The sequence below is a fragment of the Elephas maximus genome, chromosome 16, assembly GCF_024166365.1.
Source record: "Elephas maximus indicus isolate mEleMax1 chromosome 16, mEleMax1 primary haplotype, whole genome shotgun sequence".
In the NCBI taxonomy this organism is placed as follows: domain Eukaryota; kingdom Metazoa; phylum Chordata; class Mammalia; order Proboscidea; family Elephantidae; genus Elephas; species Elephas maximus.
The window spans coordinates 40,853,861-40,998,039 of NC_064834.1; the positions used below are offsets into that span (position 1 = coordinate 40,853,861).

Consider the following 144,179-nt stretch of genomic DNA (forward strand, 5'->3'; position numbering starts at 1 on the left):
GGGGCCAGCTGTATTTTGGAAGTTTAAGATTTTTTTGAAATTTATAAAGGTAATATGCACACATGCTATATATTTTGTAACATCCAAATGGATCTGGAGTCACACCCAGTAATGAAACATATTAATATTTCTGCAGAAAACGTATGCACATTCACACTAAGTAGACTAAAGCCTATAAATAATATTACAATTTATTTATCAAAATAAATCAGTAACTTTATTGGAAAATAAATTTATTGGTAAATGAAACAGCAGGATAAATACAAGCTATACACACTCTAAGCTTCTTTTGTTGCTGATGATTTCTAAGGAAAATTTTTAGTAAAATGTTAAATTCGTACTGATGAAAACTTGAGGTAAATCCATACACATATACATGCAATAAACATTCATCACTTCTGCTTGCTTAAGAATCTTAGAGAAGAGGTTACACCAGTGTTGCCACTGTCACTGAGACTAGACTGGAGCCTGACATGTGATGTTGGGCCAGAAACAAGACTCTCAAGTGTTGAGAAGGCATTACCACAAACAGCATTTTTAAAGACTTCCAGGTATCACTGATCTCCTTAACGCTGGTTTTGGTCTAAGCAGTTTCTTTTTAATTGAGTAAATTGTCATGATTTCTTGCTCGCTGAAAAATGTGCATTGTTCAAGACCAGCGACTAACTGGTCACACATTTTCACCATATGGTCTATGGAGATCTTTTCACTTGTGCTCATAATGTCATCATCATTACTACTACTATCATCACACTGATCTGTATTTAACACCGTCTCAGCAGTTTCCCCATCACTCAAAGTACACACAACAGGTGCACCATTGTCAATGTTCTCTAGTTCTTCAATGTCAGCTTCTTCTAACTTACTTACACTTTTGGCTGGTAAACTTTTAGCATAAATAATGATTTTGATATCTCATCAGAATCTCTAAATCCTTCAAAATCTTCATCAGCCAGGTTATTTTCAAACATCATTGTAGCCCAAAGTCTGTGCCAAGCCTTTGTTGATGTTGACTTATCAACATCATTTCAAGCATTAGCAACTGCATAGAGGGCGTCCTTAAGATTGAATTCTTTGAGGAAGTCTTAGATCTCCAGGACTCTGTTAACTGAAGACAGCATGCTGGTCAAAAAAAAGTGTTTATACTTGCTCTTCGTGGATCATGGAATTCCTTGGTCACAAGGCTGTATTATGGTTGTCACATTAGGGAAAGTAAATGCTAAAACATTACTTTACACACGAAATTCAGGTGAGGGACATGCAGAACAGTTGTCCAGGAATAATAAAATTTTGCAATTTTCTTCCAGTCTAGCGTGCTTGCCATGAGCTCAGGCTGCTGGCACGAAGTGTTTATTCAACTAGTCAGAAAAGAGTTCTCTTGTTAGGGATGACTTCTTGTTTGCATAATAATGTGCAGGTAAATTGTGCACACCTTTTAAATATCTTGGGTACAGGTTTTTTCCCATCACTGCCAACTTTATCTTATGCGTGCCTGCAGCACTAGCACACCCAAGAACAGTTAGCCTTTTCTTGGTATCCTTGATATCTGTTGGCTCTCTAGTCAGCCATTGTTAAAGTTTTTCTAGGAACATAGCACCAGAACAGAGCTGTTGCCAGAGTTGCAAATTTGTTCAGGGCTAAGGTTTTCAGCAGATATTATTTTAGCAAATTCATCAATGTAATTTTCAGTAGTTTCAGGATCAGGAGAAGCTTTTTCACCACAGATTTTAAGATACTTGATACCGTGACGCTTTTTCAATTTCTGCAGCTAGCCTTCTGAATATTCACACTCACCTTCAATATTCAGTTCTTCATTGTATATTCTAGCTTGTTTCATGACCAGCAAACCAGTCAGTGGCATATCTTTACTTCTTTGTGGTCGAATCCACTCAATCACACGTGGTCAAGATCTTCATTTTTGGCCCTATGCAATATTTTTCTATTTTTCATGAGTTCTTGGTTATAACTGTCACTGTAAAATTTCAGCAACTTGTCTGTTTAAGTTATATATGGTAGTGGTTCCCATGCCATATTCTTCAGTAAGATGCTTCACAGACACACTGCCATCAAGCTTCTGTAACTCCACTTTCTGAGCTATTGATAAAGACAGATGCTTTCTTTTCTTCTTCTCACTGTTACCCATAGGTATATCTTTAGCTCTTTTGGACATTTTCATAGTACGATTAATCCTCAAGTCACAAAATCTCAGCAAATAGAGCAGGAGTGTATACGACTGGTGGATATACTGCTGAGACATAACAGAGGCCTCAGATCAGTCCTGGTGTCAAATTTACAAAGCTTCCAGGTTTCAGAGTTTTTTGTTTTTCCTATTATAGAATTGTGGAGTAGAGATTGTGGACCTGTATTAAAAACATTATTTTGATCATGAAAAGACTGAGTCATAATTAGTCACTTGCCTAAGATTATGCAGCATTAACTGTTCTTTACTCTTAAATTCAGTCTCTTGAAATTTGGTCACTTTACTGGACAGAATTTTCTTTTTTTTTTAACTACTAAGATGATTTGAGTTGGAATATTTTTAGCAAAGGAGTCTGATACCCTTGGCTGTTTGACTTACAAAGTCAGTAGTTGAGCCCCATGCTAGATAACATTGAGATGCCTTGGCAAGAAAAGGATAGAGATGTTAAATATGTAGTCATTGACTGTAAATTTTCCTTTTTTTACCAAATTATCTGTTTGGTACTTACCTCCCTGGTCACCTTGCCATATAATAAGCAATCATGAAAAATAAGACAGTTCATTTCAGATATGTCCCAAACACTCCCAAGAATTTCCTCTAAATATCCACGCATTTGAAAGATTTTTTTTTTTTTTTTTTTTTGGTTGGTTCTTTCTTTTTTAACTGTTCTGCAAATTCTATGTTCCAACTGTGGCTTAGAATTATTAGTCAAGTTCAGAATTAAAACACATTTTAGGTGTAGTGATTCCTTCAACTTAGAACTTAGAAGGAATTCATTAGAATTTCTAATAATTATTAAGCTTCTGTAGTTTGGGTCCTATTCTAAGTACTATGAGTTCCTATTGGAGAGCCAGCTTTCCTTCTTCATTCGCACCATTCCCACATTTACTTAGACCTTCATCAAATGTCTAATATGAACTACTGCAAAAGCCTGAAGACTGGTGGTTTGGGCTCAAGTTTCTCTCTCCTTTCCCATGGGTGTACGAGCAGCTGTTCTTGCTGAGGGTTTTCAAAAATGAGTAAAGCTTACTGTTATCTGAGAGTTAAAAACACAGTGAATACATATGAAAAGTATATAAAATCCTATGAGGATTCTCTCCCTTAGGAGAAAAACCAATCTTATGTGTTTGGTCAGGCTAGATTACCCCCTTATCACTTTTCTACATTAGTCTCTATTGTTAAATGCAATAATAATTATCATTTATTGGGTGCCATTCATTGGCACATAGGAAAGCAGGTATTTAAGAAATATCAGACTCAGAGAAGCCAGTTAAGCTGCCCTTGCCCAGTGTCACAAACTTCTAAGTGACAGAGCCCAGAATTCACCCATCTGCTTAAAAACAATAAGGCCCTCCTTTTTTTTCTTACCTCAACATACTCTTTCCTTGCCTTGAGCAAATCTGCATTCCTACCTCTCCATTCACTATACAGTCATGTGTTGCTTATCGTCCATGATAAAAAATACGTTCTGTGAAATAGGACATTATGTAATTTGGGCAATGTGTGAACACCGTATTACAGACTTAGCAAAGCTATATGGGATGCCTTTTGTTTCACTTCCTCATGGATATTTCTCCTTTGCCTCTTGCTGCTGCTATCACTAGCACTGGTTTTGCTCCATTTGGGAGCCATGATGCACTTCACAGTAATACTTTGAAAAGAAAATTAAACACAGAGATAATGCTACAATACTCAGGAGACGCATGATACATGAGATTAGCGTTGAAGCATACACTGTTATACCGTAAAATTTTATTTGTTAAGTAGGGAAAGTTCACATTAAAATATCAGTAGAAAGTACAGTACATACATAAGCCAGTAACATAGGTGTTTATTATGACTATCAAGATATATGTGTTATAGGTTATATATGTACTGTACCACTACATGCCTGGCAGCGCTATCACTCTGTATACAAGTGACATGGGATATATGTAGGTATTGCGTGTGGGAAGCTGGTGCCTTTGCTATATCTGGTTACACCTGCTAGGTCCCATTCTCCAATTGGAATGTCTGAACTCTACTATAACCTTATGGGACCATGGATGTATATCCACAGGATATTGCCTGAATGGCCGCACGACTGTATTCCTTTCTCCCACTTTATAAATGAAAGGCATCCCCCCACTTACCTGGAATCTTCTCAAGACACATTGTCCCAAGGAGTAAAAATTCCCTGGTTGTCCAACAAAGGGACAATTCAAAATATTGATTTTGAGGGAGCCTCTTGGAATAATTAATCACAACACAAAAAAACCTGCTTAATGCATGTCTTTCCTCTACTTACATATAATCTCCATTAAGGGTTGCTTTAGAACCAGGGTATTTTGGCCAGTGTTGGGATATTCTGAACTAGAATGAGTAGTTGTAGTGCTATGCCTGTTCACTTTTTGGACTACCATCAAAAAATGCAACCTCCTTGAGAGCTCCATGAGAACAAAGCAAAAAAATCTAAAAACAACAACAAAAAAATCCAACCAAAAATCTGCTTTAAAAAACCACCTCTTTCAGCTATTTAAAAAATACTCATCCTACGACTTGTCATTAGCTGGAAAGAAAAGTACCTCCAAATAGCCTAAATAGTAGTGGTAGCAATGCTGATTATTTTTTAATGTAACTGGAATGTTTTCTGTGAATACCAAAGTTTTTTTAGGAGACACTGGTTAACACCTACAGATAAAAGTTTTACAAGATTTCTTACAGATTAGTTATATATCATCCACAAGGTAGTTAAAAAGTGTTTTATCAAATCAGATTATGGAATACACATCTGATTACAGTCGATTTTCATTTTATCTCAGGAAATATTTAATTTTTACTGTTTCCTATTAACAACACATAAATTTGCTAGCTGCTGGACCAATGAGTTTTGGCAAAATGGCAGAGACTGGCTATATGCTCACCAGCCAGGTTTTCACCTCTTGGATGTGCAGGAAAGCCATATTTTCCATTCTCACTTGCAGTTAGACTGGGACCACACGCCTAGGTTCCAACCAAAGGAATATGAGCAGAAGTAATGTATGCCACTTCCAGGCCTTGTTCTAAACTCCCCCACATCATTATTCAAGTGCTCTCTTTCCTTCACTATGACTACCGAGGTTAATGTTCAAATATGCAAATCACCAGATGAAAGGAACCAAGTCACTGTTTGGAAAACAGCTGCCCATGAGAGGCGTCCTACTCACACTGGAGCTACGAAATGAGTGAGAAATAAACCATTGTACAGCTGTTTGCTACAGCACCTAGCTTTAATTAACCTGATTAATAAAAACAGTATATGCCTTTATAGTTTATAAAATACGTACAAAAGTTTAGTTATGTCTAGTAAAATTAATGACCTTATTTCTGATTTTAAAGCACATTTTTTATTATACTTGAAAACCTAATATCAGCGTTCAAAACATTATACGCTTGCACATTTACGTAAAGATATCATACCTACTCTCAAACGTTTTGCTTCATAAATAACTTGTAGTTTTAGATGGATACTACACTGCATTATTGTAAATGATATAACAAAAAAAACTATTACCTTGTTTTAATTAGCTAATGTAAAATAACTTACATTAGAGCTATATCAACTTTAATCTTGACTGCTTTTTGAAGGATTTTCTACAACATGGATTCCATAACTTTCTTCTCAATACTTTTAATACTATTTCTCAAAACAAACATTAACATATTTACTTGACCTGAAAAATACAATTACACTTTTTCTGACAGAAAATAAGTCTTACTTGGCTGGTTAGTTTGATAATGAGGATTACTTTTGTCGAGTAGGTTATGTAATAACATTTTTCCATATATTCAATAAGCAAAACCTTTAAAATTTTGAAAGAAATATGTTTAGAACATATAAAATAATTATGAAAATATTGTTAGCATAGATATTGAAATTAATATTGATAACTTTTAATGGGAGTCGGAATCGACTCAATGGCAGTGGGTTGGTTTAATGAGCATATTGGTTTAAGTATGCTCCGTGTGAAAGAGTAAAAGGTATAATAAACAGTCCCTTAATAATCCTTGACAAAAAGCTTTTCTGGCATTGTTTTAAGACAGGGAGCAAAGGCCCCAAGATCAGAGGGTGCCTATTTGAGAATTAGGAGAGATTGGTGTGATCAGAAGAGAAGCAAGTAAAAGAGAGATAGGCTATACTATCAGGGAAGTTGGGTGTGGAACCTAGGACAAGAAACAGAGGGGCCCTCAAATCTGCAAACAAAGTAACAAGAAATGGGCCAGGGCACAGAAACAAAGCCATTTCCCAGAACAGTGGGGCGGGGTATCTAAAAATAGCCCGCAAACTTCTTTAAAGTTGCCCTTTTTTTTTTTTTCAGAAGCAGCTAGAGAAAACGAGCCCCAGGGACCTGCGCAGAACATCCACCTGTGACTGGTGTGTGACCTTCCACCAGGGGCAGTGAGGGGCTGCAGCCCCAGCCAGTGAATCGAACCCGGGGAGCAGGAGACTGCGCAAGCGTGACACCCCATAATAAGTCCTACTACGAATCCCAGAGGCCTCTGGGACAGAAGCCATCTTGGAAAGCTGCTGCAACATGCCCCTTAGTTAACAAATCCCTGCCTGTGTCTATAAATAAACATCGATCTATTCCTGCCCAAGAACTTTCAAAAACCCACTCCCACCTTTTGTTCTGTGAGATGAGAGTAAGTGTTGCTCTAGGCCCTCCTTGTCTCTGCTTGCAAGCCTCTTGAATAAAACTTTGCTAGTGTGGAAAACTCTATGTGCCTTACCTGCTCATTCTTGACCAGTGAGAGGCAAGAATCTTTTTCCAGTAACAGTTTCACAGACTGAGACTCTAATGTCTGTGTAATAAAACTGTTTATAAGTAGGTGCTTTCTAATTCTTAGGTTTCAACAACATTAAAGAGAGGCTCTAAATGAATTTGTCAGCTGATACATCTTTAAAAATATTTTTAAAAATTTTTATTGTGCTTTAAGTGAAAGTTTACAAATCAAGTCAGTCATACTTGACTTGTAAGTCACACAAAAACTTATACACACCTTGCTAGATACTCCCAATTGCTATCCCCCTAGTGAGACACCCTGCTCCCTCCCTCCACTCTCTTTTCTTGTCCATTTTGCCAGCTTCTAACCCCCTCTACCCTCTCACCTCCCCTCCAGGCAGGAGATGCCAACATAGTTTCAAGTGTCCACCTGATCCAAGAAGCTGCCTTCTCTCCAGCATTCCTCTCCAACCCATTGTCCAGTCCAATGCATGTCTGAAGAGTTGGCTTTGGGAATGGTTCCTGTCCTGGGCCAACAGAAGGTCTGGGGACCATGATCACCAGGGTCCTTCTAGTCTCAGTCAGACCATTAAGTTTAGTCTTTTTATGAGGATTTGGGGTCCGCATCCCACTGCTCTCCTGCTCCCTCAGGGGTTCTCTGTTGTGTTCCCTGTCAGGGCAGTCATCAGTTGTAGCCAGGCACCATCTAGTTCTTCTGGTCTCAGGATGATGTAGTCTCTGGTTTATGTGGCCCTTTCTGTCTCTTGGGCTCGTAATTACCTTGTGTCCTTGGTGTTCTTCATTCTCCTTTGATCCAGGTGGGTTGAGACCAATTGATGCATCTTAGATGGCCACTTGCTAGCGTTTAAGACCCCAGATGCCACTATCCAAAGTGGGATGCAGAATGATTTCTTAATAGATTTTATTATGCCAATTGACTTGGATGTCCCCAGAAGCCATGGTCCCCAAACCCCAGCCCCTGCTACGCTGGCCTTCAAAGTATTCAGTTTATTCAGGAAACTTCTTTGCTTTTGGTTTACTCCAGTTGTGCTGACCTCGCCTGTATTGTGTGTTGTCTTTCCCGTCACCTAAAGTAGTTCTTATCTACTATCTAATTAGTGAATACCCCTTTCCCACCTCCCTCCCCACCTCATAACCATCAAAGAATATTTTCTTCTCTGTTTAAACTATTTCTTGAGTTCTTATAATAGTGGTCTTATACAATATTTGTCCTTTTGCAACTGACCAATTTCACTCAGCATAATGCCTTCCAGATTCCTCCATGTTATGAAATGTTTCACAGATTCACCACTGTTCTTTATCAATGTATAGTATTTCATTGTGTGAATATACCATAATTTATTTATCCATTCATCTGTTGATGGGCACCTTGGTTGCTTCCATCTTTTTGCTATTGTAAACAGTGCTACAATGAACATGGATATGCATATATCTGTTCGTGTAAAGGCTCTTATTTCTCTAGGATATATTTCAAGGAGTGGGATTGCTGGATTGTATGGTAAAAAATAATTTTTTTTTAAATAGTATTTTATTGTGTTTTCAGTGAAAGTTTACAAAGCCAATGAAGTTCCCATTTGACAATTTCTACACAAAGTGTTCAGAGCCCTGGTGATGCAATGGTTAAGAGCTACGGCTGCTAGCCGAAAGGTCAGCAGCAATTTTTCAGTGACCTTAGCTACATTTTGCACAGTGTGTCAACATTCCCTTTAATTGCATTCTGGTTGTTCCATTTGCAGTACTTTAGTTTCCCTGCCCCCTCATCTTCTCATCTTCGTTTTACAATAATTGTTGAGCTTTTGGTCTCATACAGATGGTTTTTAATAGACCACCATATTCATGGATAATATCCTATATTTTGTGTTTAAAAATAGTTTTTGATAATAAATTCCTCTGAGTTTTGGCATCCAATTTGAAAGGAGTTGGAAAAATTGGGTTATATTCTAATAATTAAATTCTTTCTATCCCCATCTAGTTATTTTTTTCAATAATACTTTACTGTGCTTTTGGTGAAAGTTTACAAAGCTAATTAGGTTTCCATTTAATATTATCTACACAGTGACACTGTTCAGTGACATTGGTTACATTTTTTACAAAGTGTCAGCATTCTCATTATTTCCATTCTAGGTGTTCCTTTTCCAGTAATCTAGTTTCCTTGCCCCATTACCTTCTCATTGTTGCTTTAGAGTAATTGTTGACTGTTTGGTCTCATACAGATGATTTTTTTAAAGGAGTGCAGTACTCATGGGTGGTATTCTTTATTTTCTGAGACAATCTGTCATCTAGCTAAAAGGTGATGTCCGGGCATAGTTTTAGCTCAAAGTTTAAAGGGTATCTCTGCGCAATAGTCTCGCGGAGTCCTCTAGTCTCAGCCGGTCTAGTAAGTCTGGACTTATTAAAAATTTGAGTTCTGTTCCACATTTTTTTCCCACTCTATCCCCATCTAGTTATTTTTGTGTATAAGGTAACTTTACATCTACATCTATAAAAATAAACAATAGCAACAGAATCGACATGGAACTCTTTCTCATTCTAGCCGTAATTAATATTCATCCGTGAATACACAAACCAATTGAAAAATTCCCATCCATTCCAATAAGAGGCATATTTCTGAAATTTTCTACTTCAATGCTTAATAATTATTTATAAAAAATCTTCAATATATTTATACTGTTGTGACTACTTGTATAATAATAATAATGCTAACTAAAATTTTTTAAAACTTGGCATAGAGAAAATTTAAAAAACAAAATCTATATAAATATTTTTGTTTCGGAGACAAATGAGCGTAAGTACTTTTACATTCATTAGGGTAAAAAATTTACGTTAGGGTAAAATTATCAAGAAAATGGAAGGAAAAGGCCTTAAGGAAGTAAACGGAACAATGCTAATTTGCTATGGGTTTGGTGTTTTTTTGGTTTAAAGAAGAGCTTGTGAATGCTTTTTTTAAGTGTGATGGTATAAAAATTCCAATAGCATTAGATTCCTTTGTTTATATTTAAAAGGGCAATATAGCTGTCTTATTTAAAAATGTTCAAACTTTTGATACCTAGAAATTATACACGCCGCAAATGTTAGATGTCAATTTTAAAATGTGCAAGGGGGTGCACAGTATTTCAAAATTTTCCTAGGCAATGCCGATTAAAATATTTCAAGACTATGGTCCTTGAAGTCAGACATTGTGTTAAAAATACTGCTATTATTATTAGTAGTAATAGTAGCAGTATTTCTCATAGATCAACATGCAGTGCTGGGGATTCAATAATTCTGATATTGAATACTTTCCAAGGAAGTGTTAAATTGCAATTCTGAAGGTATTTATGTAAGTAGTGGGGGAAACTATATATATGATAGGATAAAGTGTTCAAAGAATGTGCATTTTGTTATTTACCGCCCTAATAGTTTACAATCTGTGGTTCCTGACTGGTTTCATTCACTCCAAGACAAATAGCTCATGTTAGCGGTGAATAACGCTTTGAAACACATAAGGAAAAGCTGAGATTTTATAATTAATTGCTGAACTACTCAAAGGATAAGAGACATATCTGATGACTCAGTGCAAAGAAGCAGTGGGATGTGACAGAAGCAGTGAAATTCAGGTACTCAACAATGAGAAAATCCCCAATATGATAAAATTGATGTCAGTATTTTTAAATGTTTGCAACTTGTTATTTGCATATGTGTATGTCCATATAATAAAAGAAAAATTAAATTGACTTCAGTATTCCTTTAATAAAAATGAGGTATTATACTGTTTATAACTTGATATTTTCATTTGTGTATCTATTTTTTTTTTTAATGCATATGTTGTGTGTGTCATATTTGGGCTCTGCCATTCATTCATGAGTGCTTGGGCATGCCACTGAATTTTTCAGACCCTTGGTTTTTCCCCCTATAAAATGAGAAAGTTGAATCAGACCATTTGTAGGCTCCTTTATATTCTATAACTCTGTGGCTTAATACATGAATAATTCCTCAAATGACTGAAAACAATAAGTATCTAAAATGTTTTCATTTTTTTCCATTCTCATTTTCCTTCTTTCCTTACTTGCCACCCATCTTTCCTTCCTCACATATCACTAAGGCCCTGTTTTTTTTTTCCATAGTTGCCTTTATTTTTTCTGCTGTCATACTTTTAAAAGATGATGACATTGATATGATTTTCATCAGTTCTTATATATTAAGTTTTAACCATTTAAAATTTACATCAGATTATTACCTGTACTGGGTGATGATACATTAATCTATCATACTTTATTCACAAGTCAAGATTTGCATGTTTTTCTTTAATCAGTTTTTAAATTCTTATGTATTATTTAGCCACAGTTATAACTGGGCAGTTACTTCTTGCCCAGTTATAAAGAATAAGAACATGAAAGCCTGTCTCTTACCAAAACCCCAAATCCTTTTTCTTCTAATGACTCATAGTGACCCTGTAGGACGGAGTAGAACTGCCCCACAGGATTAACTAAGGCCCTGTTTGCACACAGTAAAGATTGTATTTTGTAAAGGATTTATTGAAATTGGTCTTATTATTTTACAATTGATTATAGTAATTCAAGGGCTTCCCTTAAATAACCAAACTGTTCCTGATGGCATTATTTCCCCCAATAACTGCAATCTAAAAAGCATATAATAAATATAATATTTTCTAAAATAAGAAGGCCATTTGGAATTCTCGCTTCTGAGAAAGGTAGAATCCTCATCAGAAATGGAACAAAGAGATTCACCAAAGGTCTGTGATTGTTGTTGAAGAATATGTACATGAGGTCCAGACAGTGACTGGGAAGAGGGTGTGGGGGGGGGCGGGGGTGAAGGGAACAACTGCAGGTAGGATGGGCAAAGAAGGCCTCTTTGAGGAGGGTGTATTTAAGATGAGCACTGAACACTGAGGAATTAGTCATGCAAAGGCATTTGGAAAGAACATTTCAGAGAGGAAGAACAGAAAGTGCAGAAGCTCTGAGGCAAGTACCAGTCTGGTGTGTTCTAGAAAGATGGCCAATGATACAGTTTCCTGCAGGATCAGGAGTGGGGCGCCTCCTTCACTAAGGAGGTGATGGATCTTACAGCCTGACACACAGTAAGTGTTTAATGAAGGAATGCTTCTTTTTTCTGACACATAAAATTTAAATAAATGTTTACTACAAATTTAAAGAGTTTATAATAAAAAGCCCCACCCTTCCACACCTCCAGACCTGCTTCCCAGAGGCAACCACTCTCAATAATTTGATTTTAGTTCTTTTGGCAGTTGCCATAAAAACCAAAATCCACTGCCGTCAAGTCGATTCCGACTCATAGCGACCCTGTAGCCATAAAAAAAAAAAAGCCATACTTACCTGTAAATAATATGCTACGGCTGCTAATGAAAGGGTCGGCAGTTCGAATCTGCCAGGTGCTCCTTGGAAACTCTGTGGGGCAGTTCTCCTCTGTTCTATAAGGTCGCTATAAGTTGGAATCGACTCGACGGCACTGGGTTTGGTTTTGGTTTAATGTTATTTCTAAATGTTTCAGCTATAGATATTATCTATTTACTTCCTAGTGTGACAGATGAGGAAAGCCTGGTGGCATAGTGGTTAAGTGTTACAGCTGCTAACCAAAAGGTAAGCAGTTTGAGTTCACCAGGTGCTCCTCGGAAACTCTATGGGGCAATTCTGCTCTGTCCTATAGGGTCACTATGAGTTGGAATCAACACGATGACAACGGGTTTGGTATTTTTCTTTTTTTATGACAAATAAGGGAGCCTTATCTGGTGCCAGAGGTTAAGTGTTTGGCTGCTAAACAAGAGGTTGGCAGTTCAAATCCACCAGCCGCTTCTTGGAAAACCTATGGGGCAGTTCTACTCTGCCCTACAGGGTCACTATGAGTCGGAATTGACTCGATGGCAATGGGCTTTTCTTTTTTTTTTAAATGACAGATAAGGATTTGGCTGAAGAAAGTTATGGTTATTTTTGTTCCTCTACCGTTTACATTTGTATCTCTAAATAACATATTTTAACTTCTACTTCCTCTTCTTTCATCTCGACTCTCACTTTGTAAGACTGAGATATTCCCTTTTTGTTGCTTCTCTTTCTCAACTCCTCTCTTCATGCTTCTGCTGGGTACAAGATCTTATGCATTGCAGAATATAATTCCAGCTTTTTTTTGGCATGGCATACAGGGCCCTTTACGACCTAGCCCCTGCCTACTTTTTCACCCAGAGATCATCCACTTTAGCTGTACTCTACAGTTGTACTAAATTATGTACTTAGAGTTTTTGGAAACTTGTGTGCGTGTGTTTCAATTGCCTCTTACAGGTTTCCATTGCTTTGAATGGCCTTCTTCTGTGAGTTACCGGCGAAGTTCCACTTATTTTAGCTCTTACACTACTTTAAGAAGTCTTCCCTGGGAGATGACAACCGAAAAATATTTACTGAGTGCTGTTATGTGCAAGGCACTGTTCTAGGTGCCAGGGCTATAGTGGTCCAAGAAAGACACTGATGAACTTGCATCCCAGTGACTTAAACAACAGGCAATGGAAATAACTACCACTGTGAAACAGTTATGTGCCAGTACTATTCTAAATAACTCACGTATGATATTTTAATCCTCGCAACAACTTTATGAGACACAGAGAAGTAAAATATCCTTCCTGAGGTCACTTCCTGTAAGAGGCTGAGCTTATATTCAAACCAAAGTCTCTATGACTCCAGAGCTGCTGCCCTTAAGCTACACTTAACTCTGCTCCCATTACTCATTGTATACTTCCCTCACAGCATTTGCCGTGTCATTTTGAAACGGGTTATACAGCAAATGGCCCCTATGAACCACATGACATAAAATGTTATTTGTGACTAATTTCTCAGTTTTCTCAGAATGGTGCAGGACTAGTGCCATTCTAGATATACAGGAGAAGGTTATTACGTTACATACAATGGATGCCTTAAGGCATTAGGGATTAAGTCTCTCTTGAAACTGGAGGCGGAGAAAACTGTAAATTTAAACTGTAAGCCTCCTAAAGGTAAGTTTGTTTCTTAACAGAAACTTAGTAAGAAAGAAAATAAGTTTCTTTGCAGCAGAAGTTAGGCACTCAGTCTTCTCTTCATAGAATTCAGGGGGCTTTGGGCCCAAGCTCTGAGAGGCAGGAATGTGCAGTAGTTAACTGCAGATTCTGGAGCCAGACTACCAGGATTCAAATTCCAATTTTATCGTTAATTAATTATACAAATTCAAGTCAGTTATGATTTAATATGTGCCTCCTTAGTTTCCTCCTCTCTTAGATATTAACAACAAACTATCTCATAGGATTACTGTTAGGATTAAATGAGTATGAAGTGCTTAGAATGGTCTGGCACATAGAAAGTTAGCTATTACTATCATTAGAGATTGTAACCAGAGCAGACAATCAACTTGATGTAACATAATTTTTTTCATTTTACGCTAACATTTACTTCAAGGGCACAGGTGGAATTCTAGATTGTTGGGATGGCTACAGTAGCTCTAAGCTGCTTCAACAGCATCCTCCTTTGTTGCCTCTATTCTCCAGAACCTTTTCAAAACATAAATGCAAACTGGACCACTGGATCATACTGTGTTCCTGCTTAGAACAGCCCAAGAGTTTCTCATGTTCTTAGGATAAGGACGCAGGTCATTAACTTGGCTGACTACGTCTGTCAGGGTCTGGCCTTGGCCCAACCTGCTGGCCTCGGCCCATCCTGCTGGCCTCCTTCCCTGTCATTCCCCACCATCTGTGCTCCAGCCACAGGAGCCTTCATGCATTGTTTTACAAAGATTTATTTGCTGACACGTATTTATGGTACACGTGTATTTATAGAGTCACTCAGGGTACACCATAAGGAGCATAGTTCTTGTACTCACAGAATTTATATCTTATGGGGTGAGGGAAAAACAACAACAAGCAGGCAAACATAATAATTTTAAGTTGTAGTAAGTATGAAAATGAAAGTGAGTCTGCAAATAAGAGAACCCATTTGAGGTAAGGTGGTCAGGAAAGTCTTCTCTAAGAAGGTAATACTTCAGGTGAGATCTAAAGGAGGAAGAGAAGTGAGCCATACGAGGAAAAAAAACCCCAAAAAACCAAACCTGGTGCTGTAGAGTTGATTCTGACTCATAGCTACCCTATAGGACAGAGTAGAACTGCCCCATAGGGTTTCCAAGGAGCACCGGGCGGATTTAAACTGCCAACCGTTTGGTTAGCAGCCATAGATCTTAACCACTACACTCTCAGGGTTTCCATATGAGGAATGAGGAGGAGCAAATTCAGATAGAGGGAAGAACCCATGCAAAGACTGGTATGTGCTGGGAAGAACCTAGTGTGTTTGAAGTACCCAGAGCCTATTGCGCAAAGTTAATAGGGCAGTGAAGCTGGTTGGTATGTGATCATGCAGGGCTCTCTGGTGGTGGTGTTTCCGTTGAGTCAATTCTAACTCACAGTGACCCTATAGGACAGAGCAGAACTGCCCCATAAGGTTTCCTAGGGTATAATCTTTATGTCTTAGCCTGTAATCTTTATGGCAGAAGAGGTCTTTTCTCCCTCAGAGCCACTGCTGGGGTTCGAACCGCCAAACATTCAGTTAGTAGCTGAGCACTTAGCCATTGTACCCGCAGGGCTCCTTATGCTACTGTAAAGAATAAGAATCTTATTCTTTTGTTTTGCCCCTCTTTTTATTTTGGAAAATCTCTGTGATCTTAAAAAGCTGAGAATGGTACAAGGTACAATTTATACCTTTCACCCAGATTCATCAATCATTAATATTTTGCCATGTTTGCTTTCTTTCTATTTTGTTTTTGTTTTACTCTGTTGCCAAACCTTCTTAAGGTCAGTTTAAGATACTGTAATACCTTGCTAAGTATTTTAGTGTGTATCTTCCAAGAACAAAGCTGGTTTTCTATATAATGACAAATCTATAACCATACTCAACAAATTTAATGCTAATTCAATATCATCTAAATTTCCCCAATTGTCCAAGAACTCTTTCATAGTTGCTTTTTTGTTTTTTTAATCTACAGACTAATCAAGATTCACGGATTTTATTTAGTCTTTAAAGTTTCTTTAGTCTCCTTATTAGGGTAATCTTCAGCCTGGCTGTTGACTTTTGTGTGTTTTTCTCTTTCCCCTTATGACATTGACAGTTTTGAAGAAGGGCCTAGGCTTGCTGTCTTCTAGAATGTTCTATATCCTGTTTTTCCTGATTGTTTCCTCATGACTAGAGTCAGGTTAAACATTTCTGGCCAAATCCTATCAGGTGATATAGATTGTACCATTATTGGTGAGCTCAACATGCTCACTTGACTGAGGTATATCTAATTTCTTCATTGTAAAATTACTTTTTCCTTTTATAATTAATACTTAATTTGTAGGGTGGTTCTTTGAGATAGTGTTAATGTCTTGTTCTCCAGCAACCTTTCACCCAATGGTTTCAGCATCTTCCTTTCATCCACCGATTTTGGTATCCATTGATAAGCCTTGCCTAAGTTAATCTTTACGTTGTTGTCGTTAGGTGCCGTAGAGTCGGTTCCGACTCATAACGACCCTATGTACCACAGAAAGAAACACTTTCCAGTCCTGGGCCATCCTTATGATCGTTGTTATGCTTGAACCCATTGTTGCAGCCACCATGTCAATCCATCTTGTTGAGGGTCTTCCTGTTTTCTGCTGACCCTGTCCTTTACCAAGCATGATGTCCTTCTCCAGGGACTGATCCCTCCTGACAACATGTCCAAAGTATGTAAGATGCAGTCTTGCCATCCTTGCTTCTAAGGAGCATTCTAACAGATTTGTTTGTTCTTTTGGCAGTCCATGGTATATTCAATATCCTTTGCCAACACCACAATTCAAAGGCGTCAATTCTTTGGTCTTCCTTATTCATTGCCCAGCTTTCACATGCATATGATGTGACTGAAAATACCATGGCTTGGGTCGGGCACACCTTAGTCTTCAAGGTGACATCTTTACTTTTCAACACTTTAAAGAGGTTCTTTGCAGCAAATTTGCCCAATGCAATGTGTCTTTTGATTGCTTGACTGCTGCTTCCATGGCTGTTGATTGTGGATCCAAGTAAATTGAGATTCTTGACAACTTCAATCTTTTCTCCATTTATCATGATGTGGCTTATCTGTCCAGTTGTGAGGATTTTGTTTTATGTTGAGGTGTAATCCATACTGAAGGCTGTGGTCTTTGATCTTCATTAGTAAGTGCTTCAAGTCTTCTTCACTTTCAGCAAGCAAGGTTGTGCTTGCTTGCTGAATGCACAATGCAGGTTGTTAATGAGTCTTCCTCCAATCCTGACACCCTGTCCTTCTTCATATAGTCCAGCTTCTCGGACTATTTGCTCAGCATACATTGGGAGCGCAAAATCGGAATCTTCTATTTACTATTTCTTTTGGATTCATTAACTGGCATTCTTGTGTAAAGAAGAGCTTTTCATTTATCCCCGTTCTTTCTCTCTCTCATTTTAGTATCGCTAAGAACCCTGGTGGCGTAGTGGTTAAGTGCTACAGCTGCTAACCAAAAGGTCGGCAGTTTGAATCCACCAGGCGCTCCTTGGAAACTCTATGGGGCAGTTCTACTCTTGTCCTGTTGGGTCTCAATGAGTTGGAACCAACTCGTCGGCAACGGGTAGTAACGGGTAAGAGGAGGACTCAAAAAAATTAAAATTTTAATCCACTGCTATCATTATTCCTTTTTATGCTGAAATTGTCCCATTTGACCAGTGGAAGTCCCATTAAGGCAGGTCTAGTATCCCTTTGAAATGACCCCATTAATTTTTAAGTATTTCTTTGCTTTCTGACAAGACAAGGCTTACTTTGTAATTTTCCTGCTCCAGAGCTGCAATCAGCCTTCCCTGCAAGGAGCACTGGTTCCTTTTAGCAGAAAATGATATTTAGAAACCAAGATCTGGGCAGTAGTGTGATAATGGTTACCTGAGTGTCAGGGATTCTAGGCCTCAAAATTCTCTCAATGGACTTAACTAGGATAAAAAAAATCATAACTTCATTCTACTATGGCAATTCAAATCCAACACCACAGCGTTCTTCCTCATCTTCCATCATTCTATCTTTGTTATCACCCTCTTTCACGTTGAGAATCCTGGTTCAAAACATCAATACACTTCCTCATTTGCTTTTTCCTATAATACATGCATAATAATGTCAAAATCAGTACACCAATACTCCTCTTCACAGCATGCAAAGTTAATGATTTGTTGGTACTTCTGCTGTCCTTAACTAAACTATATCCCATAAGGACATATACTCAGAGTACTGTGTTCGTGTTAAGTGAAGGAATACTTTTTTTCTGTATGCTTATGGTAGCAATTTGAGATACAGGTAAGTTCAGCAGTTTGTAGTAAATTTAGGCTTTCCGTTTATTTCCATCCTTTTTGATTTACTTTTTTGAAAAGGCAAACTGTATTTTAAAAAGAGTTTACTTATGGAAGCCACATTTCCATCACTAACTCTTGTAGGATGTTCCCAAACAACCCCTATGGGTAACCATTTAAAATCAATTTTCTGATTTACAGTTTTTATACTTATCTTTTCCAAAAATAAGCCAAATAAATGTGGGTGTGTGTATACAGTTACATGAGTAGATGCTCTCATTTCTCCTTCTTTCTCATGCAAAAGTTTGTACACTTTGTATACTCTTTTGCATCTTATTTTCATGTGATAAAAGTAAGATTTTATTTTAAGAAGTCATTGAAAGCCTTTAAGAAAGGAGTGCCATCATAATTTACATTTTGAGCTTAGTTTGGTTACTCTATAAAGAATGGTCTAGAGCAGAACAGGATCTTAAATAAGGAGACCAGTTGAGAGGCCATGGTGTTCTGTGCAATGAAAAGGGAAAAAAGGAGTATATCACCTAAAACATGGAGTTACAATAGATATATTTGTTAATGAACTACATATTGGTGGTGAGGGAAAAAAGAAGGACTTAGAGGTGATTTCTTTGTTTTGCATGACTGGGTAGATACATGGTAGTGTCATTACTGAGACAGAGAAGACTAAGGAGGAAAGGCTTTGGGCTTTGGAGTAAAAAATGAAGAGTCCCATTTTGAGCATGTTAGAGATATGTTAGACATCCAAGTGATGTTAAGTAGGTAGGTGGATCTCTGTATCTGGTTGACGCTCAGAGGGGAGGTCTGGAGTATATAAGAAATTTGGGAGGTGTCTGTATATAGATGATATTTAAATCCATGGGAGTTGATAAAGGTGCGAAGAGAAAGACTGTAGAAGAGGGGACAAGCGGGTGCTCAAGACCAAGCTCTAAGGAATCCTATTATTTACAGCTTGTGGTGGTTGTGTGCTGAGTCAACTCTGATTTAACCCTATAGGACAGGGTAGAACTGTCCCATTAGGGTTTCCAAGGAATGGCTGGTGGATTCGAACTGCTGACCTGGTTAGCAGCCTGAGCTCTAAACCACTTTGCCACCCAGGCTCTATTTAGAGCTTACGTAGACGAAATAGGAAAGAAGACTAAGATGAGTGGCCAGAGAGGTTAGCAGTAAACAAGAAGATGGCTCAGAAGGCAAGTGATTATTTCAAAGATGAAACATTTAATGGTATGGATGAAACACCCAACTGTGTGGAATGCTGTTGGAAGCAGGGGTAACAGATGACTAAGAATCTATTGGATTTTCAGTTCCTCCCTTCCCCTGTGCCTGGTATGATGTTCTCTTTGCCTGGAATGCTTACTCCACTTTTTTACTTACTTAACTGCCAAAGATTCTTGGACACCCAGATCAAATATTACTTGTTCAGGTTCCTCTGTGATACTGTCTTACAGCTTTGAGAACACTTCCTTCAAACCACTCAGGACAGTTGTAATTTCTCACTTGATTTGCATTCTAACTTGATTGTCTCCTCCATTAGAATGTACACTCCTTGAGGGTTAATGCCTATTTTGCTTACTCTCCTCCAGGGTTTCCCTAGCATATGCCACAAACATATTTGCCAAACAAAAAGTAAAAATGCATCCACTGGTGGGTGCATGGGCTGGGAATCAGTAGCAACTAGCAAAAGCAGTAAGACATTGTTCAGTATGAGAAAAAGTACAGATTTGCAGATAGAGCTTAGATAGAAATGGAGACTTTGACATGGAGGCCAACATAGACTTGATTGAGTTGCAGCCTGGACCCGAAAACAGCTTTTCTTTTATCTGTACCCTTCCCTCCTTTCTTTCCTTCATTCTCTTTCTTCCCTTTTTCATCTAATTTCTTTCTTCCTTTTTATTCTTTGCCCTCTTCTCTATTCCAAACTGGCTCACCTCAAATATAATTATTTTGTGTGGAAAGCAGGCGAATGGGATGAGGAGACAGTGGGAAGTTAGTGAGGGAAGGGGTAGGTGATGGGAAATCTATCTATCTATCTATCTATATATATAAAAAAAACTCATCAAACTGGATGTTTTAAATTTACTAATCAAGTAAAATACTTGAAAATAAGACCACATATAAAACCGTGGGCTGAATCGTTCAGTTGAGTTTAAATCCCAGCTCCAGCATTAGCAGCCGTATACCTTTTGAGCAAATTATTTAACCTTGTGAACTCAGTTTACTTGCGACCTATAAACTGGGGGATAATAATAGTACCTACCTCAAAGGGTTGTTCTTGGGATCAGTAAGATAATCCATTTTATACGTTTAGCAACATGCCTGGCACAAGGTAAGCGCTCAATTAACGTTAGCAGTTATTTTTCTTTAAAAAGAACTTACAATAGTGAGACAATCTAAGGAGTAAATACTTGCCATATGAATGTAACCGTACCAAACTCAGAAGAGGATCACTTCAAATAATCAGAGAAAGATGGACTGGCACTTACATTTTGGGCAGTGCAAAGACCTTGCCTGTATTACAGCACAGAGCCTTGCAGCGGTAACTGCTTTACATTTTCATAAAGTTGGAACTGAAAATGCTCATACAAAATTTATTCTGGGAAAATTTTATTTCGTCCGTGGGGGCCGCTGTTGAAAGCAGGTAGGGTCTGCAGCGAGGAAAGTGACCCTCCGGATAAGGACCCTGTTTAGGCCCCGCAGGGACGGGACCGGGCGGTGGCTAACGGTAAAGGCAGCCCGCCATTCCTCGGCCGGTCCCTCGGGGACTGGTGGGGCTGAGTGTGGGGGCCGCAGCCTCGCCTCGCGGCCTTGGCCAAGTCTTTATATTCCCAAGGATGGATCCAAAATCTGCATCCCCGCTAACACAGCGTAGCTCCTCTCGGAGCCACGAGTAAGCACTGGCACAGCGCCACTCGCGGAGCTTGGAAAATCCCCAACCTTCCGCGCTCCGGGCGCTCACAACCGCGCCTCCGCCCATTGGCCGCCCTGCGTTTCAAGACCCGCCCTCAGGTTTGAAAGCTTCTTCTGGAGTCGGTGGAGCGCTGACTGCAGAGCCGGAGGCGCTCCTGGGCGGTGCTCGGATAGGTCCGCCCACTCCCAGCATTCAATGCGGTGCTCTGGCCGCCATTGTTTGAATTTGAAAACCAAAATATCTAGGTGCTGCTAACTGCTCTGGCTGGCTTGGCTAGTGTGCAGGTGAAGACGGACCCAGGTGAGGGTGTGGGGAAAGAGGTGGGTGACTTCGCACTTACCGGGTCTTTAGGTGGGAAACGGCTCTGGCAATCTCGGCATCTTCCGACAAAACTCCTGGCGCCCCTGAGGTTGCAGGCAGGGACTGGGTTGCAGAGCTATGAGGGCGTCTGGGTTTGCGCCACACCCCATATGTTTAGCCTAATAGTTAGCACAGACTGAACCCTACTACTTGATTCAGGAGTTCAATCTCGTCTCTGCCTCAGGTTAGCTAAGTAGGGCAAGCTATTTAATCTCTGGACCTTAGTTTCCTCGTCTGTTGAAAGGGGGAACTGTAATAGTACTCTGATCGGCTTCCGAAAGGTCATAGCCTTGAAAACCCTATGGCGCAGTTCTGTGCACGCAGAGGGTCGCCCTGAGTCGGAATCGACTCCACGGCAACTAACAACAATTACAGTACTCTACGTACCTCTTAAGGCTCGTGAAGATTGAATGATAATATGTATAAAGTTGTTAGAAACAGTGTTAGATACATAGTAGGCATTGAGTGCAATAAATATTTGTGTTCTTGTTATTGCTGCTTTTGCTGTTGTTGAGACGGAGGCCTCCTGCCGAACCTAGTTTTCCGAATCTCTGAGGTGAGCGGTTTGCTTTGGTAGATGATATAGCGTCTTTTTTGGGGGAAGCCCAGTGGGGACCGCCACTTCTATTTCTGCCGTTATCTCGGTCTTGCACTTCTAGGGCTTTGCAGTGCCAGGCATACATCAGTACACTTACTCATTTCCTTTTCCTGTGTATGAAGAACTCATCATAAAGTTGTGAAAACGTTTTCAGGCTGAATTTAAATGGATCACATTCAGAAACCTACTAATTCAGCTGCAGATATAGGTAGTCCCCGACTTAGGAAGGGTTCCTTTCAGAGGACTCCAGTTTAAGTCTGTTCTGAGGTAAATCGAATACCTCATTGTTATTATTTTAGTTTTCATTATTTTTTGCTTTTTATTATCAGTATCCTTATAAATCCTATTTTTATTTGTCTTTGGGGGTTGGCATGAGAGTGAGACATCAGCAAATTAATTGGATGTTTTGGGTATACATTAAAAAACACAACACAATTACTGACAATAAAATGTAAAAAAAAGAAAATTAAGTGCAGTTAGTGGTAAATGGAGTGCTGGTAAGAATACTGGTAACTTGGGGACTACCTGTACTGCTATTTTCACCAAAGTCTAAAGTTATTCAGTCCCGCTGGAGAGAAGATAAATGAAAAATGCAGTTTCCCAGTGATGGAAACAACCTTTCAAAATGAAAAATGAGATCTTAAACTCTGCTGTTGCTATAGATGAAACACTAAAAGAGTAGGACCAATTTTTCTTTGGGTTGAGAGGATTTTATGTATCATTTAAGTCACTGGACAGGAAGCCTTTATGCCTACTTAGATCTATGTTAGAATTTCTTGTAAGAGACACAGAGTAGTATAATGCCCTTGCCCTCAAGAAATTTCCAGTCTTGTTGGAGAGGCCATGCGTAACTAGAAGTCAACTACAAGTGTAAGAAATGACTGTACATTTCAACAATTTTAGAAATGTTTGGAGGTAGCTTGTTAGTTGAAAAATGAATGTGTGAATAAGTACAGATTTCTTTAACCTTAGTTTTTGGGAGGTACAAATATTCTTTTTAATGCAGCAATTTTTGAAAAGGTTTATCAGAAAACTTTTTTTTTTTTTCCCCAAAACCAAAAATTAACTGAAGGCAAAGAATGAAACTTATCTTTCAGTTTTCTGGGCATTTCCGTGTAATCTGCGTTATGAAATGTCAAGCCAGTATGCCAATATTTTTGAAAACTGTCTTCCAGTGTTCTAGATGAGTGATTATTTTTTACTCTGTAAGATACCTTTTTTCTTATTTTCACCTATAAATTGCATGTTTGAAATATTTTATGAAACTATATTTAGGTAATTTTCCCATTATTACATCACTAAATATATGATAAAAATGGAAGCAATAAAGATATTAAACTTGTTTAATTGTTTGATTGGTTGATCCTGGAGTCTACTGGGCTTTATTGAATGTAAATGTACAATTTCCCTTAGGCCTTTTGCAATTTAGGGGAAAAAAATAACTGGATGCCCATTACTTTCTTCTTTAACAAAGGGCCCTAGTTTGGGAGTCACTGCTCTGGATACTTTCTGGTATTGTCAGAGATAAATTATAGCATGGATGGAGCTTTCTCTTTCCTTATCGTATTGTGTACTGAGTAGATTCTCAGTAAATATTTCAGTGCTAATATTTTTTAATTTAAGATTACCCTTAAGTTTAACTTTAAGTTTAGTGACTTGATATTTAATTCAGTTGTAATAGTTCACTGATGTGTTATTCCATATTCAGTTTGAGATTTACTGTGTGTCAGGTATTGTTTTGAACATGTTCCATATATTATTTCTCTAATTTTTTGCTTATTACTTATTTGGAAGTTTAGTTAAAATTAATTTCCCAGATAACTGAGTTCAATTCCTAAGTGCTAAAACATTACAAAATCTGTAACATTCTTCAAAAGACACTAAATAACTAAAATAACATAAGATTATAATTTTCTCTATGATCTCCTTGCTATTTGATTTCTCAGAGGATTTCAGGTAGAGATTGAAAGTTTTTACTGTGTCATTTTATGGATTATCTTTACTCATGATATCTCTTTGGGTATAGCTATGGGTTAAAAAAAAATCATATAAATAATAGTGGCAGGCTAGGCTTATTATTATTTTGATTCAGAATCTGTAAATAATTTGAGTTTTTGTTCCTTCCGTGGGTCAGTGTGTTATAGATGAAGCAGTTAAATGTTTTTCTTCACTGTAATTCTAGGTATGGTGGGGGGTGAAGGGTGTGGGTTGGTTTACATGCTGACTTACTAAGGTTGTCTGAAGAAGGTGCTATTATTCTTGCAGGATGGCATCTAATTTGAATCAAGATGAGGTGCCTAGACCATCTTATGTTTTTAGTGCTGATCCGATTGAAAGGCCTTCAGAAATAAATTTTGATGGCATTAAGCTTGATCTCTCTCATGAATTTTCTTTAGTTGCTTCAGGCGCTGAGGTAAGTACAAGAAAAGTATTATATTGCTTATCAAGATTGAATGAAAAGGCTTGTTTTTGGTTTTTTAGGGGGTTGCCTAGAGAAGAGAGTCCTAAACTTTTTGGGTTTGAGACCTGGTGGCGTAATAGTTAAGACCTATGGCTGTTAACCAAAAGGTTGGCAGTTCGAATCCACCAGGCACTTCTTGGAAACCCTATGGGGCAGATCTACTCTGTTCTATAGGATCGCTGTGAGTTGGAATCGACTGGATGGCAATGGGTTTGAGATTTTTTTTGTGTGTGTTTGTGTCACTAATTTTTTTGTGGTACCCTTAGACCAAAAGAAATTTGCCAGGTTCCTTTTTCAAGTAGTAGGTCCAGACAACTTTATAAGCATCTGTGCCTTAACTAGTCACAACTGAAAAAAAAAATTAGTTCTTAACTATATTTACTAATGGGAAAGTTGTGCTTTTGGGGACTGCACAGCTTCTCAAACTTTGGGATCAGGTTAAACACTTTGCTACTCTTGTTTCCTGTTCCTCAATGATTTTTTTGTGGTTATCATGTCCTGTCCAGTTGATTGCAACTCACAGCGACCTGTAGGACAGAGTATAACTGCCCCACAGGGTTTCCTAGGCTATAATCTTTATGGGGGAGCAGATCATTAAACTTTTCTCCTGAGGAACAGCTGGTGGGTTTGAACTGCAAATCTTTCGGTTAGCAGCCGAGTGCTTAACCGTTGTGCCACCGGGGCTCCTTTTTTTCCGTGTAGTAGTTGTTTTTTTAATCATAAACCAAAACCAAACCCAGTGCCGTCAAGTCGATTCCAACTCATGGCGACCCTACAGGACAGAGTAGAACTGCCCCATAGAATTTCCAAGGAGTGCCTGGCGGATTTGAACAGCCAGCCTTTTGGTCAGCAGCTGTAGCACTTAACCACTATGCCACCAGGGTTTCCTTTTTTATCATAGCGCAGCTACTAAAAACCCAGCTTCACAAAGATGTCATCATCAACAGAAATAGAGTGATCTAGTGATGAAACTGAACTACCTCAAGCTAAGAGTTTGTGTGGTGTCCAACAGATGTCAAATATTGCTGTGATTCCCTAAAAAAGATACCCTGCTGTGCTGCTAAGAATTATGGGCCTTAATATAAAAAATTACAAATTTTTAAAAATTAAAATTATTCAGCAGTATTTAGACTAAGAAATAAAAGTCCTTCCACTGCCCTTCCTATAACCAGTATTCTGTTTGCTGTGTGTCTTTGTAGATCTCTTCTTATGCGTAAACTCATCAGTTCATTTATATTCTGCTTGTTACGTTTTAAATTTTAAGTTCGATGCCTTAGCGATATGGACTAAACCATTTAAAAAGGAAGTGGGGAGATTGGGGATGTAGATTAAAAAAATAATACCTATTAGTACTCATGATGTGCTAGGTTCTTTTATACACCTCAGCTCATTTAAACATAAGTAAGTAATGAGAGAATGAAAAGAATTCTGTGATAAGTGTTCCTTGATTGTCAATTTTGGGCTCCACCTGTGGTCCTAGGTAGTTATTAACCGGCTTTCTGCCATTATAGCTTTGCCTTTTCTTTAATTTCATGTAATAGAATTATGTAGTCTTTTTGTGTCTGACTTCTCAGCGTTAAGAAACAAAAACTTCGCTGCTGTTGAGTCATTTCTGGCTCGTGGTGATCCCATGTGTTACAGAGTAGAACTGAGCACCATAGGGGTTTCTTGGCTGTGATCTTTATGGAAGTAGATCATCAGGACCCTTCCTGGCACTGCTGGGTGGTTTCAAACTACCAACCTTCTGATTAGTAACTGATCGAAAACTGTTAGCCCCACCTAAGGACCTTTCACTTCACGCAGGGGTCAGCAAACAGGCCAGGTCCAGCCTGACCACTGTTTTTGTACCACTCATGAGCCAAGAATGTTTCTTTTTTTTTTTCTCTTCCCTTTTTTTAAATTGTTATAAAAATATATATTACACTTGCCAATTCAGTAGTTTTCAGTTTAGAATATCAGTTAAAAAACATTAATCATGTTGTGCAACCATCACCCATAATCATTGCCAAATTTCTCATCAACATAAACTCACTGCTTCCTAAATAGTGATTTCCCCCATCCCCCTCCTTCTCGGCTCCTGGTAACTACTAATATCTATATATTTGCCTATTCGTATTATTTCATATAAGTGAGATCATATAACGTTTGTCCTTTTCAGATTGATTTATTTCACAGAACATGTTTTCAAGGTTTATCCATGTTGTAGCATGTATCAGGACTTCATTTCTCTTTAGGGTTGAGTAGTATTCCATTATATGTATGTACTTTGTATATCTGTTCATCTATTGACGGACATGTAAGTTGTTTCCACCTTGTAGTTGTTGTAAATAGTGCTGTAATGAACACTGGTACACATGTGTCTGTTTGCATAGCTGCTTTCAGGTCTCTTGGGTCTGTACTTAGGAGTGGAATTCCTGGGTCATATGGTCGTACTATGATTAACTTTTTGAGTTTAACCACCAAACTGCACACATTTTTCAGGGCAGTTGTGCTATTTTATGTTCCTACCAGCAGTGCATAAGGGTTTTAATTTCTCTACATCCTTGCAACATTTGTTATTTTCTTTTTTTTAATCTTAGCCATCCTACTGGGAGTGAAGTGGTATCTCATTGTAGTTTTGATTTGCATCTCAGAAGTAGCTATGAGTCAAAAATCAACTGGACAGCATCTACCAACCAACAATGGCTAATGACCTTGAGCATCTTTTCATGTGCTTGTTGGTCATTTGAATATGATCTTTGGTGATAATGTCTGTGCAAGTTCTTTGCCCATTTTTTGGATTGGGTTATGTACCTTTTTAATGATAATTTGCAGTTTTATATATATCTGGGATATTAAACCCTAATTGGATATATGGTTCCCCCAAATTTTCTCCCAATCTGTAGGTTGTCTTTTTAAAAACTGGGTTATCTTTTTGCAGTTGAATCTTTGAAGTATGATGTAGATTTTAGAGAACAGGTGCTGACTGGAAATGTCATAGCTAAAAACTTTCCCAGTCTGTAGGTAGTCTTTTTACTCTTTTGGTGGAGTCTTTGGATGAGCATAGGTGTTTGGTTTTTAGGAGCTCCCAGTTATCTAGTTTTTCTTCTGCATTGTTAGTAATGTTTTGTATACTGTGTATGCCATGTATTAGGGCTCCTAGCATTGTCCCTATTTTTTCTTCCATGATCTTTACCATTTTAGATTTTGTATTTAGGTCTTTGATCCGTTTTGAGTTCGTTTTTGTGCATGGTGTGAGGTATGGGTCTTGTTTCATTTTTTTGCAGGTGGATATCCAGTTATGCCAGCACCGTTTGTTAAAGACACTGTCTTTTCCCCATTTAACTGACTTGGGCCTTTGTCAAATATCAACTGCTCATACGTGGATGGATTTATGTCTGGATTCTTTATTCTGTTCCATTGGTCTATGTATCTGTTGTTCTACCAGTACCAGGCTGTTTTGACTACTGTGGCGGTAGAATAGGTTCTAAAATCAGGTAAGAGTGAGGCCTCCCACTTTGTTCTTCTTTTTCAGTAATGCTTTACTTATCCAGGGCCTCTTTCCTTTCCATATGAAGTTGGTGATTTGTTTCTTCATCTCATTAAAGAATGTCATTGGAATTTGGATCAGAATTGCATTAAATCTATAGATCACTTTTTTAAAAAATAATTTTTATTGTGCTTTAAGTGAAAGTTTACAAATCAAGTCAGTCTCTCACACAAAAACCCATATACACCTTGCTACACACTCCCGATTACTCTCCCCCTAATGAGACAGCCTGCCCTCTCCCTCCACTCTCCTTTTCATCAGCTTCTAACCCCCTTCACCCTCTCATCTCCCCTCCAGGCAGGAGATGCCAACATAGTCTCAAGTGTCCACCTGATCCAAGAAGTTCACTCCTCACCAGCATCCCTCTCCAACCCACTGTCCGGTCCAATCCATGTCTGAAGAGTTGGCTTCGGGAATGGCTCCTGTCCTGGGGCAACAGAAGGTCTGGGGGTCATGACCATCGGGGTCCTTCCAGTCTCAGTCAGACCGTTAAGTCTGGTCTTATGAGAACTTGGGGTCTGCATCCCACTGCTCTCCTGCTCCCTCAGGGGTTCTCTGTTGTGTTCCCTGTCAGGGCAGTCATCGGTTGTAGCCGGGCACCATCTAGTTCTTCTGGTCTCAGGCTGATGTAGTCTCTGGTTCATGTGGCCTTTTCTGTCTCTTGGACTCGTAATCACCTTGTGTCCTTGGTGTTCTTCATTCTCCTTTGATACAGATCACTTTTGATAGAATAGACATTTTTATAATGTTAAAGTCTTCCTATCCATCAGCAAGGTATGTTTTCCACTTCTGTAGGTCTCCTTTGGTTTCTTGCAGAAGTGTATTGTAGTTTTCTTTGTATAAGTCTTTTATATCTCTGGTAAGATTTACTCCTAAGTATTTGATCTTCTTGGGGGCTACTGTAAGTGGTATCGATTTGGTGATTTCCTCTTCAGTGTTCTTTTTGTTGGTGTAGAGGAATCCAACTGATTTTTGTATGTTTATCTTGTATCCTAATACTCTGCTGAACTATTAGTTTCAGTAGCTTTCTTGAGGATTCTTTAGAGTTTTCTGTGTATGAGATCATGTCATCTGCAAATAGAGATACTTTTATTTCTTCCTTACCAATCTGGATGCCCTTTATTTTTTTATCTAGCCTAATTCCTCTGGCTAGCATCTCCGGCACAATGTTGAATAAAAACGGTGATAAAGGGCATCCTTTTCTGGTTCCCGATCTCAAGGGGAATGCTTTCAGACTCTCTCCGTTTAGGATGATGTTGGCTGTTGGCTTTGTATAAATGCCCTTTATTATGTTGAGGAATTTTCCTTCTATTCCTATTTTGCTGAGAGTTTTTATCACGAATGGGTGTTGAACTTTGTCAAATGTCTTTTCTGCATCAATTGATAAAATCATGTGATTCATGACTTTTATTTATATGATGGATTACATTAATTGTTTTTCTAATGTTGAGCCATCCCTGCATACCTGGTATGAATCCCACTTGGTCATGGTGAATTATTTTTTTGATATGTTGTTGAATTCTATTGGCTAGAATTTTGTTGAGGATTTTTGCATCTAAGCTCATGGGATATAAGTCTGTAATTTTCTTTTTTAGTGGTATCTTTACCTGATTTTGGTGTCAGGGATATGCTGGCTTCATAGAATGAGTTTGGTAGTATTGCGTCCTTTTCTATGCTCTGAAATACCTTTAGTAGTAGTGGTGTTAACTCTTCTCTGAAAGTTTGGTAGAACTCTGCAGTGAAGCTGTCTGGGCCAGGGCTTGTTTTTGTTGGGAGTTTTTTGATTACCTTTTCAATCTCTTCTTTGTTATGGGTCTATTTAATAGTTCTACCTCTGTTTGTGTTAGTTTAGGTAGGTAATGTGTTTCTAGGAATTCATCCATTTCTTCTATGTTTTCCAATTTGTTAGAGTACAGTTTTTCATAGTAATCTGTTATAATTCTTTTAATTTCAGTTGGGTGTGTTGTAATATAGCCCATCTCATTTCTTATTCGGGTTATTTGCTTCCTCTCCCATTTTTCTTTTGTCAGTTTGGCCAGTGGTTTATCAATTTTGTTGATTTTTTTCCAAAGAACCGGCTTTTGGTCTTGTTAATTGTTCTGTTTTCTATTTCATTTAGTTCTGCTCTAATTTTTTATTATTTGTTTTCTTCTGTTGCCTGAGGGTTTCTTTTGTTGCTGTCTTTCTATTTGTTCAAGTTGTAGAGATGATTCTTTGATTTTGGCCCTTTCTTTGGATATTGAATTTTGTCAAATGCTTTTTTGCATCTATAGAGATAATAAAGTTTCTTTTCATTTTTTCTTTTGAAGTGGTTGATTACCTTGATTTGTTTTTGTAATTTTTTTTATTGTGAAAATATATATAACAAAACATACAGCAATTCAACAGTTTCTACATGTACAACTCAGTGACATTGATTATATTCTTCAAATTGTGCAATGACTTTTTTTTTTTTTAATAAAATTGTGCTTTAGGTGAAGCTTTACAGAGCAAATTAGTTTTTTATTTAACAGTTATATACAAGTTGTTGTGTAACCATTCTTGCTATCTTTTTCCAAAGTATCCCACCACCAGGAACATACATTTAGTTTATTCCAAGCTAAAATTCCCTTGATCCCCCTCCCTGCCACCTGTGGTAACCACTGATAATTTTTGGTTTCTATGTATTGGCTTATGTCATGTAAGTGAGATCATACAGCCTGATTGATGATTTTTTTTTTTTGGTGGTGTCTTTAGCTGGCTTTGTTACCAGTGTGATGCTGTCTTCATAGAATATGTTGCGGAGTAGTCCTTGTTCTTCTATGTTTTGGAAGAGTTTGAATAAAATTGGTGTCAAGAATGTTTGGTACAATTTCCCAGTGAAGCCATCTGGGTTAGGGGCTTTTTTTGATGGGAGTTTTTTGATGATACCTTCAATCCCTTCTTTTGTTATGGGTACATTTAGATTTTCTACCTCTGTGTTAGTTTAGGTAGGTAGTGATTTTCTAGAAATTTGTCCTTTTCTCCTAGGTTTTCAGATTTGTTGGAGTACAGTTTTCCATAGTATTCTATTACGATCCTCTTTATCTCAGTTGGAAACCCTGTTGGTGTAGCGGTTAAGAGCTATGGCTGCTAACCAAAAGTTCAGCAGTTTGAATCCACCAGGCACACCTGGAAACCCTATGGGGCAGTTCTCTTGTGCCCTCTAGGGTCGCTATGGGTCAGAATCTACAGGACAGCAACGGGTTTTTTTTTAAATCTCTGTTGGATCTATTGTAATGCCTGTAATTTCATTTCTTATTTTGGTTATTTGCATCTTCTCATTTTTTTCCTTTGCAAGTTCGGCCAGTGGTTTGTCTATTTTACTGGTCCTTTGAAAGAACCAATTTCTAGTCCTGTTGATTCTTTCTATTGTTTTTCTGTTTTCTATTTTATTTATTTCTGCTCTAATCTTTATTATTGCCTTTCTTCTGGTAGCTTGGTCTTCTTTTGCCCTTCGTTTTCTATTTGTTTGAGTTGTTGGGTTAAATTATTAATTTTGGACCTTCTTTTTTAATGTGTTCATTCATTGTTTATACGTTTCTCTCAGCACTGCTTTTGCTGCATCCCAAATGTTTTGGTATGTTGTGTTTTCATTATCATTTAATTCTAAGTATTTTTTAACTCACTTTTGATTTCTTCTGTGACCCAGTAGTTTTTTAGTAATGCGTTATTTAGTTTCCATGTATTAGTTTCCTTGTACTTTCTGTTACTGATTTCTAGTTGCATGTTGTTATGGTCAGAGAAGGTACTTTGTATAATTTCAGTCTTTTAAAATTTGTTGAGGCTTGCTTTATGGCCTAACATGTAGTCTTTTTCTGGGAAATGTTCCTTGTGCCTTGGAGAAGAATGTGTATTTTTGTTCTGTCAGGTTGTGTGTTCTGTATATAGGTAGTCTCAGACTTAGGACATGTTCGAGTTACAATGAATCATACTTACGACCATGCCCCCCGCCCCCCTTTTTGGACATCTTGTCGTTAGTAATACGTACTACACACAGTACAGTAGCACGTCATTTGCTGGTATCATCCTCATGCCTAACCCCAAAGACAAAGATGGGATTTATAAGCATACTGATAATAAGTTATTAGTAATGAAAACTAAAAAAAAAAAATTTATGTCAGAACCGACTTACAACAGAGTCATCAGAACAGAACCCTGCCAAAAGTCGGGGGCTACCTGTATGTCTGTGAGGTCCAGTTGGTTGATAGTGTTATTTCGGTATTCTGTATCTTTGCTGATTTTATTTCTAGTTGTTCTGATCATCATTGGAAATGGTATATGAAAATCTACTATTATCGTAGCTCTGTCTTTTTCTCTAATTCTGTTAGAGTTTGCTTTCTAAAATTTGGTGTTCTGGCACTGAGTGTATAAATACTTATAATTGTTATATCTTCTTGGTGAGTTGACCTTTATCATTATATAATGTCTTTTGACTTAGAGTCTATCTTATCGGAGACTAATAATGGCACTCTTGCTGCCTTTTGGTTTAACTGTTTGCTTGGTACGTTTTTTTCTATCCTTTGATTTTTAACCTGTTTGTCTTTATGTCTCAGATGTGTGTCTCGTAGACAATATATTGATGGTCACGTTTTTGTATTTTTATTTTTTAATCCATTCTGCCACTCTGCCTCTTGACAGGTTCATTTAATCCATTTTCATTCAGTGGAATTACTGATAGGTGTGGATTTACTGCTGCCATTTTGTTACAGTTTCTTTTGTGGTGTTAACGATTACTTTGTTCATCTCTACTTTCTGTGATGAGTTCTTTTTGTATATGGCTTTTCTTTTCATTAGTTATTGTTGTTTTTGTGTTTACTGAGTCTTTTTGCCTTTCTTCTTTGTTTTGGTGAGTAGCTTTATTACTTTTCTTTGTGGTTATCCTGAAATTTACATTTATCATCCTAAATTTAAAACAGTCTGTTATATCTTGAGATCCCCTTGATGTCCTTTTTGTATAGAAGTTCTGTAACTACACTATCCATTTCCCTTTTTGTTTTGAAGTTGTTGTTTACGTCTTTATATTTCTGGTTTCCTTTAATTCTGTAGCTTTATTTTACTTTTTTTAAGTCTTTACTTGGCTTGGTTTCTGGGTAATGTTGTCATATGTCTTTATCTTAAGTTGTTGTCTGATGTCTTTGGTTTTCTACCTGAAGGACTCCTTTTAATATTTCTTGTAGAGTAGGTCTAGTGGTTACAAATTCCCTTAATTTCTGCTCCTTTGGGAATATCCTAATTTTGCCCTTATTTTTGAAGACAGGTTTGTTTAATATATGATTCCTGGTTGGCAGTTCTTTTCTTTCAGGGCTTTGTATATGTCAACCCATTACCTTCTTGCCTTCATGGTTTCTCAGGAGAAATCTGTCCTTAGTCTTATTGAGGCCCCTATGTAGGTGATATTTTGCTTTTCTTGAACTGCTCTCAAAATTCTTTGTCTTCCGTTCTGGAAAGTTTGATTATGATATGTCTTGATGGATTTCTTTTGGGGCATATCCTGTATGGCATTCATTGAACTTCTTGGGTAGAAATCTTGTCTTTCATGATAGTTGGGAGTTTTCTGCGATTATGTCCTCAAAAATTCTCTCTGTACTTTTTTTTTTCTCTCTTCCCCTTCTGGGATTTCTAATATGCAAATATTATTTTTCTTAATGGTATCACACATAACCCTTAAGACTTGCTTCATTTTTCTTCTATCTTTTTTCTACTTGTTCCTCAAACAATTTTGTATCAGTGGGTTTGTCCTCAATTTTATTGATCATGTCTTCCATGGATTCAATTCTACTTGTATGTTCTTCTATTGAGTTCTTTATTTCTGATGCTTTATTGTTAAGCTTCTGATTTTCTGGTTGTTTTTATATGGTTTCTGTTTCTCTATTGAGTTTGTTATTTTGTTCTTGTATTGTTTTCCTAAATTCTGCTAGGTTTTATTTCTGTGTTTTTCTTGATCTCCTTGAGAAACCTAAATATTAGTCTTTTGAATTCCTTGTCAGGTAAATCTGTTATTAGTTTTTCCTCAGAAGGGTGTCCATCCCTTTATTTTGCTTATTTGCCTGAGCCATCATACCCTGTTCCTTCATATGATTTGTAATCAACTGCTGTTTTTGAGGCATTAAGGTGCTATCATTTTTATGTGTTTTTTTATAGATTCCGTTTGTTTCCTTTTTTGTATTGTTTTGATGTATCTGGGGTTTAGCTTTTCCCCCTTTCTTTTTGATGTTGTTTTGTAGTATTGGCCTATGTATGAGTATGATGGTGCCAGTTGGTTGGTCTGGGTATGGTTTTGGGGCTGTCAGATGGTTGGGTATGCTTTCTTCTCACTGGTGAGTATGGCGGATCACATACTTATTGTGGTCTTATGCCGTTAGGCTTATATGTCTTCTCAGAGGAATGCTTGGTGGTGCGCGAACAGGTTCTTTCCCTGATTTGTGGCTCCAGGTGTCAGTTGGTCAAGGTCCTTTCACATCTCTTGAGAGATAATGTGTTTCCTTTGCATTGCCACAATCAGTTAGTGCAAACTCTGACGTGCAGGATAGGGCACAGGTTGGCAGGGCAGGGCACAGAGTCTCAGCCAGGGAAGAGGGGGCGACTGGGTAGGGCACGGAGTCCTGCTAGACTGGGGGAGAGTGTTGGCTGGGAAGTGTGTGGAGTCCCTCTCTGCTGGGGGTGGTCAGCAGGGCAGGATGCAGAGTCCCACACGGCTGAGGGTGCTTGGGCAGGTAGGGCATACAGTCCTGCTCAGCTGGGAGGGGTCTGTGGGCGGGAAGGTTCTGAAGCCTGCACATTCGGAATTGGTTGAGGGATGAAGTGGAATGTGCTTGGGTTTGCACAGATAGTTTGCACCTCAAGGAGGGCAAAGGGGCAGGACTAGGTTTGCGTGTGTTGGCATGGGCTGTCCGCCTCAAATCTGATTTTTTTTGTGTTTGTGCTGTAGGTGAAAGTTAACAGAGCAAGTTAGTTTCTCATTCAACAATTTATACACAAATTGCTTTGTAATCCCTGCAATGTGTCAGCACCCCCCTTCTCCACCCAGGGTTCTTCATTTCCATTCATCCTGTTTTCCTGTCCCTTCCTGCCTTTTCATCTTTGCTTTTGGGCAGGTGTTGTCTCTTTGGTCTCATTTACAAGACTGAGCTAAGAAGCACGTTCCTCATGTGTGTTGTTGTTTGTTTTATAGACTTGTGTAATCGTTGGCTGAAGGGTAAACTTTAGGAGTGACTTCACTTCTGAGTTAAAAGGGTTCCTGGAGGCCATAGTTTTGGGTTCCTCCAGTTTCTATGAGACCAGTAAGTCTGGTCTTTTTTTGTTAACTTGAATTTTATTCTACATGTTTCTCTTGCTCTATCCAGGACCCTCTATTGTGAACCCTGTCAGAGTGGTAGATGGGGACAGCCAGGTACCATCTAGTTGTTCTAGGCTCAGGCTGGTGGAGACTGTGGTATTTGTGGTTCATTAGTCCTTTAGACTAACATTTCCCACGTGTCCCTGGTTTTCTTTGTTCTCGTTTGCTCTGGATGGGATGGTAACAGTAAATGTGTATAGATGGCTGCTTGCAAGGTTTTAAGATCCCAGGTGCTACTCACCAAAGTCAGATGTAGAGCATTTTTTTTATGAACTATGTTATGGTAATTGAGCTAGATTGTCCCCCAAAACTGTGGTCCCCAGCCCTCAGTCCAGTAACTCAATCCCTCAGGGTATTTGGATGTGTTTATGAAATTTCTGTGACTTTGCCTTGGTCACATTGTGCCGACTTCCCCTACGCGTACTGTCTCTCACTTCACCAAAGTTAAACCACTTATCTACTATCTGGTTAGCTATTTCCCTTGACCACTTCTCCCTGGCCTCATTAACCATCAAAGATTGTTTCTTTCTGTATGTGAACCTTTTCTTGAGTTTTTATAATAGTGGTCTCATACAGTATTTGTCCTTTTGTGATTGACTTATTTTACTCAGTGTAACGCCCTCCAGATTGATTCATGTTGTGAGATGTTTTGTGGATTCATCATTGTTCTCTAGCGTTGTGTAGTATTCCATTGTGTGTATGTATCATAATTTGTTTATCCATTCACCTGCTGATGGACATTTAGGTTGTTTCCATCTTTTTGCTATTGTGAATAAAGCTGTAACGAACATGGACGCGCACATGTCTATTTGTGTGACAGCTTATTTCTCTAGATGTATTCCTAGGAATGGGATTGCTGGATCATGTGGCATTTCTATTTCTAGCTTTTTAAGGAAATGCCACATCATTTTCCATAGTGGTTGTAGGATTTTACCTTCCCACCAGCAGCTCATAAGAGTTCCAATCTCCCCGCAGCCTCTCCAATATTTGTTATTTTCTGATTTTTTTGATTAGTGCCAGTTATGTTGAGGTGAGATGGCATCTCATTGTAGTTTTGATTTACATTTCTCTAATGGCTGATGATCCTGAGTGTTTCCTCATGTGTCTGTTAGCTACCTGAATGTCTTTGGTGAAGTGTTTGTTCATATCCTTTGCCCATCTTTTAATTGGGTTATTTGTCTTTTTGTTGTAGAGGTCTTGAGTTTTCCTATAGATTTTCGAGATTAAACTTGTTGGATATGTCATAGCCAAAATTTTTTCCTAGTCTTTAGGTTCTCTTTTTAGTCTTTTGGTGAAGTCTTTTTTTATTATTATTATAATCTTGCTTTGTTTTTCTGGATTTCCCTGTCTGGGTTGACTTCTGGTTGCTCTGCCCAGTGTTCTAGTCTTGGGTCGATAGCTGATATTATTGATTTTCTAACCAAAGAACTCCCTTTAGTATTTCTTGTGGTTTTGGTTTGGTTTTTATGAATTCCCTCAACTTGTGTTTATCTGGAAATGTCTTAATTTCACCTTCATATTTAAGAGACAGTTTTGCTGGATATATGATTCTTGGCAGGCAATTTTTTTCCTTCAATTTTTTAAATATGTCATCCCATTGCCTTTTTGCCTGCATGGTTTCTGCCAAGTAGTCCAAGCTTATTCTTATTGGCTCTCATTTGTAGGTGACTTTCATTTATCCCTTGCTGCTCTTACAATTCTCTTTTTATCTGTGGTTTTGGCAAGCTTGATTATAATATGTCTTGGTGACTTTCTTTTAAGATCTACCTTATGTGGAGTTTGATGAGCGTCTTGGATAGATATCTTCTCATCTTTCACAATATCAGGGAAGTTTTCTGCCAATAAATCTTCAACAAGTTTCTCTGTATTTTCTGTTATCCCTCCCTGTTCTGGTACTCCAATCACTCGTAGGTTATTTCTCTTGATAGAGTCCCACATGATTCTTAAGGTTTCTTCATTTTTTAAAATTCTTTTATCTGATTTTTCTTCAAATATATTAGTGCCAAGTGATTGATCTTCGAGTTCAGAAATTCTAGCTTCTACTTGCTCAATTCTGCTCCTCTGACTTTCTATTGAGTTATCTAATTGTGTAATTTTATTGTTAATCTTCTCAATTTCTGATTGCTGTCTGTCTATGGATTTTTCCAGTTTATTAAACTTTTCATTATGTTCCTGAATAATCTTTCTAATTTCTTCAGTTGCTTTATCTGTGTGTTCCTTGGCTTGTTCTGTGTATTGCCTCATTTCCTTCCTGATGTCTTGAAGGGTTCTGTATATTAAACTTAATTCCAGGAATGCACATTCATCTAGAAGATCCCTGGATTCTTTGTTTTGAGAGCCTGTTGAGGTGATCATGGTCTGTTTCATTATGTGACTTGATATTGACTTGTCTCCGAGCCATCTATAAGTTTATTGTATTAGTTTATGCTTGCTTACTGTGTCGTAGCTGCTTGCTTTGTTTTGTTTTGGTATACCCCTATGGGTTGCTTGAGTGAGCTAGTTTGATTATTTTCACCTTTGGAGTTCTGGTGTCCTGTCCCCAGCTGGCTAGAGCTGTTATCAGGTATATCAGTCTAGGAGTCCATTCAGTTTTCTTGTATGAATTCAGCTCAGATTTCCAGGTAGCTGATATCAAGTGTGTGGTACAGGCTCTGTCCTACAGTCTTAGAGGGGCAGGGGTGATTGGTGTTTATACCGGTATCTGACTGTAGCAGGGGGTCATGCTCTGAACAAGGCAGGGGGCTGAGAACCGACCCCCAAGTGTCTCTGAGGAAAATGCGTCTCTGTTCCCTAGAGTGTGCTGGTGGGTGGGTTCTGCAGAGGGACCATGGGCACCCAAAGTTTTTGGTTGTAAGGACTGGGAGGTACCAGCTATCTTTGGACTCCTGTCACGGGTGGCTGGGTGACCTGAGTGGAGCTAGCAGTCCTTAGGTCCCTGATGTGGGTAGGTGAGGACCTTGTTTAATAGGCAAAGCAATGTCAAACGTCAAACACCCGCCTCTCCACCGCACAGCTGAAGTGGTTGGAGTTTGCCAACAAGGGCCTATTCTCCCGAAATAGGCCCACACAGGTCCATGCAGAAGGGAAGGGTGCTCAAGGTCCATGGACGGTTTATGCCTGGACAGGAGCCGACAGGAGCCGCTCCTGTCCTGAGCTCCCCTGGTTAATGGAGCTAGCAAATTATCTTTTCCCCCCAGTTGCAAATTTTTTTCATTCCCCAAGGCCGGGAGGATGGCTCTAGGTGCTCACCAGGGTCTATCTTAGGTCCAGGGATTCAGCCGCTGAAGCTGGCTTGGGGGTGGGGGGCACTATATGCAAGTACTTAGCTTTTGCCGAGAGCCCCGTTCTCCTCAGGTTCTGGAGGTGCGAGTAGGCTGTGTGGCTGGCTGCTTCTTCCTGAGGAAACTGTGGCCGAATGCTAGTAGCAGCCCACCGCTGCTGCTGCTCTGGGAATGGTGCCTGAGGGCTCCCCGAGATTCCGGTCGGGTAACTCCTCTCCACTTCTGAACAGGCTCTTCCTCCCCCTGCCCCTCAGTTCGTTGTCTAAGCTTGCCTTTGATGCTCAGGGCTCCCAGCTTGTCACAGATATACTCGTTTCACTTGTTTTTTTCCGTTTTTGTTGTAAAGCGGGCTCGATGGAAGCGTCTGTCTATTCCGCCATCTTGGCTCCCTTGGCGAAGTCTTTTGATGGGCGTAAGTGTTTAATTTTTAGGAGATCCCACTTTCCTAGTTTATCTTCTGGTATTTGTGTATTGTTAGTTATGGTTTGCATCCTATTTTTCCTTTCATGATCTTTATCATTTTAGGTTTTATATTTTTGTCTTTGATCCATTTTGAATTAGTTTTTGTGTATGATGTGGGGTATGGGTCCTGTTTAATTTTTTTTTTCTTTTAATAGATAGACATCCAGTTTTGTCCGCACCATTTGTTAAAGAGACGTCTTTTCCTCATTTAATTGACTTTGTACCTTTGTGAAAGATCAGCTAAGGGACAGATTTACATCTGGGTTCTCAATTTTGTTCCATTGATCTATGTGTCTATTGTACCAGTACCAGCTGTCTTGACTATTGTGGCTATATAGTAGTTTCTGAGATCAGGTAATACAAGGCTTCCTACTTTGTTCTTTTTCTTCTTCGATAATGCTTTATGTATCTGGGGCTTCCTGATTGGTTTTTGAATGCTAAACTGACCTTGAATTCCTGGAATAAATCATTCTTGTCTAGGATGTATTACCTATTTTATATATTGTTGAATTTGGTTTGCTGATACTTTCTAAAGGAATGTTTGCCGTTATCTTAATGAGGGGTATTGTTCAGTAATTTTTTCTGAGATGTTCTTTTTTAACTTGTGATGTCAAGTTTATGCCGAACTCATAAAATAAGTTGGGAAGTGTTACCTTTTCCTTTACTTTCTTAAAGATTTTTTGGAAGATCTTAAAAGAATTTATGGAAGATTTGTGTGATTACTTTCTTAAATGTTTGAGAGAATTTACCAGTTAACTACCAGGGCTGGAGTTTTTTTTTTGTGGGAAGTTTTTTGATTAATAATTGAATTTCTTTAATAGATATAGACTTGTTTAGATTTTCTGATTTTTTTTGTCTGTTTAAGTAAATTCTGTTCTTCAGAGAATTATTTCATTTTATTTGTTTTTTGTATTTAAAAAGTTAGAATTATACTTGAAAATGAACTACTAATTTTATTTCTTAACCCAAGGGAAGCAGTAAGGAGTTATATACTAAAAAAAAAAAATTCTAAAAGCTTGATGGAATCATGAATTTGGGTTTATAGACTATTCTGGTTACCCGTGATTTTCAAGAGGTCTATTTTTTCAAATAATTTAGACAATGTCAATTTTACTAGGTTTAAAGTTGAGGATTTTTATTAAAGGCTTATTATAAACTTCAAGTAAAATATAGAAGGCAGAGGAAACTGACTGACTGTTGTGGTATATTTTGTTTTTTAAAACATATTTATTGAATTTTTCTTTGAACATAAAATGTTTAAAAACAGAATCATCACTGTTTGCTTAAAGATTCTTTTTAATTTCAGATCGTTATGTAACAATCAGCCACATTAAAGAAAGCTGATCGCTGAAAATTTACATTTGGTGTCTTTTTAATATGTATTTTTTTTCCTTAAGATAAATAGTTTGGAATCCAAAGATTATCTCCAGGTTTGTCTTCGAATAAGATCATTAACACAGTCAGAAAAGGAACGTGAATCTGAGGTTCGTTGAATTTAATTGGGTTTTAATGTTTTACTTTCGTTAAATGAGTAGAATACCATTGTTCCCATTTATTTATTGTGGGTGTATGTTCTAGGGCTGTGTGTGTATTTTGGATTCACAGACGGTTCTGCTTAAAGATCCCCAAAGCATCATTGGTCAGTCAAGTGAGAAGAGCTCTGGGCAGATGGCACAGAAATTCAGCTTTTCCAAGGTAAGTACCCAAGTGAAACTGAATTTTTTTTTTTTTTTTAAAAGAAAGTGACTTGTCTTAGGTTAAATTGCTTTGTAAGTGTATATAATGAATTATATATTTTGTTTTTATGAATCTTAGATTTTAGGCAGTGATGTTTTTTCCTCAAGTTTAGGGGCCAAATTTCAAGTCTGTAATGTACTTGGAAGTGAATAAATCAGTGTATAGTACTTATATACCCTCTCCTTTTCTCTAAATGATAGATTCTTTTGAAAACTTGTATCAAAACTTGATTGGCTGTGTCAGATTCCAGTCTTTAAAACTTTCTGATACTTAGTAGTTAAACTGCTAAGTGTGTTTTTGAGAGTGACTGTATGGAACTGGTTACAAGAATGAATCTTATAAAACCAGTCTTTTTAATTTTTAAAACATGAGAGAGAAGATAGAACTCACTGTAAATATTAACTTGAATTTTCTAAAAAATCATTTTTATTCAGGTTTTTGGCCCAGAAACTACACAGAAGGAATTCTTTCAGGGTTGCATTATACAATTAGTAAAAGATCTCTTGAAAGGACAGAGTCGGCTGATATTTACTTATGGGGTAACTAACTCAGGAAAAACATACACAGTTCAAGGTAAATACATTGTTTTACTCTTGGTCAAAGGAAAAAAAAAGCAGTAATATTCACCCCTCTTTTCATACTTGTGTGTAGTTTTGTTTCCATCGCCAAACATGCTTGCTCCATTATTAATAGGAATAGCATACTGAATGTGTTTTGCAAATGGCTTTTAATTCAGGTTGATTTAGTTGACTTATGACATGACGTTACCCATATGATACAGAATAAGATGATGATGAAAATTCAGAAAATTTAAAATCTGTGTGATAAAGAATAAAAAAAAAAAAAACCAGGGAGATATTTTATAGTTCATTTTATTTTTATACTTTGTAACTATAAGTGATTACAAATCTTAATATTTTTGGCCTGATCAGAATGTTAAATTTTAGACTTTACATCAGAATAGTAGTTGATAAGCGCCCTGGTGGTGCAGTGGTTAAGAGCTTGGCTGCTAACCAGAAGGTCATCAGTTTGAATGCACCAGCTGCTCCCTGGAAACCCTGTGGGTTCTACTCTGTCCTATAGGGTCACTATGAGTTGGAGTCGTTGGGTTTAGTAGTTGATAAAATGTTAATAGTACAGTGAAGACTAAAGTGATGGAAAGCTTTGAGTAATCCCTCAATTTCCTAGCTGTTTACTCTTGCCTGTTGGTAGTATACCTGTTGCCGTCAAGTTGACTCTGACAGAGTAGAACTTTCCTATAGGGTTTTGAAGGCTGAAATCTTTACAGAAGCAGACTGCCACATCTTTATTTCTCCTGAGAAGCCGCTGGTGGGTTCTAACTACCCCACCTTTTGGTTAGCAGCAGAGCGCTTAAGCACTGTGCCATCAGCACACCCTATTGGTGACATAAGGGATCCTTAATATTCCAGGGAAGTTTCTTCCTTTCCAGTACTCTGAAAGAATATGAAGCAAAAATTCTTTTCACAGGCACAGAAGAAAATATTGGTATTCTCCCTCGAGCTCTGAATGTATTATTTGATAGTCTTCGGGAAAGACTGTACACAAAGATGAACCTTAAACCACATAGATCCAGAGAATACTTACGGTTATCACCAGATCAAGAGAAAGAAGAAGTTGCTAACAAAAGCGCATTGCTTCGCCAAATTAAAGAGGTATGTAAATATTTTACTACGTAAAATAGATGTAAATCATGAGTTTAATCAACTCTTTATTTTTTTTTATCCAATATTAGACTATGTTTATGGTTGTTTTTGTTGTCTTTAATTTTTGAGAAAAATATTAAAATGTTGTTTGAAGACATTTCGTATCTATTTTATATTTTATGAACAGCAAGAATGCTTAAACAGTATAAATGTAAATGATTTTGAAATCTTTTTTGGTTGTTGTAGAAATAACATTGTACTTTGATGTATAATTTGTAAATGGTTTTTAAAAATCTTTTATTATTGTAAAAGTAATATGTACACACAAAATTTAAACAAGGGAATGTGGGGGAAAAAGCTGAAGTTCCTTATAATTCCATTCCCCAAGGGAAAAAAACCACTGTTAAGAGATTGGAAAATGCTCTTTTTTGAGTATTTTCTGTTGCTATAACATTCACATAAACAGTTTTCTGTATATGTCTCTATATACATAAACATACACAACCGTATGCATGGTTGCAATTATTTTCATTTCTTTGTATGTGAAATGTTTTTTTTTTACAAAAATGAGATCTTACTATGTATATCCTTCTATAACTTGCTCTTTAACACATCTGAAAGCTCTTACTATCTTAATTCTTGTGTCTGTTATCTATTTGTGTGTTTACCTTGTTTTCTTTATAATTTTTTTAATCACATTTTTAAACCAATTCACTGTTGACGGACATTTGGATTGTTTCATCTTTCACTATTTAAACAATGCGCCAGTGAGAAAACATCCTTTTGCATACATATTTGCATCTAAGTATTTATGAAGGATAAATTCTTAGAAATAGAACTGCTATGTCAAAGGATATGTATATTTTATATTTTATTCTCAGATTACTCCCCCACTATCCATATGATGGTGCTAGTTTTCCGAAACCCTGGCCAGCAATGGACATTTAAAAGTTTCTGGTTATGACAAGGGAAAATGGTCTTACTTAGGTTTAATATATATTTCTGGATTTATAAATGAGGTGATTAGTGCATCTTAGAATTTTTCTGTAAATTGCCAAATGTGTTGCTTGCCCATTTTTCTACTATAATGTAACTCTTAAGATTCATAAGAGCTTATTTAAAAATTTTTATTCATTATTATAGGTTGCGAATTTTCCTGCTTATTGTTTGTCTCCAACTTTCTTTGATTATTGTGTTTTTTACCATCTAACCAATTTGTATTAGGGCACTTAGAGGGTCCAGGCAGTGTTTTAAGTGTTGAGAACACAGTACTGCCCTAATGGAGGTTTTATTGTAGTACGGGAAGGAACTAACAATACGTTAATAGAAAAATACCTATATAATGTGCTGTGAGGAGGTGTTATTTTGTATATGGTGGTGCCATATAGACTTGTGAAAACTTTTTTTAGGGCTTTATTTGTCCGTTTGCCCTGTGTCTTCTGGATTTTGTGTTACGTTTTCAGATGCTAACCCTATTCAAGACTGTTAAAAACTATTAACAGTTTTTATAAATATTTATAAATAAAAATTTAAAAGTTACTAATGGGAATTAAAGAAAAAAAGACATTTAGAAACCAGCGTCTCAGGGTAATAAGGAAAAGTTTTGTCATGGAGATCAAAGTTGTGAGTCCATGATTATTATCTCTGAAAATAAAATAGTTGAGTCCTTTAACAAAAATTATGGAGGTTAGTAGATAATTTCATGGTAATTCATAAAGGAAATTAAAAATGTTAGTATTGAGAAAAATTCCCTAATGAAGTTATATGTAATTATTTAAAAGTTTATAAAATGAAATGTGCACTTACATGCATTGATTACAAAATGTGCTTCTGGAAAGCAATTTGACAATAGTATATTAAGAGTAAAAACTTAAAAATTTTTTAGTATCTTTTCACTCACCAATTCCAGTTTTAGAAATACATCCTAAAGAATAATAGAATACAGGAGGAAAAACAATATACAGAGATGCTTTTTATAATATTGTTTCTACTGGCAAAACTGTAAATAATTGAAATGTTCTATAATACGGGAATAATTGTTTTTTATATCTATTCAGTTATGCACCCATGAAATATTTACAAAGAATTTTTAATTATAGGGAGAAAAAGCTTATAGCACCTTAAGTGTGAAGGAAAGGAATAAAAGGAGACTTATTGAAATATTAACAGTAATTGTTTCTGGATGGCAGGGATTATGCATGATGATATTTTAGAAACATTCTTTTGTAGTTTCTGAAATTTACTATTATGAAGATGTGTTATTTAAAAAAATAAACAGAAGTCATTAAGTCAAGTGGATGAAAGGTTGTGGTGTGGTTGGTGATTTATTTGAATAAATAAGTAATATCTTGGTTATTTAACCATAACTCAATATGTTTTTTTTTTTTTTAACTTTCTTTTTTAGGTTGCCGTGCATAATGGCAGTTATGATACTCTTTGTGGTAAAGTTCCTTTTCCCACTTTTCTTTAAAATATTGTTTATATGAAATACATTTGAGAGGCTTTTAATATGAGTCATTCCCAAATCGGCTGTTTCCTTTAATTACATAATGATACCTGAGCAGTGATACATGCCTATATGAAATGTTTGTCAGCATGAAGTTTTATTTGGATTGATTATTGCAGCTACCCCTTTTACTGGTTATGACTTTCATATTTTAAGAGTAGACATTTGTTTTCCTTTGTCCTTTACCTTGAAACTCAGTTTGGTTCCTTAGCATATTTTCAAAAAGAAGAAGCAGCCAAACTTTATTTAATCCAAATATTATTATTTACATTTTACTTTGTTCTAAAATGTGTTTTACGTGGCTGGTCAAAGGATTAAGGATACTTAGTTTTTCAGGCCCAGCAGTCTTGATTTATTTGTCCTTTTGTCTCACTTTTAGGCAATTGCTTAATTTTGTAATTATCTTTTTTCTTTTCCCTAGGAAGTTTAATAGACTCTTTGAATACCCCCGAGTGTGAAGAATCCATGATAAATTGTGAACAAGCTAGCTTGAATACGGATAATAATATAAAATTTTCTGTGTGGGTTTCTTTCTTTGAAATTTATAATGAATGCGTCTATGATCTGTTTGTTCCCGTATCACCCAAGTTCCAAAAGAGAAAGATGCTGCGCCTTTCCCAAGATGTAAAGGGCTATTCTTTTATAAAAGGTATACCAATGAATAGTTTTGTTTTTACTCCAAATCTCCTTTTTAGGCTTTGTCATAACTTGAAGGAAAACAAACTAGAAATTTTTATACTAATTATGAAAGTCAATAGAACAAGAGGAGTTTGCACTGTGTAAGTATGTTTTGGTGTCTTCATTAATTAACAGTTGAATATAAAGGGGTCTAGGCCAAAAAAGGTCAGCAGTTGGAATCCACCAGGTGCTCCTGGGAAGATCTGTGGGATAGCTCTCCTCTGCCCTGTAGGGTCGCTATGAGTTGGAATCAACTCAGTGGCACTGGGTTTGGTTTGGTTTTGGTTTATTTTAGTATTATCTTTGCTTGAGTACCAGTGATTGGATTTCTGGAGATGGAAAAACCTGTGTGTATTGAGAGTCACATTCTACTGCTTAGTGACAGTGTCCAGGCTTTGGAGCTCTGAAATGTTGCTGTGCTTCCACAGTGATGATTTTGAAACAAATGAAACCACTGCCCACTTTAAGAAATGCACATTAATAACATCATGACGAGTATCTGCACATGTGTATGTGTATAGGTATATTTATAACTCAAAAGTTTCAGTAACTATTCTTACTTACCCTTACTACAAGGAAGGCACTGTCATGTTTGCTGTTTTCTGTGTCCTTTTTAAAAAAAATGCTCGTTGTGACTCAGTAAATTTGATTTCATGACTCATTAATGAATTGTAACCTGCAGTGTCTCACATCTAGGTAATTTTGCAAATTTAGTCTTTACTGTATTTTGTCATCTTTCTGAGTTTCTAATGCTAAGGAATTAAAAACTTGTTTTTAATTTTCCCTTTGGCAGACTGTTGAAGAACATTTACTTTGTGTGATTATATAACATAAGTACTGGAACATCATTATAATATTCTCTTCTTCTGTACCTTCTCTTTAGTATCATATGGAAGAGCTGTGTTAACTCCATCTAGGGTGTCTTATTAAAAGAAAGATTTCATTATACGTTGTTAGGAAGAGATCTTCGAAGAGGTTACATTGCAGAACGCATCCTGTGTTTTTATGAATTGATGTGTCCTTTTTTTTTTTTTTTTTTTAAAGATCTTCAGTGGATTCAGGTATCTGATTCCAAAGAAGCATATAAACTTTTAAAAGTAGGAATAAAGAACCAGAGTGTTGCCTTCACAAAACTGAATAATGCTTCTAGTAGAAGGTAAGGTATAAGCCTGAATCACTCAGCATTCTGTGCTAATTTAAAATATAAGTAATTTTAGCTTAAGGTAGGCAATAGGTTCTCTGATATGTTAAACGAATTCATAGATATAAAAACATTCTTTAAACTGAAGAGTACTAAACACATAATAATATCAATACTATTTCTTATCCTAACATTAGTTTTATTGATTTGAGAGAAATCTCTTGGGTATTTTTACTTTCTCTTTATGTGGATGTCTAAGGTCAGTGTTTTCAAAGCTGCTTATAATGGTGTGCTTTTCTCTGGCCTTTCCTACTTACCCCCATGAACACAGACAATACATGCATACTGAGTTAGGCCATAAATCTTAAGGAGTTAAAGAAGGATATTTTAATTGGAAGGGTTTGGGGGTTGGAAAACAAAAAGATATAAATTTAAGCAGTGAGATATTTTAAATAGCTTTTCTCTTTAAGGGGAAAAAGCTTCCATATCCTAAGATCCAGATATGCCTATACATGGGTCAAATCCATGCTTTGCTCTAGGTATACATTCAAAGAAGATTAGCTACACATTATACCATTTTAATTATATGATTTTTAGAAGTAAGTTGGAAATTTATTGTAATGATTCAATCAGTAGAAATTAGAATGTCAAGAGAAGGTGCGGGTTTGAGAGACTCGGGCTAGATGACAAATAACTGGTTTTAGGCAGACAGGCATGTGAGTGACAGTGGAGCACTGGGTTGATCTTTCTGGCAGCTAGTTGGAAAATACAGTGCTGGAGCTATGGCTAAATGTTTGGGACTTAATAATTTAAGATATAAATGGAGGTTGATTTAGATGCTTGTCTCTCCTATTTAGAATGCAAACAAAAATGGAAAGATAACATTTAATCATTGTGTATTTCCTTTTAGTCACAGCATATTTACTATTAGAATATTACAGATTGAAGATTCTGAAATGCCTCGTGTAATGCGAGTCAGCGAGTAAGTTGAGCATTTTAAAAATTGTAATTATTTTGAACAGTTTTGAAGGAGTTTTAAGATAATAATTATTATTTTTGTTAATTCAGATTGTCTTTATGTGATCTTGCTGGTTCAGAACGAAGCATGAAGACCCAGAATGAAGGTGAAAGGTTAAGAGAGACTGGAAATATCAACACTTCTTTATTGACCCTTGGAAAGTGTATTAATGTTTTGAAGAACAGTGAAAAGTCAAAGTAAGTGTTGCTGAAAGTAAGTGCCATTAGCATATTAAGCATGATGATATTTAAACTTTTGATTTTAGTATTTTTAGAAAGTTTTTTTTTTACTTTTTTATGTAGTACTGGTATGGATTATACTTAGTGATCTTAGATTATAAAAAGGTAGAAATAAAAAAAAATGTCAGAACAAGGTGGGAGGCCGCACATTACCTGATTTTAGAACCTATTATACTGCCACGGTAGTCAAAACAGCCTGGTGCTGGTACAACAGACACGTAGATCAGCGGAACAGAATTGAAAACCCAGACACAAATTCATTCACCTATGAGCAGTTGATATTTGACAAAGGCCCAAAGTTTGTTAAATGTGGGAAAAGGTAGTCTTTAATAAATGGTGCTTGAAGTAACTGGATATCCATGTGTTAAAAAAGTCAAATAGGACCCATAAGTCACACCATATATAAGAACTAACTCAAAATGACGCTTCCTTAAAATGGTAGAAATAGAAATACATACGATCCAGCATAAATAGTATACAAGCCATTACTAACAATGCACAAACACCAGAAGAGAAACTAGATAACTGGGAGCTCTTAAGAATCAAACACTTATGCTCATCAAAAGACTTTACCAAAAGCCTAAAAAGAGAACCTACAGATTGGGAAAAAAATGTCTGGCTATGACATATCCAATAAGGGTCTAACCTCTAAAATCTACAAGATACTGCAACGCCTCAACAAAAAAATAATCCAATTAAAAAATGGTTGAAGAATAAATAGACTGTTCACCAAGAAGACACTCAGGCAGCTAAATATTCCAATAGAAGTTGGAATGTCAAGAGAAGGAGCAGGTTGGAGAGATTTGGGCTAGGTGAAAGATAATTGGTTTTAGGCAGGCAGGTATGTGGGTGACAGTGGAACACTGGGTTGAAATATCTGGCAGCTAGTTGGAAAATACAGTGCTGGAGCTATGGCTAAATGTTTGGGACTTAATGATTTAGGATATAAATAGAGGCTGATTTAGATATTTGTCTCCTCTTTAGAATGTAAAAATCAAAAATAGGAAGATAACATTGGATCTTTGTGTAGAAATGTTCATGATCATTAGCCATTAGAGAAATGCAAATCAAAACTACAGTGACACACCGTCTCAACCCAACAAGACTGGCACTAATCCAAAAAACAAATACAAAAAACAAATGTTAGAGAGGTTGTGAAGAGATTGGAATTCTTGTGCAGTGCTGGTGGGAATGTGTAATAGTACAAGCACTTTGGAAAACAATATGGCGCTTCCCTAAAATGCTAGAAATAGAAATACAATCTGGCAATCCCACTCTTAAGAAAATCCCAGAGAGCGGTAAGAACAAATACACAGATAGACATATGCACACCCGTGTTCATTACAGCATTATTCACAATAGCAAAAAGATGGAAACAAGCCAAATTCCTATAACAGACAAATAGATGAACAAATTATGGTATCTACACACAATGGAATGTTACGCAAAGATAAAGAACAGTGAAGAATCCCTGAAACATCTCACTACATGGATGATTCTAGAGGGCATTATGCTGAGTGAAATAAATCACTCACAAAAAGACAAATATTATAGGAGACCACTATTATAAAAACTGAAGAAAAGGTTTAAACACAGAAAAAAGCATTCTTTGATGGTTATGAGGGTGGGAAGGGAAGAAAGAGGGGAAATCATTAACTAGATAGTAGACAAGGATCAACACTGATAAAGGGAAGGACAACACACAATACAGGGGAAGTCAGCACAACTGGACGAGGGCGAAAGCAAAGAACTTTCCTGGATACATCCAAACACTTTGAGGGACAAAGTAATTGGGACCTGGGCACCATAGTTTCAGGGGACATTGAAGTCATTTGGCATAACATAGTTTATAAAGAAAATGTTCTATATCCCACTTTGATGAGGGGCATCTTGGGTCTTAAAAGCTAGCGAGCACCCATCTAAGATTCATTAATTGGTCCCATCCCATTCGGATCAAAGGAGAATGAAGAAAACCAAAGGCACAAGGAAAATACTAGCCCAAAGGACTAAAGTAGAACATGAGTCCATTGATTGTTTGTAGTTTCTGTTAAACTTGAACCAAGAAAAAAAAAAAAGGATAAAAAACGTCAGTCAACACCAGTGACGTAATCAAATAAACACAATATTTTCCATGTTGTTAGGTGCCACTGAGTCAATTTTGACTCATAGCTACCCTATGTGACAGAGTAAGAACTTCCCCATAGGGTTTTCTAAGCTGTAATCTCTATGGAAGCAGATCACCACATTTTTCTCCTGCAGAGCCTGCTGAGCTGCCAGGTAGATTAGAACCAGTAATTTTTCAGTTCACAGCAGAATACTTAACTGTTTGTGCCACTAGGTCTCCTCAATATTTTCCATAACAAATATCAAATACCAGCAGGTACTTTGGATAATAAGCTTCTCATCATGCTAATTTAGTATTTAAAACCTCTTTATTCTTCTTACTAATGCGTTGTGTGTATTCTTCTAGTTATAATAAATTTCTGCATAAATTAGCGTTTTAGGCTGGGTAAATGAGAAGTCAACCTTCACCATTCTTAGTTAAGTTGCTTCCTGGCACCTATTGCATAATTGGAACCCTGGTGGCGCGTGGTTAAACAGCTTAGCTACTAAGCAAAAGGTCGGCAGTTCAAATCCACCAGCGACTCTTTGGAAACCCTGTGGGGCAGTTCTACTTTGCCCTAAAGGGTCGCTTTAAGTTGGAATTGACTTGACAGCAACAGAGGTATCACATAATTGCTCTCTAGGGAATGCAACCCAGTTAAATGTATAGTTTTCTTTACACTTGGCTTACTAATACAAATAGTTATTAGTAGTTGTTTGTTGCTGTTGAGTTGATTCTGACTCATGGCGACCATGCATGCAGAGTAGAAAGAACTACAGTCCAAGGGGTTTTCAAGGCTGTGACCTTTTGGAAGGAGATTGCCAGGCCTTACTTTGGAGGTGCCTTGGGTGGGTCTGAACTGCCAACCTTTTGGTTAGTAGTCTAGTGCTTAACCGTAATGGGACACCTAGGGACCCCTATTAGCAGTGGTAGTACTATTTAAAGAACACAACATAAATAGACAGAAAACAACTATTACAGGTGGAACTAACCACTAACCTAGAATTTAATGCCGTGGTAGCTAGATCAATTACTTCTTTGTAAAATTTATCAATGTCGTGACTTCATGAGATTTGTTATAAATCACTTTTTCTTGAAAAATTTTCCCATAGGTTTCAACAGCACGTGCCTTTTCGGGAAAGTAAACTTACCCACTATTTTCAAAGTTTTTTTAATGGTAAAGGGAAAGTATGTATGATCGTCAACATCAGCCAGGATCATTTTGCCTATGATGAAACACTTCATGTGTTGAAGTTCTCAGCCACTGCACAAAAAGTAAGTATATTTAAACTCATGCAGAAAGTATTAAACCTCTTCGGACTATTAGACTATTAACTGTCTTTTCGTAGAATAAATAATATATTTTACACTTATTACTGTAAACCCAGGAAATAATTAAAAGTTAAAAAAGTGAATATTTGACCAAGTGGAAGGAGACAGGAAAAGATTGAAAGTTACCTCTGTGAGGATTAAAATGACCTTAGTAATAAAGGTTAGTAATGAACATCAGTTACAAAATTTGGGTGTTCTTAGAATGAACTGTCTTCTTTACCATCCATCTAGTTCATTTAGTGCTTCTGGGTATACCCTGCTAATTATAGTACTAAGCTTAAACCCAGGAAGGTAGGTTTACCTGTATTTTACATATGCAGTTAGCATTTTCTTATTGGAATGCTGATTTAAGGATGCTAGTTCCTTTTTTTTTGTATGCTTGTTTGTGTAGTTTTTTAAAATTCAAATTGTTATTCGATTTAATTATCTTTTAGCAGACAGTCCTTGCCTTTTCTGCTTTAAAAGTCACATTGGATATCTTAACAGGTTTTCGTTCCGGACACTTTAAATACATCTCTAGGAAAATCTTTTGCACCTGTCAGATCTTCTCAAGAAACGTCATTAGATGTTAATGATTCAGACAATAAAATATTAAATGTAAAAAGAACAACCATTTCATGGGAAAGTAGTCTAGAAGATCTGGTGGAAGGTGAAGATTTGGCCGAGGATCTAGAAAAAGCTGAGGAAAACCAAAATGTGGGAACTGAATTTACTGAAGAAGATCTAGATCAAACATTAGAGGAAGACAAGGCTGTCATTAGTCAAGAGAAGAGAGTATGTATTAACAACTCATACTTGTAAACTTGGTGTATTATTATTCTGAAGTTAAAGTTAACAGTTCTTTAATATAAAACCACTTAATCTGTGGGATGATACTTTGGGACCGTGTCAATATCCTGTTCCCCAGTATCCTTTCACCCAGTGATTTTAGCATACTCCACCAGTCTATAATGTGCAATTTTAAGGACAAGTGCTCAAAATGTCTACCCAATACCAGTTATCCTGACTCTTCAAAAACAGGTATTGCTTGGTAATCTGAATTTTATAATAAATGATATTTAAGAGTGTTTTTTTGAACCTCTGTCCAAATACAGTTCACACATCTATTTTAGTTGAATTAATCCTGAAATTTAGATCATGTCCATGTTACCAGTTCCCCTCATTAATTGACCATAACTACATATGTATATGTGCAGTCTTCTTACCAGTGTCCTGGGAACACGGGTAAACCTGTGTTTGTGGGTATGCTTTAATGATGTTGACACATCTCACATCATAGTGATCTTTTGGACTGTAGAAGTCCAAATTGAAATGGATAATGTGTTGTTTAAATACTGCCATTTAAATAATTTATTTAAGTGCCCCTGAAAGCCATTATTGCACCTCTGTTGTTTGGAAACAAAAACGAAAGCTTCTGATGCTATGCAAGTCCCAATTTATGTGGTCACTATGTGATTGGACCTTATTTACTTGGGCCTCTGTAATTTAGTACTTTTCTCTGAAAAAAGGAGCCATTATTAGTCCTGTTTTAGTTTGGACTCATACAAAATTGAAGTTTTTATATAATACTGATTAAATTTGAGATGTTAGTAAAATTTATGAGTTTACTAAGGAAAAATTAATACTGTAGGGTTGCTATGAGTCAGAATCGACTCGACGGCAACTGGGTTTGGGTTTTTTTTTTATAGTTTATGATGAATTACATGGTATAAATTCATTCTTACTGTAACATTGACTAGATACTTTAAAAATTTCATCAAAGTTTTATCTAATATTTGACTTTTAAAAGTAGAAATGATTAGGCTTTACATAATTAGCATTTTAATTGAAGGATTGGGGCTATTAAAAATAATTAGGAAATATATTGATAATAGCATATTTATACTTAACTAGATTACCACACTAGCTTACATTAGAATAGCTAACCAGAATTTTTCTTTCAGCCAAAATGATGAAATACTAACAACAATAAAAAAAAACTAATCATTAGGAATTATTAAAATTAACTTTCCAAGGTATTCCTCTTGAGATCTCTAAGTCTCTCATATCTCTCCTTCCATAATTTCTATTTTTGTCTATAAACAGTGGGAAAGTTGGTGGTTGTTTGAAACTAGAAAATTAGCAGTAAGTAGTATATAGCCATGGTAGAAACTGGAAATAAATAAGAAAAAGAAAAATTTAAAGATCTCTCTAATCTACTATTAATGCATTTTGGCTATACATTGTAACCTGATTTTCTTTATTTAAAAATAAATTATGACAAGTAGGGATTTATTGCAAGCCATCATTATTGATTATATATGTAGTAATTTACTGTTGACTACCATAATTGAACCAATCCTTGATGACTGGCCATTGAGGTGGGTTTCACTTTCCTCTGTTTAAATACAGCCACCACTACAAAACAACATTGATAATTATTCTTACAGCTAAAACATTGGGTCATGGTATGTAATTATATCTTCAGTATAGATTCTTAGAAGCAGAATTTCTGAGCCAGGGTAGCTATAGAAATATTTTCAAATATTAAGTTGAGAAATTATAAGATTCATAGCTTTTAAAGAGGATATTGATTAATTTATTGTTAGACATTTTAATCAGAAACCTTAAGAATATCTGGCTGTTTTAAAATTTTGTTATGTTTTAGATGGAAGTTTACATAGCAAATTAGGTTCCCATTTAACAATTTCTACACAGCTTGTTCCATAACATTGGTTACATTTTTTGTTCAGTTTGAATTAATCAGGCTTTCCTGCCCCTCCTTAGTGTCTCATCTTGGTTTTAGGGTAAATGTTGTCCATTTTGTCTCATATAGTTGATTATTTAAGGGAGCACATTATTCACGGGTGGTAGTGTTTATTTTATAATCCACTCTATAATTTGGATGAAAGGTGACCACCGGGAGTGGCTTTGGTTCCGATTTAAAAGGATATCTTAGGGCGATAGCCTTGGGGATTTCTCTAGTTTCTATTGGTCCATAAATCTGACCTTTTTTAGGAATTTGCGTTTTGTTCTATATTTTTCTCCCTTTCTGTCCAGGACCTTCTATTGTATCCCTGGTCAGAACGGCTGGTAGTGGTAGCCAGCAATATGTAATTCTTCTGGTCTCAGGCTATCTGGCTGTTTCTTTAATGATGTAATTAATTTTATTATGAATATATAATTGCTGTGCTAAGTATTAGTTGCTTTATTTTGTCATTGTCCATATTATTTGCTTATGTATGTGTATCAAAGGCTATAGAGTTGTTGCCCACACTTGGATAGTTAAAAGCCCAATAAAATAAATTTTTGTGATGTCTCTCTCTGGCACTTTGGAAAGTGTTTCAGGCTGCACAGTGGTTAAATGCTTGGCTGCTAACCGAGAGGTTGGCAGTTAGAACCCACTATCTGCTCCATGGGGGAGAGAGAAGTGGCAGTCTGCTTCTCTAAAGATTTATAGTCTTGGAAATCCTATGGAGCATTTCTACTTTGTCCTGTAGGGTTGCTATGAGTTGGAACTGACTCGAGGGCAACAGGATTTTTTTTTTTTTTTTTTTAATATACCCTTGAGTCTTAGAGTTTGACAGACCAGTTTTGAACCCCAACTTTAACATTTACCAGAGACCTGGTCTTACTTTCCCCACTTAAGATATGTGAATGTTACCAAGCTCACAGAAAATTTTATGGATTAAATGAAATTAAATATGAAACTTTCCAAAGATTTCTCAGGTAGATAATGCTCACTGCTCAAATTTATTTTCCTTTTTTCTTGGTATAACTAGATACGTGAAAGACATTCGAGTTAATATAGGTCTGTTGTTTATAAAATGTGGAAAGTTTTATTTGACTTTCCAGATTAAGAATCTTTTCAAATGCCTAATTTTTAGTTATAATAATTTTTAAAAGGATGCATAATTAAAAACAACTGAGTGAAAAGAGTAAGAATTTTATTTCTGGATATCTGCATAGTATTTCTTTTGGGATATATTTATTCTTTTATAAAAACTTTAATATATACATGTTTTAGAAACTCTTGGATTTAATCGAAGACTTGAAAAAAAAGCTGATAAATGAAAAAAAAGAAAAGTTAACATTGGAATTTAAAATTCGAGAAGAAGTTACACAGGAGTTTACTCAGTATTTGACTCAGCGGGAAGCTGACTTTAAGTAAGTTGTTTCCTTTGTGTCCTGATAAAAATTGAGAATTTTATTTACTTGTTTTATATTAAATAGTATCTGAATTAAGGAATTGATGTCTGTACAAGGTTGAAAATAGCTCTTAGAAATCTCTGTAGTAGTTCTGAATTGTATTTGGATGATTATTTGCCTTTAGTTTATAATGTGCCAGTATGTAATCTTAGATGTTTAAAACAAAAACATGAAGTTGTGTTTTTGCTGTTACTTAACGGGATTAATTTGTGTTATGAAGGGAAACTCTCCTTCAGGAACGAGAAATATTGGAAGAGAATGCTGAGTGTCGTCTGGCTATCTTCAAGGATTTGGTTGGTAAATGTGACGTTCAAGAAGAACCAACGAGTGGAGGTCGTGCCCTGAAAGTTGAAACTGAAGTATGCTAACTGAATGTTAAAAAAAAACCCAGTGAGGTTTTTGGTTGTAGCATTTAGCATGCTATATAAATAGTGAAAAACAATATACTTTAGAGTTAAAAAAAAAAAAAAAACACAAATCTTACTATGTAGTTTTGTTATTATTAAGCCTGTTCTTTTAGCTATGTAAGCACATATAGATTAATATAGTGATTGGACTTGGAAAAATTTATACTGCTTATGTTTGTGCCTGATATTGGCATTGCTTGAGATATTAATTGTAAGTTTCCATTCCTTTTTATCCATTTAGTGGATACCCCTCCCAGATTTTTTTAAACTTGAAAAATTTTAACATGCAAGGATCTTAAGGGGTCATCTAGTGTAACTGTTCTGATTAAAACAAAGAAGGGTACACAAAAAGGATTGCCCTTCCTGGGGAACTGACCATCCCCTCCTGTTGCAGAAGCATGCTTTTCTGTACACCTTGTCCACGCTGCCACTGAACCTGAAATGGGTCCGACTTTTTTGGTGGTTTTTTTTGTTTTGTTTTGTTTTTTAATGACTCACTTCAGGGGCCTGGGAAGGTGACATCTAGGCTCTTGCTGTCAAAACACCATTATGTGTCCCTGACATGGTTTGGGACTTGAACTGAGTTGTGAAAATGGAGGTTTGTTTCCTGTGCTTTTTCACCAACGTCTTTCTAAACTCAATATGTAATTGAGCCTATTCATGAACTAAGTAATCATAATTATTCTATAATGATTTATCACAGTTAATGACATTGTTTTTATGGGAAAATATGCCTCATGCTTCGTACAGCCAGAAAGGGATAATGGAACACAACATTTTCATAATTGGAGATATTTCTATGTAATTCTTTTTTTTTTAAATCTCAAGTTGTGAATTTTTTGCTGTCTGATTTTAAAACTGTCTAATGTGGTACCACACTGTAAGAGTGAAAGCCACTGTTAACATCAGGCATGTGGTTTTTGCAATTTTTAGGGAACACGTAATTGTGTAGGAATTGAAGACATTATTGATTCTCTTCAAGATGATGTCACTGATATTAAGAAACAGGCTGAAATCGCTCACTTATATATTGCATCTCTTGCTGACCCCCAGGAAGCTATTGCTTGTTTAGAACTAAAGTTTAATCAACTTAAAGCTGAATTAGCTAAGGCCAAAGAAGAATTAACCAAAACCCAAGAAAAGTTAAAAAAGAGAGAAAATGGTAAGTAAATTACATTTCCTTTATTATAAACACATAAACAGTACATTTGGTAAGTTTAAGATATTCATGTGGCTTATTTACTCCAGTGACCAGAAAATTCTTTAATCCAGGTAGCATATTTAATATTTTGCCATTTATATGACTTTTCATTAACTTAATATTAAATGTTTTTCCTTCATTTGCTGTTAATCTTTATCAGGGAATTAAGAAATCACATAGGATATATGGAATGAGTATGTGTGTATGTGTACACACGTGTATATATATATGTATGTATATATGTAAGATTGTCACATCTGGCTTTTAAGAGAGTTACGTGAAATGCTCTATTCTTTGCCCTTTTCTGTGTGAAACAAGATGAGTGAAAAATAGTAGGTAAATGTTGCCTCTGACTATGAAGTAGACCAGAAAGACACTGGCTCCTCTCTTCCTTCACATTACACTGGTTGTTCTTTACTATTTACCCCTCTGAGCGGCTATTTGAGAGTGGGTTTTTCTGAAACATTACTCTCTGCTGGTAGAATTAGCAGCTGAGTGCTGTGTGCATCAAGTACTGGCCAAAATCTTCTTTCCTGAAAGTAACATTAGTGTCTACTATAACAACTTATATTCCATAGTTATTCCACTATATATTTTTTAAGATGCTTATTTTCATTATTAATTTGTTCTCTATTTTTTCAGAATCAGAAATTAATTTAAATTCATTGGCTCAAGAGCTCGAGAACTCTAATAAGGTACTATTTTAAGCTTTATTTACTTTATCTTGATAAGGAACTTAAGTAAATGAAGAGGGCATGAATGACTAGGCACATTTATTTTAAAAATAATTTTGATAGTAATAAATGAATGTGATTAATTGAAAAGCACAAGTCCTTTTCTGCTCATACCTCTTTTTGATGGTGGCCACTGTAAAATTTCTTGAATTCTTCTAGAAAAGTCTTACGTCTTGAAATGAAATTAGGCTGGAGGCAGAGAGACCAGTCAGGAGGCTATGGGAAGAGTTCCGGTGATCATTGATGAAGACTTTGATTTGGGGTAATGGGCGGTGGTAGAAGGGATAAAGAGAAGAAATTGAATTGTGAAATAGGGGAGGTTAAGACCTTTGGGACTTACTTAGGGCCTGACTTTTTCCAGTACCTTAATTGCTGAACCTGCAGGCTCTCGGTACTTTTATTTGTTCATTCACTGCACACTTTTACTCTGATTACTCGATCTGGGTTTTTTTAACCTGGTCTTTGGTTTTGGGAAGGAAAATAAAAACAAGAAAAAGGAAAGCCAGAGACAGATTACTTCTGGCCACTACAACTTCAAAGAAAATGGTTGGAAATTTAACATAGTGTTATATCTCTTTCTCTAATATGTTAGCAAACCACAGTGTGTTAGCAGTTTTTAAGTAAGCAATAGTAATGAGGCCTATGAGTGGCACAGATGGTTTGTGCTGGACCACTAACCTAAGTATTGGTGGTTTGAACCCACCTCGTGGAGCCAGAGATGAAAGGCCTAAAGATCTGCTTCATTAAAAATTACAACCAAGAAAAACTTATGGAATTCGGTTCCACTCTAACACTTGGAGTCGCCATGAGTTAGAATCAACAGCCACGGGAAAAAGTAAAAAGTTAAAAAAAAAAAAAAAGAATTGCTAATTTAATTAATTCTTGCCTGTAAACAAACTTTATAGATAAGTTCTAGACCCTGTTTTATCAACTAAAACATTGTGCTAAATATTCACATAAATACAGAGATAAACAAATCCATACTAATTTGGAACATAACCTGACTGTGGTGAATAACTGTTGAACTAGGGTCATTGTTCCAAAGCTTGTTTTAAAAGTAGACTCTTTCCAATGATGCAAAAGTTTTATGCTCTCTTAGCAGTTTATGTTGAATGGTGGTTCTTTATCTTATTTCCTATCCAAGCATATCCTAAGAGCAAAAAACATTCCTTTCTATTACAGTGACTTCTGGAGGATAGATTTTTGGTGAGGATTGTATAGTTTGAAGGTAGAAAAAAACCGGCCAGGTCATTCTGTTAGGTGCTAAGGGTGGAGGGGGGAGGCAATCTGAACATGTTATGTGGAGTGTTTGTAAATTCTCAAGCTTTGTCAGAGTTGTGATCCATCTGTTCTCAGGATGTTGTTTATCAGTGACATCAAGGGACTAATTATGAGAAAACACGGAGGTTGTTCTTTATGACATCTTCTGTTTAGAAATGTCTTATAAAACTTTGGTTTTTTTATGCATGAAAGGGTAATTTTTTTATTACTGTTGAGAATATACACAAAAGGACATACATCAATTCAACAATTACTACATGTACAGTTCAGTGACATTGATTATATTCTTTGAGTTATACGATCATTCTTGTTCTCCTTTTCTGAGTTGTTCCTCTCCAATTAACATAAATTCACTGCCCTCTAAGGCTCCTATCTAATCTTTTGAGTTGCTGTTGATCCCATATAGGTATATCTTAAAACAGCACGATGTTTAAGGCAGACATTCTTTACTAGTGAAGCTAAACTATTTAGTTTTAAGAGGATTCCAGGGAATAATTTTGGTTTAAGGTTTAAAGATTATCTCAAGAGAGTAGTTTTGGGGTTCATCTAGCCTTCATGACTACAGAAATTCTGGAGTCTGTGAGATTTTGAAATTCTGTTGTGCATTTCCCCCTTTTGATCAAAGATTCTATTGAAGAATCTTTGATCAAAATATTCAGTAACGGTAGCGGGGTACCATCCAGTTCCTCTGGTCTTATGGCAAAGGAGGCAGCTGTTCATGGAGGCAGTTAGCCACACGTTACATTTCCTCCTCCTATGCCTGACTCTTCTTCCCCTGTTCCTTTAGGTGACTAGAGACCAATTGTTGTGCCTTGGATGGCTGCTTGCAAGCTAATTTTAACACCCCAGGCACTGCACAGTGAAGGTCAAACAGAAGCACTGAACACATTAGGCCAATTAACTGGGGTGTCCCATGAAACTATACCCCTAAACCTTTCAATCAAGGAACCAAATTCCGTGAGGTATTTGGTTGTACACAAGCAGGGTCAGCACTTTTTTTTTTTTTTAATAACTCGTTATTTGATGACTTAAAAAGTCACCTGTATTTCCTATAGATAAAACATTTGCTGGTTTTATGATGTAAAATGGCGCTTTTTGTTTTTTATGTATTTTTTTTCCCAAAATGGATTGTTACCAGTATTCAGGGATTTAATGAGTTTTTTCCCTTAAAATATACTTTCTCTTAATTCCATTTTAGACTTGCATAGTTAACCATAGTTTCACTTTTCCTAAATAGGACTGCATTGTACCTTCTTTCTGCCAGCCTTTTAGGGAACATAGTCTTTACCTTAAAAAGAAAAAAATACCCAATTTAGGACTTCAGTGCTAAAGCTGTATGTTGAGTGTATATCTTTGAATATATATATGTATATGTATGTTGACTAGAAGCCAAGGTCAGACTGTTTTTCTGGGAGTTATTAGAGATGCTTCTTATGTTTAAGAGATGTTGGTTACAAAACAGATTAATTGGTGAGTTCCTAGTGTGGGAGCTCAAGGTTTTAAGTAAAAATATCTACAAGAAACAATTTTATCAAATAATGGTCTTAGTGTTTTCATACTTTTCAAAACATATTTTGAATGTGATGGAGTAAGTGGTCTTAGAGTGCTCTAGTTGTTTCCAAGTTAACCTCTAATTCACTATCAATCACTGTAGGAAGTATGAGGATGAATTTATTTTTAGGTATCAGTGTGAAACTAGAGGCTTAACTGGATTTTACAACAGGTTTTTTTTTTTTTTGTCATCTATGGTGAGTGTACAAATTAAGTTTTTTTTTTTTTCATTTGCCAAAGCCATCAGTTATTTTAGGGCAGGGCTTAAGAAATAACTTCGCAGATGTTTCCACAGATATGGAAAATTTTTATGATACACTATTGAAAGATAATTTGTGTACTTTTTACATGGATTGTTGCTCTCTATAAGTGAATTCATTTCTTTTACTTTAGGACAAGACTGATGCATCTTTAATAATAAACAATAAATTGACTTACACTGAAATAGTTGAAATACCTAAGGACAGCAAAACTAAAACCTCTTCAGGAAGAAAAAGATCAAATGAAAATGAACTTCTTCAACAAGATGAACCACCAGCAAAGAAAGGTACTGCTTCAGCTGCCAGCAGGAGGCCTTTAAGAAAGTTAGCTCCTAAACTAGTAAACAGAAAAATTCATATAGAAGAAAATTTACTTGTCTAAGAAAAAAACATGGGGAAATTTAAATGTCACTAATACTAGCTTTTATGCTAGTAAGTTATAAACTGTCAGAGAATAGGTGTACATTAGGCGCCCTTATCTGCAGGGGATAGTCAGTGGGTGCCTGAAACTGGATAGTACCCAACCCTATGTATACTGTGTTTTGACCTATACATGCATACTTGTGATGTAGTTTAATTTATAAATTAGGTATAGTAAGAGTTTAACAACAATAATAAATAATAAAATAGAACGATTGTAACAATATGCTGTAATAAAAGTTATGTGAATGTGGTCCCCGGGCGGGACAGAATGGGAACGCGTGAGATTTCATCATGCTGCTTATTTAACATTTTCCGACCGCAGTTGACGGAGGGTAAGTGAAACTGTGGAAAATGAAACTGTGAATAAGAGGGGGGACTACTGTGTTTAAAGCTGCCTTTAGTTGGAATTAACTCTATGGCAATGGGTTTGGTTTTTTTTTGGCTTTATTTTAGTAAGTGTTTTTAGATACTGTGGATTATCACGTGTTTCTTTTGCTTGCCTATCATTATAGCTTTCACTTCTACGCTTATAATAGTTAAAATGTTACACTTCATTGTAAATAATTGTAATATCCATTTTTGCTAAAATCTCTTCACATTTTTTTTCTTCCTTTGCATTCTTATTCATTTGGAGAAAAGGATATTTGATAGTAAGTCTTTGAGCTAATATTGCTAAAAACAAATATGCCCAATTGTTGTATTTACCACAGAATTGTTAAGAAAATGTAGAGTGTATCCTTACTCTGTACTACTGTATCACTCTGTTTATGTACAGGAACATACCAACTTTTTTTTTCCTGATTTAAAAGGGAAAAGATGGTATGTTACTTTGTCAGTATTCTTTAAGTTATCTCTGAGCTACTGAATATTTCTTAGGCAGGGTTTTCTAAATGAAAGTGCATTAGCTTTAGAAATCAGACTTTGCTACTTCCTACTAGCAGGTTCACCTTGAGAAATTGGATGTGTTCAGTCTTTCTTTCATCATTAGTGAAATAAAGTCATACTACCTGCACCCTGAGACTGTCAGGGTTGAATAAAATGGAGTAAGAAACCAAAATAGTAAGCACCTTGTATGCCTTCAGTAAAACAAATATTTTCAAAATTGCATGTTTAAGGAATAGCATAGGCTTAGGTACGTGATTTACGGTAGTGCTTGTATGAGCTAAATGGATGAGACTAATATGCATAGTTAACCAACCAGTTGTCATCGAGTTGATTCCAACTTATGGTGACCTCGTGTGTCAGAGTAGAACTGTGCTCCATAGGGTTTTTTCATGGCTGTGACTTTTTGGAGGTAGAGCACTAAGCCTTTCTTTTGAGCCACCTCTGAGTAGACTTGAACTGCCAACCTTTTGGTTAGTAGCCAACCACGTTAACTGTTTGACCACCCAGGGACTCCACTGTGAATAGTTAGAATGGTTAGCCTTCTGTTATCTATTGAAGAAGGGTACATTATCTAATGGGAGGATACCTTGCTTTGATTTTCATAGCACTGTTCCTTTCATTGAAGGAGCTCTGGTGGCACAGTGGTTAAAGCACTTGGCTGCCAACCAAAAGATCGGTTGCTCGAACACACCAGCAGCTCTACTGGAGAAAGATGTAGCAGTCTGCTGTAAAGATTACAGCCTTGGGAACCCTATGGGGCAGTTCTACTCTGTCCTGTTGGATCACTGTGAGTTGGAATTGATTCCACAGCAGCAAGTGGTTCCTTTCTTCCAACTTGGTCTGTGCTGTGCCATGGAGTAATTGTGATTGTAGGATCAGTAGATCACCTAGGTAAGTAGAAGTGTGCAGGAGCAAATAATCTATACAGTATGCCTTTTTTTAGGCCTAATCCTAAAAGTACCCCATTTATGAAGAAAAAGATTGTGAAAGTACTATAGTTTTTAGCTATAAATAATTTGGGTGTGGGTGAGTTAAAGGCAGTTTAGGTAACATAACAAAGTACTTTTTTCTACTATAATTCACAGTCACTTTGAATGGCTAATTCTTGATTATCCATGTTGTTCGAGACTATGTTATTGTCACCTGCTGTCAAGTTGGCCCTGACTCATGGTGACCCCATGCTATAGGGATTACATAAGGTATCAAATGAAAACTACTCTTCCTTCTTGCTAAATCACTTCTTAAAAATCTGTGGAACAATTTGACTTCTGTAACTGTTAGGATAGGGTCAAGGGGTTGGTATTTGCATAGAATCCACATTTCCTGTTATTTACAAGGAATGCAAGGCTTTTTTCCTCATGAAAGTGAATTTGTTTGAGGTCACTGTATTTATACTTTGGGGAAGCTGTCACCATGTAAATTGTCCTAGAAATAAGCCTTCAGATAGCATTGGAGATACAAAGCAATCTGCTTACCTCTGATTTCTCAATCAAAACTATAATTCTTTATAACATAACATAATATGTGTATGCAGAAGAAGGAGAGGTTGAAAGTAGTGTAAATATCCAGTTAAAGTGTTAACTGCATTCTCTTCTGTTTATGTTTACCTTTTATAAGTTAACTTTACTCTAGATATGGAGAAAATCCTTTTCCCAATATTATTGCTGGGCTAGTAGTTTTATTTCTCCCTGGCAAGGCTGTCCTGAATATGTTCTACAGATTTTTTATTTAAAACTTAATGAAAGAACGGTATGAATATCTGAAAAAGAAAAGCAGGTACAAAAGCAAATCACCTAATTTGCATTATATGTTATGATAATACTAGTTACTAAAATTAAGAGAACAACCTTGATCACAGAAGTTATACATACTATATAGATACAATAATCCCAGAAGTGAATACAGAAAGAATAAAATTTCAGCCTTTTCTATTCACTTCTGGGATTACTGTATCTATATAGTATGTATAACTCAAATCTCAAGGTACTCAGTCTGTTTGCAGGCTCTGTTGTCACTTTTAACTGACACAGATTTTTTTTCAACTTGTCTTTTTAAAGAGCAAGAGGATTTTTTGAACATTTTTAAGTTATGAAAAATAATTCAACACTATTATCATATTTAGCTTTTTGTCAATTAGTCATTTCTACTGATGAAGTCTTCTGTATGAAATAGGATCATAAATAGAAACTTTAGTTGAAAGAAAAGTAGAAGTCCGAACCAGTGAATACATTGGGCTATACCACTTTGGGGTGACCAGCTACGACTTTGGTAAGATGCTAGGAGACAATTTATGTATCTAATGAAAAATAGTATATAAGTTGAAGATTATTTTTTTAAAAATCCATGAGTAGGTGGTCAAATTTGTTGTCAAAGTAAGAGGGGCAAATCTTTTTAAGTTAAAGATTCCAGAATAGCTGGAATTCTTACATTAAACTGATGGTCTTGAGGAAGTAAGTTAGGAAAATGTAACTGCTATTATTTGAAAAGGTTTAAAAAATAAATTCAGCAGCTTTTGAGAATGTGAGGCTATGCAGCAGAAACCCGTTGCCGTTGAGTCAATTCTGATTCTTAGTGATCCTATATAGGACAGAGTAGAACTGTCCCATAGGGTTTCCAAGGAGCAGCTAGAGGTCTTAATCTTTGCGCCTTCAGGGCCCTATACAGTAGAAGTGACACCGTATTTCCCCTCACCTCTTTGAAACTGGAGAGACAATATAAATTATAGATAAGAAAGCCTTGTCCAATGAGCATTTAAAATTAGACTGTATTAAAATAAAGACAGCCTTAGGACCCCATAATAAGAATTACATAATTACAGCTACCCAAGAGCATTTAGACAGTTGGGTGAAGCAAAAGATGTGGATTGTATTTGGAAAATAAAATTGTACAAAAACTTATTTTTGCATATTTACTACTAGAAGGCAAAATTGAATAAATTAACTGAATGAAGTGGAGAGATGAGATTCTCAGGTTATATAGTGATTTCTTTTTGGGGAGGCATACACCCACTGGGCACAACTCATTATCTTGTGAGAGTGGGAGGGTTTTAAATTTATCAAAAGGGGTCATGGGATTAAAAATCTTAAGAACAAATAATCACTTCGTGTTTTTTTCCCACATTATATAATTGTACCTGAAGGACCTTTCATAAATGTTTATGCTCTTCCTTTATTTTGCTTACAACTTCAACAGAGATTAGTATATAGGAAGGTAGAAACTTACATGTTTGTATATAAGATGATAAAACCAAAACCAAACCCACTGCCGTTGAGTCGATTCCGACTCATAGCGACCCTATAGAACAGAGTAGAACTGCGCCATAGAGTTTCCAAGGAGCATCTGGTGGATTTGAACTGCTGACCTTTTGGTTAGCACCCATAGCTTTTAACCACTGCACCACCAGGGTTACCATATGGGATGATAGATTTCTCCAAAGTTTAAAAAGAGCTTTTTATGATCTCAAAAATGGTGACTTCTTCATGGAACAGATTCATTCCATGTGTATTCCATGGGTTACTGTCATCTCCCAACTAGAGTGCACAGGTTTTTCAAAGATTTGAATCTCATACTTACATGAGGTTTGACGTTTGACTTTTACAGAATGATTATATGTAGCAGGGCCACCTGATAAAGGCTTCATAATGAAGCAGACAAGTAGGTTTAGATCCCAGAAGTGGTTATGAAGGTAACTGTCCACTTCTCCCAGAAAATTTTCAAAAATAATTTGCTTAATGCCGTAATTCTCAAAATGTTTGTACAACCCACCTCAGACTTACCAAGTCAGTAATTTTGTGGATGGGTCCCGGAAGTCTATATTTCAATAAGGCCCTTGAATGATTTTTTCTGTCCGATAGAACTTGGGAATCACTGTTGTAAAAAGATGTTATAGAAGAGAGGACCTTACATTTTTAAACGTGAAGTAACATTAAAGTTACCAAGTTAATACAGCTGGTGTATATCTCATTAAGAATTTGTGTATATCTACAACTAAAATTGGTTTCTGATTGCTGAAATTAAATAAGTGTTTTCTGGTACAATGATGTGTCTTAGAGGTGGAAAAGGATATATGTGTTGTAGCTAAATTAAAAAAAATATTTTATTTAGATATATTTTTTTCAGGGCATATAAAGATAAGACAGAGGGAGTTTGCCGTCAGGAAGTTTGGAATCTAGTAGGTGAAAGAAAGACATTATATTGATATATAATTTCCAAGTGCTAAAATGCAGAGGATGAAGGTAGGGCTAAGTTAAAAAGAAAACTCTAAAACAGACCCTTTTTAAATTCATGAGACAACACCAGCTGAAAGTAATAGGTTTCTTAAAGAAGAAGATTTTGAGCCAGGCCTCCCTTATAATTGTTTTCTACTTTTGTGGCTTAGTACTCCCTTATACTTCTTGAACACTCAGTTGCTAACTGAAAGATTGGTGGTTCGAACCTACCCAGCTGGTCCATAGGAGAAAGACCTATTGATTTCACTTATATTTTTATTTGGTATCTCCATAAAATGGGTAAGAATCAAATTTCTTATGCTTAAAGGTCCCATATATAATAAAAAAGTATGTTGTTGTTGTTCAGTTGATTCCGACCCAGCGATCTGTGTGACAGAGTAGAACTGCCCCATAGGGTTTTCTTGGTTGTTATCTTTACAGAAGCAAATCATCAGGTATTTCTATTATTGTGGAGCTGGCTGTTTCTCCTTTTATACTGGTCAGTATTTGTTTCATGTATTTTGGTGCATTGCTGTTAGGTGCATATATATTTATAATTGTTACGTCTACTTGCTGGATTGACCCTTTTGTTATTATGTAATGTCCTTTTTATCTCTTGTAGTAGGTTTTGATTTAAATTCTGTTTTATGTAATATCGTATGGCCAGCCTTGCTCTTTTTTGTTTATTGTTTGCATGGAACTTTTTTTTCTCCATCCTTTTATTTTCAGCATGTTTGTGTCCTTTTGTCTAAGATGTGTTTCTTTTAAACAGCAAAAGGGTGGATCATTTTTCTTTTATCCATTCTGCATTTTCTGCCTTTTGTTTGGGACCTTTTGACCATTTACGTTTAAGGTTGTTACTGAAAATGAAACGTCTATGTCATATATTTTGCTATTTGTTTTTTGAGAGATTCCTGTCTTCTTTGTTTTTTCATTCTGACTTTTCTGTTTTTGTTTGAATTTGGGTGCTTTCTTGAAGCGAGCCTTTTTGGTATCTTCCTTCTTGTCTTCTGAATGTTTCTTCTTGGTGATTTCTTAGTGGTTACCACATATGTTGCATTACACAACTTACAATTACAGCACCGTTTGCCAAATGAACAGCAGTTAACATACAACCTTAACATAAATAAATCTATTCCTGATATGCTTCTCCCTCCCCCTTTCTGTTGGTGTGTCTCCATTAATATCAATGTACTACTTATATTTGATAAACTTGCTTTGTTCTTATTTCTTAATGCTTTTGCCTTTCCATTTGGAGTACTTCCTTCAGTAATACTTGCAAAGCTGGTCTGGTAGTGGCAAATTCCCAGAGCTTCTGTTTCATTGGGAATGTCTTAATTTTCCCCTTGTTTTTGTTAGGTAAAGAATTCTTAGTTGGCATTTGTTTTGGTTCAGTATATATATTGCTCCATTGTCTTCTGGCCTTGAGAGTTTCTGGGAAGAAACCCACATCCATTCTTTTGGAAGACCCTTGGTATATTATATTGTGTTCTTTTTTGTTGTCATTGCTGCTGCTTTCAGGATTCTCTCCTTTTCTTTGGTTTTCAAGAAATTTTACTAGGATATGTCACAGAGTTGATCTTTTTTGTATCTCTTCTGATTGGGGTTTGTGTAGCTTCCTGTATTTGCAGGACTGGTTCTCTGTTCAAGTCTGGGAAATTCTCTCTGATTCTCTATTGGATTTTTTTCTGGGGCTTTATCGTTATGATGCTCTGGGATTCCAATAATTCTAATGTTAGATTTCTTAACTGAATCCCACATTTCCTTCCAAGTTTGTTTGCTTTTCTTTGTTCTTTTCTCTTAAGACTTGATAAGTTCAGTTATTTTGTCATCTAGTTCACTTATTCTGTCTTTTGTCTGTTTGACTCTATTGTTAAGTGTTTCTCTTGCTTTAATTTGCGTGTTTTATTCTTCAGTGCCAGTAGTTCTCTTTATTATTTATTGTTTTCAGTTTCTTTAAGTTTCTCATTTTGCTCCTCTATTTGTTTCCGGAACTCCCCTGGTTTGTTTTCTGTGTCCTTTTCCTGTCTTGGAACATATTTAGTACCGTAGTTTGAAAATTATCAAATCTTTGCATTATTCTGGCTTCCATAAGGGAGATTTCCTCTTCCTCATATTTTGCTTTTGCTTGCTCCATTTTCTGTTGTAATTTTGTGTGTTTTACTAACTTTTGTTGCACTTGGGCCATTTTATTTTTTTTTAAAAATTTTGCTTCAAATTTTTTATTCTGTTAATTGTCGGTAAATTTTCTGACTGGACACCCCAGTGGCGCAGCTGGCAGCTGCCCAGCTGCCAACTGAAAGGCTGGGGTCTGTACCCACCAGCCACTAACAGCTCTGGGAACCCCAAAGGATGCAGTTTCCCTCAGCCCTGCAGGTTTGCTATGAGTCAAAATGACCCAGCAGCAGTGGGCTTGATGTCTTCTCCTGAGAACCACTAGATGGCACTCTTATTCTTAGTTTATTTCCAGTAACGTTTCAGGAGTTCTGTATGCTTGGTTTCTGGAATTCAATGCACATGTGCGAGAGTGGGAAGTTAGTTGTTCGGAGACTCTGCTGTAAACAGTGCGGCTTGACTTTACTCTGGCAACAGTTTGGGGCTTTCTATGCCTTTCTCTCACCAGTGCCTCTGCACAGACACTCCCACAGTGGCCCACTGTGGGCTGTTTCCTTTGTCCATGTCAGTCTAAAGTATTCCTCTTGCAGTACCTCTCAGCCCTAGAGCCCGACTGAATGGGATCTTGGTGATGCTCAACAGCCAGCATGCTCACACAACACCACCGTCCCTTTGCTCCCTCCCAATTGCATATCTGGCAGACTTCCATGACCAATTGATGCTGCCTTAAAAAACATCAAGCTAGAGATTCCTCAAATTAGCTTCTTTTCTGTGTTCTGTGTTTGTTAGCCAGCCCCATCCCAAAATGGCTGTGATGACTGAGTGTGTCCTGTGTTAGCAGGTAGGATCTCCTGGCTTCTGAGCCAACTGCTTTCCTCCTCTACCCAACTTCTGGACTCACCCTGACTCTCCAGTACCTAATCTGTTGTCCAGAGTTCCGAGATTTCAGTTTGTGCTTGTTTTTTATTCATTGTTCAGTGAGTTAGTTGCTGGGGAGCATCCACTTACTTTGCCATGTTGTCCTGCTTCTAACAGTTTTTCTTAATTTTAGCTATGGAAATTTAGGTAATCAATTTGCAAATCACTAATTTAATAGAATCCATCATATAATTGGACTTTAAAAACTTTTTTAGGATATGGGATGTTTGCCTATGGTGTTTCATTATGTGAGCTCCTCCTCTTTGCCACATTTTATAATGATAATAAAGATTTTTCATAGAAATTTTAAATTATACTAAAAGAAGAAAGAAATAACTGGGTACTATTCAGAGATAGTGTACTTCCTTTGCTAACTCTCTTTGCATGTTAAATATTAATTTATGGAACTATAATTTTTACATAATGAGCATATACCACATATACTCTGCAACCTGTTTTTTTCTTTTTCCTTCAACAACATATTTCTGTTTTTCACTATGTTTGAATATTGACTCATACGGTAATTTTTTAGTATTATTAAGATTTGCTAAATTAATAACAATTTTCTTACTTTTAAAGGACCTATAAATATTAGCCCGTCTATCTCTGAAGATCACAAGAAAAGCGAAGATATGCAACAAAACATTTCCAAAGAAGAGGAAGACATTAGAGTTTTACAAAAAAATAATGAGGAGTTGAAAACGCATTTACTCACTATTGAGAATGAACTTATAAATGAAAAAGAAGAAAAAGCAGAATTAAATAAGCAGATTGTTAGTTTGCAGGAGGAACTTTCTTCTTCTGAAAAAAAGATTTTTGATTTAAGTATAGAGGTCCAACAAATTCAATCAAAATATGAAAATGCAATTTCTGAATTACATGTGCAGAAAGGTATAAATCAAGGACAGGAGGAAAAGATTATGAAACTGTCAAATGAGCTAGTAACTGCGAGAAAAACCATAACAAATAATGTTTCAAAAATAAAATTGATGCAGACAAAAATAGATGAATTACGTATGCTTGATTCAGGTTCTCAGATCTCAAACATAGATTTACTCAGTCTCAGGGATCTGTCAAATGGTTCCCAGGAGGATAGTTTGCTGACTACACAGTTACACCTTCTAGATGACGATTATTTGGTAAGTCAGCAGATTAAAGAATCTTGTATTCAAGGACTCAGTCGGGAAAGTTCTTTCTACTCTAGTATTGAAGCCATTTGGGAAGAATGTAAGGAGATTGTGAAGGCCTCCTCCCAAAAAAGTCATCAGATCCAAGAGCTGGAACAAAAAGTTGAAAAATTACAGGTAGAAGTGAAAAGCTATAAAGATGAAAATGATAGACTAAATGCAGAAGAGAGGGAGAATAAAAATCAAGATGACCTACTAAAAGAAAAAGAAAGTCTTATACAACAGCTGAAAGAAGAACTGCAAGAAAAAACCATTAGTCTTAATGTTGAAGTACAGCATGTAGTTGAAGGAAAAAGAGCATTTTCAGAGCTTACACAAGACGTTACTTGTTGTAAGGCAAAAATACAGGAACTGGAAACAATCTTAGAGACACAGAAAGACAAATACAATTTGTCAGCCAAGTTAGAACAAGAAATATTGGAAAAGGAGTCTGTCATCCTTAAGCTGGAAAGAAACCTGGAAGAATTGCAAGCAAATCTTCAGGATTCTGTCAAGAACACCAAAGATTTAAGTGAAAGAGAAGTCAAGTTGAAAGAAGAAATCACACAATTAACAAATAATTTGCAAGATGTGAAGCACTCGCTTCAGCTAAAGGAAGAAGAAAATGAAACCAATAGGCAAGAAACAGAAAAGTAAGCTAAATATTATTAGAATATGTAAAGCATACATTTTACTGTCTTTTTTTTTTTTTTGGTTTGTTTTGGTGAAAGTATACACATCCAAAGATACACCACTTCTGCACATATAGTTTAGTGATACTGGTTATGTTCTTACTATGTTGCTTTAGAACAGTGAGATGAGCATAACTTAATCTGATAAAGTATAGTGTGCACAGTGAGTGAAGAGCTTGTACTTTGTTTCATGTAAATCTTTGAAGCCAAAAGTCTTCTGCAAAGGTTTGCTCATAAAATCACATGAAATTCTCTCTGAAAGACTCATCCATGGTTTGGACATTCCAAATTGGAGAAAAGATGTAATTTTGTAAAGATTGTTATCAGATTGCATGTATGAGCCTAGTTGGTTAATGGTGCATCATTATAGAAATATGATTTGTATATTTTAGATTGAAAGAGGAGCTCTCTGCAAGCTCAGCTCTTACCCAGAATCTGAAAGCAGATCTTCAGAGGAAAGATGATGATTATTCTGAGCTGAAAGAGAAACTGGCTGATGCCAAAAAGCAGATTGAGCAAGTACAGAAAGAGGTTGGTTATTTGAAAAGTTGTACCATAAATTTAATAGGGTGAAGACTGTTTTCCTCTGTATTAAGATCTAAAAGATCTTTTGTCAACTTCAACATTTTCTTAAAATGATGAAAACATATATTAGCTTTTAAAGTATTTCTTGTATCACTGGGTCATATTATTCAATAAACCTTGGAAATTTGAGCCAGTTTTTTCCCTAGAGTATCACTACTGATTTCCCATGATAAAGATTTTGCTATTGTATGCAGGTGTTATACGGGTTCTTTTTCGAGAGCATTTATAGAATCTGAGATTCTTAAAATAATGTGAGAAGAAAATGATCTTTTCATATGCATTCTCCACTAGAATATTAAGACATTTTCTTATAATATGAAGCTGTGTCATGTGGTGTATTAAAAACAGAAAGAAAAAACAAATCCATTGCCATCCGGTTGATTCCTACTCAGAGCGACACTACAAGACAGAGTAGAACTGTCCCATAGAGTTTCCAAGGACCGCCTGGTGAATTTGAACTGTCAACCTTTTGGTTAGCAGCTGTAGCACCTAACCATTATACCACCAGGGTTTCCTTGGTGTATAGAATGTCTGATTTTTCTAATGGACGTTAAAAGCACATGAATCTTTAAAGAAGTGTCCATGTATTTTAAACAGCAAAAAGCAATTAGTATTGTTTTTTAAAAAAATATCTCCTTTGTTTTATTAACACTTGTAGGTCTGTGTAATGCGTGATGAGGAAAAATTACTGAGGATTAAAATTAATGAACTGGAGAAAAAGAAAAACCAATGTTCTCAGGAAATAGAAATGAAACAGCGAACTATTCAACAACTCAGGGTAATGGTATGGTTTTTAATGGTGGTGTAAGTAAATTCTGTTGATATATTTTAGTGTCTAATTAAATGTATGAGGAGCCCTGGTGGTGCAGTGATTAAGCACTTGGCTGCTAACCGAAAGGTCAGTGGTTTTAACCCATTCAGCTGCTTCAGGGAGAAGATGTGGCAGTCTGCTTCTGTAAAGATTATAACCTTGCAAACCCTGTCGGGCAGTTCTACTCTGTCCTATAGGGTTGCTGTGAGTCAGAATCAACCACAAGGGGTTTGGTTTGGCTTTGAAACTAAAGGTGTTAAGCTAGTTCTTTAAAACAAATTCTGTTTTGAACTTTTCTGGAATCTAAAAATAAATTGTTTAAAATTAAATAAGGCCATAATGACTTGTGTCTAACAAACAGAGCATGGAAAGGAAAAAATAGTAACTTTGCATTGGAGAAACCTGGTAGACACCACCATAACCAAGTGTTCAAAAATAATGTCATGAGTAGTAAGTCATATTGATAGGGCAAACCTTCTCTGTGCTGTTCTTCCCCCAAATCCATACTTTAAGTCTAATCATGAGAAAACATCAGGCAAACTCAAATTGAAGATGTACTATAAAATATTTGATCAGTACTCTTCAAAAATGTCAAGGTCATTAAAGACAAGGCAAGACTGAGGAACTGTCACAGATTGGAGGAGACCAAGGAGACATGAAGGAGCCCTGACGGCACAGTGGTTAAAGTGCTTGGTTGCAAACCGAAATGTTGGCAGTTTGAATTCACCAGCCACTCCATGGGAGAAAGATGGGGTAGTCTGATTCCATAAAGATTTATAGCCTTGGAAACCCTATGTGGCAGTTCTCCTCTGTCCTATAGGGTCTTTATGAGTTGGAATTGACTCGTCCTTTGGTTTTGGAAGGAGACTTGATGACTACACGTAGTGTAGTATCTTGGATAGTATCCTGGAACAGAAAAAAGACATCAGTGGAAAAACTGGTAAAATTCAAATAAAGTCTGTAGTGTAGTTAATAGTATTGTACCAGTGTTAATTTCTTCATTTTTTAAAATAAATGTACCCTGGTTATATAAAATGGTAACATTAGGAGAAGCCTAAGGGAGATTATACAGGAAACCTCTGTGCTATCTTTGCAACTTTTCTGTAAACGTAAAATTATTTCAAAAGAAAAAGTAAAAAAAAAATGAATTCCAGTTCTTATAAAAATGATTTAAAAAGCAAAGTCTCTTTATTATAAATGGTAATATTTTGGTTGCCTTTGATTAAATGAGTAAGATGACCATAAAAAATATGAATTCTTTGTATAGGTAGTGCCCGACTTATGTACATCTTTTTGTTAGTAATATGTACTACACACAAGGTTGTAGCGCGTAAAAGGACCATACAGATGACTGTCACTAATTTTCTGACTAGAAATGCCATCCACATTCCCAGGGATAATCCAGATGATCCAGAACCTTCCACAGGTGGAATTACTACCACAACTGACAAAATGCTAACATTGTCCATTTTTTTATGGACATTTATATTTTATGTATATTAAAATTTATCTGTAAGTTTATATGTAATATTTCTAATCTCCACAAAGATTGAATTTATAAAGATACTGGTTATAAAATGCAGTAATAATGAAAACTAAAGGAAAAAAATGAGGTATTCGACTTAGGTCAGAACTGACTTATGATGGACTTGGAAACGAACCCCATCTTAAACCGGGGACTACCTGTATTCTTCCATTTTTGCTTTTAAATGAAGCAAACTAAAAAATATTCAGGTATAAAAACAATTGTTTTCACCTTATTTTTGACTATAATTGTAATGAAACAATCTACCCTTTCATTATAGGATTCAGAGAGCTCCAGGTTCTACAATGATTCATTCTAAGACTTATGAAGTAAGGAGATAGCGCTGAAGTTAGATGAGATTGGGAATGGAGGGTAGATTATCTGACAGGTTGAAACTAGAATTGGAGGATATCCAGTCCCCATAATTTAATCTTGCCTCTTATGGGTTCTGTTACTTTTTTTTTTTTTCCAGGTCTCTCAACTACTTTCTATTTAGAGGGGATATAGGGACCGTGTTTTTCCACATTTTGAGTTTATTGATAGGCAACTTTTTTTTTTAAATGATTTTCTTTGTTCCTCCTGTGTTAAATACATAGTAAACAAAAAAACCAAACCACTTGCTGTTGAATTGATTCTGACTTGTGGTGACCCCATGTAGAGGCGTATCTTCAGAAATTGCACCTATGGCAAGGACTGAAATTGCACCCCTGTCCAAATATCTGACACCTGACACCTATCTCTTAGATAACTTTACCATGATATCAGCTCAAAAATAAAACGCAAACTCAGTCTTTACTTAACACATTATGGCACTGCACCTTCCTTGCTTTCGCTGATGAAAATTGGTCTACGATGTGCTCAAAGTCATTTTTGCAGTTTCTTCTCCTTCTGTGCTCAGCAGAGCAAGATCACACAGTCAACCTGGACCCATGGAGGGTCTCAAATACAAAAGCATTAGTTTTAACTTGCTGAATGATCTCTCACAGCTGGAGATGGAAACTGAGATGGTTAATAGAAACTGTTCAGTGGTATTCTACCCCCCTCCCTTCAAGTGGTGCCCAGGGCAGCCGCATACCTGCCATGCCTATATATACTTCTGACCCCATGGGTATCAGTGTAAATTGTGCTCCATAGGGTTTTTTATGGCTGACTTTTTGGAAGTACTGTATTTTTGTAAATAAAACGCGCCCATACATGTAATGTGCAAAGCTCGCCTAGGAAAAGAATGCACAGGGGGTTGTGTGGTTGGCAAAAAAAAAACATATAATGCCTGCGTTATTTGAGTAAAATACAGTAAATCCCCAGACTGGTCTTCCAAGATGCCTCTGGGTGAGCCTTTAGGTTAGCAGCCAAGTGCTTAACTGTTTACGCCACCCAGGTACTCCGAATACATGGTAGACCTTTTTTCCTTGTTTCTGTTTTTTATGGTGTGGGAGAGAACATGGTAGGTAAAGTGTTAAGTAAGTAAAATAACTGGGAGGTGACTTAGAGGTAGATTAAAAGTGCAAAGGTTTTATTTCTTATTTTTCTCATCCTGCCCTTCAAGGCAAAAGAAACTTGGAAGCTTGAGACTGATAGTTACCTATGTAGAAGATGGATTTCAAACTTATTAAGCCCTGTTTTCAAGTCCCACTGTTAAATATTGCTGTGTATTTTATGTTATATTTGCATTTAATGCATATTCTTTCCTTTGTAGGAGCAGTTAAGCAATCAGAAAATGGAAGAAGCTTTACAACAGTATGAGAAAGTTTGCAAAGGTCAGGAACAAACTTAAACTTCCAATGCTAAAAAAACTGCAAAACAAACAAACAAAAAAAAAAACAATAGAACTTCCAATATTAAAATAACTGAAAAAAACAAAACAAAAACAAAAACAATTGATTTAACATTTTCTTTTGAAATTTTTAAAATAAAATGGGCGCAACATAAGATCTAACTTTATCAAAAGTGAAAAGCATCATTCTAATGAATAGTTTGTCAGCTTACAGTTTACTCTTGGAAAAACAAAACAATAAAAAATACTCAGTCAAAGCAACATTGATTCCTTAGTAATGACCAGTATTTTGTGAAAAATAAAGTCAGTGAAAGTCACGTTAGTCATGATGAATGCAATAGATGTCATGTAAAGAATATACCTCAGGTAAAAGATCTTTAAATTTAAAATAATATATTTTTTAAAAACTAATATTTTAGATTCAAATCCTAGGAGTTGAAATATGTGTTTCTTACTCAAATTGTATTGATTCCTTATTTTAAGTATTACAAAAATTATCTTTTTGTATGATATATACATATTTCTATTCTTAAAACCATGTAGATTCCCCACCTTCGCATCGTTCACCCCATGATTTCTCAGTTGTGTGAGTAATATAGCTGGGATTTGAACCCAGATCTGCTTCACACTTAAGTCCCAGACTCTCGTCACTAATCTGTGCTGTTTCTATTTGACCAACAAAGAGAAGGGGTTAAGAGAACCAGATTATTACTTACTTTTACGACATGGACGTTTGTAGAGTTGACTTGGATGAATATTTACTCTTTAGTAAATGGATGTGAGAACATATTTCTTAATTCAGTCCTGTTTCCTCCTGCCTTTCCTGGTTAGGCCCTTGTCCCTCATTATCTCCTATTTCCATAACCCTTTTAAATAATCCCTTTTGTTTGACTCCTTATGGAAACCCTGATGGCATAGTGGTTAACAGCGACAGCTGCAAACCAAAATGTCAGCAGTTCGAATCTACCAGGCGCTCCTTGGAAACCCCATGGGGCAGTTCTGCTCTGTCCTATAGGGTAGCTATGAGTCAGTCGGAATTGACTTAACGGGAGCAAGTTTGGCTGTTTGGCTTTGGATCTTTATCAGTGTTGGCAAATGTAGACAAGACTCAGCTATGCTGAAAAAACTTTCCCTTGAATGAGGGTATGCTGTAACTTTTATCATACTTATTTCAATCTTTTTTGACCAAATATTGGAAGTTTGGCATAGGACCACTGCAACTATCGTATTTTTACACAAATAACACATGCCTTCTAAGTTTGCTTGCCAACCATGCCCTACCCCTGCCAGATATTTTCATAAGCACTGCTATGCTGATTTTTTTTTTTTTAACATTTTGCTGTAACAAAATTGGCGTAGCATGCTTAACAGAGTACCTCAGAGTGGGGCGAGGCTGGCAAACAAACAGAAGACATGCGTTACTTGCATAAAAATATAGTACTTTAATCTGACTTCCATCTTCTCTGTGCTCTTGAAACTTGCTCCCAGGTCATCTATAACCTGCATATCTTCAAATTTATTAGCTTTTTGTATTCCCTAATTTTTATATTATTTTGACACTATTGTCCACTATCTTTCTTGTCTTCATTTTCTTTATTTAAGTTCTGTTTATTGTGTGAGTGTATTTTTCCTAAATGTAAAAGTAATGTGTAGCTTCCCCATTTTGAAATTCTCTTGCTTTAGCTTTTGTTATCTATCATGTACTAGTTACCTCCTTTCTCTCAGAATGAGCCTCAGCTACTTTGGCAGCTTTAATGATTAAGACATCAATCGTCTTTTTTCTCTTTGTTTTCTGCCTAGAGAGTTCATTCACTCCCATAATTTCAACATGTGAGACATTTTCCAGCAAACAAACAAACTACATCTTCAGGTCTTAAGGTTTTCCCTGGCTTCTGAATTTCCATTAAATACTGAATACCTTCATTTAGCTATCTTATTAAATTCTTTTTTTAAATTGAAATATAATTTACATACTGTAAAATTCCTCTTTTAAAAGTGTACAGTTTAGTGGTGCTTAGTATATTCACAGGGTTGTACAACAATCACCACTATTTAAATTCAGAACATTTTCATTACCCTTTACAGAAATCCTGTACCCCATTCCCCCTAGCCCCTGGCAACCACTAAAATCTACTCTCTGGCTCTATTGCTGTGCCTGTTGTGGACATTTTATGTAAGTGGGCTTATATAATATGTGAATTTTGTGTCTGACTCCTTTCCCTTAGCACAGTGTTTTCACCTGTAGCATATATCAATACTTCATTCCTTTTTATGGCTGAATAATATTCTATTGTATGGATATCCCATATTTTATCTTTGCCCACTTGATAGACGTTTAGGTTGTTTCTTCTTTTTGGCTTTGGTAAACATTCATGTACAAGTTTTTTTTTTATTAACTTTTATTAAGCTTCAAGTGAACTTTATAAATCAAGTCAGACTGTCACATATAAGTTTATATACAACTTACTCCGTACTCCCACTTGCTCTCCCCCTAATGAGTCAGCCCTTCCAGTCTCTCCTTTCATGACAATTTTGCCAGCTTCCAACTCTTTCTATCCTCCCATCCCTCCTCCAGACAGAAGATGCCAACACACTCTCAAGTGTCCACTTGATATAATTAGCTCACTCTTCATCAGCGTCTCTCTCCCACCCACTGTCCAGTCCCTTTCATGTCTGATGAGTTGTCTTTGGGAATGGTTCCTGTCCTGTGCCAACAGAAGGTCTGGGGAGCATGACCGCCGGGATTCCTCTAGTCTCAGTCAGACCACTAAGTATGGTCTTTTTATGAGAATTTGGGGTCTGCATCCCACTGATCTCCTGCTCCCTCAGGGGTTCTCTGTCATGTACAAGTTTTTATATGAACATATGTTTTCATTTTTGGGGGGGATATATCGCTAGCAGTAGAATTGCTGGGTCATATGGTAACTCCGGGTCCCTGGGTGGCACAAAGGGTTTGCGCTCAGCTACTAACCAAAAAGTTGACAGTTTGAATCTAACCAATGGCATCAAGGAAGAAAGGTCTGGTCTACTTCTGTAAGATTACAGCCATTGAAAACCCTGTGGAGTGCAGTTCTACTTTGACGCACACAGGGTTGCCATGAGTCAGAATTGACTCAGTGACAGTGAGTTTGCTTTTTGGTTTATGGTAACTCTATGTTTAACTTTTTTGGAAGTACCAAATTATTTTCCACAGTGGCTGCCCCATTTTTCATTCCTACCAGTGATGTGTGAGGGTTCCAATTTCTCTACATTGTCATCAGCACTTGTTTTTATTTATATTATAGCTATTTTTATTAGTTTCCAAAAACCGCTGTAGCAAAGTACTACGAACTGGGTGGTTTTAAACAACAGAAATGTATTCTCTCACAGTCCTGGATGCTAGAGGTTTAAAATCAAAGCATAATTGCTTCTAGTTTCTGGTGGTTGCTGGAAATCTTTGGCATTCCTTGGGCTTACCCACTGCCGTTGAGTCGATTCCGACTCATAGCAACCCTATAGGACAGAGTAGAACTGCCCCATAGAGTTTCCAAGGAGCGCCTGGCAGATTTGAACTGATGACCTCTTGGTTAGCAGCCGTAGCACTTAACCTCTATGCTACCAGGGTTTCCTCCTTGGGCTTAAAAAAAAAAAAAATGAAACCCAGTGCTGTCGAGTCGATTCCGACTCATAGCGACCCTATAGGACAGAGTAGAACTGCCCCATGGAGTTTCCAAGGAACGCCTGGCGGATTCGAACTGCCGACCCTTTGGTTAGCAGCCATAGCACCTAACCACTATGCCACCAGGGTTTCCTCCTTGGGCTTAGAGATGCTTAATTCCAGTCTTTGCCTCCATCTTCTCTCTGTGTCTGTGTCTTTTCCATGTGTTTCTTTCCAAATATTCTTCTTTTTATAAGGTCACCCATCATGTTAGATTTAAGGCCCAGCGTAATCTACTGTGACCTCATTTATAACTTGGTTATATTTGTGAAAGTCCTATTTCCAGATGAGGTCACATTCACAGGTTCTGGGTGGCCGTCAATTTTTGTTTGATACTATTCAATCTGGTACACCATCCTCGTGGGTGTGAAGTTGTATCTCATTATGGTTTTGATTTGCATTTCTTTAATGATGTTAAACATCTTTTCATGTACTTGTTGGTCATTAGTATGTCTTCTTTAGAGAAATGTTCATTCAAGTCTGTCTTAGTTATTTAGCACTGCTGTAACAGAAATACCGCAAGTAGGTGGCTTTAACAAACAAAAATTTATTTTCTCACAGTTAGGAGGCTAGAAGTCTGAATTCAAGGTGCCAGCTCTAGGATAGGCTTTCTCTCTCATCTCTGAAGGAAAGGTCCTTGTCTCTTCTGAGCTTCTCCTCCTGGGCGATCTTCACATGGCTTGGGATCTCTCCTCCTGCATCTCTTCTTCTTTTGCTTGCTTGTTTAATCTCTTTTATATCTCAAAATACACCCTACACTAATCCTGCCTCATTAACATAACAAAGAAAACTCATTCCTAAATAGGATTATAACCATAGGCACAGAGGTTAGGATTTACAACACATATTTTTGGGGGGACATAATTCAATCCATAACAAGGTCCTTTGCCCATTTTTTAAATGGGTTATTTTTGTTGTGGAGTTGTAAGAGTTCTTTATATGTTCTGGATACCAGACCCTTATCAGATAAATGATCTGCAAATATTTTCTCTTGTTCTGGGGGTTTTCATTTTACTTCCTTGATAGTATCCTTTGATGAGCCGAAGTTTTTAATTTTAATGAACTCCAATTTATTTCTTAATTGCTTGTCCTTTAGGTGTCATATCTAAGAAGCCGTTGCCTAATGCAAAGTCATCTATGTCTTCTAAGAATTGTATAGTTTTAGTTCTTATATTTAAGTCTTTGATCCATTTTGAGTTAATTTTTGTGTATTATGTGAGATAAGTGTCCAACTTTATTCTTTTCATGTGAGTATTTGATTGTCACAGTACTGTTTGTTGAAAAATTATTCATTCCCTGTTGAATTGTCTCTGCCCCCTTGTTAAAAATCAGTTGACCTTAAATGTGTTTATTTTTCCACTCTCAATTCTATTCCATTGATCTTTATGTCTGTCCTTATTCTAGTACCACACTGTCTTGATTACTGTAGCTTTTAAGAAAGTTTTAAAATTGGGAAGTGTGATTTTCATCCTTTTTAAGATTGTTTTAGTTATTCTGGGTACTTTGCACTTCTACATACATGTTAGGATCAGTTTGTCAGTTTCTGCCAAAAAGCTAGCTGGGATTTTATTTAATAGGAATTGTGTTAAATCTGTAGATCTATTTGGGAGTGTTGCTATCTTAACAATATTATCCATGAACATGAGATGCCTTTCCATTTATTGAGGTATTGTCTCATTTCTTTCAAAGATTTTTTTTAGTTTTCAGTGCACAAGTTATGTAGAACTTTTGTTCAGTTTATTTCTAAATATTTTTTGTGATGCTATTGAAAATGGAATTGTTTTCTTAATACCATTTTTGGATTTTTCATTGCTAATTTGTTCAGTTTATTTCTAAATATTTTTTGTGATGCTATTGAAAATGGAATTGTTTTCTTAATACCATTTTTGGATTTTTCATTGCTAGTGTATAGAAATACAATTGTTATTGCTATTTTGTCCTGTAAACTTGAGAAATGTGTTTATGAGCTTTAATGCTTTCTGTGTGTATGTGTATTTTTTAGAATTTTCTATATACGAGATCATATCGTCTGTAAATATAGTTTTATTTCTTCCTTTCCAATCTTGATGCCTTTTATTTCCTTTTCTTACGTAATTGCTGTGGCTAGAACCATCAAACAATGGTGAATAGAAGTGAAAATTTTCATTCTTTTACTGTAGTATAATGTTAGGCATGGATTTTTTGTAGATGCCTTTTATCAGGTTGAGAGAGTTCCCTTCTATTTCTAGTTTGTTTAGTGTTTTTATCATGAAAAAGTATTGAATTTTGTCAAATGCTTTATCTTCATCTGTTGAGATGATCATGTGGCTTTTGTCCTTTATTAATATGATATATGATATTGATTAGTTTTCCTATGTTTAGCCAACCTTGCATTGCTGGCATGAATCCCAGTTGGTCATGGTGTATAATGCTTTTTATATGTTGCTGAATTCAGTTTGCTAGTATTCTGTTGAGAATTTTTATGTCTAAATTTATAGAGAACATTGGTTTGTAGTTTTATTTTCTTGTGATATGTTTGGTTTTAGAGGCTTATTAACTTCTTAACCTGAATGCCTTTTTCTGCCAACACTGTCTTAATCTTCTGAGCCCTCTGTTTCTGTTACTTGATCTCCACTGTTTCCATTGTTTAGGCCAGAATTTAGCAAATGACAACCCATGAACCAAACCCAGATTACTGCCTATTTATGTGAATAAAGTTTTATTGGAATACAGCCACACACATTGATTTTTTTTTTTTTTTTTGTATTGTCTGTGGCTGCTTTCGTGCTGCAATAGCAGAGTTGAATGGTTTCGGCAGACCTTAAAATGTTTGGTGTTAGCCCTTTACAGAAAACATTTGCCCACCCCTGGTTTAGACTTCATATAATCTTTCATCTTTTATTCTCACCCTTAGATCCGGTACTTAAATTCTGTTACTTTCTTCTCCCAGGGCTCCTCATATTTGTTTTGTTCCATTACAGTTCTTATGTCAAACCTGGAATACTGCTCCTTGACTGATTTCTAGACTCACTCTGGCATATAGTCACACAACTAGATTAAATTTTTCTCATTTCATTGGGTCATTTTTGTATTAAATGTTTTCAGTCACTTCACCTTGCCCACATAATAAATTTTACCCTCCAGTGTGGCATTCCAGCCTGCCTTTTTCTAGTCTAAGTTTGTACAATTTTTCTGTTTTATCCAACTAATTTGTTTCCTAACCCCTAATCCTTCCCTGCATATTGTCTCTGTTCCTGTCATTAAAAAAGGCAAATAAAAGACCATATTGCCTTTGAAATGTTTGTTCTCAAGAAAAAGACCCCAGGAGAAATCAGTAACTAAAACGGTATAGGCAGCCTGGGTTATGAACATCTGACTTACGTACTACCCGTAGCTAAGAACAAAAGATGTACGTGCTATATATATTCTGGTTCAGACATAAACATTTTTGGGGTATATACAACAGTTTTGTAATAACAATGCTACTTTGTGACCTGCATCAAACATTGTTATTACTGTATTACTATGTTAAAGCTGTCTTAGTGCATTTGGAAGTGTTTCTTTAATGTGTTTTATGCATGGAAAGGTACACTGTATACTGTATACTAAGACAAACATTTGACTAACTGATGTTAGATAAGAACCGTACCTAACTGCTCCGAGTTATGAGTTACATACAAATTCAACTTAAAGACAGTCTTAGGAATGGAGCTCATTTGTAATCTGGGAACTGCCTGTTTACCCATTTGAAGAATTATTAACGTTAATCATAAGCATAGCAATAAAATCTCTCTTAGATCATCTTATTAGTTCTTTTATTTAAATTTATTTTTAAAAAGTATATACACATGCTAATTTTAAATAGTATAGAAAGCATGAAATGATGTTTCATTCTCCTATCGCTGTGATCACCTTACTTTTTATTTCTAGAAATAATCCACTGTTAAGTAACATTTCAGAAAATGTTCATGCCTGACCAGAATACATATAGCATGTATGTCTTTTTGAAACAGATCAAATCATTGTGTAGGTGTATTGTTATTTTTTTTCCCCCATCTGTTTTGAGTTTTTATATAGTTCGAAAATTTAGAAAAATTTTTCATATAATCATGTACCGATCTAATTGATTCTTTTTTTTTGGTAAAGACTGCATAGTATTTCATGAATTTTTTTTTCTTTATTTCAGATATTTGTTGCTACAGACACTGCCATGAATATTTTTGTACAGAAACTTTATGCACACATGCAAATATATTTGTAGAGGAAGTTCCTAGATATTGCTAAATTACTTCCTAAAGTAGTGATATCAGTTTATATTTCCAGCAGTAGAGTATAAAAAAAAAAAAGTATAGAGCGCCTCTTTTCCCCCATCTTGCCAACAGCAGGTGTTATCAGACTTTAAACATTGTTAATATGATAAGTGAAGCATGATTTCAAGCCTTTGTACTAGTTTTATACGTAACAGTGGTATTCTGAAATACGTTGGAACCATCACTAAGCAAGTATTTCTAATCAAGTGTTTCGTGACTTTTATATTTCATTTTTGTCTCCAGCTTGTGTGATATCCTTTCTTTCCACTTCCTTCCTGTTTTCAAATGTCATGCTTAAACCTTTGCTTCTTGAAGCTTTCCAAAGCCATTGGAACTCTCAGTGGTCCTCTCACCTGAGTGTTAAGCACATGAATGCTTTTCACGTGACAGTTGTTTATTGTGCTGTGATAGATCATATGTAGAACTCTTTATGTTGTTTTATTTTAGGAGAAATTCTGTCTTTTGCTGCAGTGGACAGAAATTCTGAAAATTACTCATAATTTTTTCTTATTTTGTTTGTTTTGACCTTGCTTTATGTGTATTTTGGGGAAGCCATCTTTTGGGATTTTTGTTATTAAAAATGGCCTGAGATTGAGATTTGCATTTATAGGTTCATTACCTGTGACACCAGTATAGTTTTGATAAGAGGTGTCTGAAATGAGCCCTACTGCTTACTATACGGCATCACTGGAGGCATCCAAGTAGTATTTCTTCTCATCTGTTCCTTGTACACAGGGTTAAAATAGACTTGCTTGCAAGTCATTACTTTTTTAAAGGCCAGAAACAATTTTGATAAGGCTAGTAACACTGTCATTCCTAAGGAGCTGGTTTTGAAAACACTAGAAATAAAATACTTGCTTTGAGAAATTTTCTAGAAAAATTAATTACTTCAGATTAAAAAAAATAATAAATCAGATTGGGATTGACCTTTTTTTTTTTTAAGAGGTAGTTTTGGTTTTGCTTTAAGAATATTAATACTAAAAATAAGTGTTTATTAGAATAGTTGAAAAATGTTACTGAATCAAATATTGTAGACATTTTGCCAAATAACATTTTTCTAAGTCCCAACATTTTTATTTATTTGTATTAACATTTTAGTTATTTTTGAAAATTTAAAAATCTATATGAAAAATTATTTCTCCCCCATCTCCTCTTCTTCCTCCCTTCATCCATCCACCTGTCCCTTGTAGTCATCCAAACATCCACCTGTACGTCAGAAGTTTGTTTAATGCTTCATATATGCCAGTACTCTTCTAGGCATTGAGGATACAGCAGTGAACAAGACAAAGTTCTATCTATGTGAAACTCATTCTATTGTAGTTAACAAAAATATATTTTAATTTCAGAAGAAATCAAGAAAAATTAGATATCATGCTATTAATTTCCAAAATGTTCTCCCCAAATTTTTAGATCTGAATGTTAAAGAGAAAATAATCGAAGATATGCTAATGACACTGGAAGAGCAAGAACAAACCCAGGTAGAACAGGATCAAGTACTTGAGGCTAAATTAGAGGAAACTGAAAGGTTGGCTACAGGTAAAACAAGAGTGCTTAAATATCTCAAAACATACTGTTTCTTTCTTTTATTTTTCCTAGTTTTTTTTTTCTTTTTTTAAAAGGAATATAGTATTCATAATAATTCATAATGAAAAAATATTTGGTATGTTTTTGGAATCCTCCTTCACTTGTCATTTTCCACTGTGATGAAAATTGTTTTATGTAAGTGAAGTATGTAGTAAAGAAGGATTCAGGATACCTTTAATAATAACTGGATAAAAATTTGCAGCGTTGCCCAGGAGTAAAGTTGCAGCTGAGTTTCATTTCTGTCCAGTTCTTAGCATCATCCTAGATGTGTACCTCAGTACACATCCGTTGCCTTCAGAATAGCATCAGAGGATGCTAGAGATAGCATTCTAGATAGCATTCTAGAGGATGTGGCAAGATTTAACACCTACTTAACTAATAACAGGAAACCCTGGTGGCTTAGTGGTCAAGCAGTACAGCTGCTAACCCAAAAGTCCGTGGTTCAGATCCACCAGGTGTTCCTTGGAAACTCTATGGGGCAGTTCTACTCTGTCCTACAGAGTCGCTAGGAATCGGAATTGACTTGACGGCAATGGGTTTGGGGTTTTTGTTTGTTTGTTTGTTTTACTAATGATAAAGCTATGTGTGATTTTTGTAGAAAGGGCAAGAAATTTAAAATTAGGTTATTGCCTTTTGCCATTTAATATGTGGCTTTTGAAGGACACTTGTGCTGTCTCAGCTTAATTTTCCTGATCTATAAAATGTGGTCGATGATGAAAAAAATCATATGACTCCTGCACATTATTGTTCTGAAGGTCACTTGAGATGATAAATTTAAGAGCACTTTGCAAACCCTAACTCAATATTTTGTGGATAAAATGATAATGATGCTAAGTACACGCTACCTCTTACTTTTCTGGCCACTTTTGTGGATACGATATATGTTTTTTTTTTTTTGAGAACTACGTAAATTTTCTTATGTAATTAATGTCGACTTGAATTTATACTGCGTACTCTGAACATTATTCAGCAGAGTCCTGAGAGGTTCTTACAGTTCTTCGTCACTAAGAATTTGGTAAGAACTTTTACAGGGGTAGCTTTTGGAATAGTCTGATTCGTCTTGGTTTATGTCCCTCTTTTCCCAGGCTCTGCTGACTCTTGTTAGTAGGCCATGTCACATATATTTTTACATGATCTGGCTTTTGTATAAGCTTTTAAAAATAATTTTATGTTTTCTAATCAGAATTGGAAAAATGGAAGGAAAAATTCAAAGACCTGGAGACCAAAACTAATCAAAGTTCAAATAAAGAATTTGAGGATAACACAAATGCACTTAGTAAAAAGCTCAGTAAGCTTCAAGATGAGTTACAGGTATGATTATATAGCTGTTCATCATATTTATAGTAAGAGGAGAATTCCGTAAGTGTTTTATAATTAATTAGAAGTGGGTAAAGTAATACCTGGGAAATGTTAAATGTTAAAATACAGATACAATTTTTCAGCACAAATTGAAATGACACAGGGAAAGAAATTCTTTATACAAACTACTGTGTGCTGAAGAAGATACAGCAGATGGGTCCTCGATTTTATATATTCAATTCTAAAATCACCATTTCTTATGTCTTTGTACCTGTTCTCCTATCTTAAAATTCTTACTCGTCACATACAGCTATTGAGAAGATAGACTATCGGGAGAATTATTTTGATTAGCATAAAAAATCTTATTGAAGTTAAATTATTAAATTGGAAAATAATGGAGCTGTAGATCTGAATGCTGAAATGCATATGAAGCCCTACTGTAGAAAAGATATTTTGTGTTTATATTTTTTCCAGTGTTCACCTCCAACGCACTATGTATAGAATGCAATGCATGGGGAAATAATTTTTCATGGGATTCCTTCAATACTATTTAAAATTATATACATTTTGTTAAAGGTTACATACATAACTGTAGTTTTGGGATCAAAGAAAACATCAAAATAATGGTTTTGAAAATTTGGCTGCGTCTAAAGTGTTTTCTTAAATTCGGATTGTATATAAACAGGTACTGAAAACAAATAACAAAAAAAAAATTTATTACTTTCCTTTGTAACTGTTCATTATATATTGTAGAATTTACCCTTTCCATTGTGAAAATCCAGAAGGGGCTAGAAGAAAGTAAATGCTCCATTAATTATGGAAAAAAAAAATTTATTGAGAATGTTCATATGAAGAAATATTGGTGTTCTCTTTGCTGTTATTCTAAGATAATGTAATCACACATCTTTGATTATAATCATAAGCTGTGTAATCCTAGAATGAACTGCCATAGTTCATCTAGTGCAGTGGTTTTAAAAGTGTTTATATAATGTTTATATTATAAAATTATATTATCAAAATGTAAATTTTTATGGGACACATGGGATACATATTTTTAAAGTATTTTTTTTCCAGATAAAGTTTTACTTGGATATTTAATATATAAATTAGATGCCTCTGAACCTGAATGCTCAGTGGAACCTAGTCTGAAAATCATGATCAACTATATTCTTGCTCCAGCTGTTTCCAATGCTATATTTCTTAAATGAGTAAATGTCCTATTGAACAAATTATTTCTTATTTGGCAACATGTATACCCAGAAATATTTTATTTTTGGAACTGTGCCATTAGAAATGACCGTCACAAAGCAAGTCTTTTTTCCGCTGACATATAGAAAATGTGGTCACTGTAACTCTTTCAGAAATTTAAAGAGTTTATTTTTTAAGCTCACCAATGAAGGAAAGTTCTTAACTGGACTTCAGCCAGATTAAGTCTATAAAGAAGATACTGTTTAGGAGAACAAACCATCTGATGTTTCTTTTTTGTAAACAGAAATAAATTCTGATCATTATTTAAAGAAAAAAACCTAACTTTTAAGTTTTAAAAAAGGTGAAATGTAAAGGCTTATATGAAAATGTTGGAAAAATAGATTTGTTTTAGACATGTGGTAGTAACTTGCTCCATTTATTTGTATAGGAATCTGAACAGAAATATAAAGCTGATAGAAAAAAATGGTTAGAAGAAAAAATGGTGCTTATCACTCATGCAAAAGAAGCTGAAAACCTTCGAAACAAAGTGATGAAAAAATACGCTGAAGAGAGAGAACGCTGTTTAAAGCAACAGAATGTAGTGGTTGGTAACAGTTATACTGTATTTTTAACGTATTTCACCTGCTTTTGTTGGTTTGTTAAGTTTTTCTCTGGGATTGTTAACTACTCTACGTGGTTGCCTGTGGTTTTATATTTGTTTTTTAAGGCAAGTTGTCTGTTTGTAAGATGATTTTTCTGTCCCAGTTTATCTTTTTTTTTCCTAATTCCAATCCAGTTTTTTTTTAATTGTAGTAAAAATATATGTAACGAAACATTTGCCAGAGCAACAGTTTTGACGTATACAATCTAGTGACATTGATTACGTTCATCATGTTGTGCCACCATTCTTATCATTATCCTTTTCCAAGTTATTACACAGAAACTCAGCGCCCCCTAAGAAATGACTCCTTTTTTCTCCTTTTCACCTACACCTGGTAACCACCATGAAGCTTTGTCCTCTGTACATTTGCCTGTTTCATATAAGTAGAATCAAAGAATATTTGTCCTTTTGTGACTGACATATTTTACTCAGCATAATGTTTTCAAGATTCGTTCATGTTGTAGCATGTATTAGGACTTCATTTCTTCTTATGGCTGAATAATATTCCATTGTGTATATAGGCCACATTTTATTTATCCACTCGTCTGTTGGTGGACGTTTGTTGCTACGTTTTGGCTATGGTGAATAGTGCCGCACCGAACATTGGTGTATGAGTTTCTGTTTTTGTTCTTGCTTTCAGTTCTTTTGGGTATATAACTAGAATTGAATCCTAGCTTATCTTGAAGTTTACTTATGTTCTTTAACTTTTTAAAGACCATTTAGCAAGTGCGGAAAATGCTTAATTGCTTTTGAATATCTGGATACAGACCTTGTAAATCTTTTCCTTTGTCTGCTACAAGGTTTTCCCTACTACGTTTTAAAACTTTCTGCATTTTGAATTAGTCTGACATGATGTGTATATTTTATCTCATAAGCAGATTTGTAGTGTTTTTTTTTTTTTTTTTAAAGTCAGCTAAATAGTTTCCAGAAGACTGTATTGGTAGAAATAGCTAAACTATGTTTATTGAAAGTAGTGACCAATAAGTTGGTTTTGGAATGGAGTGAAAAAGCAATAAATATAGAATGTGGTCATTTAATGTATAGAAATATATTGTGTATTTTGTTTTATAAGTAAATGTTTTCTGCAGACTTGACTGTGCAGTTTGTTATATGCCTTGTTTGCAATTGTATTCATGGTATTATTTATAATAAAACTATCCAAACATTCTTAGATTCATAATGTTTCAAGGTTTACTTTAATATTCTCTCTCTATTTCCTGTTTAGGAAAAACTTACAGAACAGCTGGCAAAGAAAGATAATGACCTTCAAAAGTGGCGAGAAGAACGAGATCAACTGGTTGCAGCTTTAGAAATACAGCTGAGAGCACTGATCTCTAGTAATGTACAGAAAGATAATGAAATTGAACAATTAAAAAAGATCACATCAGAGGCTTCTAAAATGGTCAGTAGGATCTTGTTCTTTCTATGCTTTTTTTATTGGACATAGAAATTTTTCAAGATTATCTAAATGATTAACTAGAAATTTTTCAAGATTATCTAAATGATTAACTCTCGAAGGATTAAAAAAAAAGTTTTTAATAGACCAGAGATCAATCAGTTTTAAAAATTATTTGAATATTTGCTGTGAATTATTACGAGTTTTTACAGCTAATCATTATGATTAAGTTGTGAATAACAAACTGAGAAATAGTATTTTCTCCACTATTTTGTTCATTTCTTCCAGGTAAGGTAATTAGATAATTAATAATTTATGATTTAGTTTTCTTATGTACCTTTAAAAAGTAGAAATGTGATTCAGCATGAATATTTGGCAACACTGGTTAGGTGACATAAGAAGTGTAGTTGACTTTGGATTTTGATGCCTTGGAATTTTTCAGGTTTAAACCTATAATCTGAAATTTCTTTAAAAAATACTTAGATATAGGGTGTAGGAATAGAACACGCCCTATTACTGAGAAAGTGGGATGAAGGAAAGAGTAGGTGGCAAGAAAAGGTTTCTGTGACCTATATGGCCTTTCTACTCTAATGGTATAATTGCATTCCCAAGAAACCTCTGGTTTTCCAAAATTGTTTTATCAGAAGCAATTGTTGGTCTTTAAATTCCATCTCAGCACAGATGTTGGCCCTGTCATTTAACTTCTCTAGGTATGTGTTTTTTTAGGTATGTATTCCCTTATCTGGGAAGCAGGAATAATGAATGACTTTTGATAATACTAACCTTGAAAGTTGCAATAAAAGTAAAATGGAAGAATGCATATAAAACACTGGAAATTGAGAGTAACCTTTCACATTCCTGCTTAGGAATTTGTCTGAGTCTCTAAAGATGAAAGAGAGAAGGAGGAAAATTAGGTGGTCATTAAAGAGGTCTTTATTTTTGCTGTTTAGTCCATGAAATCTTGATTTTTATAGTCTCTGTATAAAGTATTTTGATATATTTTCAAGTTACAGTGGACTGCTGCTTTAATATTTCTGTATGTTAGGAAAAATCAAGTGTGGATATCATGCCCAGACATACTAGCTTGATGGATCCTGGTGGAGTTGAAACTGACACTCAACCAACAAGTTTTGAAATTTCCACAAGTGAAGTTGAGGTGGGTATTTGGTAACACATTCCACTTTGGTGGTAATCAGTTTTTGTAGGCATCTTGCTGCACAATTAGCTAAATGTGCTTTTGACTGTGTGAAGGAAAATTAGAGGCTTTTGAGGAGAAGAACATTCTTTTGGGAGATTAGTCTGCAAAAGATTGTTAATCTTCTCAAATACAGCAGATCTGTTAATGTCAACAAACTTGATGGTGAGAAATAGGAAGTCTCACAAAAGATAAAATAGGAGTGGTTATTTGCTCTTACAAGCAGTTCCTTTATTAAGCATTCAATTAAATAGTGTTTTTTGAAATTATTATTATTGTTGTTGGGCGCTGTCAAGTCAATTCTGACAACGACCCCATGTGACAGTAGAACTGCCCCATAGCGTGTTTTTTAAAATACTGTTTTTCAGGCGAAAGTTTGCCCAGCAAGTTAGGTTCCCATTCCACAGTTCATGCACAGATTGTTCTGGAACATTGGTTACACTCCCCGTAATATGTTAGCACTCTCACCATTTCTACCCTGCCTACCCTGTTTCCATCCATCCAGTTTCCCTGCCCCTCCATGCCTTCTCATCTTTGCTTTTGTATAAATATTGACCATTTGGTCTTGTGTAGTTTATTGTTTAAAGGGCCTCATAGATTTTTCTTGCCTGTAATCTTTATGGAAGCAAATTACAGGGTCTTTGAAGTTGTACCGATTCAGTAGCTTTATCACCAAACCTCAATAACTCAAAATGAGTCTCCTTAATTTGCAGTGGGCTTAGGGTGCTGTGAATCACTTTGGATAATATTAGAGATTCTCAGTTTGGATATGAAGTAGAATATTCTATGTCACTTAGAGTTTTTGAAGATGAAATTACTTTTTAAAATTTATTTTTAAACACATTTTTTGGGGAGCATTCATGTTGTCCCAAGCACAGAGGATACAAACATAAATAATACACTATTGCTATCCTCAAAGAGTAAGGAATCTACTCCTGAAACTGTTGCCCTGAGATAATCTTTAAATCAGAAATATCCCCTGAAGACTTCTTTAAACCAAACAATATAGTTGTTGTTGTTGTTAGGTACCTTCAAGTTGGTTTCTACTCATAGCGACCCTGTGGACAAACAACAGAACAAAGCACCGCCCAGTTCTATGCCATCCTCACAACTGTTGCTATGCCTGAACCTATCATTGCAGCCACTGTGTCAGTCCATCTTATTGAGGGTCTTCCTCTTTTTTGCTGACCCTCCACTTTACCAATACAGTAAACAGCATAGTAACCAAACCCAAATCCAGTGCTGTCGATTCCGACTCATAGCGACCCTATAGGACAGAGTAGAACTGCCCCATAGAGTTTCCAAGGAGCGCCTGGCGGATTCAAACTGTGTAGACTTTGATTAGCAGCTTTAGCACTTAACCACTACGCCACCAGGGTTTCCAACAACACAGTAGTTAGCTTAATTAGTAAAGAATGTGTGCCTTGAGCATCGTGCTTTTTTAAAGAACTATTTATATGGGATCAAATTGACAACAGCAACTTGAAAGATTAAATAGAAACTTTAGGGGACAGTGAGTATATGTTAATAGGGAAGGAACAACTCTGAAAAGAGGGATGAGAATGGTTACAAAACTTAAATGTAATCAGTGCCACTGAATTGTACATGTAGGAACTGTTGAATTAATGTATGTTTTGCTGTGTATATTCTCAACAATAACAACAAAAAATATAAAAAGAAAAGTAAAGAACCTAGTAAGATGGGAATGTGAATTATTGTTTAGCCTTAACCATAGGCTAGATGGAATAGCAGAAGTATGTAGAGAGTGCTACAAGGAACACAGAGGTGAATACAATGAATTTTGCCTGAGTGGTTGTGGAAGTGGATTAAAGAAGATAATATCAAGCTCTGTCTTGAAGGCGAATTGAATAGAAGTTTGTCAAATAGAGAAGGGGAAGAAAAGGACATTTTAATTGAGGGAAATGATAGGAGCAATTCTTTTCTCTTGGCTTTTCTTTGATAGTTCTTCATGAATCCTTACATAATTAGGACTGACCATAGATACTAATACGGATCATAAAATAGCGTGGAAAGGCTTGAAGTTGATCCATAAATAAGGTTTAATTCTTGGTTGCACAGGCAGTCATATATAATGGAATATTCTTTCCTTTAGAAATTTATATGTGCTGCCCTAAACCTCCTGTTTCCAGTTTCCTGTTAAGGAGTCCAGCAATTATAGTATATACCACAGCTTTGGGGAATAGTTTTGTTATGCTGTTTTATGTATTTCTCTTGTCAATATGCTTAACTGGGCTGGAAGTCCAAAATTATTCATTCATATACCTGGCAGTTGATTTTAGGAGCTCAGCTGGACCTATATGTTGCCACTCTTTGTGGCTTGGACTTCTCTCAGCATGGTGGCTAGACCTTGAGAAAGGGGTATTTTGAGAGGTCGTGTCCCAAGAAGAGGCTTTCTAAGAGTTATGAAGCTTCTTAAGATTTAGCCTCAGAAGAACCATGATGTTACTTCCACATATCCTGTTGGTCATGAAAGTCATTAAGGCTATCCTAGGTTCAGGGAGAGGGGAATTAGATTCCATTCCTTAGTGGGAAGAGTAGCAAAGCATTTGCATCCAACCTCGATCTCTCATAACTGGAGTGCTTGCTAAAAATTTTAGACTTCTCCCATGTAGATTTCTGATTTAGTATGTTTGTAATAGAGTCCAGGAATCCTTTAAACAAATTTCTCCAGGTAATTCTTATGATTACTCAAGTTTGAGAAATACTAACCTCTAAGTTTTCCAATATTAACATATTATGTGTAAACCTGGAGACGGTATATAAGATCTCATTCTTTTGTTCTTGTTGTGGCAAATTTGACCCAGCACCTTTATCTTTCATACTTTATCTTTCCCAATTCATGGACTTCAATAGATATTTAAGGGAGTTAATCCTTTGGGATTCATAAATTCATATTTTTACAGTTAAGACTTTTTCCCTTTCTGTTCTAGGATGGAACTGTAGTCCTTGACTCTTGTGAAGTGTCAACAGAAAATGTTCAAATGACTCGATTTCCAAAACCTGAGTTAGAGATTCAGTTTACACCTTTGCGGCCAAACAAAGTGGCAGTGAAACACCCTGGTTGTACCTCACCAGTGACAGTTAAGATTTCCAAGCCCAGAAAGAGGAAGAGTAATGACATGGAGGAGGTAAATACTTCACTGATGAGGAAGTATAACAAGCAAGTTTTGTTATTATTAATCTGAGTCATAGTATGTAAATACTGCTATTAGAGACCAAAATCACAATTTATGTTATATTTTATACCCTTTAAGAATATCACTGGTTTACAAATGCTTCGAAGGCCAGAGTAGCCGGGACAGGGGTCTGCGGACCATGGTTTCAGGGGACATCTAGGTCAACTGGCGTAACAAAATGTATTAAGAAAATGTTCTGAATCCCACTTTGCTGAGTGGCATCTGGGGTCTTAAACACTAGCAAGTGGCCATCTAAGATGCATCAGTTGGTCTCAGCCCACCTGGAGCAAAGGAGAATGAAAAACACCAAAGACACGAGGTAAATATGAGCCAAAGAAACAGAAAACATAAACCAGAGACTCCATCAGCCTGTGACCAGAAGAACTAGATAGTACCCAGCTACCTCCAATGACTGCCCTGTCAGGGAACACAACAGAAAATCCCTGATGGAGCAGGAGAACAGTGGGATGCAGACCTCAAATTCTCATAGAAAGATCAGACTTAATGGTCTGACTGAGACTGGAAGGACCTCAGAGGTCATGGCCCCTGGATCCTGTTAGCCCAAGATCAGAACCATTCCTGAAGGCAACTCTTCAGACAGGGATTGGACTGCATTATAAGATATAAAATGATACTGGTGAGGAGCGAACTTCTTGGCTCAAGTAGACACATGAGACTGTGTGGGCAGGTCCTGTGTGGAGGGGAGATGAGAAAGCAGAGGGGGACAGAAGCTGGCTGAATGGATATAGGGCCTACAGGGTGGAGAGGAGGAGTGTGCTGTCACATTAGCGAGAGAGCAGCTAGGTTTACATAGCAAAGTGTGTATAAGTTTTTGTGTGAGAGACTGACTTGAATTGTAAACTTTTACTTAAAACATAATAAATTAAAAAAAAAGAATATCACTGGTTTAATAGTCCTTAAACACAAAAAAACACAAAGGTTATGGATATTAAATATCCAGCTCATCCTTTGTTCCAGTAATGATGTGATAGGTCAGATAATGGTGTATTATACTAGAGAGCTGTTTGAATATACTATTCTTGTTCAATCCTAGTCACTTTCTCTCCATTGGAAGGTGCATTGTTGCTAACTCTACTACTGAAGGAAGAAATGGGTAAGCTTCACCTTCCCACATCTCCATTCCTCGTTGCCAGCCACTTCTTATCCTGTCCCCCTAACCACCCAGGGTTAGGTCAGACTTTATCCTCTTCCACCCAAAGCCAGATTATTGGGTACTAGCCATGGTGTCAGGAGTCTGCACAACTTCCTGTAATTTAGACTGCTGGTTCCTCTTCTCTGTCTCTCTAGCTCTTTGGACTAGGTCACAAGCTAGAAGGACTATCCTTCATTGACTACCCATGCAGCCTTTCTCTGTCACCCAGCTCCCCAGCACTGAGACTTTACAAATGAGCTGCTTTTGCATCCTTTCTGTGAATCAGCCACAGTGATCTAAGTCAGAGTCCCATTGCCCCTAGTGGGTTCATTAGTTCATGAAGACTACTGCCTATAGTAGGAGCCCTGGTGGTGCAGTGGTTAAAGTGCTCAACCATGAACTTGAAATGTCGGCGGTTCAAACTTACTAGCCATTCCGTGGGAGAAAGATGTGGCATTCTGCTTCCATAAAGATCTACAGCCTTGGAAATCCTATGGGGCAGTACTACTCTATTGTAGGGTCGCAGTGAGTTGGGATCAATTTGACAGCAGTGGATTTGTTTTTTTTGGGTTTTGGACTGATAAATTGTGAATGGACTGCTCTAATTGTATAGTCTCTAACCATAGTATAGTGCTGTACAAAAAGTACTATCCCCATCCAGGGTGGTCAGCTATGGGATTCAAATTCAAATTCCCCCTAGAAATGGAAAGCATTTTAAGATCATTTATCCACTGAATACTATCTGCATGGGTGTGGATGCTTAGAGGAATACTTAAGGGTCCCAAAGTGCACTGGCCCCTCATAACTAACCGTTTAAACAGGGAAGAGCCCATGCCTGCGGGCTGTCCTCTGGGTAAGGCTCTGTTATGAAGCTATAGTTTGGAGCCTCCAGAAAGGAAAATATATCCATATGGTGCACAAATTATACCTTGTTCCAAATTATTTGGTGTGGGAACAGTAAGGTTCACATGGGATGATCAAACTTCAAAAATAAAATTATTACATAAGGTTAATCTACCTGTTTAATTCTGTTCCCAGTATTTCTGTAGGCGGGCATTAATTCCACAAATAAATGGTTCCATTTACCATCTTCATATAGTCGCCTAACCAGAGATTATAAAATCTAGGAGGAACAGTGTGTTCTATTAAAACATGGAACTCTGGGGTGGTGTGGTAATTCAGGTGAAAAAAAAAAATTTTTTTTTTTTTTTAGGGTGACATAATTTAACATGTATGGCTCACTTAAAAGTTAGGCTGTCATTAAGGGTTGGAGGAGGAACTAAGTTATAGGCCAAAATGGGTGGCTAAAGGGTCCAGGTTCTCTTGCAAGCAAAACAGCTATAATTGAGATCATTGTTATGAGGAAGTCAAAGAATAATACTACAAGCATCCAAAGTAGGTTAACACTCTCATATATATTCAGTTAATTTCTAGGAAGTATAGAATGATGTTTACCATGGGCCTGTTAAGAGACCTAAAATTTTAAAAACATGTAAGAAAAAGGGAATAGCAAATATGATGAAGTCAGTCAAACAAAGGCCAATAATCTTGTCTTTACTCATAAATCCTTTAAGGTCTTAGAGGAGAAATACATGCCTGGTCCAGGTGTCTTGAGAAAGCAAGCCGTTGACTCAGATGTCATCTGGTTCTTGTCCTTGGATCCCTTAAATTTTATTTGAATCCCTCAGCAGGTCCAACAGTCCACTCCGATGATGGAGTCTTCTTTAGCTGAGACAGATGGATCCATGCCTTAACCCCCTGTAATTTAGTAGTACAAGGGTTAGTGAGAAAGATTAAGTAGGGTTCCTTTGATTGAGGTTCCAATGAATCTTCTAACTGATGTCTCTTCTAATATATATTCTGGGGAGATGTTAAGTAGACTTGAGTTCTAGTTTCTACTTATCAAAGGTTTCTTTAACCTATGAAAAATATCTTTTAGAGTATTAAAGATTGTTGGTATAAGTGACATAAGGGAAGACTTCCGTTTTTGAAGAACTGCTTTTCCTGTAGTCATTTCAGTATTCATTTCTTGGAGTCTATGCATGGAATCATTTAAAACACTGAATATGTTTTGTCAGAATTTTGACATGTGCTATGACATTCCGTAATCCTATTTGAGGTACAAAAATGGAAGTTAAATGATTACACCATTGAAATACAGATCTGGACTAACAAGGGAAAGAGAAGGAAAAACAAAACAAAAAAAAAAACAGTTTCTTATATTTAGTCAATAGAACATTGAACATTAGCAGTATTCTTATATAAATCTTAAAGAAATTTTTTAGTTTACTCAGTCCAGTGTAGTTAATTTTGGCTCCATGCAGCTCTGGATCAGTAAAAGCAGTCTGAAAACGTCATCAGCTTCTGCATTAGAGTCCTAGAAACCTTAATTTAGTCCAGTGATACTCACATTTGAAATATTTTGGAACCAACTTGATGACACCTAACAACAACAATGATAACATAAATCTGATAGAGTTCATTTTTGTTAGAAATAGTTAAGCAAAGTAAAACTTGTCTGCTGATGACAAACTGAAATGGTTATGATTAACTTATGTCTTTCGAAAGTGAAAGACTTGATGAGAATTAATTATAAAAGTAATGTAAAGCCAAATAAAGTCAATTCAAAAACAAAAGAATTTTAGATAAAAATATCTCTAAACATCGTGATTAACCATGGCTTTAAAGAGCTTTAGATATAATAATCCTTTTTTTTTTTTTTATTGTGCTTTTGGTGAAAGTTTACAGCTCCAGTTTCTCAATGAGCAATTTATACACAAATTGTTTTGTGAAATTAATTGCAATCCCTGCAATGTGACAGCTCTCTCCCCCTTTCCACCTGGGTTCCACATGTCCATTTGTCCAGCTTTCCTGTACTGTCTGCCCTCTCATCTTGCTTTTGGGGAGGAGTTGCCCCTTTGGTCTCGTATGTTTGATTGAACTAAGAAGCACGTTCCTCACATGTGCTACTGTTTGTTTTATAGGCCTATCTGATCTTTGAAAAGAGGGGTTCAGAAGTGGCTTCAGTTCTGAGTTAGGGTGTCGGGGGGCCATAGCCTTGGGGGTTCTCCTAGCCTCTTCAGACCAGCAAGCCTGTTCTTTTTTTGTGAATTTGAATTTTCAGCACAAAACAGGTCAGGAGCTGCCACGGCCCCCTGCAAATTGGCGTTACCTATTTTATTGCAAGATTTGGTGATTCCACTCAACTGCACAAAAAAAGACTGCAACAGCGAAATGTTGCATTTGGTTTTTCAGAGTCTCAGTCAAAAGGCTCTGAGGCTCCTTGTAGCAACCCCCACTAACGTACAGGAAACCTAGGTTAACAAATTTTAAAGCTGATCTCGCAGACCAAAACATCTGAAGGATAGCAGACAGGAAAAGAAACCAAAGCGTTCGCTAGAGTGCAAACAGAAGATGAATTGAGCGTTATTAACCAGTAGATGACGGCGAAGGCACAAAGACCCTTTGTAGAGACAAACAGAAACGAAAGGGAAAGGTTTGTATGGGGAGTTATACCTTTTATCTGCTAGATGGTAGGCTTGTCATGCTCAAAATTTCTTTAAAATGTTCAAACCACGAACAGGAACAAAATTCTGACCTGACCAAAAGCTCACTGAGAACTTCAGGGTCTGAGAGGGGAGAAAAAAATCTATTGGGTTTTGCCGCAGGGTTGGGATGTGGTTTGCAAACTGTGCCTTTTGTTTTTGCAGCTTACAAGACCTGAAGGCACCTCAGTAGACAGCCTTTGAAACCAGTTAGAAATAGGCAAACAGAACAAGAAAGATGAGCATGAACACTCTTAGCAGGATAAAGCCAGTAGGTGGCAACCTGTAACATTCAAACCACAGTTGGAAACATAAATGTCCCACAAACTTGTTCAGCCAGGAACGAAACACAAACTTCCAACAAACTTGCTCAGCTGTGAATGAGATAATAAAAGTAGAGAAGGCTTCGATAAATCCTAAAGAACTGAGCCAAAATGCTTCAGGGTTCGATTCAGGAGCACTCACCTTCTCACAGTTCCCAGTGGGTCCAAGAAAGTGAGAGGGCAAAAGAGACCCTTTGTCAGTGCCTGATTGCGTTTTTCAACCCCTCAGCATCCTGCTGGAGAGAGGTGATTCCAAATCCTGCTGACTATTGTCAAATGTTAAAGAGAAGACTCTCCAGCTCTGTTGAAGTAAAATTAAATAGATTTATTGAAGCCAGTAGATTATTCAAATGGGGAAACATGAAAACCTGAGGGTCTGAGGCTCACAAATCAGGGAGGGGATGCAAATTATACATAATTATAGTGCCACAGGAGGACCTACAAACAGCATTCTGATTGAGGTCTCAAAGGCAAGACAAAGCAAAGAGTGATTTTTAATATTACTGGTTACATTAATACAGCTAGAATACATTGATTGGCTAAAGGACATAATTGCAAGGTATCTGGTTGCAGAGGGGTTCTCATGAGTGTCACAAAATAATGGCATGACTATGGCGGACGCATACTGTCGGAAACAGGTTGGTAAACATTACTTCCCTCAGAGCATAAGATCTCCTGGGGAGATCTAACATGAAGAGTTTTGTTAAGGTTTGGTTAGAGATTTACAATCTTAGCCTAACCACAAAGAAAATTTCCTTAGTGAAAGGTGCGGTTCTTTATTGACAGGAATTTGGGTAAAAGGTTACCCTGAGCCTTAGCATTAGGTCAGCCATTTTCCTTCGGGTCAGATGCCTCTTTCAATTTTTATATCCCATATCAGTAATAATATAGCCTTCACAGAATTTTTTAATGTCTAGAAAAATGAAATATAGTTGAGAAATTAACCAGAGCTGAAATTCATTTTTTTAAGGACTTGGTGAAGTATGAAAATAAGAAGAATATTATACCCAGAACTAATTCGAAGCTCCCCATTTCAGAACATGGAAATTCTTCTGCCAAAAATGAACAAAAGGTTTGTCTTTTTCTTTGTCCCAAATTGACTGTATTCATAATATATTTATAAAGTAAAAGATAAAAACATAGATGTCAAATTCTGATTAACTATTATCCAGAAATCCAATTTTGTTCAGTTATAACTCAGTTATCATCCATTTCCTATATATATATATATATATATATAATTCAGTTTGGAATATAACTTTCGACATTTGCCCAGTAGCTGGCACTTTTTCTTGTGTTAAGTTCTGACTTAACACTCACCTGTCAAACTCATTTCTGCCATTCTCTGGCCCTTTGATCCTTCTCCTCATATACATAATTTTAAGTTCCATCCCTGAGAATTTATTACCTGACTCTGGCTTTTTAAATTCTACTTTTTAATTACATTAATATCGTAGACAAAATGTAGAAACTTAAAAATTTTGACTGTTTTTGCTAAATTTTCTAAGCACAGCTATAGTTATTTCCTTCTAACACTTCCTCATCAATAATGACAAAAAAAAAAATGTGTGTTTATTAGGTTTCTATGCGTCCATCATCTAAGAAAACTTACTCTTTACGGAGTCAGGCATCCACAATTAGTGTAAACTTGGCCACTAAGAAAAAAGAAGGAACATTGCAGAAATTTGGAGAATTCTTACAACAATCTCCAGCAATTCTTCAATCAAAAGGTTTGCATAGAGTTAATTAAATGACCTTCTTTGTTATGTGCAGGGTGTTTTCTAATATTTGATTGGTGTATAAACCCAGCAACGATTTGATACAATGAGTATTATACTATGTATACTAGATACTGTAGAAAGAAACAGATGAAAGGATGATATGCCTAGGTATTCACTATGTAGTGGAGTAGAAAGACATATTTAAATAATTGATCCAGGGAAGGCTGCTTAATGTAGTAATAGAGGTATAAGCAAAGTGCTAAGGTAGCAGTGGAGGGCAAAGAACTATTATGTTAATCAGTGGGCTTTGGGAAGATTTTATGGAGGAGGTGAGATTTAACTTGGGCATTGAAGGAATGACATGATTGTAACAGATACGAGAAGAGATGTCGTAGGCACCGTTTTGCCCCAAATAATTATACCCACTAGAGGTATTCATTGTTAGGATGATGATATATATCCTTCTCATGTTTTTTAATATGTCAAAAACATGTATTTCTATAAACATCTATTGAATTTAGTTGCAGAAATAGTGTGCTTTGTACTTTTTAACTTTACAATGTAGACATTAATACGTGTGTGTGTATATAATATTTATATACACATACACTTGTGTGTGTACATGCATACTAGGGGGTAGAGATTACTTGAGTGGCAGCAGCAGGCTGAATTGGAGACTAGAGGTAAGGAGAATGGGGAGGGAGAGGGACTAGAAATAGGGGAAAATTGAATTGAGTGAAAATTTACCATGAAGGTTCCTGAACTTTTCTTGGTTCACAGTTTCCTTAATGTCTCAGCGTTCCTTTTCATTGTGTCCTTGGGCCAAAGCAAACATCTAATTTAAAAAAAAAAAAAAATGGTACCATCTGTTAAGTACTTATGGGCAAATAATCACTGAAAATTCAATTCATGAAAACTCAGGTTGCAAAAATCTCGTCATCAAAAGGAGTTGTAATATGATTTCATTTTAAAACTATAAACTACCTTGAGCTATTGAGTATTATTGTTTTCCTTGAAAATTAAAAAAATTCTAAGGTAGTCCTGTGATTTTATTGTGTCATGCCTCAGTGCAGTTTGGAAACTTCAGACCTTCTAGACTCATTTGTCTATTTCTTTAAAAATATACTTCATACACTCACACACATACTACCTAGCAGGGTAGTGATTAAGACCTCAGCTGCTATCCGAAAAGGTCAGCAGTTTGAATCCACCAGCTGCCCCTTGGAAACCCTATGAGGCAGTTCTCCTCTGTCCTGTAGGGTAGCTCTGAGTGGGAATTGACTCAACGGCACCAGGTTTGGTTTGATTTTATATACATATATAAAGTATACATTATATATATTATAGTCTGTATCTTGTGTGTGTGTGTATATGTATGTAGAAAATATACATAGTTTATATATATATATTATATATATATATATATAGTTTATACAAGCATTGAAAATACCTGGAAGGGCAAACAGCTACTGTTAAGTGTCCAAGTTTGAAGAGGAGGGACTTTTATTTTATAGTCTTACGTATTTAAGTTATAGTGGCTATCACCGTTACATTAAAAAGAAATATGTTTTCAAGGAGAAGGTGATACTGATAATTATTACCTTACTTGATTGGCTCTCAGTTTCTTAACAGCTTCCCAGTGTATACAACTGACATGGATTTTTTTAAAAACATATTTCTAAGAATATAAGATATCCCTTTTTAAGAAGTTTTGGATTATAACTACAATACATGTCTGTTGTAGATCATTTGGAAGTGTAAGGAAAAAAGACAATAGAGATTAGTTCTTAAAATTCTGCTGCTCTGATAAGCACTGTTAATACATTACTCAGTGTTACTGGTCTCCCAGCTCTCCGTTCTTGCCCATCTTCTATCCATTCAGTACATGGCAGCCAGAGTGACATTTTCAAATGCAAATCAAATTATAGCCTGATTTCTGACTCTCTAACTGGAAACCCTGGTGGCATAGTGGTTAAGTACCACGGCTGCTAACCAAGAGGTTGGCAGTACAAATCCACCAGGCGCTCCTTGGAAACGCTATGGGGCAGTTCTGCTCTGTCCTATAGGGTCTCTATGAGTCAGAATCCACTCGATACTGCAGTGGGTCTCTAGCCTTATCTCCTGTTGTTCTATCGTTGATAGCTAGCCAGCTTCAATCCTGCTGGATTCTTGACAGCTCCTAGAATATGAAGAATTCCTTCTTGCTTTGAGATCATTGCACTTGTGCTTTCTTTTACCTACAACACACCCTGACTTTGAACATGCCTGCTCCCTTGTCACACTTCAGCTCTCATTGCGGACTCTACTTCATCAGAGATGCCTTCCCTCACCATCCTATCACTAGCCCTCATTCCAGCCCGACTTAATCTTTGTTATTCCATCCTGATACTTTTCTTCTTAGCATTCATTCAAACTGTAATTATTTGTTTTTTTATTATTTCTCTTTCCCGCTAAAATGTAAGTTCTGCAAGGGCAAATTGTCTCTCTTATTCACATCGTTTGCTTAGTATAATGGCTGGTGGTACATACCAAAAAAAAAAAAAAGACAAACAAATCCACTGCCGTCAAGTCAATTCTGACTCACAGCAACCCTCTGGGACAGAGGAGAGCTGTCCCATAGAGTTTCCAGGCCTGTAAATCTTTACAGAAGCAAATTACCACATCTTTCTCACATGGAGCAACTGTAGGGTTTCAACCACCGACCTTTCGGTTAGCAGTTGAGCGCTTAACCAGTGCTCCACCAGGGCTCCCTGGCTGGCACATCAATTTAGTGTATTTCCTTAAATTTTTTCTTTCTCTATTTTTAAAAAATATTGTTGATATCATATATATTTAGATTTTTCTCTCCATGAATTTTCCCAAATGGAACTATGTTCTCTATTTAAAGCAATATGTGTCCATTAAAAAAAAAAAAAGTGCAAAGTAGGAAATTTAAAAATTTGTATTATTCCACTTCCCAGGAGCAATCAACTGCTAACAGTTTGGTTTCTATTTCTTTATGTGTGTGTATGTTAAATATAAGTAAAGCCTGTTGCCGTCGAGTTGATATCGTCGCATAGTGACCCTATAGGACAGAGTAGAACTGCCCCACAGGGTTTTCAGGGAGCGGCTGATGGATTCAAACTGCTGACCTTTTGGTTAGCAGCCGAACGCTTAAACACTGTGACACCAGGGCTCCAATATAAGTGAAGGGCTCACGATATACAAACTGCTTTCCCTTAATGTTCATTGTGTACATCTTTACATATCAGTCCTTAACTAAATCTACTACCTTATTATTTTTAATGCTGCCTAGTCTACTAATATGTATCCTTTTGTTTAACATGGCATAAACCTCTTCCAAGTCATTAAAACTCCTGAATTTTACTGGCTATCCTATTTTTTATTTTTTTTTTTATCCTATAACTTAAACTTATCCTTTTCTCTATGTTAAACATCAATCAAAAGATATTTTATTTACATGATTTTGTTTGCTTGATCATTATTTCATGTGTTTATTAGGCACTTTATTTTTTCTTTGTGAATTTTCTATGCATGTCCTCTGACCATTTATATATTGCAGTGTTTTTCTTATTATGTACATGTTCTTTCTTTTTTTTTAAGGATTTCAAATCTTTGCAGCTAGGAAATGATTTTTTATTTCAGGAATTAATTAAACTTTTTTCATAGCAAAGAAGCTAATTGAAACAATAAGCACTTCAAAGCCCGTAAACATGGACACAAGCAAAGAAAACGCATTTCAACCAAAACGAGCCAAACGGAAATTATACACAAGTGAAATTTCATCTCCTATTGATATATCTGGCCAAGTGGTAAGCTAGTGTTTCATTTTTGATAAATATAAAACTCTTCATGTTCTTTTGAATTCTGAGGTGTTTATTATAATTTTAATTTCATAATAGTTTGAATCTCTGCTCTTTAGATCAGATTTCTTAAAATGCTATACTTTTGGTCTTAGGTGTATTAAATTTATAGTAATTAAATAGAAACACTGCATTAATGTATAAAAGTATTAGACCATTTGCATTTGAAAACTCATCCGAGGAGTTTTAATTCCATAATAGAATGGAATTACGTTTGCTTAATGTATAAAAGTGAAGATAGAAAAATAATGAAAGGAAAAACCTTCAAGAAGTGGCAAGAAAAATCAGGAGAGACCTTTCACAGTAGTAGCTATTAGACGCTTGAAGGCAGGTGTAAAGAATTAGGGTCAATTAGGAAATGTTCTTGTATAACTTGTTCAGTTGGTCATTTTTTTACCATCTCTCTGATTACTACATAGTTTCTTCCCTTGGCTGAATATTACTTCCTTTCTTAATTACAGTGTAATGCACTCTCTACCTCTTAAGTTTATTAACCCATTGCTAAGAAAGGTCATTTAAAAGAAATTATTTGAAGCACTTGTCTTCAAATATTTCAATAAGTATTTTGGCTATAAAAAACAAACCCATTGCTGTTGAATTGATTCCAGAGCATAGTGACCCTTTATGGAAGAGTACAACTGCCTCATAAGGTTTCTAAGGCGGTAAATCTTCCTGAGAACAGACTGCCACATCTTTCTCCCACACGGAGCCTGGTGGGCTCGAGCCGCCCATCTTTCAGTTAGCAGGGAAACACTTGACCACTACACCACCAGGGCTCCTTGTTATTTCTCTAGGCACCCTTTTTAAGGATGACTTTATACCTGCAGTCTAAGAGGATAAAAAATATTACAGTGTATTATTTCAGTTATTAAGCACATGAACATATTTATTATAAAAAAGTCTTCATTTGTATTTTCACTTATACATTTTCTAATAATTGTGCAATTGTAAATTTTAGATAGTGATGGACCAGAAAGTAAAGGAAAGTGATCACCAGATTCTCAAACGACGACTTCGAACAAAAACGGCTAAATAAATCCATTATGGAGAATGTTTTAATACAGATTTTATTTTTGTAATCATAGTAACTTACATCCTGACTTTTTAAAAATATAATTGTATATATTATGCTGTACTTTTTTTTTTTTTTTTTACTAAATCAGTCTATATTGATTGCTGTTTTATACATGGTGTAAATTTTACTTGAATAAAGAATGTAAGTCAGTAATCATTTTCCTTGTATATTTTTATGAGGCTTTGGAGAGAAACTTCCTTGCAAATTATGTGTATTTTCCTGTTATCCAAGGCATGGGATCATTGAGGCTCCTAAAAAAGATGCGGTTATTGTTATTTATTTCTCTGTGCATGATTTTACAGGTCAGATGTTTGGTTTACTTATGCTTAACAGTGTTCAGTGATTGTTTTTCCTCTATGAGGATATACAACTGATTTCACATATCTGTTTGAATTATAACCAGAATCATAGCATTGGGTCGAAGAAGTGCAATATAAAACAGGACAGATATGAAGGGAATCCCTGGATAATTATAAAAGGAGATTCCAAGATGACAGTTGTGGAGCACATTTAGCTAGTCTACTTGAATCAGGGCCACAGAGGTCTCTGGAAGAAATGCCTCCAAGATCAAATTGATTAAATGTTTAATGTATAAAAAATTGGAAGATTTAGACATTGACTGTGGGGGATAAATTAGAAAACAATGTTACAAATTGAATTGTGTCCCCCCGAAATATGTGTTGTAAATCCTAATTCTTAAACCTGTGCATGTAATCCCATTTGAAAATAGGACTTTCCTTGTTATGTAAATGAGGCCATATCAATTAGGGCGTATTTTAAGCCAATGACCTTTACAATATAAAAAAAGGAAAGTAGGTACAGAAAAGGAAGCACAAACAAAGGGGAAAATACAGGCCACATGAAGATCACTAAGGAACCAAGGAACAAAAGCTGAAAAGAGACAAGGAACTTTCCCCCCAGCTGGCATCGTGAATTCGGATTTCTCGCCTCTTTTTTTTTTTTTTTTAATTAATTTTTATTAAGCTTTAAGTGAACATTTACCATTCCAATCAGTCTGTCACATGTATGTTTACATACATCTTACTTCCTTCTCCCACTTGCTCTCCCCCTATTGAGTCAGCCCTTTCAGTCTCTCGTTTCGTGCCAATTTTGCCGTCTTCCCTCTCTCTCTATCTTCCCATCCCCCCTCCAGTCAAGAGTTGCCAACACACTCTCCAGTGTCCACCTGATTTAATTAGCTCACTCTTCATCAGCATCTCTCTCCCCCCTGCTGACCAGTCCTTTTCATGTCTGATGAGTTGTCTTCGGGGATGGTTCCTGTCCTGTGCCATCAGAAGGTCTGGGGAGCATTGCCTCTGGGATTCCTCTAGTCGCAGTCATACCATTAAGTATGGTCTTTTTATGAGAATTTGGGGTCTGTATCCCATTGGTCGCCTGCTCCCTCAGGAGTTGTCTGTTGTGCTCCCTGTCAGGGCAGACATCGATTGTGGCCGGGCACCAACTAGTTCTTCTGGTCTCAGGATAATGTAGGTCTCTGGTTCATGTGGCCCTTTCTGTCTCTTGGGTTCTTAGTTGTCGTGTGACCTTGGTGTTCTGCCTTTGCCTTTGCTCCAGGTGGGTTGAGACCAATTGATGTATCTTAGATGGCCGCTTGTTGGCATTTAGGACCCCAGACGCCACATTTCAAAGTGGGATGCAGAATGTTTTCATAATAGAATTATTTTGCCCATTGACTTAGAAGTCCCCTCAAACCATGTTCCCCAGACCCCAGCCCCTGCTCCGCTGACCTTTGAAGCATTCATTTTATCCCGGAAACCTCTTTGCTTTTAGTTCAGTCCAATTAGGCTGACCTTCTTTGTGTTGAGTGTTGTCTTTCCCTTCACCCAAAGCAGTTCTTATCTACTAATTGATCAATAAAAAACCCTCTCCCTCCCTCCCTCCCTCCCCCCTTTGTAACCACAAAAGTATGTGTTCTTCTCCGTTTTTTCTATTTCTCAAGATCTTATAATAGTGGTCTTATACAATATTTGTCCTTTTGCCTCTGGCTCATTTCGCTCAGCATAATGCCTTCCAGATTCCTCCATGTTATGAAGTGTTTCAGAGATTCGTCACTGTTCTTTATCTCGCCTCTTAAACTGCGAGAAAAGAAATTTGTTTGTTAAAGCCATCCGCTTGTGGAATTTCTTTTATATGAGCAATAAGAAACTAAGATACTAAACAAATGAAAATTTTTAAAGTAGTAGTAATTCCAAGGAAAACAAAATGTTGTAAGGAAGTAAATGTAATCCTAATATAATTATTTGGTTTAGCAGGGTATAATATTTCCATCTTCGTAATGCAAACATTGAATATTGATGTAACAAAAAAATTGATTATTTAGAGAAGACAGTTATTGAGGAGGATCATGGGGATAGACGCAGGCAGTGGTGCTATTTCGTATAAGACCTCATATTCCATAGTGGGAAGTCAGTAGATAATATCTAAATTGGAATAGTACCCAGTATATTTATGTTATTATTAAATGATATGGAGTAAATGCTAAGAGAAAAAGTTAAAATAGTGATTGCTGTGAGCAGTGTAAGAAATGGACAGGGGTCAGAGGTTTCTTGTGTTTTTTGTTGTTTGTTGGTTTATTTGCTTGCTTTTTGGTAATCAGACTTAAAAGAACAATATGACATTTTAAGATGATACACTTCAGTAAAAATATAAATTAATGATTAAAACAGTAGTAGAAAATTTGTCACCTTGTTTATAGTATAAATCCCAAGCTATCACTTTTTTTATGTCAGAAGAAAGAATAAACCTGTTATATTAAAAGTTTATATTTAATGTAATGTATAATTTATGAAGCATTCTGAAATTTTAGCAGAGTGTTTTGGAGCGGGAATAGTTTGATTACCTGCCCATGTTTTCTATTGAGTGAATTAAATGAACCATACACTTGTGCAGTTAATTAAGGCATTAAACAGATTTTAGCTCATAGCTATCCTACAGGGTGGAGTAGAACTGCCCTCAAAGGTTTTCAAGGCTGTAATCTTTTTTTTTTTTTTTTTAATTTTTATTGTGCTTTAAGTGAAAGTTTACAAATCCAGTCAGTCTCTCATACAAAAATTTGTATACACCTTGCTGTATACTCCTAGTTGCTCTCCCCCTAATGAGAGCACACTCCTCCTCTCCACCCTCTGTTTCCATGTCCATTCAGGCAGCTTCTGTCCCCTTGGGCCTTCTCATCTCCCCTCCAGACATGAGCTGCCCACATCGTCTCACGTGTCTACTTGAGCCAAGAAGCTCACTCCTCACCACTATCATTTTCTATCCTATAGTCCAGTCCAATCCCTCTCTGAAGAGTTGGCTTTGGGAATGGTTCCTGTTTTGGGCTAATAGAAGGCCTGGGGACTGTGACCTCTGGGGTCTGTCTAGTCTCAGTCAGACCGTTAAGTCTGGTCTTTTTATGAGAATTTGAGGTCTGCATCCCACTGCTTTCCTGCTCCCTCAGGGGTTCTCTGTTGTGTTCCCTGTCAGGGCAGTCATCAGTTGTAGCCAGGCACCATCTAGTTCTTCTGGTCTCAGGGTGATGTGGTTTCTGATTTATGTGGCCCTTTCTATTTCTTGGGCTCATAATTACCTTGTGTCTTTGGTGTTCTTCATTCTCCTTTGCTTTGGGTGGGTTGAGACCACTTGGTGCATCTTAGATGGCCACGTGCTAGTGTTTAAGACCCCAGACGCCACTCTCCAAAGTGGGTTACAGAATGTTTTCTTAATAGATTTTGTTATGTCAGCTGACCTGGATGTGCCCGTGAAACCATGGTCCCCAAGCCCCCACCCCTGCTATGCTGGCCTTCAAAGCGTTCAGTTTATTCAGGAACCTTCTTTGCTTTGGTTTAGTCCAGTTGTGCTGACCTCTCCTGTATTGTGTGTTGTCTTTCCCTTCACCTAAAGTAGTTTTTGTCTACTATCTAATTAGTGAATAGACCTCTTCTTCCTTCCGCCCCCACTCTTGTAGCCATCAAAGAATATTTTCCTCTCTGTTTAAACTATTTCTTGAGTTCTTATAATAGTGATCTCATACATTTGACCTTTTGCAACTAATTTCACTCAGCATAATGCCTTTCAGATTCCTCCATATTATGAAATATTTCATGGATTTATCATTGTTCTTTATCGATGCGTAGTATTCCGTTATGTGAATATACCATAATTTATCCATTCTTCCATTGATGGGCATCTTGGTTACTTCCATCTTTTTGCCATTATAAACAGTAATGCAGTGAACATGGGTGTGCATATATGTTTGTGTAAAGGCTCTTATTTCTCTAAGATATATTCCAAGGAGTGGGATTGCTGGATAGTGTGGTAGTTCTATTTCTAGCTTTTTAAGGAAGCGCCAAATCGATTTCCAAAGTGGTTGTACCATCGTACGTTCCCACCAGTAGTGTATAAACGTTCCAGTATCTCCACGACTTCTCCAACATTTATTATTTTGTGTTTTTTGAACTAATGTCAGCCTTGTTGGAGTGAGATGGAATCTCACTGTAGTTTTGATTTGTATTTCTCTCATGGCTAATGATCATGAGCATTTCCTCATGTATCTGTTAGCTACCAGAATGTCTTCTTTAGTGAAGTGTCTGTTCATATCCTTTGCCCATTTTTTAATTGGGTTATTTGTCTTTTCGTAGTTGAGTTTTTGTAGCATCATGTAGATTTTAGAGATCAGATGCTGATCGAAAATGTTATAGCTAAAAACTTTTTCCCAGTCTGTAGGTAATCTTTTTACTCTTTTGGTGAAGTCTTTGGATGAGCATAGGTGTTTGATTTTTAGGAGCTCCCAATTATCTAGTTTCTCTTCTGGTGTTTGTGCATTGTTAGTAATGTTTCATATACTGTTTATGCCATGTATTTGGGCTCCTGCTATTGTCCCTACTTTTTCTTCCATGATCTTTGTCATTTTAGATTTTATATTTAGGTCTTTGATCCATTTTGAGTTAGTTTTTGTGCATGGAGTGAGGTATGAGTCTTGTCTAATTTTTTTTTTTGCCGATGGATATCCAGTTATGCCAGCACCGTTTGTTAAAGAGACTGTCTTTTCCCCGTTTAACTGACTTTGGGCCTTTATCAAATACCAGCCGCTCATATGTGGTTGGATTTGTGTCTGGATTCTCAATTCTGTTCCATTGGTCTATGTGCCTGTTGTTGTACCAATACCAGGCTGTTTTGACTACTGTGGCAGTATAATAGGTTCTAAAATCAAGTAGAGTGAGGCCTCCCACTTTGTTCTTCTTTTTCAGTAATACTTTACTTACGTGGGACCTCTTTCCCTTCCATATGAAGTTGGTCATCTGTTTCTCCATCTCCTTAAAAAAATGTCATTTGAATTTGGATTAGAATTGCATTGTATCTATAGATTGCTTTTGGTAGAAAAGACGTTTTTACACTGTTAAGTCTTCCTATCCATGAGCAAGGTATGTTTTTCCACTCAGGCAGGTCTCTTTTGGTTTTTTGCAGTAATGTCTTGTAGTTTTCTTTGTATAGTAGGTCTTTTAAGTTTCTGGTAAGATTTACTCATAAGTATTTGATCTTCTTGGGGGCTACTGTAAATGGTATTGATTTGGTGATTTCCTCTTGGATGTTCTCTTTGTTGATGTAGAGGAATCCAACTGATTTTTGTATGTTTATCTTGTATCCTGATACTCCGCTGAACTCTTTTATTAGTTTCAGTAGTTTTCTTGAGGATTCTTTAGCATTTTCTGTGTATAAGATCATGTCATCTGCAAATAGAGATACTTTTTCTTCTTCCTTACCAATCTGGATACCCTTTAATTCTTTATCTAGCCTAATTGCTCTGGCTAGGACCTCCAGCACAATGTTGAATAAGAGTGGTGATAAAAGGCATCCATCCTTGTCTGGTTCCTGATCTCTAGGGGAATGCTTTCAGACTGTCTCCATTTAGGATATGTTGGCTGTTGGCTTTGTATAAATGCCCTTTATTATGTTGAGGAATTTTCCTTCTATTCCTATTTTGCTGAGAGTTTTTATCATATGGGTGTTGGACTTTGTCAAATGCTTTTTCTGCATCAATTGATAAGATCATGTGGTTTTTGTCTTTTGTTTTATTTATATGGTGGTTTACATTAATTGTTTTTCTAATGTTGAACCATCCCTGCATATCTGGTATGAATCCCAGTTGGTCACGGTGAATTATTTTTTTTATATGTTGTTGAATTCTATTGGCTAGAATTTTGTTGAGGATAAAGCTGTAATCTTTACGGAAGCACACTGCCATGTCATTCTCCCCTGAAACCGCTGTTGAATTCAAACCAACAATCTTTTGGTTAGCAGCCAAGCTTTTACCCACAGTGCCACCAGGGCTCCTTAATTAAGACATTCCAGAAAAGCAAACCCACTGCCGTCTAGTCAATTCTGACTCACAGCAACCCTAGAGGACAGAGTACACCTGCCCTATAGGGTTTCCAAGGCTGTAAATCTTTATGGAACCAGACATACAACATCTTTCTCTCGAGAAACAGCTGGTGGGTCCGAACCGCCAACCTTTTCGTTAGCAACTTCGCCACACGGGCTCCTTAATTAAGGCATTAGTGGATTAAAATTAAGATATGTGTAATAAATGGAACATTGTAGAATATTTAAATACAATTTTAGTGAGACATCTGCAGTGCGATGGATCGTTTTGGTGTGATCTTTGTCACCATGGCCTTGTAGCTCTCATCCAAATGACTGGGTGGGACTGTGCAGATCAGGTAATTGTTACCCACCAACAGGATTGGTCATTTCTGCCACCCTGCTAGGCTTAAAATAGCCAATTTCAGAACAGGAAGAAGATCCTACCACTACCAAGGGAGAAGAACCAAGAGCAAAGCACATCATTTGGACGCGGGGTTCCTGCAGTAAGAAGCTCTTGGAACCAGGAGATCAAGAGAGAGAGCTGTAACGCTGAAGATGGCGAGAAGTGGTGGCAAAGAAACAAGTAGTAGGAGAGACCAGCAGGAGATAGCATGGTGGGCTTCCTGGCTCATGGAGCGAGAAAGTTGAGTGAGTGCCTTTGGGGAGGAAGCTTACTGGTGAGGTGGGTTGCCTCTGGACACTTACTGGCAGAGCTAAAAGACCTGTGTTACACTTGCCCGAGCAGAGCAGAGGCTGAGGGACCAGAGAGAGGTGTGCCTGCAGGCACAGCTGAGATGAGGCTGTCCTGATGAAAGAGCTGTATCTTTAGTATTTCTCAACCTGAATTGTAACCTATTACTTCCCTTATAAGCTCCATAATCGTGAAAATTGTCTGGAGTTCTCTGTGGCCATTGCAATGAGTTATGGAACTTAGCAGAGAAGTACAGAGGACCATGGGAGGGACAATTGTCAGAACTGGTAAAGATGGCAGAGAGGAGGTATATCTGACCTCTGCCTCATAGGAATCAGGCTTAGGCTGTTGATCTTGATTCTCCTTTTCCCTTGTGAAGTTAGAGGAGGTCTTATGCCGCCACCACACCATTTTTACAACATCATATTAAAATAGAATGATTTTAGGGATTTTCATATCTGACCGTGGTGGAATAACTGGTGATTAGCTTTCTGTTCATATACATCTGTTAAACTGGCCAAAATATGAGGCAATCATTTTAAGGTATTGGATGACAGGCAGCATTAAACTGATCTCTGAGAGAAGGGAAATTCAGTGGTGAGGCTCAAATTTGTTCTTGTTCTCTTCCTGTTGACAATTTCCCAACTATAGCAGTGAGCTGGAGCCAAAGCAGAGAATGGAGGTCTGGCTGTGGTATGGAGACAAAGATTAAAGTTTTGGGCCACTGAAATGGCTGGATTTTATAGAAACAAGATACCAGAGAGTGGGGAACTGTGCACGAGAGTTACTCAAAAGTGTGCCATGGCTTTCTGCAAATTTTGCTTAGGACTGGGCCCATGCATAAAGTGAGACCATGCAAGACTTTCCAGAAAGCAGCTGGTAGGGAGTTGAGAATGAAACAGATATGCTAAATGTTGAGCATTGCTGGGAGATTTTCAAGTTCTGTTCCAGCTAGTGTGAAGAGACCTACTTAATAATTCAAGGATCCAGCTGAGACACCAGAAAGCCCACAACTTACAACAACTACAACTAAAAAAAAGACTAAAATCAAACCTCAACAAGATCCATAAGGGAGATAAGAGTTTGGAGGTTGAATTCTGATAAGTTGAAAGCCCAAAAGAAACACTTGGGGCGTTTCTCAGATCCACATCAACAAGGCATAAAATGAAGCCTATATTTATATAATACGAAAGTAATCAGCCAGTAATCAAAATGCCTACTAGAAGAAAAACCAATACTCTTCAAAGGAAAACAACACCTTCCATGCAGGAGACCCAGATTTGATTCTAGCCAGTGCACCTCAAGTGCAGTCACCACGTATCAGTGATGGCTTGTGTGCTATGATGCTGAACAGGTTCCAATGGAACTTCCAGACTAAGACTAAGAAGAAAGACCTGGTGATCTACTGAAAAATTAGCCAGTGAAAACCCTACAGGTCATAACAGTCTGATTCCATTGTGCATGGGATTGCCTTGGGTCAGCAGCTAACAACGACATGTTTAAATGCTTATATTATTTACAGAAGGCAAATGGTTTAAAATCAGTTATGTATGCTATTTTATGGTAATCAAAATAGGTAAAAGGAAGGGAATTTATGCTAACTAAATTAATGCAAATTACATTCAAAATGAGAATAAAAGGAATAATGGTTAGACTGGGAATCAGTGAAATAGAAAACAATGAAAATCAATGAAATTAAAAATTTACTGAAAAGTATCAATAAAATTAATAACACTAGCTAAACTGTTCAAGAAGACCAGAGGGGAAATACAAATTACCAATATCAGAAATGATAAGAGGCATCATCCCTAGAGATCTTACAGAAAAAAAAGGATAATGGAATGTTAGAGACAACTATATACTAGTCTGACACCGTAGATGAAATAGATAAATTCTTTGAAACAATTTACCAAAACAGACATGAAAAGGTGATGGCACATATATGTTTCAGCTACATTGTCTACCCCGGGGATTTATTGGCAGGCATTTGAGCCACTTTAATATGTTTTGGCATCATGATGGAAGCTGGTGCAACTGCCTAAAAAACAAGGAAGTTGGTCCGTGCCATATTTGAGTGTTCACAGTCATTTTTATGAGGGGATGCTTCCTAGAGGGGTGATTGTGTGAAACTTTTGTGTCTTTTGACTTTGGTACAGCAAAATAAGGCTTACAAGTATGTTTACTATTTCCTTTGTGTTATTGGGAAGGTACGATTACAAACACTTGGAAATATCCAAGTAAATGAGTTATTTTGGGGGTGAAAAAACGCTTTGTGATGCACTTCCAGGGTCTTGGTATTGATATCTACCAAGTGTGTGATGTGCTTCCTGGAACATGGGTCCAATATGGCCTGCTTGCATTAGGCACCTTCCTGATGACATTTTTTATAAGGTGCTCACCTCCCTGATGACACCTTTTATAAAATGCTCACCTCCCGGAAAACAGTTTGTGATGCACTTCCTGGGCCATATGTACTGTGTTTGTGATGTAATTCATGGACCATGGGACTGATATGGCCCACTTGGACTTGGCATCCTATTTCTTCAAATAATAAAAAATTACCAACAGTGATTCAGCATCCATTCCATTTGTGAAAAAACATGGTATCACCAAAATATTAAAAAAAAAAAAATCTTTTAAAGGGTTAAAGAAATTGAATTTGTATTTTAAACCCTTCCTACAAAGAAAATTCCAGGCCCAGATGGCTTCACTGGTGAATTCTATCAAATATTAAAGGAAAAAATAATCGCCATCGTACATATTTTAGAGAACAGAGACGGGAACACTTCCTAACTCATTTAATAAGGCCAGTATTACCCATGTGCCAAAATCAGACAAAGATAATTTCAAGAAAAGAAAGCTCTAACCCTCCCCCCCCCAAAAAAAGTCCTTACCAAATTATTACCTACTTTAATCCAGCAGAGTATAAGAAGGGTAATCATGATGACCACGTGGTGTTTTCTGAGGAATGCAAGATTGATTTAGTATTTGAAAATCAGTTAGTTTTATTTGCCATAGTAACACAGCTAAGGAAAAAAACATATTTTGATAGATGCAGCAAAAGCATTTTACAAAGTTTGTGATAAAATTTCTTATCAAGTGAGAAATAGAAGGGAACTTCCTCAACCTAATGAAGAGCACTTATGAAAGACTTACAGATAACACCATCTTTAGTGATAAAATATTGAACACTTTACCCCTAAGATCAACACCAAGACAAGGATTTGTGTGCTCTTGCCACTTCTATTCAAACTTGTGTTTAAGGTACGAGAACAGTGCAGTAAAGCAAGAGGAAAAACAAACAAACAAACAAAAAGATTGGAAAGGATAAAGTAGTACTGTTTATTCACAGATGACATGAGGACATACCTAGAAAAGTTCCAGTGAGTACCAAAATGCTGCTAAACAATTTATTGAGATTGAAGGACAGAAGTCAACATTAACAAATCAATCTTATTTCTATGTACTGGCAACAAAAGAATACAATTTTTAATAGCATCAAAATAATGAAATATATAGTGACACTTTAAAAAAAGGTGATAAACCTGTAAACTGAAAACTTTAAACATTGTGGAGAGAAAGACCGAAAAAAAATTTGTTGTTGATAGGTGCCATCAAGTCGGTTCTGGCTCATGGTGACCCTATGTACAACAGAAGGAAACACTGCCCTGTCCTGCACCTCTTCACAATCTTTGTTACGCTTGAACCCATTGTTGCAGGCACTGTGTCAGTCTATCTCATTGGGGGTCTTCCTCTTTTTTGCTGACCTTCTACTTTACCAAGCATGAGGTCCTTCTCCAGGGACTGATCCCTCCTGATAACATGTCCAACGTGCGTGAGACGAAGTCTTGCTATCCTTGCTTCTAAGGAGTTTCTGGCTGTACTTCTTCCAAGATAGATTTGTTTGTTTTTTGGCAGCCCATGGTGTATTTCCCTAGTGCGTCTGTCATACTGTGGGGGCTTGCATGTTGCTCTGATATTGGAAGCTATGCCACCAGTATTCAAATGCCAGCAAAGTCACCCATTGTGAACAGGTTTCAGCTGAGCTTCTAGACAAAGACTAGGAAGAAGTAACTGGCAGTCTACTTCTGAAAATAATTAGCCACTGAAAACTTTATGAATAGCAGCAGAACACTGCCTGATATACTGCTGGAAGATGAGCTTCTCAGGTTGGAAGACACTCAAAAGACAACTGGGGAAGAGCTGCCGCCTCAAAGTAGAGCTGACCTTAATGACATGGAGCGAGTCAAGCTTTGAGACCTTCAGGACCTTTGTTGCTTCATTTGTGACATGACTCAAAATGAGAAGAAACAACTGCAAACAGCCATTAATAATCAGAACGTGGAAAACTGGAAATTGTCAAAAATGAAATGCAATGCATAAACAATATCCTAGGCATTAGTGAGCTGAAATGGACTGGTATTGACCATTTGAATCAGACAATCATAACGGTCTACTATACGCAGAATGACAAGTTGAAGAGGAATGGCCTTGCATTCATCCTTAAAAAGAACATATCACAAATTATCCTGAAATACAACACTGTCAGTAATAGGATAATATTGATGTGCCTACAAGGAAGACCAGTTAATACGACTAGGATTCAAATTTATGCACCAACCACTAAGGTCAAAGATGAAGAAATTGAAGTTTTTTACCAATTTCTGCAGTCTGAAATTGATCAAATGTGCAATTAAAATGCATTGATGATTACTGGTGATTGGAATGTGAAAGCTGGAAATTGAGAAGGATTGGTAGTTGGAAAATATGGCCTTCATGATAGAAATGATGCCAGAGATCAAATGATAGAATTTTGCAAGACCAACGACTTCTTCCTTGCAGATACCTTTTGTCAACAACATAAATGGCAACTATACATGTGGATCTGGCCAGATGGAATACACAGGAATCAAATTGACCACATCTGTGGAAAGAGACAAAGGAAAAGCTCAATATCATCAGTCAGAACAAGGTCAGGAGCTGACTGCAAGACAATACCATCAATTGCTCATATGCAAGTTCAAGTTGAAGCTAAAGAAAATTAGAACAAGTCCATGAGAGCCAAAGTCCTATCTTGAGCTTATCCCACTGAATTTAGAGACCATCTCAAGAATAGATTGACACATTGAACACTAATGACAAAGGACTAGATGCGTTGTGGAATGACATCAAGGACATCATACATGAAGAAGGCAAGAGGTCATTAAAAAGGCAGAAAAGGAAGAAAAAAACAAAATGGATGTCAGAAGAGACTCTGAAACTTGCTCTGGAATGTTGAGTAGCTAAAGCAAAAGGAAGAAATGATGAAGTAAAAGATCTTAACAGAAGATTACAAAGGGCAGCTCGAGAAGACAAAGTATTGTAATGACTCATTCAAAGACCTGGAGTTAGGAAACCAAAAGGGAAAGACATGCTCAACACTTCTCAAGTTGAAAGAACAGAAGAAAAAAATTCAAGCCTTTAGTTACAATAATGAAGGATTCTACGGGGAAAATATAAAATGATGCAGGAAGCTTAAAAAGAAGATGGAAGGAATACACAGAATCACTATATCAAAAAGAAATGGTCAATGTCAACCATTTCAGGAGGTTGCATATAATCAGGAACTGATGGTACTGAAGGAAGAGGTCGAAGCTGCACTGAAGACATTGTTGAAAATTAAGGCTCCAGGAATTGACGGAATACCAAACTGGGATGTTTCAACAAAGGGCTGCAGAGCTGGAAGTGCTCACTTATCTATACCAAGAAATTTGGATGACAGCTACCTGGCCAACTGACTGGAAGAAATGCGTTTTTATGCCTATTTCAGAGGTGATCCAACCAAAGGCAGAAATTATTGAACAATATCATTAATATCACAGGCAAGTAAAATTTTGCTGAAGATGATTCAAGGTCGATTGCAGCAGTACATGGACAGGGAACTGCCAGAAATTGAAGCCAGTTTCAGAAGAAGACATGAAACAGTGGATATTGCTGATGTCAGATGGATCCTGGCTGAAAGCAGAGAATACCAGAAAGGTGTTTACGTGTGTTTTATTGACTATGCAAAGGCATTTGACTGTGAGGATCATAACAAATTACGGGTAACATTGCGAAGAATGGGAATTCCAGAACACTTAATTGTGCTCATGAGGAGCCTGTACATAGACCAAGAGGTAGTCATTTGACTAAAACAGGGGAACACTGCATAGTTTAAAGTCAAGAAAGGTGTGTGTCAAGATTGTATCTTTTCACCATACTTATTCAATTTGTATGCTGAGCACATAGTCTGAGAAGCTGGACTACATGAAGAAGAACAGGGCATCAGGATTGGAGGAAGACTCATTAACAGCCTGCGTTATCCAGATGACACAACCTTGCTTGCTGAAAGTGAAGAGGACTTGAAGCGCTTACTGATGAAAATCAAAGACCACAGCCTTCAGTATGGATTACACCTCAACATAAAACAAGAAGCCTCACAAATGAACCAATGAGCAATCATGATAAACGGAGAAAAGATTGAAGTTGTCAAGGATTTCATTTTACTTGGATACACAATCAACAACCATAGAACCAGCAGTCAAGAAATCAGGTGATTCATCGCATTGAGCAAATTTTTGACAAAACACCTCTTTAAAGTGATAAAAAGCAAGGAAGTCACTTTAAAGACTAAGGTGCCCCTGACCCAAGCCATGGTGTTTTCATTTGCCTAATATGTGTGCAAAAGCTGGACAATGAATAAGGGAGACCAAAGAAGAACTGATGCCTTGGAATTATGGTGTTGGTGAAGAATATTGACGTGGACAGCCAAAATAGCAAACAAATCTATCTTGGAAGAAGTACAGCCAGAATGCGTCTTAGAAGCAAGGATGACAAGACTTTGTCTCACATACTTTGGACATATTTTCAGGAGGGATCAGTCCCTGGAGAAGAACATCATGCTTGGTAAAGTAGAAGGCCGGTGAAAAAGAGGAAGACCCTCAATGAGATGGATTGACACAGTGGCTGCAACTATTGGCTCAACCATGACAAAGATTGTGAGGATGGCACAGGACTGGGCAGTGTTCGGTTCTGTTGTACATATGAATTGGAACCGACTCGGTAGCACCTAACAGCATAACAACACATAAAACATCTACAAAGAAAAGTAGGAGATTTTTATTCTTAATTGGATATGGAAAGATATCTTGCAATGCAAAAGTCATGTAAGTCTAAGAGGCTAAGGTCCTTGTCATCAATCTTCCAATGACGTAGGAGCTTGTCAGCGAAGGGACCCCGGGTCCATAGGACACACTGCTCCTGGCACTACTTTCTTGGCAGTATGAGGTCCCGATGTCTATCTGCTTGCTTCTCTCTTTTACATCTCAAAAGAGATTGACTTAAAACACAACCTGATCTTGTATATTGAGTCCTGCCTCATTAACATACCTGCTGCTAATCCCGCCTCGTTAACATCATAGAGGTAGGATTTACAACATATAGGAAAATCACATCAGATGACAATATGGTGGACAATCACACAATACTGGGAAAAATGGCCTAGCCAAGTTAACAGATATTTTTGAGGGGCACAATTCAATCTATGACACAAAGGACTTATTTATGAGAATATATAAAAAACTCCTAAAATTATAATGAGAAGACAAACAACCCAATAAAAATCTGGGAAAAGAATAGATGTTTCTGGAATAAAGAGATAAGAAATAGCCAATATGCATATGAAAAGATGCTAAAGTCATCAGGGAAATGCAAATGAAAGCCAGTTTGGGAGAAAAACTATAGTGAGGGAAAGAAAATCAGTGATTGCCTAAAGAGTGGGGTCAGGAAAGGGGATCAAAGGACAAGAGGAAACTTTAGGGTATAGAAAATGTTCTGTATCTTGATATGTTGTTATTGTTAGGTGACGTCCAGTTAGTTCCGACTCATAGCAACCCTATGCACAACAGAACAAAACACTGCCTGCTCCTAACCTATCCTTAAAATCGTTAAGCTTGAGCTCATTGTTGGAGCCACTGTGTCCATCCACCTCGTCGAGGGTCTTCCTCGTTCTGCTGACCCTGTACTCTGCCAAGCATGATGTCCTTCTCCAGGGACTGATCGCTCCTGACAACATGTCCAAAGTATGTAAGTTGCACTCTTGCCATCCTTGCTTCTAAGGAGCATTCTGGTTGTACTTCTAAAACAGATTGGTTCATTCTTTTGGCAGTCCATGGTATATTCAATATTCTTTGCCAACACCACAATTCAAAGGCATCAATTCTTCTTCAGTCTTCCTTATTCGTTGTCCAGCTTTCACATGCATATGATGGGTTTGAAAATACCATGGCTTTGGTCAGGTCCACCTTAGTCTTCAGGGTGACATCTTTGCTCTTCAACATTTTAAAGCGGTCCTTTGCAGCAGATTTGCCCAATGCAATACATCTTTTGATTTTTTGACTGCTGCCTCCATGGCTGTTGATTGTGGATCCAAGTCAAATGAAATCTTTGACAACTTCAACCTTTTCTCCGTTTATTATCATGTTGCTCATTGGTCCAGTTGTGAGGATTTTTGTTTTCTTTATGTTGAGGTGCAATCCCTACTGAAGGCTGTGGTCTTTGATCTTCATTAGTACGTGCTTCAAGTCCTCTTCACTTTCAGCAAGCAAGGTTGTGTCATCTGGATAACGCAGGTTGTTAATGAGTCTTCCGCCAATCCTGATGCCCTGTTCTTCATACAGTCCAGCTTCTCGTGTTATTTGCTCAGCATACAGATTGAATAGGTATGGTGAAAGAATACAACCCTGACACACACCTTTCCTGACTTTAACCCAATCAGTATCCCCTTGTTCTGTCCAAACAACTGCCTCTTGATCTACGCAGTTTCCTCATGAGCACAATTAAGTCTTCTGGAATTCCCATTCTTTGTAATGTTATCCATAATTTGTTATGATCCACACATTGGAATGCCTTTGCATAGTCAATAAAACACAGGTAAACATCCTTCTGGTATTCTCTGCTTTCAGCCAGGATCCATTTGACATCAGCAATGATATCCCTGGTTCCACGTCCTCTTCTGAAACCGGCCTGAATTTCTGGCAGTTCCCTGTCGATACACTGCTGCAGTCATTTTTGAATGATCTTCAGCAAAATTTTACTTGCATGTGATATTAATGATATTGTTCTATAATTTCTACGTTCATCTGGATTACCTTTTTGGGAATAGGCATAAATATGGATCTCTTGCAGTCAGTTGGCCAGGAAGTTGTCTTCCATATTTCTTGGCATAGACGAGTGAGCACCTCCAGTGCTGCATCTGTTTGTTGAAACATCTCAATTGATATTCCATCAATTCCTGGAGCCTTGTTTTTAGCCAGTGCCTTCAGAGCAACTTGGACTTCTTCCTTCAATACCATTGGTTCCTAAAAATATGCCACCTCTTGAAATGGTTGAACATCGACTAATTCTTTTTGGTATAATGACTCTGTGTATTCCTCCCATCTTTTTTTTTAATTTTTATTGTGCTTTAAGTGGAAGTTTACAAATCAAGTCAGTCTCTCACACAAAAACCATATACACATTGCTGCACACTCCCATATTAATGATATTGTTCTATAACTTCCACATTCGGTTGGATCAGCTTTCTTGGGAGTAGGCATAAATACGGATCTCTTCCAGTCAGTTGGCCAGGAAGCTGTCTTCTGTATTTCTTGGCATAGATGAGTGAGTACCTCCAGCGCTGCATCTGTTTGCTGAAACATCTCAATTGATAGTCCATCAGTTCCTAGAGCCTTGTTTTTCGCCAATGCCTTCAGAGCAGCTTGGACTTCTTCCTTCAGTACCATTGGTTCCTCATCATATGCCACTTCTTGAAATGGTTGAATATCGAGTAATTCTTTTTGGTGTAATGACCCTGTGTATTTCTTCCATCTTCTTTTGATGCTTCCTGCATCGTTTAATATTTTCCCCATGGAATCCTTCACTATTGCAACTCGAGGCTTGAATTTTTTCTTCAGTCCTTTCAGCTTGAGAAATGCCGAGTGTGTTCTTCCCCTTTGATTTTCCATCTCCAGCTCTTTGCACATGTCATTATAATACTTTACTTTGTCTTCTCGAGAGGCCCTTTGAAATCTTCTGTTCAGCTCTTTTACTTCATCAATTTTTCCTTTTGCTTTAGTTGCTCAACGCTGAAGAGCAAGTTTCAGAGTCTCCTCTGACATCCATCTTGGTCTTTCTTTCCTGTCTTTTCAGTGACCTCTTACTTTCTTCATGGATGATGTCCTTGATGTCATTCCACAACTCATCTGGTCTTCAGTCACTAGTGTTCAATGCATCAAATCTGTTCTTCAGATGGTCTCTAAATTCAGGTGGGATATACTCAAGGTTATATTTTGGCTCTTGTGGACTTGCTCTGATTTCGTTCAGTTTCAGCTTGAACTTGCATATGAGCAATTGATGGTCTTTTCCACAATCGGCCCATGGCCTTGTTCTGACCGATGATATTGAGCCTTTCCATCATCTGTTTCCACAGATGTAGTCAATTTGATTTCTGTGTGTTCCATGTGTATAGTTGCCGTTTATATTGGTGAAAGAAGGTATTTGCAATGAAGAAGTCGTTGGTCTTGCAAAATTCTATCATTCTATCTCCAGCATTGTTTCTGTCACCAAGGCCATATTTTCCAACTACTGATCCTTCTTCTTTGTTTCCAACTTTTGCTTTCCAGTCACCAGTAATTATCAATGCATCTTGTTTGCATGTTTGATCAATTTCAGACTGTAGCAGCTGATAAAAATCTTCTCTTTCTTTATCTTTGGCTTTAGTGGTTGGTGCATAAATTAGAATAATAGTCTTATTAACTGGTGTTCCTTGTAGGTGTATGGATATTATCCTATCACTGACAGCATTGTACTTCAGGGTAGATCTTGAAATGTTCTTTTTGACGATGAATGGAACACCATTCCTCTTTCAGTTGTCATTCCCAGCATAGTAGACTATATGATTGTCCGATTCAAAATGGCCAATACCAGTCCATTTCAGCTCACTAATGCCTAGGATATCTATGTTTATGCGTTCATTTCATTTGTGACAATTGCTAATTTTCCTAGATTCATACTTCGTACATTCCAGGTTCCGATTATTAATGGATGTTTGCAGCTGTTTCTTGTCATTTTGAGTCGTGCCACATCAGCAAATGAAGGTCCCGAAAGCTGTACTCCATCCACGTCATTAAGGTCGACTCTACTTTGAGGAGGCAACTCTTCCCCAGTCATCTTTTGAGTGCCTTCCAACCTGGGAGGCTTATCTTCCAGCACTATATCAGACAATGTTCCACTGCTATGCATAAGGTTTTCACTAGCTAATGCTTTTCAGAAGTAGGCTGCCGGGTCCTTCTTCCTAGTCTGTCTTAGTCTGAAAGCTCAGCTGAAACCTGTCCTCCATGGGAGGCTCTGCTGGTATCTGAATACTGGGGGCATAGCTTCCAGCATCACAGCAACACGCAAGCCCCCACAGTACGACAAAGTGACAGACATGTGGGGGGCATACCAAACCGAAAAACCAAACCCATTGCCATCAAGTTGATTCTGACTCATAGTGACCCTATACAATTACTAAAAGTCAAATTGTCCATTTGAAGTAGATGAATTTTGTTGTATACAAATTTTACTTCAATAAAAAACTAGAAAAAATGATTTAAAAAACACACACACACAGTGTGATACCATTCTATACACACTCACTCACTCATTGTCATTGATTCAGACTCATAGCAACTCTATAGTACATAGGAGAACTGCCCCACAGGGTTTCCAAGGCCATAAATCTTTACAGAAGCAGTCTGCCACATCTTTCTCCCACTCCATGCAGACTAAAAACCAAACCAAACCAAATCCAGTGCCATCGAGTCGATTCAGACTATACAGAGTAGGTAAAATTAGAAAGACTAACAATACCAAGTGAAAGCTTCTAGCTTCTAGCGCATTGTGTGTGTGTGTTTATAGAGAGGGTGCACTCATTCTTTAATATATCAAGAGATCATGTTTTTGAGGCATCTTTGACAACTGAAATATGGTGAGTTAGAAATACAGACTAATAATTGAAGCATTTTGTGAAAGTACACTTAAGAAAGTTCATAATTCCACTTGATGAGGTAATTGGTAAGAGCAGATTTTGGGGGACAGTTTGAAATTATGTAGATGCTACTCAAAATGGTTTGCAGGACAAATGCATGTTAATTCTGAATGCCCTAGAGGAGACCATTAATCAAAGGAAGTCTGTTGTGAAGTCTTTTGTAAACAGTAAGCTTTAATGTAGATACAGTAGAATAATCAATTTCTAACCTATCTTTTACAAGCTTAAAATTTTATTGTTTTCCTTACAGAAGGGTACACCCTTTTGTGATTAGAAGTCATTTATGATTATGTCTCAAAAATTTATTATGTTAAATACTATTTAAAAGCACAAGGGAAAAAAGCCAAATACAGTATATCTAAAAGAGGGAAGAAGATATACTGTCTCTTTTGATTATAATTTTGTTGGTCTTCGATAACACTCGAGAGAAATGAAGTACAGTCATTCTTTGGTATCCTTGGGGGATTGGTTCCAGGACCCCTGTGCTTCCCCAAATCTGAGGATGCTCAAGTCCCTCCTATAAAATGGTGGAGTATCTGCATATAACCTAGGAACATCCTCCAGTATGCTTTAAATCATCTCTAGATTACTTATAATACCTAATAGAATGTAAATGCTACATAAATAATTGTTATACTGTATTGTTTCAGCAACAATGACGAGAAAGAAAATCTGTTTTATTTCTGTTTTTTGAATATTTTCGATTCATGGTTAGTTGAATCTGTGGATGCGGAAACTGCGGATACGGAGAGCCCACAGTGTGTTAAAATCAAGGGAAAAAAGCTCAATGAAATTCAGAAGACTATTGCTACCGGTGGGCATGTTAAGCAAGCCTATTTATGTTTGGTTCCTATGGATTCAAAGAGGTTTGTTCATCACTTGGTCCAGTTGTGCCAGGTTTTGTAAATTCACAGTCCAATATACTGAATGTTCTCACTGAGCAAGTCTCCTTTAATCTTAGCCAGGAGAAACAGGTGAGTGTAATGCTCTGATTCCGCTAATTTGCCGCATCAAATTGTGCTTCAGCTCCTGACTACCCGGCTTCCCTATTCTTGGTCTTTCTCCCATCACTACTTTGAAGCAAGGTAGAAGCACTTTTGTTGTTACTTGATCTCTTGTTAAAACCATCACTTCAGCTGTAATTGCAATGACTGCAATTTAATCAGAATGGGCATTTTAATTCCTCTCCACATATTTTGTAAAATATAAAGTCTGCTGATGTACCCACTTTGGCCAAATTCTAAAAAGTGACCAGATTGGGCAGTAGATCGGCATTTTTCTTACTGATATATATGTCATTATTTTAAACAATGGCATTTAATTGTGAGATCCTTTTCCATAAATGACTGTTTTTAAATTCATTTGACCATTGATCAAGAATGACCGTTAACAACACCCAAAAGTCACTCTGAGGATACAACCTTAGTTAAAAAGAAGCGAAAACTGATTTTTAAAGATACTTAATAGAAAAATTAGAAATTATTTTCTAAGATAATATATTATGTCGACATTTTAGGGCAAGGTACATATGTAACATTAACTGATGATTCAGTGGGCCAGAGGTTGGAAACTATGGCCTGCAACCTATTTTGTTAATAAAAGTTCACAGACTATAGCCCTGCTCATCATTTACATACTCTTTATATTGCTTTCACGCTATAAGGGCAGATTGGAGTTGTGGTGATACAGACCATATGGTCTGCAAAGTCTAAAATGTTTACCATCTGGCCCATTACAGAAAAAGTGTGCCAGTCCCTGCAGTAGGCAGTCCAACATAGATATGCCAGTTGCTTTGTGCCTCTTATCCATCAAGGTGCCAAACATCTTGTGTTCATTGTCAGGTGACCTTTAATGTCACTTCCTGATATTTTCTTCTGGAACAAATGAAGTGTTGTTACAATGCTTGACACATAAATAAGTTTTTCTGAGCATTTACTATTATTATTTTCAGGTATGGCATGCTCATTTTTAAAGACAAAATATCACAAAACAAGTTTTGGCTAAATTTTAATAGTATTAATAACATCTCTTAACAATCTGCATAATATCAATATTTGTAGAGCATCATCTGGGAAACACTGCCCTTGGTCCTTGCTACTCAAAGTGTGGTCAGTGGACCAGCAGCATGGGCATCACCCGGGAGTTTCTAAAAATGCAGAATCTTGGGCTCCACCCTAATTCATAAAAACCCATTGCCGTCGAGTCCATTCCAATTTACAGGGACCCTATAGGACAGGGTGGAACTGCCCATGGGATTTCCAAGGCTGTAATCTTTACGGGGAGCCCTGGTTACACAGTGGTTAAGAGCTATGGCTGCTAATCAAAGGTCAGCAGTTCGAATCCACCAGCTGTTGCTTGGAAACCCTGTTGACAGTTCTATTCTGTCCTATAGGGTTGGGGAAGCAGATTGCTACATCTTGCCACAGATTGCCCATGGAGCTGATGGTGGGTTCAAACTGCCAGCCTTTGCAGTTAGCAGTAGTGTGCTTAACCACCACGCCACTGGGGCTCCTTAGCTGCAGCCCAGCCAGGCTACTGGATAAAATCTGCTTTTAAACAAGATCTCCAGGTGATTCCTATATATATTAAAGTTGGAGACTATCTGCTGGTTATATCTCATCAATTAAAACTTAAGGTGAAAAACAGAAGGAAGACTTGAATGTTACAAAAGTATTTTTGAATATACTGTTTTTTTTTTCTTTTTTAAAAAATTGAAGTGCACAAAAAGATATGCAGCTCAATGAATTATCACTAAGTGAACACATCTATGTAATGACAACTCAGGGCAAGAAATATGTCGTTACCTTCTCTTGTCCCTCTCAGTAACTTACTGCCCCTATTACCTAAAGATAACTGCTGTCTTGACTTTTACAGTGTAGATAGGTTCTGCCTGCTTTGAACTTTATGTAATTTGAATGAAACAATGTACACCCTTTGTGTCTGACTTCATTTATGCAATACTCCATTTATGGATTTATCCAAGTTATTGTGTGTATGGAAACCCTGGTGGCGTAGTGGTTAAGTGCTATGGCTGCTAACCAATAGGTTAGCAGTTCAAATCCACCAGGTGCTCCTTGAAAACTCCATGGGGCAAGTTCTACTCTGTCGTCGCTATGAGTCGGAATCGACTTGACGGCAGTGGGTTTGGGTTTTGGTTTATTGTGTGTATGTATAGTTTTTTTTTTCTCTCACTTTTATTGCTATATAGTATTCTGTTGTATGGGTATGTCACAAATTATCTATCCCTTCTACTATTGATGGACATTTAGGTTTCTAGTTTTTGGTTGGATAAATGCCTACATGCATTTCTCGGGTGTACCTAGCAGTGAACTTGCTAGGTTGTAGACTATGTATGCTGTTATGTTCAACTTTGGAGCCCTGGTGGTGCAGTGGTTAAGAGCTTGGCTGCTAACCAGAAGATTGGCAGTTTGAATCCACCAGCTGCTCCTTGGAAACCCTATGGAGCAGTTCTACTCTGTCCTGCAGGGTCACTATGAGTCGGAATTGACTGCAACGGGTTCATGTTCAATTTTAGGAGATACTGCCAAACAATTTTCCAAAGTGGTTGTATCATTTTACACTCTCACCAGGTGGGTACGTGAGATGGAGCTGCTCACTATTGTTATTGTCAGTCTTCTTAACTTTAGCCATTCTGATGGGTGGGTGTGGTGGGTTGATCGTGCTTTTAATTTTTTTTGGTTACTAATGTGGTTGAGAGCGTTTTCATGTTTATTGGCTTTTTGAATATCGGCTTTTGTGAAGTCCCTTGTTTATCCACGCCCCCTCCCCCCCCCGTCCGTCCGTCCGTCCGTCCGTTGCTAGTTCTTTTCCCATCAATTTATGTGTGTTTTGTATATTCTGGATATGAGTTCTTTTTTCAGTTATATGTGTAGCAAAGATGATTTTCACTCTCCGGCTTGCCTTTTCTTTCTTTTAATGGTATATATTTTGTACAGCTTTTCTAGTTCTCAGCGAGAGGGTTTATCAGAACCATCTAGTCCAACATTGCCAGACACAGAACACGGTCTCCTTTTTTAATAACTAAATTTTATACCAATAATGCATGAATTAGGACGAAGACTGAGCCATTATCAGTGTTTAGAAACTTTTTAAAAAAATGATAGCAAGCTGAGACGAAGCAGATCCTGGCGAATTATGTATTACTGAGTGAGAAGATGTGATACCACTTAGAGCTGCTTCTGTCTCAGTGGTTCTTAACCCTGATTGTAAATTGCCTTAAGATCTTCTAAAAGATACTGGCATCTGAGTCTTAAACAGAGCTTCTGATTTCATTGGTCTGGGAACGGGCCCGTTATCCTGGGATTTTTTACAAGCACCAGGTGGTGGTAGTGTGCAGCCAGGTTTGAGAAGCACAGCTGGTGTTGCAAAGACAAGATTGTCCACCAGATGGAGACAAAGCACTGCTCGTTAAAAAAGGCTCCACTCAAAACCTATTCTCTGGCTTTACGTTTGCACCAGCTTCAGTTTATGTAATATACCAAGCAGGGCAAATGTGGGGGAAATATGTAAAATTATCTTTGGAGCTGTTGTTGCTAACCAAAGAAACGCTTGTAACCACTAGGCAAAATTCCAGGAAAATTTAAGAAATAATATGTGACAAAAATTTGTTATTCACCGAGTTACCTGAATTAGCATCTAAAAATATTTTCAGTCCTTTTTATACTTCCCTGAGAAATAATACAAGGAACTTTGGTGGTGCAGTGGTTAAAGTGCTCGACTGCTAACCAAGAGGTTGGCAGTTTGAACCCATGTGAGAAAGATGTGGCAGTCTGCTTCTGTAAAGATTACGGCCTTAGAAAATCTCTGGGGGCAGTTTTACTCTGTCCTATAGGGTTCCTATGAGTCACAATTGACTCGACCGCAGTGAATTTGGGCTTTTGGTTGATATAGTACACTGTGTAAACTGACATCAAAACTGAAAATAAAAAAGGAGGGTAAAATTGTTCATATATTATGGAGTGGAAAATTTTGAAATTAAGATCACTCCAAGAATCATGCAGGTAAAAATCAACATCGGCAGAAGTAAATTAGCTTAAGAGATGTTATTCATAGGATCTCAGGAAATATGCAGATGAAGTAAGGGGACTGGGACTTATTCTTAATTCTGAAGCGCTTGACCAGCTCCCATTTCATGCTGTCTCTTTTGCTTAGCTCTGCCGTTGTTGTTAGCTGTTGTGGAGTCGGCCCCCAACCCATGGGGACCCTATGAACAACGGAACAAATTGCTGCCCAGTCCTGTGCCAGTTCCATGACTGGTTGGTGATTGGGCCAATGTGATCCACAGGGCTTTCACTGGCTAATTTTTAGAAGTAGACTACCAGGCCTTCCTTCCTAGCCTGTCTTAGCCTGGAAGCTCTGCTGAATCCTGTTCAACATTGTACCAAAACATAAGCTTCCACTGAGGGAGGACTGGTGACTGTACAGGAGGTACATTGGCCAGAAATCAAGCCTAGGTCTCCTGAATGGAAGGGGAGCATTCTACCATTCGACCACCAGCGCCTCAGCTCTACCATAGAGGCTGTAACTGCTACAAACATGATCACTCTGCCCTCTCATAGCTGGAGATGGTCACTGAGGTGTAGGTGAAAATCACCAGGGAGAGACTTCCTAGAAGAAATTCTCTTTGCCAGTATTCCCTACCCCCATCTTCCTGGGGACATAAAGCTTGGAGATGGAGCAACTGTCGCTTGTCCATGAGAGGACTTGTGTGAGGACAAAAGCCAATATTAAAGATGGCTGAGAGGATAGGTAGAAGGACCCTAGGTCCCTCCTTGGTGACAGCTCTGGGCAGCTGCTGTACTAGTGTGGGATTACCTAGCTCTGAACTTGTTATGAGAGAGAGAGAAAAAAAACCCACTGTTAAATCAAGTTTTCTGTTTTTTACAGATAAATTTATTCCTAACTTATCCGTCACTGAAAAATTGTTATATTGGCAAAATGACTGTAGATAGAAAATATTTATAATCTTATTTTAGACGTTATCTTTTCTAGTTAAAGAAGCTCTGTGTGCTTTGCACAAAGCCAGGACTTTAGTAAATCGAGTTCCTTTTTTTGTTCTTTCTAAAAAGCGTGTGTTGTGTCTCATTATATATACCAGGCAGTCTACCAAGTATTCCTGCCCTAACAACACTTTCTGAGCCAAATTACATAGTTTGACGCCTTACCTGATTATAAGGTGAGCATTTTCAGCAGATTCATCCTAGAAAATCCAGGATTCCTTCTCATTTTTGCTTTAACGAAGAACACAAGGAACAGAAGCTGCTCTCCACAGGTCTTTGCCCTTTGGAACAGCTACAAACCCTCAAGCCACAGGACTTACAACACATTACTCCTAATTGTCCGGAACCACAGAGAGGCAGCATCTGATTGGATTGACTGACAACACTTAGGGACGTGGGCACTGGTTTATTAATTATTCTCCCCCTCCAAGCAGCATAAGGGTCATGTAAAGCTTGGCGTTTCCAAGTCTCTGGAGGCAGCCAGCAACTAAAACTGATGTGAAAGTTTCAAGTTCCAGTGAATATACTTGTTCCAGGTATATTAGGAGGCTTAGGGATAGTTGGGCTCAGGAACCAGCCCTCCTAGTAGGTGTTAACTTTTCTGGGGGGTCCTGATTCTCCTTTCTAGCACTTCAAATATATGCCTGTTTATTGAAAGCCAAGCTTCTTGCTAGGGTGACCAACTTGTCCCAGTTTACCCAACCAAGGCTTTCCTGGTTTTAGCCTGGAAATTCCCTACTCTGGTAAACCTTTTGTTCTGGGGCAAAGGGACAGTTGGCACATTACCAGGAATGGCCAAAATAGATCCTTGAGGAAGAGTCAACATCGGGGAACTCTGAAGTTATAAGATGGGGTCAGGAGTACAATTTGCCCAGGTAGGGGTTTGAGTGCTAAGAGTGAGTCTCCAGAGTTACATAGCAGAACTGTTATCGTGTAGACCCAGAAATTAGAGAGGCAATTTAGGCCACTAAAACACAATCACAAAATTCACTCCTTACCCTAAATTTAAAAGTGGACTATCCTCAGACAAGGAGCCCTGGGGGCGTAGTGGTTAAGAGCTCAGGCTGCTAACCAAAAGGTCAGCAGTTTGAATCTACCAGCTGCTCCTTGGCAATCCTACGGGGCAGTTCTTCTCTGTCCTATAGGGTTGCTATGAGTTGGGATGGACTCGATGACAATGGGGTGATCCCCAGGCAAAGATGTTATTAGGGACTGGTGGCTGAGTAAACTAATTAGCCTTCTAGGAAATTGGTCTACAGAAGTCATCACAACCATTTGGAGTGCTTATTAACGATTTTCCTGGACCTCACCCCAAATCTACTGAACATAATTACTAAGGGTAGGAACTGGGACTGTGCATTTTAAGTAAGACCTGGGTGATTCTAATATGAAGCAAATATTGGAAATCCTTGGCTCTAGAGCAGTGACTTAGTTTCCTAGGGCTGCCATAACAAAACTCCACAAAGTTGGTGGCTTTCTCTCAGTTCTGGAGTCTAAAAGTCAAAATCAGGGTCTCGGCCACATTGATTCCTTCTCCTGGTTTCCGGTGGCTGCCATGGATCCTTGACATCCTTTGCTGCTTACAGAAGCGTCTGCCTCCATGTCACACGTCACTTCCTTTTTATAAAACACAATTCAGAAGGAATTAGGATTAGGATCCACCCTACTCCGGTATAACCTTGTTAACCCAATTGACAGCAAAAGAAAAACCCTATTTCCGCAAACAAGGTCACATTCATAGGTATAGGGGTTATGACTTCAAAATATTTCTTTGGGTAAACAATTCAATCCATAACGGGCAGCGATCTTCAAAAGTTTTTTGGTCACTCACCCCTAGCAGTAAAAACAAACAAAAAAATTAAATATAAATCTTCAACATATGTATATGCATTTATTTATAAATTTTCTATGTACGTATTACTCCTACTCATTTTAAGTTTCCTGTTTAACAATTCGAGGTTAAATCCACTTGGTTTATGTTCTCATTGCACTTTGAACCTTTGTTTTCAGAGCACCTCCAGTTGGCAAGACTGGGAAAAGTTTATGAGGCCAAGGACCGGGTCTATTTTATTCACCTTTGCACTCAAAGGACCACTGTGTTTGGCACGTAATAGGTGCTCAATAAGATTTTGGCTTGGGTAGAGTTTGGGTTTTCTCCTTAAAAGAGAGAGAAAGCTTGTCCTGTGGAACAGTGCTGGTTAATTTTAACACTGCTTGTCCACACTGCTTCATGTTTCCATGGAAATATAATCTGAAGTTCATGTAGGAACCTCTCTACTGGTCAGTGCCAGGTACCCAGAGAGGGTTTACAATTCCATTTCCGGGTGTCCAGCTGGTTTTTCCCACAGTGGCAGAACTCCTGCTACTGGCAAAAGGACCCTCCACTGAAAGAACAGCAGGAGACATTAGTAAGAGGCTTTCTTCAATCCAGACATTTAAGGAGGAGGGAGTAGGGCAGCTCCATTCATCACACAATACCTCCCCTCAGGCGGCATGATTCAGAGGGAAGCCTCCTTGGACAGGGAGGTGAGAGGCCAAATTCACTTCACTCTCCTGGGGCTTATCGTTGCGGAGTTCCAGTGATTGCTAATATCATATGCCATCACTTCTTAGTAGCATCTTTGAAAATAGGGATTGCTGGCTTTGGAAAAATCTAGTCAGTTTCTTCTAACCAATATTGATGGAAAAGATCAACACCTAAATGAGGATTGAAAGACAGGGAGCCATTTCATGGTTCTATAACTGCTTCCAGGCATGGGAGGCAGATGCTGGGTAGATTTATGTAAGTTGTTGAATGTGGAATCTTATGGCTGGAAAATCCTTGAAATTGTGGTCCTCAATCCACATCATCACTGAGGTAGGTGTTGTGAAATGACCCAAACTAATTTGCTCATGCACAACCATTGGGATCTTTTTGGTAAATGTCAGTGGTCCCTGATGATTGGACTCTGGTGAAGATTATAGCCTCCTGCTCACAACTTCCTACTAGAAAATAAGGGAAGCAAGTTTCTGACCAAATCCTGCCGCATGCACTGCCATTTAGTAGCAAGCAGGCCCCCGAATGATCAGATGTAATCTTTTAGGCCCTGTGATAATACCTCACGGGAAAGGTCTGTAAGAGAAAAGTGTGGCCATTAGATTCATCTAACTCTATAGTTGGGTGCAGACAGCAAGAATCTCCTGAATCAGTAGCTATTCTGTCTGGAATCGAGCTCAGGGTGCATTCTAGAAGTGGTGCAAACAGATTGCATTCAACTACTAACCTTAAGGTTAGCAATTTCAGCCCACTAAGCAATACTATGGAAGAAAGCCCGAGCTATCTGCTTTTGTTAAGATTCCAGCCAAGAAAACCATATGGAGAAGTTTTACACTGTAACTCGTAGGGTCACCATGTGTTGGAATTGACTCCATGGCAACAGGTTGTTTTTTTTGTGCTTGCTAGATTCTTCTTTTGCCCTCTTATGCAAGACTCTTATTCCAGACTAAGACAGACTAGGAAGAAGGACCCGGCAGCCTACTTCTGAAAAGCATTAGCCAGTGAAAACCTTATGAATAGCAGTGGAACATTGTCTGATATAGTGCTGGAAGATGAGTCTCCCAGGTTGGAAGGCACTCAAAAGATGACTGGGGAAGAGCTGCTTCTTCAAAGTAGAGTCGACCTTAATGATGTGGATGGAGTAAAGCTTTCGGGACCTTCATTTGCTGATGTGGCACGACTCAAAATGAGAAGAAACAGCTGCAAACATCCATTAATAATCAGAACCTGGAATGTATAAAGTATGAATCTAGGAAAATTGGAAATTGTCAAAAATGAAATGGAAAGCATAAACATCGATATCCTACGCATTAGTGACCTGAAATGGACTGGTATTGGCCATTTTGAATCAGACAATCATATAGTCTATTTTGCTGGGAATGACAACTCGAAGAGGAATGGTGTTGCATTCATTGTTAAAAAGAACATTTCAAGATCTGTCCTGAAGTACAACGCTGTCAGTGATAGGATAATATCCATATGCCTACAATGAAAGAAAAAAAATTTTTTTTTTTTTGTTAATATGACTATTATTCTAATTTACACAGCAACCACTAGGGCCAAAGATGAAGAAATAGAAGATTTTTATCAGCTGCTACAGTCTGAAATTGATTGAAGATGCAATCAAGATGCATTGATAATTACTGGCGATTGGAATGCGAAAGTTGGAAACAAAGAAGAAGGATCAGTAGTTGGAAAATATGGCCTTGGTGATAGAAACAATGCAGGAGATTGAATGATAGAATTTTGCAAGACCAATGACTTCCTCATTGCAAATATCTTCTTTCACCAGCATAAACGGCAACTATACACATGGACCTCACCAGATGGAGCACACAGAGATCAAATTGACTACATCTGTGGAAAGAGACAATGGAAAAGCTCAATATCATCAGTCAGAACAAGGCCAGGGGCCGACTGTGGAACAGACCATCAATTGCTCATATGCAAGTTCAAGCTGAAACTGAAGACAATCAGAGCAAGTCCACGAGAGCCAAAATATGACCTTGAATATATCCCACCTGAATTTAGAGACCATCTGAAGAATAGATTTGACACATTGAACACTAGCGACCGAAGTTGTGGAATGACATCAAGGACATCATCCATGAAGAAAGCAAGAGGTCACTGAAAAGACAGGAAAGAAAGACCAAGATGGATGTCAGAGGAGACTCTGAAACTTGCTCTTGAGCATCGAGCAACTACAACAAAAGGAAGAAATGATGAAGTAAAAGAACTGAACAGAAGATTTCAAAGGGCCTCTTGAGAAGACAAAGTAAAGTATTATAATGACACGTGCAAAGACCTGGAGATGGAAAACCAAAAGGGAAGAACATGCTCGGCATTTCTCAAGCTAAAAGAACTGAAGAAAAAATTCAAGGCTCAAGTTGCAATAGTGAAGGATTCCATGGGGGAAAATATTAAACGACGCAGGAAGCATCAAAAGAAGATGGAAGGAATACACAGAGTCATTATACCAAAAAGAATTAGTTGATATTCAACCATTTCAAGCGGTGGCATATGATCAGGAACCAATGGTACTGAAGGAAGAAGTCCAAGGTGCTCTGAGGCATTGGGGAAAAACAAGGCTCCAGGAATTGATGGAATATCAATTGAGATGTTTCAACAAACAGATGCAGCACTGGAGGTGCTCACTCGTCTATGCCAAGAAATATGGAAGACAACTTCCTGGCCAACTGACTGCAAGAGATCCATATTTATGCCTATTCCCAAGAAAGGTGACCCAACTGAATGTGGAAATTATAGAACAATATCATTAATATCACACGCAAGCAAAACTTTGCTGAAGATCATTCAAAAATGGCTGCAACAGTATATCGACAGGGAACTGCCAGAAATTCACGCTGGTTTCAGAAGAGGACGTGGAACCAGAGACATCATTGCCGATGTCAGATGGATCCTGGCTGAAAGCAGAGAATACCAGAAGGATGTTTCCCTGTGTTTTATTGACTATGCAAAGGCATTGACTGTGTGGATCATAACAAACTATGGATAACACTGCGAAGAATGGGAACTTGAGAACACTTAATTGTGCTCATGAGGAACCTTTATATAGATCAAGAGGCAGTTGTTTGGACAGAACATGGGGATACTGATTGGTTTAAAGTCAGGAAAGGTGTGCATCAGGGTTGTATTCTTTCACCATACCTATTTGATCTGTATGCTGAACAAATAATCCAAGAAGCTGGACTATATGAAGAATAACGGGGCATCAGGTTTGGAGGAAGACTTATTAACAACCTGGGTTATACAGATGATGCAACCCTGCTTGCTGAAAGTGAAGAGGACTTGAAGCACTTACTAATGAAGATCAAAGACCACAGCCTTCAGTATGGATTGCACCTCGACATAAAGAAAACAAAAATCCTCACAACTGGACCAATGAGCAACATTATGATAAGCGGAGAAAAGACTGAAGTTGTTAAGGATTTCATTTTACTTGGATCCATAATCAAAGGCCATGGAAGCAGCAGTCAAGAAATCAAAAGATGCGTTGCATTGTGTAAATCTGCTGCAAAGGACCTCTTCAAAGTGTTGAAGAGCAAAGATGTCACCCTGAAGACTGAAATGTGCCTGACCCAAGCCATGTTATTTTCAATCACATCATATGCATGTGAAAGCTGGACAATGAATAAGGAAGACCGAAGAAGAGCCAAAGCCTTTGAATTGTGGTGTTGGTGAAGAATATTGAATATACCATGGACTGCCAAAAGAACGCACAAATCTGTCTTGGAGGAAGTTCGGCCAGAATGCTCCTTAGAGGCAAGGATGGCGAGACTGCGTCTTACATACTTTGGACATGTTGTCAGGAGGGATGAGTCCCTGGAGAAGGACATCATGCTTGGCAGAGTACAGGGTCAGCGGAAAAGAGGAAGACCCTCAATGAGGTGGATTGACACAGTGGCTGCAACAATGAGCTCAAGCATAACAATGATTGTAAGGATGGTTCAGGACCGGGCAGTGTTTCATTCTGTTGTGCATAGGGTCGCTATGAGTCAGAACCATCTCAATGGCACCTAACAAGAATGCAAGAGTTGAGAGCTGTTATAATACTTTCAACCAAGCTTGAAATGGTCTTCAAGTTTCAATACATAGCTTTGTTGTTGTTGTATACTGTCAAGTGGATTCTGGCTCATATTGACCCGATAGCTTAATTTCACTAATTAAAAACTATCGCTGTCATTCAACATGTTAATTATCACTACCTGGTATAAGTAGTTGATAGAGTTGTAGGGCCAGCTCTGGCCTGTGGACTCTTCCGTTAGAATCTCTCAAATACTACTGATCACCTGCAGAATGAGTGTTCCCTATTCGGGTACAGAATGACTCCAGGAGTGAAGATTAGAACTAGTAGGTCGTCTATGCTGAACTATTTAATTATAAATTACAGACCACATGATAATGGTACTCAGGATTTTTTTTTTTAAAACAAATTCTGTAACTATAACCTGAATAAAAGCAAGGCATCCTTGTGCTTCTTTCTTGAATAGTGCATAGGTTGTGAATGGGGCTGAATTTAAGGACATACACATCAAAAATAAAGCAGCAATTGAAAATTCAAAAGTTACTCAGCCTAATGAGGAAATGCCAAAGGTGGTAAAAACATTCCTAATGTACAGCAACTTTCTCAAAATACTTCTCCCTACCTTTGCCCTTCTCAAGTTTTCCTTCTGTGTAGAAGCTGGTTCCAAAAGCATCGTCTCTGAACTCCTAACTCCAAAGATTCTTCCAAACCCAGATCATTCTCTCTCTCTCCTCTGACTCTTCTCTCCTCTCATAATCATTTTTTCTTTCCTTGTAAATCCAGGCTTTCCTGCTGATTTCTCACAACCTCACCACCTGGATAATAAAGCACAGAAGTATGGGGGTAGGTGGAAAGTTAGGGAAAAATGCAGGGCTAATGTCAGAATTGTTGGAGAGGAAGAGAGTGTGAATATTCAATATTCAACTTTTTTTTTTTTTCTAATTTACTAAACCCCAGGTTTATAGGTGAGTTCGATATCTCTTGCTATTGGTTATTCACGTCTAACCTCTTATTTCTCTTAATTTCTTTCCCTTATTACAACTACATTTTACTACTATTATAACTTAAAATATTTTTGTATTTTAGAGTTACTGTAGCGATAAAAGGAAACCCCGGTGGTGTAGTGGTTAAGTGCTATGGCTGCTAACCAAAGGGATGGCAGTTTGAATCTACCAGGCGCTCCTTTGAAACTCTATGGGGCAGTTCTACTCTCTCCTATAGGGTCGCTATGAGTTGGAATCGACTCGATAGCACTGGGTTAGGTTTTGGTTTTGGTAGCGATCAAATATATGTCAATGGATTTATTACAAATCTCAACCACTAATGGAATTACTGTTTTTACTCATGCTTGGGAACCACAGCGATAAAATTTATTCCTGACAATTTCACTGCAATTTTTTTAAATAATATTTTATTGTGTTTTTGGTAAAGGTTTACATAGCAGTTTAGGTTCCCGTTCAACAAATTCTACACAAGTTATTCAGTGACATTGATTATATTCTTCACAATGCGTGAACATTCTCAATATTTCTGTTCTGGTGGTTTTGTTACCATTAATCTAATTTCCCTGCCCTCTAACATTCCTACCTCTGTTTTAAAGTAATTGTTGACTGTTTGGTCTCATAGAGTTGATTTTGTAAAGAAGCACAGTACTTACGGGTGATATTATTTTTTGAGCCAATTTGTTATTCAAGGTGACCTCAGGGATTAGTTTCAGTTAGTTCCATATCACAGTCTTGGAGAGTCCTCCAATATCAACCAGTAGGTCTTTTTTTTTAGGAACTTGGGGTTCTGTTTGACATTTTTCTCCCATTCTATCAGGGTCCATCTATTGTGGCCCTGAATAAAATGGTTGGTAGTGTTAGCCAGCCACTAGTTTTATCTGCTCTCAGGGTAGAAGAGGCTGAGGTTCGTGTAGACTATTTGTCCTGTAGACTAGTTTCTTCTTTGAGTCTTCGGTTTCAACTGCAGTGTTTTAAACACATAGAAAATAATAACTATAACAACAGGAATCCTGTAACTATGTAAATATCCTACTCAGACAAGGTCAGCTTTTGGTTCCTTTCACAGTGGGAGTCAGGTTATTTGGCCCCATAATTAATGGGACACAGAAATGAAAGAAGGAAAATCCTTAGGCTCATTCTACTTCTTTGTTACATTTCTTCATTACTTCTTCATTTCAGATAATGACAGAATGTCCAGAGAAGGGAGATGGTTTTCCTAAGGTTAAACCAGCTGGTTAGTGGCAGAACCAAGACCAGACCTTGTGCCCCTTCCTTGCTGTCGTGCTGTCTCTTGGTCAGATTTTGTGTGGCATAAAATGGTTTGCTTTGACTAAGATAAAATAGCTAAGAAATGGAATTTAATTTCTGTGTCAACACAGAATTTATGTTTGTGCAACCAGGAAACTATGGATGAAAAGAAATAAAGGAAGGGTGTGTCCTCATGCAGCAGAATGCAACCTGGCCTCTGTTCTCCAGTTTGCTTGCTCATGAAAAGGGACTGGAACTGGAGGCACATGTCCTGAGCTGTTGCTGTTAGTTAAGCTGCCATGACTGAGACTTCCCTTCAGCTGCCGAGAACAGGCTAATCAAAGTCCAGAGCCCTTAAGAAGGGCTTAAAGAGAAAAGCCCTTAAAGAGAAGAGAGTTTGAGTTCTAGAAGCAGGAGTAGAGGGCGGTATATGAACTGAGATATGCTGCATTATGGTTGGAAGGGTTCCTGTTCAAAAATTTGCTACCTCAGGCAAACCTCTGATACCTGAAGTTCTGCTATCAGTGGCTAAGCTTTCTTCCCAGCTCAGCATTTGTATAGAATGAAGCAGGGAATGAACCTGAGAGAAGGTGGAGAAGGAACCCCACTCAGCAAAGATGGAAATGGGAATGCTTGAAGGGGACAAGTGAAAATGGTTTTTAGACAGTTTGGAAATCTAAAATGTCTAACATTGTAAAAGTCTAATAATAACTTTCAGGAAGTTACTATCTTCCTGAAAATTTACCTTCAATTTAAAGAAATCAAAAATATTCTGTTTGAATACTCGAGTGTATACTCAGTATGCCTCTTCCCTCTTCTAGATGTAACTCCCTTGAAATTACTAACAGTCTTATTTACCTTTGTGCCCACAGGCCCTTATACAAGCTCAGCATCTAGCAGTGGAGAGCCAGCAGTTGCACCAAAGCTCTTCTGAAATTTCCTGCATCCACTGCTCAGGAGATTCAGGAGTGGGGTCACACCACTTCCTGTACAGAGGGAGCCTAGGGTTTGGCTTTTCTGAGACTTGGTGACTGTGAGTACTCCTTTGCAGGCAGCTATACTACTCAACTCCAGAGGCCTTTCCTTGTATTGTGCTCATGGGGTGCAGTTTACTTGGAGTGCAACATGAAAGGCACCCTCTGGAGTTGGGCAAGGTGAAGGGTTCAGCCCTTTCTCTCTCTTCTTCTAAAGACAGCTTCAAGCTCCCCCTCCTCTAGGGCCAGTGGGTGTGTTTCCTGTGTAGTAAGGGGTATGTAAGGAGTCCTGGTGGTGGAGTGGTTGAGTATGTGGCTGTTAACCAAAAGATTGATGGTTCAAGCCCACCAGCAGGAAAAAGATGTGGCAGTCTGCTTCTGTAAAGATTTATAGCCTTGGAAACCCTATGGGGTAGTTCTACTCTGTCCTATAGGGTCACTATAGCACATCGATTCTGACTCATAGTGACCCTATAGGACAGAGTAAAACTGCCCCACAGGGTTTCCAAGGCTGTAATTTTTATGGAAGCGGCTGTTATATCTTTCTCCTGTGAAATGGCTGGTGGGTTCAAACTGCTGACCTTTTGCCAAACGCTTAACCACTGTGCCAATGAGGCTCATTTCAAAAACAACCAAAACCCATTGCCGTCAAGTCAATTCCAATGCATAGCAACCTTATAAGACAGAGTAGAACTGCCCTGTAGGGTTTACAAGGCTGTAAATTTTTACAGAAGAAGACTGCCACACTTTCTTTTGTGGGTGGTTTGTGGGTTCAAACTGCTGACCTTTGGGTTGGCAGCCAAATGCTTACCCACTATACCACCAGGGATCCTTAGGGCCCCTTTACTCAGGGAAAAATGGTAACTTAGAGGGCCTGCTAGGCTTCATTTGTAAGAAATGACTTTCATGTTGCTAAATCTAATTGTCAGTTCTCAGTCATCATATTTGACCACTAGCATTTGAAACAGTTGATGGCTCCCTCCTCTGGATACTTTCTTTACTGGACTCTATGCTCTCTGGTTTTTCTTCTCCCTCATGGGTTACTTGTTCACAGTCTCCTTTGGCTCCTCCTTTTATCCTCAGTCTTTTATTGCTGGAGTGCCCTGGGCATTCTTCTCAATTGGTGGGTTGGTTCTAGGACCTATTCTCACTTGATAGGTTATAAGCATGGAGCTGATGGCATTCATCTTGTATAACATGGAGATAGCCTGAGAATGAAGCAACTTAGAAGAAAGTAGAGCTGAGGGAAAGACAATGTCCTGATGACATTGTTGAGCCCCTGGATCCGGCCATGCTTTTGGGTAGCTGTACCTCAAGACTTCTAAGTACATAAGCCTATTCTTCTTTATCTAAAATGTTTTGAGCTTTTTTTTTTTTTTTGTCTTTTACAACCCAAACAATTATTGACTAATAGTAGGTTACTGGAAAGATACATAGATTTAACACAGCACTTGGAGGAAAGTTCAATAAATAATTGCTGTTATTATTCATATCAGAGAATGTATCAATGAGGGAGTCAAATGATTTTGGATTTTCTGAGATGGCTAATGGAAATGAGAAATAACTTACCATCCAAAAATGGTCGTGAAGGTAAATTTAGAGAAATTTGAGTTTCGTGGAAGCTCATTTTTAAAGGGCATAGGTTTGTTGGACAGATTGCTCTGAGCAAAAAGGAAATAGCCACAACAGCATGTAACTCCTAAGTTTTAGACAATATGACTTGTTTTTCCAATGAGTTGAAAGAAAGGCCAATGGAGATGTTTTTAAATGGAGACCTGAAGTTACAGAAGGTTATTGCTTTGCATCTTCGATTCTATTCAAATATGATGAATAGAAGGGAGAGAAATAAAAATAGGAAAATATATAATGTTGCACCAAGCCATTTACTATTTTAAAAAAACCAGAATAAAACTAATGATCTGACAGACCAAAGAGGCAAAGACCTATGGGAGACAAGACCTTGGCAAAGACCTATGGGGGACTTAAGTGTGTGAAATGGCAAGAATTGGTGGGACCTATGATAAACCAAAAGGCGGTATACTGATTAAAGTTCTTCAAATTTAATAATAATAATATCAAAAATACTGTGTGGGCCATGGAATGCATCTGTAGGCACATTAGACCTATATACCACTGAAGCCTCTAAAAGAATAATTGCACAAATAATTATGTAAGTGGAAATAAGGTAAGGACTACAAAGAGAAGCCCAAGATGCCATGAGGAGGTACAGTAATGACCCCCGACTATCATTCCTGAAGAAGTTACATTTTACTAGAAACCTGAAAGATTAGTAGAAGTTGGATAGGCAGGCAGGACTGGGGAGAGAAGGCTTAAGATGAATAGAACAGTAAAGGAACAGGAAATTCAGAGCTTCAATGTGATTGGAGCTCAGAATGAGAAGTTAAGCTGGGGTTTTAGTGGCCAGATAGTGAAAAATTGATTAGACTGTGTTGAGGATTTTGAACTTATCCTAAAATTAGTGAAAATTCATTAAAGGATTATAAATAAGGGAGTGATTTGATCTTGTATGCATTTTTACAAGAATATTGTTGGAATATGGATAATGGGAAGAGAGGTCAAAGTTGGATACGACAAGGACAGTTAAGAGGCAACTGTGGTTGTTCAGGTGAGATGGAGT

At 37.2% G+C, this 144,179-nt stretch overlaps 1 protein-coding gene across 9 annotated transcripts; it reads left to right on the forward strand.

Moving 5' to 3' along the window:
• The first annotated feature begins 21,414 nt into the window (after window positions 1-21,414).
• KIF20B (kinesin family member 20B) lies at window positions 21,415-106,688 on the forward strand. Of its 9 annotated transcripts, none has more exons than XM_049855253.1 (32): window positions 21,415-21,501; window positions 24,425-24,572; window positions 40,647-40,733; window positions 40,828-40,944; window positions 41,421-41,559; window positions 42,475-42,659; window positions 45,055-45,091; window positions 45,578-45,805; window positions 46,879-46,990; window positions 47,886-47,957; window positions 48,044-48,190; window positions 51,449-51,611; window positions 52,155-52,442; window positions 55,675-55,814; window positions 56,077-56,215; window positions 57,197-57,425; window positions 58,107-58,159; window positions 61,424-61,577; window positions 70,419-71,658; window positions 72,090-72,228; window positions 72,941-73,066; window positions 76,315-76,375; window positions 85,789-85,914; window positions 87,146-87,273; window positions 88,898-89,053; window positions 90,336-90,512; window positions 91,552-91,662; window positions 94,653-94,850; window positions 100,890-100,991; window positions 101,499-101,649; window positions 105,310-105,452; window positions 106,462-106,688. In XM_049855253.1, exons 2-32 carry the CDS (start codon window positions 24,426-24,428, stop codon window positions 106,537-106,539), a joined length of 5,373 nt encoding a protein of 1,790 aa, XP_049711210.1. In that variant the 5' UTR covers window positions 21,415-21,501; window position 24,425; the 3' UTR covers window positions 106,540-106,688. The 9 variants fall into 9 exon arrangements, with proteins under 9 accessions (XP_049711210.1, XP_049711209.1, XP_049711211.1 ...); XM_049855252.1 differs by having other exon boundaries at window positions 21,417-21,521; XM_049855254.1 differs by having other exon boundaries at window positions 21,417-21,521; window positions 72,941-73,060.
• Window positions 106,689-144,179: the final 37,491 nt, after the last annotated feature.

What these genes read in the sequence shown, in the direction of transcription:
- KIF20B (XM_049855253.1), top strand. Translation starts at nt 24,426, where the DNA reads ATGGCATCTAATTTGAATCAAGATGAGGTGCCTAGACCATCTTATGTT. An exon ending in TAGTTGCTTCAGGCGCTGAG is followed by an intron (nt 24,573 to 40,646) that starts GTAAGTACAAGA and finishes TTTTTCCTTAAG; the next exon opens with ATAAATAGTTTGGAATCCAA. An exon ending in AAAAACATACACAGTTCAAG is followed by an intron (nt 41,560 to 42,474) that starts GTAAATACATTG and finishes TTCTTTTCACAG; the next exon opens with GCACAGAAGAAAATATTGGT.